The sequence below is a fragment of the Musca autumnalis genome, unplaced genomic scaffold (assembly GCF_047663935.1).
Source record: "Musca autumnalis isolate F117 unplaced genomic scaffold, ASM4766393v1 scaffold_1, whole genome shotgun sequence".
NCBI lineage: Eukaryota > Metazoa > Arthropoda > Insecta > Diptera > Muscidae > Musca > Musca autumnalis.
In genome coordinates, this window is record NW_027411644.1 from 49,857,339 (window position 1) to 50,001,517 (window position 144,179).

Here is a 144,179-nt window from a genome sequence, read left to right on the forward strand (position 1 = left end):
TATTTAGGGGTCGGAATGGGCAAACACTTATTTGGAGAAAAGTCAACATATCTCTGTTTCTTTAAGAGGTATATCAAAAGCAAAACCTTGAGAGGAAAGTAGAAAATATCATCTTTACAACGGTGTAAAGCAGGTTGTCATAGGTAGTCAAATAGCAGAGATATGGCAATAGTCGATAATGCATCCCATTTCCGATTTTTTTGTAATCACGCCACAGGTCGCAATTTTGATCGGATCGTCACGAAAGTTTAGGGGTTAATGGGGGTCCCACAGAGGAAGAAGCCTACTGATTTTAATGATGGTCGGATAATATTCAAGGATCGGAATGGGCAAAAACTTATTTGGAGAAAAGGTCAACGTTTTATTTCAAAGCCAATATCTCTGTTTCTTTAAAAGGTATATCAAAAGCAAGGAAAGTAGAAAATATCACCTTTACAACGATGTAAAGTAGGTTGTCGTAGCTGCTCAAACAACAGAGATATCGCAATAGTCGGTAATGCATCCCATTTTCCGATTTGCTTGTAATCACGCTACAGGTCGCAATTTTAATCGGATCGTCACGAATTTTTTGGGAGTTGATGCGGGTCCCACATAGGAAGAAGCCTATTGATTTTGGTTATAGCCGGATAATATTTAGGGGTCGGAATGGGGAAAAACTCATTTGGAGACAAATTCAAAGTTTTATTCTTTGTGAATATATTGGCTTCTAGTAGGGGTATTCCAACGACAAAGCCTGTCAATGGAAGAAGAAAATATTACCTTTACATTGGTGTAAAGCAGGTTGGCGAAGGTGGTCAAACAAGGGAGATACCACAATAGTCGGTAATGCATCCAATTCTTCCATTTTTTTGCAATCAAGATACAGGTCGTAATTTTGATCGGATGGTCACGAAATTTTGGTTGCTTATGGGGGTCCCAGAGACAAAGAGGCATATTATTTTTGGTGGTAGTCGCTTTATATTCCCTAAAGAAATGTTTACCAGTGAAAAGCTTATGCACAGGGGTAGTGGTGTAGGGTATCACATGGTCGGCCCCGTCCCGACTATAGCCTTTGCTCACTTGTTTTAATATATTTTGAATGTATTAGACCCATTTGACCAAAGAATCGGTTGTAACTTTGTATTTTGTGTTTCCAGAGGCTAAGAAACATTTCTACCATAAAATGTTTATATAGGTCCACGTGTTGATATAGCCCCCATAATACAATATCTCCCGATTTTCGATATTTTGAACGTTTTAGCCTCATTATCACACCGAGATGGCTGAAATTTGGTATTTAGTCTTCTTTAGGCGTACAAAACTTTCCCCCAGAAAATTTTAGGTATAGGTTCACGCCTCCATAGAACGGTACCTTCCAAATTTCGGTATTTTGAAGGTTGTGGCCACATTAATCCACCGAAATGGCTGAAATTTGTGGTGGAGGGTATAAAAAGTTCGGCCCGACCGAACTTAACGCTTTTCTTACTTGTTGATGAATATTTTTCAACAAGCGCAAATTCTTAAGCAATATTTTTCATAAGTTAAAAAAGTTATATTTTAGATGAATATTTTTCACCTGTCAACAAACGTGAAGCATTAAACAATATTTTTCATCAGTCAAAAAACTTAGATTTTTTGTTTGGAAATGTTGTCTATTAGGGCGAAGATTAGTTCTTTGGAGTTGAGCTTGATGATCGAAGATGTTTGCAAGTGAAGAAGGAAAACCGAAAATTCGAATCCGCCCAACCACCATATTATGTGACCGGTCTCGATGCTAGTTATGCAGCTCATATTTTTTTGATAAATATTTTTTCATCAGTCAAAAAACTCAGATTTTTGATAAATATTTGTGATCAGTCAAGAAACGAAGGTATATATTTTTATCAAAAAAGTGGATTTTTAAGAAAATATTTTTTCATTAAGTAAAAAACCGGGATTTTAAAAAAAAATATTTTTTCATCGAGTAAAAAACGTGGTTTTTAAAAATATTTCTTCATCAAGTAAAAAACGTAGATTTAAAAAAAATATTTTTTCATCACGTAAAAATGTGGTTTTATAAAAAAAAAGTATTTTTTCATCAAGTAAAAAAACGTGGTTAAAAAAATATTGTTTCATGAAGTAAAAAATGAGGTTATAAAAAATATATATTTTTTCATCACGTAAAAACGTGGTTTTTAAAAAATATTTTTCATCAAGTAGAGAAACGTGTTTTTTTAACAAATATTTTTTCATCAAGAAAACAAGGTGAATTTTTTACAAAATATCTCTCTTTATTTTTAAGAAATATTGTTTTTATTTTTTGTAAATATGTAACTATCAGACCAAGAAATGTTATTTTATTTTAATATTTGTTATCCGACCAATTTGCTCCACAGTCACTTAGCGGTTTGTACACCCCGCCACAAAACGCACTTCACTTAAAAATGTGGAATTCTAATTAAAAAACCTTCTCGTCGTCACCGATGCTACAGCCACATTTTGTCACATTCCACATGTTAAAATTTGTCTGTTTCTGTAATATTCAGATTCCTTTTTCTAAGAGTTTCGAAATAAATGTAAATTAGAAGATTTGCTCATTTGCAACAAATTTCATTTTACATCAACTTCCAATTAGTTTTAGATGATGGAAAAAAAGCGGCGAGCTCGGAAAGTGACATCTAAGGTGTAAACTTTTGAAATGGGAACACAAGAAGACGCTGATGAATGTGTAATGAAGAAACATATTCGTTGGTGTGGAATATTTTAATAACATTGCTGTTGCGGATGTAAATTATGAATGGAAGTTATAAATTTGAATGCATCTGAAAGATGTATTTCCTCATACAAAGCTTAAATATCATCCTCTTAAATAACGTATCACTTGATACCTAATACAGTCTTCATCTGTTATTGTAACACTCTTTTCGATGTTTTTCTTAGTTAACCCTATAAGCTTTTATTATTTTTTCTTCTCTCCCTTTCACATCTTCACCCTCATAAATAACAGCCAATTCATTAAAACGTTCCGCCAAATTCTATTTGACCATTTCATGGTGGAATCTCAATCTCTCCTAATAACTAACCTCGCCTTTATTGTGTTATAAGGAATAATTGTATTTGCCGGTTGGGGGGCATTCAACATTTATAGGCATTTTGTTCTGGCGGGCTATGAGGAAAAAAGATTTCGTCCGACATTGTAGTCTTTGTCTTAACCAACCACAGCAATTAGTTTAACTACAACTGTGAGAATAAAGGAAAACATTTTGAATAAAGAATGGTGTTTGTTTTCTTCCTAGGTAAATTTCTTTATCCTTTTCACAAGTGGGGTGTAACGAAAGTTTTTGGAAAGAACATTCTTAAAGAAAAATAAAAAACAGTGTTAATTTTGTTAATGACCAATAAACGTGAATTTTTTATGGGATATGATTTCAAGCACCAAAATGTACGTCGATTTTTTTAAAGAATATTGCTTCAAATACCAAAATAAACGCAGATGTTTTAAATGATATTTTTTTAAACTACCAAAAAAACTTGGATTTTTTAAAGAATATTTTTTCAACCACCATAATGAACGTCGATTATTAAAGAATATTGTTTCAAATACCAAAATAAACGCAGATGTTTTAAATAATATTTTTTTAAACTACCAAAAAAACGTGGATTTTTTAAAGAATATTTTTCAACCACCAAAATAAACGTGGATTTTTTAAAGAATATTTTTCAACCACCAAAATAAACGTGGATTTCTTAAAGAATATTTTTCAACCACCAAAATAAACGTGGATTTCTTAAAGAATATTTTTCAACCACCAAAATAAACGTGGATTTTTTAAAGAATATTTTTCAACCACCAAAATAAACGTGGATTTTTTAAAGAATATTTTTCAACCACCAAAATAAACGTGGATTTTTTAAAGAATATTTTTCAACCACCAAAATAAACGTGGATTTTTTAAAGAATATTTTTCAAACACCAAAATAAACGTGGATTTTTTAAAGAATATTTTTCAAACTCCAAAATAAACGTGGATTTTTTAAAGAATAGTTTTTAAAGCACCAAAATAAACGTGGATTTTTTAAAGAATATTTTTTCAAGCACCAAAATAAACTTGAATTTTTTTTAAGAATAATTTTCAACCACCAAAAATAAACGTGGATTTTTTAAAGAATATTTTTTCAACCGCCAAAAATAAACGTGGATTTTCTAAAGAATATTTTTTCAACCACCAAAAATAAACGTGGATTTTTTTAAAGAATATTTTTTCAACCACCAAAAATAAACGTGGATTTTTTAAAGAATATTTTTTCAACCACCAAAAATAATCGTGGATTTTTTAAAGAATATTTTTTCAACCACCAAAAATAAACGTGGATTTTTTAAAGAATATTTTTTCAACCACCAAAAATAATCGTGGATTTTTTAAAGAATATTTTTTCAACCACCAAAAATAATAGTGGATTTTTTAAAGAATATTTTTTCAACCATCAAAAATAAACGTGGATTTTTTAAAGAATATTTTTTCAACCACCAAAAATAATAGTGGATTTTTTAAAGAATATTTTTTCAACCATCAAAAATAAACGTGGATTTTTTAAAGAATATTTTTTCAACCACCAAAAATAAACGTGGATTTTTTAAAGAATATTTTTCCAAAAATAAAAATAAACGTGGATTTTTTAAAGAATATTTTTTCAACCACCAAAAATAAACGTGGATTTTTTAAAGAATATTTTTTCAACCACCAAAAATAAACGTGGATTTTTTAAAGAATATTTTTTCAACCACCAAAAATAAACGTGGATTTTTTAAAGAATATTTTTTCAACCACCAAAAATAAACGTGGATATTTTAAAGAATATTTTTTCAACCACCAAAAATAAACGTGGATTTTTTAAAGAATATTTTTTCAACCACCAAAAATAAACGTGGAATATTTATCCAAAAATGAAAATAAACGTGGATTTTTTAAAGAATATTTTTCCAAAAATAAAAATAAACGTGGATTTTTTAAAGAATATTTTTCCAAAAATAAAAATAAACGTGGATTTTTTAAAGAATATTTTTCCAAAAATAAAAATAAACGTGGATTTTTTAAAGAATATCTTTCCAAAAAAAATATAAACGTGGATTTTTTAAAGAATATTTTTCCAAGAATAAAAATAAACGTGGATTTTTTAAAGAATATTTTTCCAAAAATAAAAATAAACGTGGATTTTTTTAAGAATATTTTTCCAAAAATAAAAATAAACGTGGATTTTTTTAAGAATATTTTTTCCAAAAACTAAAAATAAACGTGGATTTTTTAAAGAATATTTTTTCAAAAACTAAAAATAAACGTGGATTTTTTAAAGAATATTTTTTCAAAAACTAAAAATAAACGTGGATTTTTTAAAGAATATTTTTTCAAAAACTAAAAATAAACGTGGATTTTTAAAGAATATTTTTTCAAAAACTAAAAATAAACGTGGATTTTTTAAAGAATATTTTTTCAAAAACTAAAAATAAACGTGGATTTTTAAAGAATATTTTTTCAAAAATAAAAATAAACGTGGAGTTTTTAAAGAATATTTTTTCAAAAATAAAAATAAACGTGGATTTTTTAAACAATATTTTTTCAAAAATAAAAATAAACGTGTATTTTTTAAAGAATATTTTTTCAAAAATAAAAATAAACGTGGAATAAGGAATATTTTTTCAAAAATAAAAATAAACGTGGATTTTTTAAAGTATATTTTTTCAAAAACTAAAAATAAACGTGGATTTTTTAAAGAATATTTTTCCAAAAATAAAAATAAACGTGGATTTTTTAAAGAATATTTTTCCAAAAATAAAAATAAACGTGGATTTTTTAAAGAATATTTTTCCAAAAATAAAAATAAACGTGGATTTTTTAAAGAATATTTTTCCAAAAATAAAAATAAACGTGGATTTTTTAAAGAATATCTTTCCAAAAAAAATATAAAAATATAAATATAAATATTTTTTCAAAAACTAAAAATAAACGTAGATTTTTTAAAGAATATTTTTTCAAAAACTTAATATAAACGTGGATTTTTTAAAGAATATTTTTTCAAAAACTTAATATAAACGTGGATATTTAAAAGAATATTTTTTCAAAAACTAAAAATTAACGTGGATTTTTTAAAGAATATTTTTTCAAAAACTAAAAATAAACGTGGATTTTTTAAAGAATATTTTTCGAGCACCAAGATATGATCTAAAAGGCGTATGATAACTGGCAATACTTATACGCCACCTAAAGGGAACAAAAGAATAAAAGTATTCGTAATTAATGAAAGGTACCGCCACTCATGTTCATCTGGTTTTCTGTAGCATCCCGTCATAACTTCCACTAAGACCCACGCTTCTTGCTAGACTTTTGGCTTTTGTATGGCCCATAGAAGATGTTCGTTTTATTTTTCTCTTTCGTTTTTATGTATAGCATTTAACGTTTACTTGGTAAAAAGTAAATATTAAATTGTACCATGCAATAAATAAAAGAACAATCTTTTCAAATAGTGGCGTATTTTTTCTTTAGCTTTTCTTTACACATATTCACACAGCCATGCACACACTCTCACCTAGTGTGAGCAAAAACAGTAAAGGCAAACTTGTTTATGCGAATTTTATGTAAAGACTTCTTTTTTATACATCCTTTATTTCACTGTTTTCTTCTTCTTTTTTATAACAACCAACCTTTTGAAAGTCAGCACAACACAACAACAACAACAAAATGGATCTGCAACACTGCAGGCCCTAGAGTGAATCTGTTAAGGTGGTCATAAAATGTTTAACGAATAGTGAAGAGTGAATTCATGAAATGAAAGAATGCGTTCTGGTTAACATGTATTGGGCGTAGGTATTGCTATAAGAATAAACTTGTTAGTGTGTGTGTGTCTTTGCTGCATATGGAGTTGAATATAAAAACAGAATTCCCCTTTATAAAGTGTGTGTATATTCGAGACTGAGTTACAATGAGTGCCTGGTTGGCCATTAATGGTTTGGAAGATGGGTTTGGTTACTTGATTGCGTTGTGGCGGTGGTGGTGGTGTTGATGGTGATTTCTTCATCGTTGTCGGTTAGTTGGTTTGAATTGGTTTAACACGGTGCTTATCTTTTGTTTACGCCATAAACTATAGAAACAGGCAAGGACGTTAAGAGATGCGAACGTGTAATCATTCACGCTAGTCCACAAACCGTCCAACCAACCAACTAACACATACTCAACAATCGATAAAACATACATACATATATAGGCACTTAACTAAATTTAAACAGAAACGTGTAATCTACTCTGTGTGCTCAAAGGTATAGAAAACTTAAGAAGATGAGTATTCAAGTTTAAATAAAATTAAATTCAAGATAAAAATACTGCTTTTGAAAAACGTCCATAGAAGACCTCAGGATGTCCTCAAAGGCGTTCAATAGACAGAAGACCTCTTGAGGTCTTCTTAAGAAGGAATACCTGTTGAGGTATTTTGAGATATTCTTCCAAGGGAATTTTTAAAGAATATTTTTTTTATTATTTTCAAGGATCATCAGACCAATAAGCGTGGATTTTTAAATAATATTTTTTCAAGGATCATCGGACCAAAATCGTGGATTTGTAAATAATATTTTTTCAAGCATCATCAGACCAAAAGGTGCGGATTTTTAAATAATATTTTTTCAAGGATCAACAGACCAAAAAGCATGCATTTTTAAATAATATTTTTTCAAGGATCATCAGACCAAACAGCATGGATTTTTAAATAATATTTTTTCAAGGATCATCAAACCAAAAAGCGTGGATTTTTAAATAATATTTTTTCAAGGATCATCAGTCCAAAAAGCGTGGATTTTTAAATAATATTTTTTCAAGGATCATCAGACCAAAAAGCGTGGATTTTTAAACAATATTTTTTCAAGGATCATCAGACCAAAAAGCGTGGATTTTTAAACAATATTTTTTCAAGAATCATCAGACCAAAAAGCGTGGATTTTTAAACAATATTTTTTCAAGGATCATCAGACCAAAAAGCGTGGATTTTTAAACAATATTTTTTCAAGGATCATCAGACCAAAAAGCGTGGATTTTTAAATAAAATTTTTTCAAGGATCATCAGACCAAAAAGCGTGGATTTTTAAATAATATTTTTTCAAGGACCATCAGACCAAAAAGCGTGGATTTTTAAATAATATTTTTAAGGATCATCAGACCAAAAAACGTGGATTTTTAAATAATATTTTTTCAAGGATCATCAGACCAATAAGCGTGGATTTTTAAATAATATTTTTTCAAGGATCATCAGACCAATAAGCGTGGATTTTTAAATAATATTTTTTCAAGGATCATCAGACCAATAAGCGTGGATTTTTAAATAATATTTTTTCAAGGATCATCAGACCAATAAGCGTGGATTTTTAAATAATATTTTTTCAAGGATCATCAGACCAATAAGCGTGGATTTTTAAATAATATTTTTCCAAGGATCATCAGACCAATAAGCGTGGATTTTTAAATAATATTTTTTCAAGGATCATCAGACCAATAAGCGTGGATTTTTAAATAATATTTTTTCAAGGATCATCAGACCAATAAGCGTGGATTTTTAAATAATATTTTTTCAAGGATCATCAGACCAATAAGCGTGGATTTTTAAATAATATTTTTTCAAGGATCATCAGACCAATAAGCGTGGATTTTTAAATAATATTTTTTCAAGGATCATCAGACCAATAAGCGTGGATTTTTAAATAATATTTTTTCAAGGATCATCAGACCAAAAAGCGTGGATTTTTAAATAATATTTTTTCAAGGATCATCAGACTACAAAGCGTGGATTTTTAAATAATATTTTTTCAAGGATCATCAGACCAAAAAGCGTGGATTTTTAAATAATATTTTTTCAAGGATCAACAGACCAAAAAGCGTGGATTTTTAAATAATATTTTTTCAAGGATCATCAGACCAAAAAGTGTGGACTTTTACATAATATTTTTTCAAGGATCAACAAACCAAAAAGCGTGGATTTTTAAATAATATTTTTTCAAGGATCAACAGACAAAAAACGCGTGGATTTTTAAATAATATTTTTTCAAGGATCATCAGACCAAAAAGTGTGGACTTTTACATAATATTTTTTCAAGGATCAACAAACCAAAAAGCGTGGATTTTTAAATAATATTTTTTCAGGGATCATCAGACCAAAACGCGTGGATTTTTAAATAATATTTTTTCAGGGATCATCAGACCAAAAAGCGTGGATTTTTAAATAATATTTTTTCAGGGATCATCAGACCAAAAAGCGTGGATTTTTAAATAATATTTTTTCAACGATCATCAGACCAAAAAGCGTGGATTTTTAAATAATATTTTTTCAACGATCATCAGACCAAAAAGCGTGGATTTTTAAATAATATTTTTTCAACGATCATCAGACCAAAAAGCGTGGGTTTTTAAATAATATTTTTTCAAGGATCATCAGACCAAAAAGCGTGGATTTTTAAATAATATTTTTTCAACGATCATCAGACCAAAAAGCGTGGGTTTTTAAATAATATTTTTTCAAGGATCATCAGACCAAAAAGCGTGGATTTTTAAATAATATTTTTTCAACGATCATCAGACCAAAAAGCGTGGGTTTTTAAATAATATTTTTTCAAGGATCATCAGACCAAAAAGCGTGGGTTTTTAAATAATATTTTTTCAAGGATCATCAGACCAAAAAGCGTGGATTTTTAAATAATATTTTTCAAGGATCATCAGACCAAAAAGCGTGGATTTTTAAATAATATTTTTTCAAGGATCATCAGACCAAAAAGCGTGGATTTTTAAATAATATTTTTTCAAGGATCATCAGACCAAAAAGCGTGGATTTTTAAATAATATTTTTTCAAGGATCATCAGACCAAAAAGCGTGGATTTTTAAATAATATTTTTTCAAGGATCATCAGACCAAAAAGCGTGGATTTTTAAATAATATTTTTTCAAGGATCATCAGACCAAAAAGCGTGGATTTTTAAATAATATTTTTTCAAGGATCATCAGACCAAAAAGCGTGGATTTTTAAATAATATTTTTTCAAGGATCATCAGACCAAAAAGCGTGGATTTTTAAATAATATTTTTTCAAGGATCATCAGACCAAAAAGCGTGGATTTTTAAATAATATTTTTTCAAGGATCATCAGACCAAAAAGCGTGGATTTTTAAATAATATTTTTTCAAGGATCATCAGACCAAAAAGCGTGGATTTTTAAATAATATTTTTTCAAGGATCATCAGACCAAAAAGCGTGGATTTTTAAATAATATTTTTTCAAGGATCATCAGACCAAAAAGCGTGGATTTTTAAATAATATTTTTTCAAGGATCATCAGACCAAAAAGCGTGGATTTTTAAATAATATTTTTTCAAGGATCATCAGACCAAAAAGCGTGGATTTTTAAATAATATTTTTTCAAGGATCATCAGACCAAAAAGCGTGGATTTTTAAATAATATTTTTTCAAGGATCATCAGACCAAAAAGCGTGGATTTTTAAATAATATTTTTTCAAGGATCATCAGACCAAAAAGCGTGGATTTTTAAATAATATTTTTTCAAGGATCATCAGACCAAAAAGCGTGGATTTTTAAATAATATTTTTTCAAGGATCATCAGACCAAAAAGCGTGGATTTTTAAATAATATTTTTTCAAGGATCATCAGACCAAAAAGCGTGGATTTTTAAATAATATTTTTTCAAGGATCATCAGACCAAAAAGCGTGGATTTTTAAATAATATTTTTTCAAGGATCATCAGACCAAAAAGCGTGGATTTTTAAATAATATTTTTTCAAGGATCATCAGACCAAAAAGCGTGGATTTTTAAATAATATTTTTTCAAGGATCATCAGACCAAAAAGCGTGGATTTTTAAATAATATTTTTTCAAGGATCATCAGACCAAAAAGCGTGGATTTTTAAATAATATTTTTTCAAGGATCATCAGACCAAAAAGCGTGGATTTTTAAATAATATTTTTTCAAGGATCATCAGACCAAAAAGCGTGGATTTTTAAATAATATTTTTTCAAGGATCATCAGACCAAAAAGCGTGGATTTTTAAATAATATTTTTTCAAGGATCATCAGACCAAAAAGCGTGGATTTTTAAATAATATTTTTTCAAGGATCATCAGACCAAAAAGCGTGGATTTTTAAATAATATTTTTTCAAGGATCATCAGACCAAAAAGCGTGGATTTTTAAATAATATTTTTTCAAGGATCATCAGACCAAAAAGCGTGGATTTTTAAATAATATTTTTTCAAGGATCATCAGACCAAAAAGCGTGGATTTTTAAATAATATTTTTTCAAGGATCATCAGACCAAAAAGCGTGGATTTTTAAATAATATTTTTTCAAGGATCATCAGACCAAAAAGCGTGGATTTTTAATTAATATTTTTTCAAGGATCATCAGACCAAAAAGCGTGGATTTTTAAATAATATTTTTTCAACGATCATCAGACCAAAAAGCGTGGATTTTTAAATAATATTTTTTCAACGATCATCAGACCAAAAAGCGTGGATTTTTAAATAATATTTTTTCAACGATCATCAGACCAAAAAGCGTGGATTTTTAAATAATATTTTTTCAACGATCATCAGACCAAAAAGCGTGGATTTTTAAATAATATTTTTTCAACGATCATCAGACCAAAAAGCGTGGATTTTTAAATAATATTTTTTCAACGATCATCAGACCAAAAAGCGTGGATTTTTAAATAATATTTTTTCAACGATCATCAGACCAACAAGCGTGGATTTTTAAATAATATTTTTTCAACGATCATCAGACCAAACAGCGTGGATTTTTAAATAATATTTTTTCAACGATCATCAGACCAAACAGCGTGGATTTTTAAATAATATTTTTTCAAGGATCAACAGACCAAAAAGCATGCATTTTTAAATAATATTTTTTCAAGGATCATCAGACCAAACAGCATGGATTTTTAAATAATATTTTTTCAAGGATCATCAAACCAAAAAGCGTGGATTTTTAAATAATATTTTTTCAAGGATCATCAGTCCAAAAAGCGTGGATTTTTAAATAATATTTTTTCAAGGATCATCAGACCAAAAAGCGTGGATTTTTAAACAATATTTTTTCAAGGATCATCAGACCAAAAAGCGTGGATTTTTAAACAATATTTTTTCAAGGATCATCAGACCAAAAAGCGTGGATTTTTAAATAAAATTTTTTCAAGGATCATCAGACCAAAAAGCGTGGATTTTTAAATAATATTTTTTCAAGGATCATCAGACCAAAAAGCGTGGATTTTTAAATAATATTTTTTTCAAGGATCATCAGACCAAAAAGCGTGGATTTTTAAATAATATTTTTTCAACGATCATCAGACCAAAAAGCGTGGATTTTTAAATAATATTTTTTTCAAGGATCATCAGACCAAAAAGCGTGGATTTTTAAATAATATTTTTTCAACGATCATCAGACCAAAAAGCGTGGATTTTTAAATAATATTTTTTTCAAGGATCATCAGACCAAAAAGCGTGGATTTTTAAATAATATTTTTTCAACGATCATCAGACCAAAAAGCGTGGATTTTTAAATAATATTTTTTTCAAGGATCATCAGACCAAAAAGCGTGGATTTTTAAATAATATTTTTTCAACGATCATCAGACCAAAAAGCGTGGATTTTTAAATAATATTTTTTTCAAGGATCATCAGACCAAAAAGCGTGGATTTTTAAATAATATTTTTTCAACGATCATCAGACCAAAAAGCGTGGATTTTTAAATAATATTTTTTCAAGGACCATCAGACCAAAAAGCGTGGATTTTTAAACAATATTTTTTCAAGGATCATCAGACCAAAAAGCGTGGATTTTTAAATAAAATTTTTTCAAGGATAATCAGACCAAAAAGCGTGGATTTTTAAATAATATTTTTTCAAGGACCATCAAACCAAAAAGCGTGGATTTTTAAATAATATTTTTTCAAGGATCATCAGACCAATAAGCGTGGATTTTTAAATAATATTTTTTCAAGGATCATCAGACCAATAAGCGTGGATTTTTAAATAATATTTTTTCAACGATCATCAGACCAAAAAGCGTGGATTTTTAAATAATATTTTTTCAAGGATCATCAGACCAATAAGCGTGGATTTTTAAATAATATTTTTTCAAGGATCATCAGACCAATAAGCGTGGATTTTTAAATAATATTTTTTCAAGGATCATCAGACCAATAAGCGTGGATTTTTAAATAATATTTTTTCAACGATCATCAGACCAAAAAGCGTGGATTTTTAAATAATATTTTTTCAAGGATCATCAGACCAATAAGCGTGGATTTTTAAATAATATTTTTTCAACGATCATCAGACCAAAAAACGTGGATTTTTAAATAATATTTTTTCAAGGATCATCAGACCAATAAGCGTGGATTTTTAAATAATATTTTTTCAAGGATCATCAGACCAATAAGCGTGGATTTTTAAATAATATTTTTTCAACGATCATCAGACCAAAAAGCGTGGATTTTTAAATAATATTTTTTCAAGGATCATCAGACCAATAAGCGTGGATTTTTAAATAATATTTTTTCAAGGATCATCAGACCAAAAAGCGTGGATTTTTAAATAATATTTTTTCAACGATCATCAGACCAAAAAGCGTGGATTTTTAAATAATATTTTTTCAAGGATCATCAGACCAATAAGCGTGGATTTTTAAATAATATTTTTTCAAGGATCATCAGACCAATAAGCGTGGATTTTTAAATAATATTTTTTCAAGGATCATCAGACCAATAAGCGTGGATTTTTAAATAATATTTTTTCAACGATCATCAGACCAAAAAGCGTGGATTTTTAAATAATATTTTTTCAAGGATCATCAGACCAATAAGCGTGGATTTTTAAATAATATTTTTTCAAGGATCATCAGACCAATAAGCGTGGATTTTTAAATAATATTTTTTCAAGGATCATCAGACCAATAAGCGTGGATTTTTAAATAATATTTTTTCAAGGATCATCAGACCAATAAGCGTGGATTTTTAAATAATATTTTTTCAACGATCATCAGACCAAAAAGCGTGGATTTTTAAATAATATTTTTTCAAGGATCATCAGACCAATAAGCGTGGATTTTTAAATAATATTTTTTCAACGATCATCAGACCAAAAAACGTGGATTTTTAAATAATATTTTTTCAAGGATCATCAGACCAATAAGCGTGGATTTAATAATATTTTTTCAAGGATCATCAGACCAATAAGCGTGGATTTTTAAATAATATTTTTTCAACGATCATCAGACCAAAAAGCGTGGATTTTTAAATAATATTTTTTCAAGGATCATCAGACCAATAAGCGTGGATTTTTAAATAATATTTTTTCAAGGATCATCAGACCAATAAGCGTGGATTTTTAAATAATATTTTTTCAACGATCATCAGACCAAAAAGCGTGGATTTTTAAATAATATTTTTTCAAGGATCATCAGACCAATAAGCGTGGATTTTTAAATAATATTTTTTCAAGGATCATCAGACCAATAAGCGTGGATTTTTAAATAATATTTTTTCAAGAATCATCAGACCAATAAGCGTGGATTTTTAAATAATATTTTTTCAACGATCATCAGACCAAAAAGCGTGGATTTTTAAAAAATATTTTTTCAAGGATCATCAGACCAATAAGCGTGGATTTTTAAATAATATTTTTTCAAGGATCATCAGACCAATAAGCGTGGATTTTTAAATAATATTTTTTCAACGATCATCAGACCAAAAAACGTGGATTTTTAAATAATATTTTTTCAAGGATCATCAGACCAATAAGCGTGGATTTTTAAATAATATTTTTTCAAGGATCATCAGACCAATAAGCGTGGATTTTTAAATAATATTTTTTCAAGGATCATCAGACCAATAAGCGTGGATTTTTAAATAATATTTTTTCAACGATCATCAGACCAAAAAGCGTGGATTTTTAAATAATATTTTTTCAAGGATCATCAGACCAATAAGCGTGGATTTTTAAATAATATTTTTTCAACGATCATCAGACCAAAAAGCGTGGATTTTTAAATAATATTTTTTCAAGGATCATCAGACCAATAAGCGTGGATTTTTAAATAATATTTTTTCAAGGATCATCAGACCAATAAGCGTGGATTTTTAAATAATATTTTTTCAACGATCATCAGACCAAAAAACGTGGATTTTTAAATAATATTTTTTCAAGGATCATCAGACCAATAAGCGTGGATTTTTAAATAATATTTTTTCAACGATCATCAGACCAATAAGCGTGGATTTTTAAATAATATTTTTTCAACGATCATCAGACCAAAAAGCGTGGATTTTTAAATAATATTTTTTCAAGGATCATCAGACCAATAAGCGTGGATTTTTAAATAATATTTTTTCAAGGATCATCAGACCAATAAGCGTGGATTTTTAAATAATATTTTTTCAAGGATCATCAGACCAATAAGCGTGGATTTTTAAATAATATTTTTTCAAGAATCATCAGACCAATAAGCGTGGATTTTTAAATAATATTTTTTCAAGGATCATCAGACCAATAAGCGTGGATTTTTAAATAATATTTTTTCAAGGATCATCAGACCAATAAGCGTGGATTTTTAAATAATATTTTTTCAAGAATCATCAGACCAATAAGCGTGGATTTTTAAATAATATTTTTTCAAGGATCATCAGACCAATAAGCGTGGATTTTTAAATAATATTTTTTCAAGGATCATCAGACCAAAAAGCGTGGATTTTTAAATAATATTTTTTTCAAGGATCATCAGACCAAAAAGCGTGGATTTTTAAATAATATTTTTTCAACGATCATCAGACCAAAAAGCGTGGATTTTTAAATAATATTTTTTTCAAGGATCATCAGACCAAAAAGCGTGGATTTTTAAATAATATTTTTTCAACGATCATCAGACCAAAAAGCGTGGATTTTTAAATAATATTTTTTCAACGATCATCAGACCAAAAAGCGTGGATTTTTAAATAATATTTTTTCAAGGATCATCAGACCAAAAAGCGTGGATTTTTAAACAATATTTTTTCAAGGATCATCAGACCAAAAAGCGTGGATTTTTAAATAAAATTTTTTCAAGGATCATCAGACCAAAAAGCGTGGATTTTTAAATAATATTTTTTCAAGGACCATCAGACCAAAAAGCGTGGATTTTTAAATAATATTTTTAAGGATCATCAGACCAAAAAACGTGGATTTTTAAATAATATTTTTTCAAGGATCATCAGACCAATAAGCGTGGATTTTTAAATAATATTTTTTCAAGGATCATCAGACCAATAAGCGTGGATTTTTAAATAATATTTTTTCAAGGATCATCAGACCAATAAGCGTGGATTTTTAAATAATATTTTTTCAAGGATCATCAGACCAATAAGCGTGGATTTTTAAATAATATTTTTTCAAGGATCATCAGACCAATAAGCGTGGATTTTTAAATAATATTTTTTCAAGGATCATCAGACCAATAAGCGTGGATTTTTAAATAATATTTTTTCAAGGATCATCAGACCAATAAGCGTGGATTTTTAAATAATATTTTTTCTAGGATCATCAGACCAATAAGCGTGGATTTTTAAATAATATTTTTTCAAGGATCATCAGACCAATAAGCGTGGATTTTTAAATAATATTTTTTCAAGGATCATCAGACCAATAAGCGTGGATTTTTAAATAATATTTTTTCAAGGATCATCAGACCAATAAGCGTGGATTTTTAAATAATATTTTTTCAAGGATCATCAGACCAATAAGCGTGGATTTTTAAATAATATTTTTTCAAGGATCATCAGACCAATAAGCGTGGATTTTTAAATAATATTTTTTCAAGGATCATCAGACCAATAAGCGTGGATTTTTAAATAATATTTTTTCAAGGATCATCAGACCAATAAGCGTGGATTTTTAAATAATATTTTTTCAAGGATCATCAGACCAATAAGCGTGGATTTTTAAATAATATTTTTTCAAGGATCATCAGACCAAAAAGCGTGGATTTTTAAATAATATTTTTTCAAGGATCATCAGACCAAAAAGCGTGGATTTTTAAATAATATTTTTTCAAGGATCAACAGACCAAAAAGCGTGGATTTTTAAATAATATTTTTTCAAGGATCATCAGACCAAAAAGTGTGGACTTTTACATAATATTTTTTCAAGGATCAACAAACCAAAAAGCGTGGATTTTTAAATAATATTTTTTCAAGGATCAACAGACAAAAAACGCGTGGATTTTTAAATAATATTTTTTCAAGGATCATCAGACCAAAAAGTGTGGACTTTTACATAATATTTTTTCAAGGATCAACAAACCAAAAAGCGTGGATTTTTAAATAATATTTTTTCAGGGATCATCAGACCAAAAAGCGTGGATTTTTAAATAATATTTTTTCAGGGATCATCAGACCAAAAAGCGTGGATTTTTAAATAATATTTTTTCAGGGATCATCAGACCAAAAAGCGTGGATTTTTAAATAATATTTTTTCAACGATCATCAGACCAAAAAGCGTGGATTTTTAAATAATATTTTTTCAACGATCATCAGACCAAAAAGCGTGGGTTTTTAAATAATATTTTTTCAAGGATCATCAGACCAAAAAGCGTGGATTTTTAAATAATATTTTTCAAGGATCATCAGACCAAAAAGCGTGGATTTTTAAATAATATTTTTTCAAGGATCATCAGACCAAAAAGCGTGGATTTTTAAATAATATTTTTTCAAGGATCATCAGACCAAAAAGCGTGGATTTTTAAATAATATTTTTTCAAGGATCATCAGACCAAAAAGCGTGGATTTTTAAATAATATTTTTTCAAGGATCATCAGACCAAAAAGCGTGGATTTTTAAATAATATTTTTTCAAGGATCATCAGACCAAAAAGCGTGGATTTTTAAATAATATTTTTTCAAGGATCATCAGACCAAAAAGCGTGGATTTTTAAATAATATTTTTTCAAGGATCATCAGACCAAAAAGCGTGGATTTTTAAATAATATTTTTTCAAGGATCATCAGACCAAAAAGCGTGGATTTTTAAATAATACTTTTTCAAGGATCATCAGACCAAAAAGCGTGGATTTTTAAATAATATTTTTTCAAGGATCATCAGACCAAAAAGCGTGGATTTTTAAATAATATTTTTTCAACGATCATCAGACCAAAAAGCGTGGATTTTTAAATAATATTTTTTCAACGATCATCAGACCAAAAAGCGTGGATTTTTAAATAATATTTTTTCAACGATCATCAGACCAAAAAGCGTGGATTTTTAAATAATATTTTTTCAACGATCATCAGACCAAAAAGCGTGGATTTTTAAATAATATTTTTTCAACGATCATCAGACCAAAAAGCGTGGATTTTTAAATAATATTTTTTCAACGATCATCAGACCAAAAAGCGTGGATTTTTAAATAATATTTTTTCAACGATCATCAGACCAAAAAGCGTGGATTTTTAAATAATATTTTTTCAACGATCATCAGACCAAAAAGCGTGGATTTTTAAATAATATTTTTTCAACGATCATCAGACCAACAAGCGTGGATTTTTAAATAATATTTTTTCAACGATCATCAGACCAAACAGCGTGGATTTTTAAATAATATTTTTTCAACGATCATCAGACCAAAAAGCGTGGATTTTTAAATAATATTTTTTCAAGGATCAACAGACCAAAAAGCATGCATTTTTAAATAATATTTTTTCAAGGATCATCAGACCAAACAGCATGGATTTTTAAATAATATTTTTTCAAGGATCATCAAACCAAAAAGCGTGGATTTTTAAATAATATTTTTTCAAGGATCATCAGTCCAAAAAGCGTGGATTTTTAAATAATATTTTTTCAAGGATCATCAGACCAAAAAGCGTGGATTTTTAAACAATATTTTTTCAAGGATCATCAGACCAAAAAGCGTGGATTTTTAAACAATATTTTTTCAAGGATCATCAGACCAAAAATCGTGGATTTTTAAACAATATTTTTTCAAGGATCATCAGACCAAAAAGCGTGGATTTTTAAACAATATTTTTTCAAGGATCATCAGACCAAAAAGCGTGGATTTTTAAATAAAATTTTTTCAAGGATCATCAGACCAAAAAGCGTGGATTTTTAAATAAAATTTTTTCAAGGACCATCAGACCAAAAAGCGTGGATTTTTAAATAATATTTTTAAGGATCATCAGACCAAAAAACGTGGATTTTTAAATAATATTTTTTCAAGGATCATCAGACCAATAAGCGTGGATTTTTAAATAATATATTTTCAAGGATCATCAGACCAATAAGCGTGGATTTTTAAATAATATTTTTTCAAGGATCATCAGACCAATAAGCGTGGATTTTTAAATAATATTTTTTCAAGGATCATCAGACCAATAAGCGTGGATTTTTAAATAATATTTTTTCAAGGATCATCAGACCAATAAGCGTGGATTTTTAAATAATATTTTTTCTAGGATCATCAGACCAATAAGCGTGGATTTTTAAATAATATTTTTTCAAGGATCATCAGACCAATAAGCGTGGATTTTTAAATAATATTTTTTCAAGGATCATCAGACCAATAAGCGTGGATTTTTAAATAATATTTTTTTCAAGGATCATCAGACCAATAAGCGTGGATTTTTAAATAATATTTTTTCAAGGATCATCAGACCAATAAGCGTGGATTTTTAATTAATATTTTTTCAAGGATCATCAGACCAATAAGCGTGGATTTTTAAATAATATTTTTTCAAGGATCATCAGACCAAAAAGCGTGGATTTTTAAATAATATTTTTTCAAGGATCATCAGACCAAAAAGCGTGGATTTTTAAATAATATTTTTTCAAGGATCATCAGACCAAAAAGTGTGGACTTTTACATAATATTTTTTCAAGGATCAACAAACCAAAAAGCGTGGATTTTTAAATAATATTTTTTCAAGGATCAACAGACAAAAAACGCGTGGATTTTTAAATAATATTTTTTCAAGGATCATCAGACCAAAAAGTGTGGACTTTTACATAATATTTTTTCAAGGATCAACAAACCAAAAAGCGTGGATTTTTAAATAATATTTTTTCAGGGATCATCAGACCAAAAAGCGTGGATTTTTAAATAATATTTTTTCAAGGATCATCAGGCCAAAAAGCGTGGATTTTTAAATAATATTTTTTCAAGGATCATCAGACCAAAAAGCGTGGATTTTTAAATAATATTTTTTCAAGGATCATCAGACCAAAAAGCGTGGATTTTTAAATAATATTTTTTCAAGGATCATCAGACCAAAAAGCGTGGATTTCTAAATAATATTTTTTCAAGGATCATCAGACCAAAAAGCGTGGATTTTTAAATAATATTTTTTCAAGGATCATCAGACCAAAAAGCGTGGATTTTTAAATAATATTTTTTCAAGGATCATCAGACCAAAAAGCGTGGATTTTTAAATAATATTTTTTCAAGGATCATCAGACCAAAAAGCGTGGATTTTTAAATAATATTTTTTCAAGGATCATCAGACCAAAAAGCGTGGATTTTTAAATAATATTTTTTCAAGGATCATCAGACCAAAAAGCGTGGATTTTTAAATAATATTTTTTCAAGGATCATCAGACCAAAAAGCGTGGATTTTTAAATAATATTTTTTCAAGGATCATCAGACCAAAAAGCGTGGATTTTTAAATAATATTTTTTCAAGGATCATCAGACCAAAAAGCGTGGATTTTTAAATAATATTTTTTCAAGGATCATCAGACCAAAAAGCGTGGATTTTTAAATAATATTTTTTCAAGGATCATCAGACCAAAAAGCGTGGATTTTTAAATAATATTTTTTCAAGGATCATCAGACCAAAAAGCGTGGATTTTTAAATAATATTTTTTCATGGATCATCAGACCAAAAAGCTCTGAACCTTTTAAGAAATATTGATTTAAGAACGATCAGATTTTCCTCGATTTTGTTGGTTCCTTAATATCCTTAAATTAATAAATTTACATATTAATTTTCTTTTGATTGGATTTTCTTGAACAAATAACACAATTTTTATGGAATCCCCAATTGTCTCATTAATGTGACGAATTGTATTCAAGTGTCATATTCTTCTTTGCCACACTTATATTTAAAAAATACACTGTGTCAATCTGTTTCAGAAGTGTGTGTATATAAATGTCAAGCTACTTACGCTATCCATTCATTCCGCACTTACACTGTATACCTGTATCACACAGATATGTCCCGTATGGTATCACAAGGATTTAACTTTACTTAATAGTCCAAGTCTGATACATGTCGCTGACAGGGCTGCAGTTTTTAATATACATTCTTACATAGTGACATGCGTAAGTAGATGATGAACTTTCAAAAAAATAACACACACATAAGTATCTCCATATATGAGCCACTACCAAGAAATTCAAGGTTTCATTTTAAAATTTGACAATGAAAAATATCAACTGTTTCTTCAAAAGATGACAGTTTGACGTTCAGAGCACATTGCATCGAAATTAATTTCCATGTATAGAGATTTTATATCAAATGTGTATTTACAAAGCTTCTTCCTTTTCTTTTATTGAACATCCCATATCAACCAACATATATCTACATGTACATATGTATTTGTAGAATGAATGCATACTTAACATGTGACATGGTTACTTTATGAGAAAATTGGTTACCATGTCATCCGCATGAAATGTTGCCGTTGCTGATGACGACACAACGTGGAATAGTGAAGATGGTGGAAAGTGAAAAAGTAGTCATTGAAACTGGTGGCAGTTAACTGGATGAAAAATTTCACTGAAATCATGCACACGATCAAACTGCCCGGGAAAAATACTTTAAACCTGTCTACTGTTGCAGTTATGTTGTGTCCTGCAAATGCATACCATTCAACTGACCTTCGAATAAAAAACGGAAAATGAGCAAATGAAAGGGAAAATAACAATTGAAATACAAAAATATAAAGAGATTCTTAAAGACCAAGCTTAACGTTTCTCGGTCTGATGTTGCAAGAAAAAATATTCTTTAAAAAATCCACGTTTCTTGGTCTGATGTTGCAAGAAAAAATATTCTTTAAAAAATCCACGTTTCTTGGTCTGATGTTGCAAGAAAAAATATTCTTTAAAAAATCCACGTTTCTTGGTCTGATGTTGCAAGAAAAAATATTCTTTAAAAAATCCACGTTTCTTGGTCTGATGTTGCAAGAAAAAATATTCTTTAAAAAATCCACGTTTCTTGGTCTGATGTTGCAAGAAAAAATATTCTTTAAAAAATCCACGTTTCTTGGTCTGATGTTGCAAGAAAAAATATTCTTTAAAAAATCCACGTTTCTTGGTCTGATGTTGCAAGAAAAAATATTCTTTAAAAAATCCACGTTTCTTGGTCTGATGTTGCAAGAAAAAATATTCTTTAAAAAATCCACGTTTCTTGGTCTGATGTTGCAAGAAAAAATATTCTTTAAAAAATCCACGTTTCTTGGTCTGATGTTGCAAGAAAAAATATTCTTTAAAAAATCCACGTTTCTTGGTCTGATGTTGCAAGAAAAAATATTCTTTAAAAAATCCACGTTTCTTGGTCTGATGTTGCAAGAAAAAATATTCTTTAAAAAATCCACGTTTCTTGGTCTGATGTTGCAAGAAAAAATATTCTTTAAAAAATCCACGTTTCTTGGTCTGATGTTGCAAGAAAAAATATTCTTTAAAAAATCCACGTTTCTTGGTCTGATGTTGCAAGAAAAAATATTCTTTAAAAAATCCACGTTTCTTGGTCTGATGTTGCAAGAAAAAATATTCTTTAAAAAATCGACGTTTCTTGGTCTGATGTTGCAAGAAAAAATATTCTTTAAAAAATCCACGTTTCTTGGTCTGATGTTGCAAGAAAAAATATTCTTTAAAAAATCCACGTTTCTTGGTCTGATGTTGCACGAAAAAATATTCTTTAAAAAATCCACGTTTCTTGGTCTGATGTTGCAAGAAAAAATATTCTTTAAAAAATCCACGTTTCTTGGTCTGATGTTGCAAGAAAAAATATTCTTTAAAAAATCCACGTTTCTTGGTCTGATGTTGCAAGAAAAAATATTCTTTAAAAAATCCACGTTTCTTGGTCTGATGTTGCAAGAAAAAATATTCTTTAAAAATCCACGTTTCTTGGTCTGATGTTGCAAGAAAAAATATTCTTTAAAAAATCCACGTTTCTTGGTCTGATGTTGCAAGAAAAAATATTCTTTAAAAAATCCACGTTTCTTGGTCTGATGTTGCAAGAAAAAATATTCTTTAAAAAATCCACGTTTCTTGGTCTGATGTTGCAAGAAAAAATATTCTTTAAAAAATCCACGTTTCTTGGTCTGATGTTGCAAGAAAAAATATTCTTTAAAAAATCCACGTTTCTTGGTCTGATGTTGCAAGAAAAAATATTCTTTAAAAAATCCACGTTTCTTGGTCTGATGTTGCAAGAAAAAATATTCTTTAAAAAATCCACGTTTCTTGGTCTGATGTTGCAAGAAAAAATATTCTTTAAAAAATCCACGTTTCTTGGTCTGATGTTGCAAGAAAAAATATTCTTTAAAAAATCCACGTTTCTTGGTCTGATGTTGCAAGAAAAAATATTCTTTAAAAAATCCACGTTTCTTGGTCTGATGTTGCAAGAAAAAATATTCTTTAAAAAATCCACGTTTCTTGGTCTGATGTTGCAAGAAAAAATATTCTTTAAAAAATCCACGTTTCTTGGTCTGATGTTGCAAGAAAAAATATTCTTTAAAAAATCCACGTTTCTTGGTCTGATGTTGCAAGAAAAAATATTCTTTAAAAAATCCACGTTTCTTGGTCTGATGTTGCAAGAAAAAATATTCTTTAAAAAATCCACGTTTCTTGGTCTGATGTTGCAAGAAAAAATATTCTTTAAAAAATCCACGTTTCTTGGTCTGATGTTGCAAGAAAAAATATTCTTTAAAAAATCCACGTTTCTTGGTCTGATGTTGCAAGAAAAAATATTCTTTAAAAAATCCACGTTCTTGGTCTGATGTTGCAAGAAAAAATATTCTTTAAAAAAATCCACGTTTCTTGGTCTGATGTTGCAAGAAAAAATATTCTTTAAAAAATCCACGTTTCTTGGTCTGATGTTGCATGAAAAAATATTCTTTAAAAAATCCACGTTTCTTGGTCTGATGTTGCAAGAAAAAATATTCTTTAAAAAATCCACGTTTCTTGGTCTGATGTTGCATGAAAAAATATTCTTTAAAAATCCACGTTTCTTGGTCTGATGTTGCAAGAGAAAATATTCTTTAAAAAATCCACGTTTGTTGGTCTTATGTTGCAAGAAAAAATATTCTTTAAAAAATCCACGTTTCTTGGCCTGTTTGTGCAAGAAAAAATATTCTTTAAAAAATCCACGTTTCTTGGTCTGATGTTGCAAGAAAAAATATTCTTTAAAAAATCCACGTTTCTTGGTCTGATGTTGCATGAAAAAATATTCTTTAAAAAATCCACGTTTCTTGGTCTGATGTTGCATGAAAAAATATTCTTTAAAAAATCCACGTTTCTTGGTCTGATGTTGCATGAAAAAATATTCTTTAAAAAATCCACGTTTCTTGGTCTGATGTTGCATGAAAAAATATTCTTTAAAAAATCCACGTTTCTTGGTCTGATGTTGCATGAAAAAATATTCTTTAAAAAATCCACGTTTCTTGGTCTGATGTTGCATGAAAAAATATTCTTTAAAAAATCCACGTTTCTTGGTCTGATGTTGCATGAAAAAATATTCTTTAAAAAATCCACGTTTCTTGGTCTGATGTTGCATGAAAAAATATTCTTTAAAAATCCACGTTTCTTGGTCTGATGTTGCAAGAAAAAATATTCTTTAAAAAATCCACGTTTGTTGGTCTGATGTTTCAAGAGAAAATATTCTTTAAAAAAATCCACGTTTCTTGGTCTGATGTTGCAAGAAAAATATTCTTTAAAAAAATCCACGTTTGTTGGTCTGATGTTGCAAGAAAAAATATTCTTTAAAAAATCCACGTTTCTTGGTCTGATGTTGCAAGAAAATTATTGTTTAAAAATCCACGTTTCTTGGTCTGATGTTGAAAAGAAAAATATTCTTTAAAAAATCCACGTTTCTTGGTCTGATGTTGCATGAAAAAATATTCTTTAAAAAATCCACGTTTCTTGGTCTGATGTTGCATGAAAAAATATTCTTTAAAAAATCCACGTTTCTTGGTCTGATGTTGCATGAAAAAATATTCTTTAAAAAATCCACGTTTCTTGGTCTGATGTTGCATGAAAAAAATATTCTTTAAAAAATCCACGTTTCTTGGTCTGATGTTGCATGAAAAAATATTCTTTAAAAAATCCACGTTTCTTGGTCTGATGTTGCATGAAAAAATATTCTTTAAAAAATCCACGTTTCTTGGTCTGATGTTGCATGAAAAAAATATTCTTTAAAAAATCCACGTTTCTTGGTCTGATGTTGCATGAAAAAATATTCTTTAAAAATCCACGTTTCTTGGTCTGATGTTGCAAGAAAAAATATTCTTTAAAAAATCCACGTTTGTTGGTCTGATGTTTCAAGAGAAAATATTCTTTAAAAAAATCCACGTTTCTTGGTCTGATGTTGCAAGAAAAATATTCTTTAAAAAAATCCACGTTTGTTGGTCTGATGTTGCAAGAAAAAATATTCTTTAAAAAATCCACGTTTCTTGGTCTGATGTTGCAAGAAAATTATTGTTTAAAAAATCCACGTTTCTTGGTCTGATGTTGAAAAGAAAAATATTCTTTAAAAAATCCACGTTTCTTGGTCTGATGTTGCATGAAAAAATATTCTTTAAAAAATCCACGTTTCTTGGTCTGATGTTGCATGAAAAAATATTCTTTAAAAATCCACGTTTCTTGGTCTGATGTTGCAAGAAAAAATATTCATTAAAAAACCCACGTTTGTTGGTCTGATGTTGCAAGAAAAAATATTCTTTAAAAAAATCCACGTTTCTTGGTCTGATGTTGCAAGAAAAATATTCTTTAAAAAAATCCACGTTTGTTGGTCTGATGTTGCAAGAAAAAATATTCTTTAAAAAATCCACGTTTCTTGGTCTGATGTTGCAAGAAAATTATTGTTTAAAAAATCCACGTTTCTTGGTCTGATGTTGAAAAGAAAAATATTCTTTAAAAAATCCACGTTTCTTGGTCTGATATTGCAAGAAAAAATATAAAAAATCCACGTTTCTTGGTCTGATGTTGCAAGAAAAAATATTCTTCAAAAAATCCACGTCTCTTGGTCTGATGTTGCAAGAAAAAATATTCTTTAAAAAATCCACGTCTCTTGGTCTGATGTTGCAAGAAAAAATATTCTTTAAAAAATCCACGTTTCTTGGCCTGTTTGTGCAAGAAAAAATATTCTTTAAAAAATCCACGTTTCTTGGTCTGATGTTGCAAGAAAAAATATTCTTTAAAAAATCCACGTTTCTTGGTCTGATGTTGCATGAAAAAATATTCTTTAAAAAATCCACGTTTCTTGGTCTGATGTTGCATGAAAAAATATTCTTTAAAAAATCCACGTTTCTTGGTCTGATGTTGCATGAAAAAATATTCTTTAAAAAATCCACGTTTCTTGGTCTGATGTTGCATGAAAAAATATTCTTTAAAAAATCCACGTTTCTTGGTCTGATGTTGCATGAAAAAATATTCTTTAAAAAATCCACGTTTCTTGGTCTGATGTTGCATGAAAAAATATTCTTTAAAAAATCCACGTTTCTTGGTCTGATGTTGCATGAAAAAATATTCTTTAAAAAATCCACGTTTCTTGGTCTGATGTTGCATGAAAAAATATTCTTTAAAAAATCCACGTTTCTTGGTCTGTCTGATGTTGCATGAAAAAATATTCTTTAAAAAATCCACGTTTCTTGGTCTGATGTTGCATGAAAAAATATTCTTTAAAAATCCACGTTTCTTGGTCTGATGTTGCAAGAAAAAATATTCTTTAAAAAATCCACGTTTGTTGGTCTGATGTTTCAAGAGAAAATATTCTTTAAAAAAATCCACGTTTCTTGGTCTGATGTTGCAAGAAAAATATTCTTTAAAAAAATCCACGTTTGTTGGTCTGATGTTGCAAGAAAAAATATTCTTTAAAAAATCCACGTTTCTTGGTCTGATGTTGCAAGAAAATTATTGTTTAAAAAATCCACGTTTCTTGGTCTGATGTTGAAAAGAAAAATATTCTTTAAAAAATCCACGTTTCTTGGTCTGATGTTGCATGAAAAAATATTCTTTAAAAAATCCACGTTTATTGGTCTGATGTTGCATGAAAAAATATTCTTTAAAAATCCACGTTTCTTGGTCTGATGTTGCAAGAAAAAATATTCATTAAAAAACCCACGTTTGTTGGTCTGATGTTGCAAGAAAAAATATTCTTTAAAAAAATGCACGTTTCTTGGTCTGATGTTGCAAGAAAAATATTCTTTAAAAAAATCCACGTTTGTTGGTCTGATGTTGCAAGAAAAAATATTCTTTAAAAAATCCACGTTTCTTGGTCTGATGTTGCAAGAAAATTATTGTTTAAAAAATCCACGTTTCTTGGTCTGATGTTGAAAAGAAAAATATTCTTTAAAAAATCCACGTTTCTTGGTCTGATGTTGCAAGAAAATTATTGTTTAAAAAATCCACGTTTCTTGGTCTGATGTTGAAAAGAAAAATATTCTTTAAAAAATCCACGTTTCTTGGTCTGATGTTGCAAGAAAAAATATAAAAAATCCACGTTTCTTGGTCTGATGTTGCAAGAAAAAATATTCTTCAAAAAATCCACGTCTCTTGGTCTGATGTTGCAAGAAAAAATATTCTTTAAAAAATCCACGTCTCTTGGTCTGATGTTGCAAGAAAAACTATTCTTTAAAAAATCCACGTTTCTTGGCCTGTTTGTGCAAGAAAAAATATTCTTTAAAAAATCCACGTTTCTTGGTCTGATGTTGCAAGAAAAAATATTCTTTAAAAAATCCACATTTCTTGGTAGGGTATGCAAGAAAAACTATTCTTCTTGGTCTGATGTTGCATGAAAAAATATTCTTTAAAAAATCCACGTTTCTTGGTCTGATGTTGCATGAAAAAATATTCTTTAAAAATCCACGTTTCTTGGTCTGATGTTGCAAGAAAAAATATTCTTTAAAAAATCCACGTTTGTTGGTCTGATGTTTCAAGAGAAAATATTCTTTAAAAAAATCCACGTTTCTTGGTCTGATGTTGCAAGAAAAATATTCTTTAAAAAAATCCACGTTTGTTGGTCTGATGTTGCAAGAAAAAATATTCTTTAAAAAATCCACGTTTCTTGGTCTGATGTTGCAAGAAAATTATTGTTTAAAAAATCCACGTTTCTTGGTCTGATGTTGAAAAGAAAAATATTCTTTAAAAAATCCACGTTTCTTGGTCTGATGTTGCATGAAAAAATATTCTTTAAAAAATCCACGTTTCTTGGTCTGATGTTGCATGAAAAAATATTCTTTAAAAATCCACGTTTCTTGGTCTGATGTTGCAAGAAAAAATATTCATTAAAAAACCCACGTTTGTTGGTCTGATGTTGCAAGAAAAAATATTCTTTAAAAAAATCCACGTTTCTTGGTCTGATGTTGCAAGAAAAATATTCTTTAAAAAAATCCACGTTTGTTGGTCTGATGTTGCAAGAAAAAATATTCTTTAAAAAATCCACGTTTCTTGGTCTGATGTTGCAAGAAAATTATTGTTTAAAAAATCCACGTTTCTTGGTCTGATGTTGAAAAGAAAAATATTCTTTAAAAAATCCACGTTTCTTGGTCTGATATTGCAAGAAAAAATATAAAAAATCCACGTTTCTTGGTCTGATGTTGCAAGAAAAAATATTCTTCAAAAAATCCACGTCTCTTGGTCTGATGTTGCAAGAAAAAATATTCTTTAAAAAATCCACGTCTCTTGGTCTGATGTTGCAAGAAAAAATATTCTTTAAAAAATCCACGTTTCTTGGCCTGTTTGTGCAAGAAAAAATATTCTTTAAAAAATCCACGTTTCTTGGTCTGATGTTGCAAGAAAAAATATTCTTTAAAAAATCCACGTTTCTTGGTCTGATGTTGCATGAAAAAATATTCTTTAAAAAATCCACGTTTCTTGGTCTGATGTTGCATGAAAAAATATTCTTTAAAAAATCCACGTTTCTTGGTCTGATGTTGCATGAAAAAATATTCTTTAAAAAATCCACGTTTCTTGGTCTGATGTTGCATGAAAAAATATTCTTTAAAAAATCCACGTTTCTTGGTCTGATGTTGCATGAAAAAATATTCTTTAAAAAATCCACGTTTCTTGGTCTGATGTTGCATGAAAAAATATTCTTTAAAAAATCCACGTTTCTTGGTCTGATGTTGCATGAAAAAATATTCTTTAAAAAATCCACGTTTCTTGGTCTGATGTTGCATGAAAAAATATTCTTTAAAAAATCCACGTTTCTTGGTCTGTCTGATGTTGCATGAAAAAATATTCTTTAAAAAATCCACGTTTCTTGGTCTGATGTTGCATGAAAAAATATTCTTTAAAAATCCACGTTTCTTGGTCTGATGTTGCAAGAAAAAATATTCTTTAAAAAATCCACGTTTGTTGGTCTGATGTTTCAAGAGAAAATATTCTTTAAAAAAATCCACGTTTCTTGGTCTGATGTTGCAAGAAAAATATTCTTTAAAAAAATCCACGTTTGTTGGTCTGATGTTGCAAGAAAAAATATTCTTTAAAAATCCACGTTTCTTGGTCTGATGTTGCAAGAAAATTATTGTTTAAAAAATCCACGTTTCTTGGTCTGATGTTGAAAAGAAAAATATTCTTTAAAAAATCCACGTTTCTTGGTCTGATGTTGCATGAAAAAATATTCTTTAAAAAATCCACGTTTATTGGTCTGATGTTGCATGAAAAAATATTCTTTAAAAATCCACGTTTCTTGGTCTGATGTTGCAAGAAAAAATATTCATTAAAAAACCCACGTTTGTTGGTCTGATGTTGCAAGAAAAAATATTCTTTAAAAAAATGCACGTTTCTTGGTCTGATGTTGCAAGAAAAATATTCTTTAAAAAAATCCACGTTTGTTGGTCTGATGTTGCAAGAAAAAATATTCTTTAAAAAATCCACGTTTCTTGGTCTGATGTTGCAAGAAAATTATTGTTTAAAAAATCCACGTTTCTTGGTCTGATGTTGAAAAGAAAAATATTCTTTAAAAAATCCACGTTTCTTGGTCTGATGTTGCAAGAAAATTATTGTTTAAAAAATCCACGTTTCTTGGTCTGATGTTGAAAAGAAAAATATTCTTTAAAAAATCCACGTTTCTTGGTCTGATGTTGCAAGAAAAAATATAAAAAATCCACGTTTCTTGGTCTGATGTTGCAAGAAAAAATATTCTTCAAAAAATCCACGTCTCTTGGTCTGATGTTGCAAGAAAAAATATTCTTTAAAAAATCCACGTCTCTTGGTCTGATGTTGCAAGAAAAACTATTCTTTAAAAAATCCACGTTTCTTGGCCTGTTTGTGCAAGAAAAAATATTCTTTAAAAAATCCACGTTTCTTGGTCTGATGTTGCAAGAAAAAATATTCTTTAAAAAATCCACATTTCTTGGTAGGGTATGCAAGAAAAACTATTCTTTAAAAAATCCACGTTTCTTGGTCTGATGTTGCAAGAAAATATATTCTTTAAAAAATCCACATTTTTTGGTAGGGTGCTGCAAGAAAAAATATTCTTTAAAAAATCCACGTTTCTTGGTCTGATGTTGCAAGAAAAAATATTCTTTAAAAAATCCACGTTTCTTGGTCTGATGTTGCAAGAAAAAATATTCTTTAAAAAATCCATGTTTCTTGGTCTGATGTTGCAAGAAAAAATATTCTTTAAAAAATCCATGTTTCTTGGTCTGATGTTGCAAGAAAAAATATTCTTTAAAAAATCCAAGTTTCTTGGTCTGATGTTGCAAGAAAAAATATTTTTTAAAAAGTCCACGTTTCTTGGTCTGATGTTGCAAGAAAAAATATTATTTAAAAAATCCACGTTTCTTGGTCTGATGTTGCAAGAAAAAATATTATTTAAAAAATCCACGTTTCTTGGTCTGATGTTGCAAGAAAAATTATTCTTTAAAAAATCCACGTTTCTTGGTCTGATGTTGCAAAAAAATATTCTTTAAAAAATCCACGTTTCTTGGTCTGATGTTGCAAGAAAAAATATTCTTTAAAAAATCCACGTTTCTTGGTCTGATGTTGCAAGAAAAAATATTGTTTAAAAAATCCACGTTTCTTGGTCTGATGTTGCAAGAAAAAATATTGTTTAAAAAATCCACGTTTCTTGGTCTGATGTTGCAAGAAAAAATATTGTTTAAAAAATCCACGTTTCTTGGTCCGATGTTGCAAGAAAAAAATATTCCTTAAAAAATTAAATTTTCTTGGTCTGATGTTGCAAGAAAAGATATTCTTTAAAAAATCCACGTTTCTTGGTCTGATGTTGCAAGAAAAGATATTCTTTAAAAAATCCACGTTTCTTGGTCTGATGTTGCAAGAAAAGATATTCTTTAAAAACTCCACGTTTCTTGGTCTGATGTTGCAAGAAAAAATATTCTTTAAAAAATCCACGTTTCTTGGCCTGATGTTGCAAGAAAAAATATTCTTTAAAAATTCACGGCTCTTGGTCTGATGTTGCAAGAAAAACTATTATTTAAAAAATTCCACGTTTCTTGGTCTGATATTGCAAGAAAAATATTCTACATCTTTGTGTTTATTTCAGCTTTAGTCCATATTTTATTGTATTCAAGTATTTGAATAACAACAAAATGTTTTACAGTGGATATGAAATTGATTAGTTGCGGGCGGAGGGTAGGGAATACTATAGTTTCAGTTGTCACCAAACAACTTCATCAGTTCCCTTTTCCGCCGACTCTGTATCGATAAACAGGTCAATAAGCCCATCCAGCAAATTAAACAAAATGAGAAATTTGCTATATGGCCCTAAAACTGTTTTACCCCCGCTTATTGAAGCAACACTCCTATGTTCGTATTCTTTGCAAAGCAAAGACGACATAAAAACAGTGGTGGATATAAAATTCTTTAGTTCGACTCAAATTGTAGGGTAATCAGTTTTAGGGCCATATAGCAAATTTCTCATTTTGTTTAATTTGCTGGATGGGCTTATTGACCTGTTTATCGATACAGAGTCGGCGGAAAAGGGAACTGATGAAGTTGTTTGTTGCAATGATGATGTTGCAAGAAAAAATATTCTTTAAAAAATCCACGTTTCTTGGTCTGATGTTGCAAGAAAAAATATTCTTTAAAAAATCCACGTTTCTTGGTCTGATGTTGCAAGAAAAAATATTCTTTAAAAAATCCACGTTTCTTGGACTGATGTTGCATGAAAAAATATTCTTTAAAAAATCCACGTTTCTTGGTCTGATGTTGCAAGAAAAAATATTCTTTAAAAAATCGAGGCTTCATTGTCTGGTGTTGGATAAAAAATATTGTTGATTGATGTTAGATGAAAAAAATATTCTTTAAAAAAATCAACGTTTCTTGGCCTGATGTTGCAAAAAAAAATATTCTTTAAAAAATCCACGTTTCATGGCCTGATGTTGCAAGAAAAAATATTCTTTAAAAAATCCACGTTTCTTTGTCTGATGTTGGATAAAAATATTGTTTATTGATGTTAAATGAAAAAATATTCTTTAAAAAATCCACGTTTCTTGGTCTAATTTTGGATGAAAAAATATGTTCTGATATTTGACGAAAAAATATTCTTTAGAAAAACGTTAATTGGTCTGTTGGTCCTTCCAAGTTGAACCTTGAAAAATATTCTTTAAAAATCCTTATATATTGGTATGTAGGTCCTTGAAATATGTATTTTAAAATTCACGTTTATTGGTGTAGTTAGTCAATGAAACAACATTCTTTAAAAGAGCCACATCTCTTGGTCTGTTGGTCCTTGAAAAACATTATTTAAGTGGATTTTTCAGCTTTTCTGTTGGTTCTTGAAAAAATATTCTTTAAACATCATTTAAATAACCCAACAAAAAATTAAATATGTTACAGTATTCACGACAAAGAAAGAGTTAACTTTTAATTTAAACATTTCGTTAACTTCCACAACTGCAACAATAACATAAATAACTACATTACGCCCTTGTGTTTTTTTTCCAATACTATAAAGATGGAACTTCAATTTCCCAAGAGTACTGTACACACCAAAAACTTTTACAATACAATAGGAGAAAATATTATTGGTTTTGGAGGAAATACCAACAACACGCTATCACGTCCAACAACACCTCTTAAACCCCACATAATTTAACAGTGTTTTGAGGTTACGGCACAAAATATGAATAATTTAAATTACCAAAATTTGTGGTTGCCATTCAAAACAGAGTAAAGAGCCATAAAAAGGAATCTCACCTGGGTCGAATCTTTTTACGAAATTAGTTTACAATTCATAAACGTTCTAGGGTAGCAGGAGAAAAGGGATATTTCTGGAATAGAAAGTGGTGGTGTAGAGGGGGTAATCTATGTTTTTGGCAAATATTTTATTTTAAATGTATTTTTGGTAAATTTCACACTTTTGTTATTATTAGTCTTTTGTGAAATTCCTTGGTGACCACAAAAATCATGGGTCCTTCAGTTACATCCTTGTTATGGTTGTTGCTCCATGGTACGTACCTGCAGAATGTGATGTTGTCCGTTTGTTGTAAATTTGTTGTCTTTGTGGTGAAGTATAAAAATTGCTTTCTTTTTTTCATGTTTAATTCTCTTGATGATATAGGCTAGATTATGGTAATTTGTTTCTTGCTCACACACACACACAACCCCAAGTCCATACTCTTTGATAATTGTCAGAACCAAAGACCAAAAGACTTTTTTTCGTGTCATTTGCATAAACATTTTTTAAGCAGCATAAAAAACAGCAGAAGAGACATGGGCACTTAACGAAACCGTGACATGCTACCAAAAAAATCGCAATGCTCTCACACACTCACAATTACAGCGATGGGCTTTGTAAAGCAAAGTGCTTTAGGCAAATGACATGTTGGGTAATTTGTCTTTGACGAGGATGTGCGTACTTGAACATTTTGGAGAGTATTTTCTACGGCATTGACGTCAAAACAGTAAAAAGGGGGATACTTCATTTTGAATTGAAATACTTCATTAATGGATTATTTCAATTGATTATATTTTTTGGAGTTTTATATGAGAATGACAAGGATTTTCAAACTTTGAAAAAATGTTGTACAAAAATATTCCACGTCTGATGGTTGATGAAAAAATATTCATTAAAAATCCACGTATTCTCGTCTCATGGTTGATGAAAAAATATTCATTAAAAATCAACGTTTCCTCGTCTGATAGTTGATGAAAAAATATTCACTAAAAATCCATGTTTCTTGGTCCGATGTTGTATGAAAAAATATCCACGTTTCTTGGTCCGATGTTGTATGAAAAAATATCCACGATTCTTGGTTTGATGGTTGACGAAAAATGTTCATTAAAAAATTCAAGTTTCTTTTTCTGATGTGGGATGAAAAAATATTCATTAAAAAATTCAAGTTTCTTTTTCTGATGTGGGATGAAAAAATATTCATTAAAAAATCAATTTTCTTAGTCTGATTCTGGATGAAAAAAAATATTCATTAAAAAATCCACGTTTCTTGGTCTGATGGCTGATGGAAAAATATTTATTAAAAATCCACACTTCTTGGTCTAATGGCTGATGGAAAAATATTTATTAAAAATCCACACTTCTTGGTCTGATGGCTGATGGAAAAATATTTATTAAAAATCCACACTTCTTGGTCTGATGGCTGATGAAAAAATATTCATTAAAAAATCCACGTTTCCTCGTCTGATGGTTGATGAACAAATATTCATTAAAAAATCCACGTTTCCTCGTCTGATGGTTGATGAAAAAATATTCATTAAAAAATCCACGTTTCCTCGTCTGATCGTTGATGAAAAAATATTCATTAAAAAATCCACGTTTCCTCGTCTGATGGTTGATGAAAAATATTCATTAAAAAATCCACGTTTCCTCGTCTGATCGTTGATGAAAAAATATTCATTAAAAAATCCACGTTTCCTCGTCTGATGGTTGATGAAAAAATATTCATTAAAAAATCCACGTTTCCTCGTCTGATGGTTGATGAAAAAATATTCATTAAAAAATCCACGTTTCCTCGTCTGATGGTTGATGAAAAAATATTCATTAAAAATCCACGTTTCCTCTTCTGATGGTTGATGAAAAAATATTCATTAAAAAATACACGTTTCCTCGTCTGATGGTTGATGAAAAAATATTCATTAAAAAATCCACGTTTTCTCGTCAGATGGTTGATGAAAAAATATTCATTAAAAAATCCACGTTTCCTCGTCTGATGGTTGATGAAAAATATTCATTAAAAAACCCACGTTTCCTCGTCTGATGGTTGATGAAAAAATATTCATTAAAAAATCCAAGTTTCCTCGTCTGATGGTTGATGAAAAAATATTCATTAAAAAATCCACGTTTCTTGGTCTGATGGTTGATGAAAAAATATTCATTAAAAAATCCACGTTTCCTCGTCCGATGGTTGATGAAAAAATATTCATTAAAAAATCCACGTTTCCTCGTCAGATGGTTGATGAAAAATATTCATTAAAAAATCCACGTTTCCTCGTCTGATGTTTGATGAAAAAATATTCATTAAAACATCCACGTTTCCTCGTCTGATGGTTGATTAAAAAATATTCATTAAAACATCCACGTTTCCTCGTCTGATGGTTGATTAAAAAATATTCATTAAAACATCCACGTTTCCTCGTCTGATGGTTGATGAAAAAATATTCATTAAAAAATCCACGTTTCCTCGACTGATGGTTGATGAAAAAATATTCATTAAAAAATCCACGTTTCCTCGTCTGATGGTTGATGAACAAATATTCATTAAAAAATCCACGCTTCCTCTTCTGATGGTTGATGAAAAAATATTCATTAAAAAATCCACGTTTCCTCGTCTGATGGTTGATGAAAAAATATTCATTAAAAAATCCACGTTTCTTGGTCTGATGGATGATGAAAAAATATTCATTAAAAAATCCACGTTTCTTGGTCTGATGGATGATGAAAAAATATTCATTAAAAAATCCACGTTTCTTGGTCTGATGGATGATGAAAAAATATTCATTAAAAAATCCACGTTTCTTGGTCTGATGGATGATGAAAAAATATTCATTAAAAAATCCACGTTTCTTGGTCTGATGGATGATGAAAAAATATTCATTAAAAAATCCACGTTTCTTGGTCTGATGGATAATGAAAAAATATTCATTAAAAAATCCACGTTTCTTGGTCTGATGGTTGATGAAAAAATATTCATTAAAAAATCCACGTTTGTTGGTCTGATGGTTGATGAAAAAATATTCATTAAAAAATCCACGTTTCTTGGTCTGATGGTTGATGAAAAAATATTCATTAAAAAATCCACATTTCTTGGTCTGATGGTGGTTGAAAAAATATTCATTAAAAAATCCACATTTCTTGGTCTGATGGTGGTTGAAAAAATATTCATTAAAAAATCCACGTTTCTTGGTCTGATGGTTGATGAAAAAATATTCATTAAAAAATCCACGTTTCTTGGTCTGATGGTTGATGAAAAAATATTCATTAAAAAATCCACGTTTCTTGGTCTGATGGTTGATGAAAAAATATTCATTAAAAAATCCACGTTTCTTGGTCTGACGGTTGATGAAAAAATAATCATTAAAAAATCCACGTTTCTTGGTCTGATGGTTGATGAAAAAATAATCATTAAAAAATCCACGTTTCTTGGTCTGATGGTTGATGAAAAAATATTAATTAAAAAATCCACGTTTGTTGGTCTGATGGTTGATGAAAAAATATTCATTAAAAAATCCACGTTTGTTGGTCTGATGGTTGATGAAAAAATATTCATTAAAAAATCCACGTTTGTTGGTCTGATGGTTGACGAAAAAATATTCATTAAAAAATCCACGTTTGTTGGTCTGATGGTTGATGAAAAAATATTCATTAAAAAATCCACGTTTGTTGGTCTGATGGTTGATGAAAAAATGTTCATTAAAAAATCCACGTTTGTTGGTCTGATGGTTGATGAAAAAATATTCATTAAAAAATCCACGTTTGTTGGTCTGATGGTTGATGAAAAAATATTCATTAAAAAATCCACGTTTGTTGGTCTGATGGTTGATGAAAAAATATTCATTAAAAAATCCACGTTTGTTGGTCTGATGGTTGATGAAAAAATATTCATTAAAAAATCCACGTTTGTTGGTCTGATGGTTGATGAAAAAATATTCATTAAAAAATCCACGTTTGTTGGTCTGATGGTTGATGAAAAAATATTCATTAAAAAATCCACGTTTGTTGGTCTGATGGTTGATGAAAAAATATTCATTAAAAAATCCACGTTTGTTGGTCTGATGGTTGATGAAAAAATATTCATTAAAAAATCCACGTTTGTTGGTCTGATGGTTGATGAAAAAATATTCATTAAAAAATCCACGTTTGTTGGTCTGATGGTTGATGAAAAAATATTCATTAAAAAATCCACGTTTGTTGGTCTGATGGTTGATGAAAAAATATTCATTAAAAAATCCACGTTTGTTGGTCTGATGGTTGATGAAAAAATATTCATTAAAAAATCCACGTTTGTTGGTCTGATGGTTGATGAAAAAATATTCATTAAAAAATCCACGTTTGTTGGTCTGATGGTTGATGAAAAAATATTCATTAAAAAATCCACGTTTGTTGGTCTGATGGTTGATGAAAAAATTTTCATTAAAAAATCCACGTTTGTTGGTCTGATAGTTGATGAAAAAATATTCATTAAAAAATCCACGTTTGTTGGTCTGATGGTTGATGAAAAAATATTCATTAAAAAATCCACGTTTGTTGGTCTGATGGTTGATGAAAAAATATTCATTAAAAAATCCACGTTTCTTGGTCTGATGGTTGATGAAAAAATATTCATTAAAAAATCCACGTTTCTTGGTCTGATGGTTGATGAAAAAATATTCATTAAAAAATCCACGTTTCTTGGTCTGATGGTTGATGAAAAAATATTCATTAAAAAATCCACGTTTCTTGGTCTGATGGTTGATGAAAAAATATTCATTAAAAAATCCACGTTTCTTGGTCAGATGGTTGATGAAAAAATATTCATTAAAAAATCCACGTTTCTTGGTCAGATGGTTGATGAAAAAATATTCATTAAAAAATCCACGTTTCTTGGTCAGATGGTTGATGAAAAAATATTCATTAAAAAATCCACGTTTCTTGGTCTGATCATTGATGAAAAAATACTCATTAAAAAATCCACGTTTCTTGGTCTGATGGTTGATGAAAAAATATTCATTAAAAAATCCACGTTCTTGGTCTGATGGTTGATGAAAAAATATTCATTAAAAAATCCACGTTTCTTGGTCTGATGGTTGATGAAAAAATATTCATTAAAAAATCCACGTTTCTTGGTCTGATGGTTGATGAAAAAATATTCATTAAAAAAATCCACGTTTCTTGGTCTGATGGTTGATGAAAAAATATTCATTAAAAAATCCACGTTTCTTGGTCTGATGGTTGATGAAAAAATATTCATTAAAAAATCCACATTTCTTGGTCTGATGGTTGATGAAAAAATATTCATTAAAAAATCCACGTTTCCTCGTCTGATGGTTGATGAAAAAATATTCATTAAAAAATCCACTTTTCCTCGTCTGATGGTTGATGAAAAAATATTCATTAAAAAATCCACGTTTCCTCGTCTGATGGTTGATGAAAAAATATTCATTAAAAAATCCACGTTTCCTCGTCTGATGGTTGATGAAAAAATATTCATTAAAAAATCCACGTTTCTTGGTCTGATGGTTGATGAAAAAATATTCATTAAAAAATCCACGTTTCTTCTTCTAATTCTTGATGAAAAAATATTCATTAAAAAATCCACGTTTCCTCGTATGATGGTTGATGAAAAAATATTCATTAAAAATTCACGTTTCTTGGTGTGATGGTTGATGAAAAATATTCACTAAAAATCCATATTTCTTTCCTGATGGTAGACGACAAAAATATTCATTAAAAATCCATGTTTCTTTCCTGAATGGTAGACGACAAAATATTCATTAAAAATCCATGTTTCTTTCCTGATGGTAGACGACAAAAATATTCATTAAAAAATCCACGTTTCCTCGTCTGATGGTTGATGAAAAAATATTCATTAAAAAATCCACGCTTCCTCTTCTGATGGTTGATGAAAAAATATTCATTAAAAAATCCACGTTTCCTCGTCTGATGGTTGATGAAAAAATATTCATTAAAAAATCCACGTTTCTTGGTCTGATGGATGATGAAAAAATATTCATTAAAAAATCCACGTTTCTTGGTCTGATGGATGATGAAAAAATATTCATTAAAAAATCCACGTTTCTTGGTCTGATGGATGATGAAAAAATATTCATTAAAAAATCCACGTTTCTTGGTCTGATGGATGATGAAAAAATATTCATTAAAAAATCCACGTTTTCTTGGTCTGATGGATGATGAAAAAATATTCATTAAAAAATCCACGTTTCTTGGTCTGATGGATAATGAAAAAATATTCATTAAAAAATCCACGTTTCTTGGTCTGGTGGGTTGATGAAAAAATATTCATTAAAAAATCCACGTTTGTTGGTCTGATGGTTGATGAACAAATATTCATTAAAAAATCCACGCTTCCTCTTCTGATGGTTGATGAAAAAATATTCATTAAAAAATCCACGTTTCCTCGTCTGATGGTTGATGAAAAAATATTCATTAAAAAATCCACGTTTCTTGGTCTGATGGATGATGAAAAAATATTCATTAAAAAATCCACGTTTCTTGGTCTGATGGATGATGAAAAAATATTCATTAAAAAATCCACGTTTCTTGGTCTGATGGATGATGAAAAAATATTCATTAAAAAATCCACGTTTCTTGGTCTGATGGATAATGAAAAAATATTCATTAAAAAATCCACGTTTCTTGGTCTGGTGGTTGATGAAAAAATATTCATTAAAAAATCCACGTTTGTTGGTCTGATGGTTGATGAAAAAATATTCATTAAAAAATCCACGTTTCTTGGTCTGATGGTTGATGAAAAACTATTCATTAAAAATCCACGTTTCTTGGTCTGATGGTTGATGAAAAAATATTCATTAAAAAATCCACGTTTCTTGGTCTGATGGATAATGAAAAAATATTCATTAAAAAATCCACATTTCTTGGTCTGATGGTGGTTGAAAAAATATTCATTAAAAAATCCACGTTTCTTGGTCTGATGGTTGATGAAAAAATATTCATTAAAAAATCCACGTTTCTTGGTCTGATGGTTGATGAAAAAATATTCATTAAAAAATCCACGTTTCTTGGTCTGGTGGTTGATGAAAAAATATTCATTAAAAAATCCACGTTTGTTGGTCTGATGGTTGATGAAAAAATATTCATTAAAAAATCCACGTTTCTTGGTCTGATGGTTGATGAAAAAATATTCATTAAAAAATCCACGTTTCTTGGTCTGATGGTTGATGAAAAAATATTCATTAAAAAATCCACGTTTCTTGGTCTGATGGATAATGAAAAAATATTCATTAAAAAATCCACATTTCTTGGTCTGATGGTGGTTGAAAAAATATTCATTAAAAAATCCACGTTTCTTGGTCTGATGGTTGATGAAAAAATATTCATTAAAAAATCCACGTTTCTTGGTCTGATGGTTGATGAAAAAATATTCATTAAAAAATCCACGTTTCTTGGTCTGATGGTTGATGAAAAAATATTCATTAAAAAATCCACGTTTCTTGGTCTGATGGTTGATGAAAAAATAATCATTAAAAAATCCACGTTTCTTGGTCTGATGGTTGATGAAAAAATAATCATTAAAAAATCCACGTTTCTTGGTCTGATGGTTGATGAAAAAATATTAATTAAAAAATCCACGTTTGTTGGTCTGATGGTTGATGAAAAAATATTCATTAAAAAATCCACGTTTGTTGGTCTGATAGTTGATGAAAAAATATTCATTAAAAAATCCACGTTTCTTGGTCTGATGGTTGATGAAAAAATATTCATTAAAAAATCCACGTTTCTTGGTCTGATGGTTGATGAAAAAATATTCATTAAAAAATCCACGTTTCTTGGTCTGATGGTTGATGAAAAAATATTCATTAAAAAATCCACGTTTCTTGGTCTGATGGTTGATGAAAAAATATTCATTAAAAAATCCACGTTTCTTGGTCTGATGGTTGATGAAAAAATATTCATTAAAAAATCCACGTTTCTTGGTCTGATGGTTGATGAAAAAATATTCATTAAAAAATCCACGTTTCTTGGTCTGATGGTTGATGAAAAAATATTCATTAAAAAATCCACGTTTCTTGGTCTGATGGTTGATGAAAAAATATTCATTAAAAAATCCACGTTTCTTGGTCTGATGGTTGATGAAAAAATATTCATTAAAAAATCCACGTTTCTTGGTCTGATGGTTGATGAAAAAATATTCATTAAAAAATCCACGTTTCTTGGTCAGATGGTTGATGAAAAAATATTCATTAAAAAATCCACGTTTCTTGGTCAGATGGTTGATGAAAAAATATTCATTAAAAAATCCACGTTTCTTGGTCAGATGGTTGATGAAAAAATATTCATTAAAAAATCCACGTTTCTTGGTCTGATGGTTGATGAAAAAATATTCATTAAAAAATCCACGTTTCTTGGTCTGATGGTTGATGAAAAAATATTCATTAAAAAAATCCACGTTTCTTGGTCTGATGGTTGATGAAAAAATATTCATTAAAAAATCCACGTTTCTTGGTCTGATGGTTGATGAAAAAATATTCATTAAAAAATCCACATTTCTTGGTCTGATGGTTGATGAAAAAATATTCATTAAAAAATCCACGTTTCCTCGTCTGATGGTTGATGAAAAAATATTCATTAAAAAATCCACTTTTCCTCGTCTGATGGTTGATGAAAAAATATTCATTAAAAAATCCACGTTTCCTCGTCTGATGGTTGATGAAAAAATATTCATTAAAAAATCCACGTTTCCTCGTCTGATGGTTGATGAAAAAATATTCATTAAAAAATCCACGTTTCTTGGTCTGATGGTTGATGAAAAAATATTCATTAAAAAATCCACGTTTCTTCTTCTAATTCTTGATGAAAAAATATTCATTAAAAAATCCACGTTTCCTCGTATGATGGTTGATGAAAAAATATTCATTAAAAATTCACGTTTCTTGGTGTGATGGTTGATGAAAAATATTCACTAAAAATCCATATTTCTTTCCTGATGGTAGACGACAAAAATATTCATTAAAAATCCATGTTTCTTTCCTGATGGTAGACGACAAAAATATTCATTAAAAATCCATGTTTCTTTCCTGATGGTAGACGACAAAAATATTCATTAAAAAATCCACGTTTCCTCGTCTGATGGTTGATGAAAAAATATTCATTAAAAAATCCACGCTTCCTCTTCTGATGGTTGATGAAAAAATATTCATTAAAAAATCCACGTTTCCTCGTCTGATGGTTGATGAAAAAATATTCATTAAAAAATCCACGTTTCTTGGTCTGATGGATGATGAAAAAATATTCATTAAAAAATCCACGTTTCTTGGTCTGATGGATGATGAAAAAATATTCATTAAAAAATCCACGTTTCTTGGTCTGATGGATGATGAAAAAATATTCATTAAAAAATCCACGTTTCTTGGTCTGATGGTTGATGAAAAAATATTCATTAAAAAAATCCACGTTTCTTGGTCTGATGGTTGATGAAAAAATATTCATTAAAAAATCCACGTTCCTTGGTCTGATGGTTGATGAAAAAATATTCATTAAAAAATCCACATTTCTTGGTCTGATGGTTGATGAAAAAATATTCATTAAAAAATCCACGTTTCCTCGTCTGATGGTTGATGAAAAAATATTCATTAAAAAATCCACTTTTCCTCGTCTGATGGTTGATGAAAAAATATTCATTAAAAAATCCACGTTTCCTCGTCTGATGGTTGATGAAAAAATATTCATTAAAAAATCCACGTTTCCTCGTCTGATGGTTGATGAAAAAATATTCATTAAAAAATCCACGTTTCTTGGTCTGATGGTTGATGAAAAAATATTCATTAAAAAATCCACGTTTCTTCTTCTAATTCTTGATGAAAAAATATTCATTAAAAAATCCACGTTTCCTCGTATGATGGTTGATGAAAAAATATTCATTAAAAATTCACGTTTCTTGGTGTGATGGTTGATGAAAAATATTCACTAAAAATCCATATTTCTTTCCTGATGGTAGACGACAAAAATATTCATTAAAAATCCATGTTTCTTTCCTGATGGTAGACGACAAAAATATTCATTAAAAATCCATGTTTCTTTCCTGATGGTAGACGACAAAAATATTCATTAAAAAATCCACGTTTCCTCGTCTGATGGTTGATGAAAAAATATTCATTAAAAAATCCACGCTTCCTCTTCTGATGGTTGATGAAAAAATATTCATTAAAAAATCCACGTTTCCTCGTCTGATGGTTGATGAAAAAATATTCATTAAAAAATCCACGTTTCTTGGTCTGATGGATGATGAAAAAATATTCATTAAAAAATCCACGTTTCTTGGTCTGATGGATGATGAAAAAATATTCATTAAAAAATCCACGTTTCTTGGTCTGATGGATGATGAAAAAATATTCATTAAAAAATCCACGTTTCTTGGTCTGATGGATGATGAAAAAATATTCATTAAAAAATCCACGTTTCTTGGTCTGATGGATAATGAAAAAATATTCATTAAAAAATCCACGTTTCTTGGTCTGGTGGTTGATGAAAAAATATTCATTAAAAAATCCACGTTTGTTGGTCTGATGGTTGATGAACAAATATTCATTAAAAAATCCACGCTTCCTCTTCTGATGGTTGATGAAAAAATATTCATTAAAAAATCCACGTTTCCTCGTCTGATGGTTGATGAAAAAATATTCATTAAAAAATCCACGTTTCTTGGTCTGATGGATGATGAAAAAATATTCATTAAAAAATCCACGTTTCTTGGTCTGATGGATGATGAAAAAATATTCATTAAAAAATCCACGTTTCTTGGTCTGATGGATGATGAAAAAATATTCATTAAAAAATCCACGTTTCTTGGTCTGATGGATAATGAAAAAATATCCATTAAAAAATCCACGTTTCTTGGTCTGGTGGTTGATGAAAAAATATTCATTAAAAAATCCACGTTTGTTGGTCTGATGGTTGATGAAAAAATATTCATTAAAAAATCCACGTTTCTTGGTCTGATGGTTGATGAAAAAATATTCATTAAAAAATCCACGTTTCTTGGTCTGATGGTTGATGAAAAAATATTCATTAAAAAATCCACGTTTCTTGGTCTGATGGATAATGAAAAAATATTCATTAAAAAATCCACATTTCTTGGTCTGATGGTGGTTGAAAAAATATTCATTAAAAAATCCACATTTCTTGGTCTGATGGTGGTTGAAAAAATATTCATTAAAAAATCCACGTTTCTTGGTCTGATGGTTGATGAAAAAATATTCATTAAAAAATCCACGTTTCTTGGTCTGATGGTTGATGAAAAAATATTCATTAAAAAATCCACGTTTCTTGGTCTGATGGTTGATGAAAAAATATTCATTAAAAAATCCACGTTTGTTGGTCTGATGGTTGATGAAAAAATATTCATTAAAAAATCCACGTTTGTTGGTCTGATGGTTGACGAAAAAATATTCATTAAAAAATCCACGTTTGTTGGTCTGATGGTTGATGAAAAAATATTCATTAAAAAATCCACGTTTGTTGGTCTGATGGTTGATGAAAAAATGTTCATTAAAAAATCCACGTTTGTTGGTCTGATGGTTGATGAAAAAATATTCATTAAAAAATCCACGTTTGTTGGTCTGATGGTTGATGAAAAAATATTCATTAAAAAATCCACGTTTGTTGGTCTGATGGTTGATGAAAAAATATTCATTAAAAAATCCACGTTTGTTGGTCTGATGGTTGATGAAAAAATATTCATTAAAAAATCCACGTTTGTTGGTCTGATGGTTGATGAAAAAATATTCATTAAAAAATCCACGTTTGTTGGTCTGATGGTTGATGAAAAAATATTCATTAAAAAATCCACGTTTGTTGGTCTGATGGTTGATGAAAAAATATTCATTAAAAAATCCACGTTTGTTGGTCTGATGGTTGATGAAAAAATATTCATTAAAAAATCCACGTTTGTTGGTCTGATGGTTGATGAAAAAATATTCATTAAAAAATCCACGTTTGTTGGTCTGATGGTTGATGAAAAAATATTCATTAAAAAATCCACGTTTGTTGGTCTGATGGTTGATGAAAAAATATTCATTAAAAAATCCACGTTTGTTGGTCTGATGGTTGATGAAAAAATATTCATTAAAAAATCCACGTTTGTTGGTCTGATGGTTGATGAAAAAATTTTCATTAAAAAATCCACGTTTGTTGGTCTGATAGTTGATGAAAAAATATTCATTAAAAAATCCACGTTTGTTGGTCTGATGGTTGATGAAAAAATATTCATTAAAAAATCCACGTTTGTTGGTCTGATGGTTGATGAAAAAATATTCATTAAAAAATCCACGTTTCTTGGTCTGATGGTTGATGAAAAAATATTCATTAAAAAATCCACGTTTCTTGGTCTGATGGTTGATGAAAAAATATTCATTAAAAAATCCACGTTTCTTGGTCTGATGGTTGATGAAAAAATATTCATTAAAAAATCCACGTTTCTTGGTCTGATGGTTGATGAAAAAATATTCATTAAAAAATCCACGTTTCTTGGTCAGATGGTTGATGAAAAAATATTCATTAAAAAATCCACGTTTCTTGGTCAGATGGTTGATGAAAAAATATTCATTAAAAAATCCACGTTTCTTGGTCAGATGGTTGATGAAAAAATATTCATTAAAAAATCCACGTTTCTTGGTCTGATCATTGATGAAAAAATACTCATTAAAAAATCCACGTTTCTTGGTCTGATGGTTGATGAAAAAATATTCATTAAAAAATCCACGTTTCTTGGTCTGATGGTTGATGAAAAAATATTCATTAAAAAATCCACGTTTCTTGGTCTGATGGTTGATGAAAAAATATTCATTAAAAAATCCACGTTTCTTGGTCTGATGGTTGATGAAAAAATATTCATTAAAAAATCCACGTTTCTTGGTCTGATGGTTGATGAAAAAATATTCATTAAAAAAATCCACGTTTCTTGGTCTGATGGTTGATGAAAAAATATTCATTAAAAAATCCACGTTTCTTGGTCTGATGGTTGATGAAAAAATATTCATTAAAAAATCCACATTTCTTGGTCTGATGGTTGATGAAAAAATATTCATTAAAAAATCCACGTTTCCTCGTCTGATGGTTGATGAAAAAATATTCATTAAAAAATCCACTTTTCCTCGTCTGATGGTTGATGAAAAAATATTCATTAAAAAATCCACGTTTCCTCGTCTGATGGTTGATGAAAAAATATTCATTAAAAAATCCACGTTTCCTCGTCTGATGGTTGATGAAAAAATATTCATTAAAAAATCCACGTTTCTTGGTCTGATAGTTGATGAAAAAATATTCATTAAAAAATCCACGTTTCCTCGTCTGATGGTTGATGAAAAAATATTCATTAAAAAATCCACGTTTCTTGGACTGATGGTTGATGAAAAAATATTCATTAAAAAATCCACGTTTCCTCGTCTGATGGTTGATGAAAAAATATTCATTAAAAAATCCACGTTTCTTGGACTGATGGTTGATGAAAAAATATTCATTAAAAAATCCACGTTTCTTGGACTGATGGTTGATGAAAAAATATTCATTAAAAAATCCACGTTTCTTGGACTGATGGTTGATGAAAAAATATTCATTAAAAAATCCACGTTTCCTCGTCTGATGGTTGATGAAAAAATATTCATTAAAAAATCCACGTTTCTTGGTTTGATGGTTGATGAAAAATATTCATTAAAATATCCACGTTTCTTGGACTGATGGTTGATGAAAAAATATTCATTAAAAAATCCACGTTTCTTGGACTGATGGTTGATGAAAAAATATTCATTAAAAAATCCACGTTTGTTGGTCTGATGGTTGATGAAAAAATATTCATTAAAAAATCCACGTTTGTTGGTCTGATGGTTGATGAAAAAATATTCATTAAAAAATCCACGTTTGTTGGTCTGATGGTTGATGAAAAAATATTCATTAAAAAATCCACGTTTGTTGGTCTGATGGTTGATGAAAAAATATTCATTAAAAAATCCACGTTTGTTGGTCTAATGGTTGATGAAAAAATATTCATTAAAAAATCCACGTTTGTTGGTCTGATGGTTGATGAAAAAATATTCATTAAAAAATCCACGTTTGTTGGTCTGATGGTTGATGAAAAAATATTCATTAAAAAATCCACGTTTGTTGGTCTGATGGTTGATGAAAAAATATTCATTAAAAAATCCACGTTTGTTGGTCTGATGGTTGATGAAAAATATTCATTAAAAAATCCACGTTTCTTCTTCTAATGCTTGATGAAAAAATATTCATTAAAAAATCCACGTTTCTTGGTCTGATGGTTGATGAAAAACTATTAATTAAAAAACTAAAAGTTTCTTGATCTGATGTTTGATGAAAAATATTCATTAAAAATCCATATTTCTTCGTCTGATGTTTGATGGTTGATGAAATAATATTCATTGGTACCCATCATCCCTTCATGTTACTTCCAAATTTATAGTAAGGTACCTGAAATTCCTATCATAATTATATAGGTATAAAGATGTGTATACCTACTGACCTTTAAATTCATTTGAACATACACACATATGTATGTGTGTAGATCCGTGCTAACTACACTGGTGACTAAGTCCATGTGCGTATGGGCATAGACAATGAAATTGCCTCCCAGAGAATCATCTGTTAGGTGAAAATTGAGTTTAGTTTTGAATATTAAGGCAAAAACTATGCAAATTATATTTTTATGTGTTGAACCCCAAGATGATGCTGATGCTGCTGCTAGTCCTCCTGAAAATGATGGGAATGATAATGATAACAAACAATATTGAAATTAGAATAGAAGCAAATTGAAAAATATTTTTCTTTAAGTTGAATATTTTCCAAGAAATTTCAATTAGTTTTTCCAAATGGCCAAACAAAACAATACAAAGACTAAATGTGGGTTATACAGAAGATGTCCGTGTGTATGAGGGCTATGTGCGTTATGGACATGCATACGAGTATGTGTTGGAAATATTTGAATTCTTGTGAATAGAATAATTTTTTAAATGGCAATGTAATTAATTTTTAGAAATATGTTCACGTTAAAATAGAAGTATAAACAACTCATTTAATATCTGTGTTTGTCGAAAGTACTTTTTGTGAATTGGAAACAAAATTGGAAATAGTATTTTGTTTTTCCAGGAATATTGATATCTGAGTCTTCCACGAATCAATAACACTTCAATTTATTGCATGTTTTTTAACTCTTTCTTTTTCAATCGCCTTAAATTCCAAAATTATTCTCAAGTATTTTCTTGTTTATTGATAAACATATGTATGAAGGTAAACATCCATAAATAAATACAATAGGTTTTATACTTTAATTTTAATATTAAATTTGATTTTTTTTATTTCATTTCTGAATATGATTCCCTTTTTTGGCAAATTAAAAAAATAATTGTTACATATTCAAAAGTGTTTACATGTTAAAGTAGATTTTGTTGGCATAACATGTTGATATGTGTGCTTGTAAATCAACTATTTAATATATTCATGTATTAGGGTGAAAAACTAAATTTTTTTCATCAACCATCAGACCAACAAACGTGGATTTTCTAAAGAATATTTTTTTGTCAGCCATCAGACCATGAAACGTGGATTTTTTTGAATATTTTTCCATCAACATCAGACCATGAAACGTGGATTTTTTAGAATATTTTTTCATCAACCATCAGACCATGAAACGTGGATTTTTTAGAATATTTTTTCATCAACCATCAGACCATGAAACGTGGATTTTTTAAAGAATATATTTTCCATCAGACCAAGGATAGTGGATTTTTTTAAAGACGTGGATTAAATAAATAATAAATTATCTCCACCCCAATGTTGCTGAGTTGATTGTTCATATTGAAGTAAAATAAATGTTAACATATATCTATACAATTACAATATTTAACTTTAAATACGGTATATGTATATACATATGTATGTATATATGTACATATATACAAACAATACTACAAATATTATTATTTTTATTGTTGTTGTTATTTGCTGTGATTGTATTTTGAGATGATTATTGACAAATCATTATGGGTATTATTGTTGTTCGACAGGATGTAGTACAGGAAGTGCGTCAATAATACAACAATACCGACAGATATCAAATACAGAGGAACAGTAGCAAACATGTTGAGCAATACGTCAACAGAAACCCAGAAATCAAGGAGATGAAGAAGAAAAGCAAAAGACGTTATGCAGACACATTTTTTATTTATTTTCGTTTTTAAGAAAAAGACTTTTTTCATGTTCTAAACTCAATGTTTATTCGTATTGAATATTTATGCAAATATTCGGTCAGGTGATGTTATTTAAGGCTGAGAGTTGGAGAAAGGCCATAATATAATAAATTGAATATCAAAAAATATAACAAATATTAATAATTCATTTCAAGTTGAAAAGAGCATAAACACACACACAACGACAGAGTATAAAGTATGAAGGTATACTTAAGATGTTCGTTTGGGAGGCCGATAATATTTTAATACTTGTTCTGCCAATAGCAATGAAAAATTGCCAAATCTAGTTGTTGTTCTATTAAGAAATTGTGTAAATATTAGAATAAATGTATTTGTTAATTTGATTGTTAATCCCGATATCGTCTAAAGAGCAGAAAAGCAACTAGCACACAGACACAGGCACATAAAGATATGTTATTTCATTGAATAAACACGTAGCAAAAATATTTATTTAGAAAATTTAACACTCCACAGTTGGGCATAAATGGATATTTTTGAAAACGCAAAGCCTCAATGAATTTGATTTATTGTTTAATTTTGGGTTTGTGAAGGAACTTGAAAATAAATCAGTCAGCTACTATGAGAACATTAACTGTGGATTTTTAAATAATATTTTTTCAGCCAATTTTAGAGCAAAAATCGTGGATTTTTGAAGAATATTTTTAGCCATTATTAGAGCAATAATCGGGGATTTTTAAAGAATATTTTTTCAGCCATTATTAGACCAATAATCGTTGATTTTTAAAGAATATTTTTTCAGCCATTATTAGACCAATAATCGTTGATTTTTAAAGAATATTTTTTCAGCCCTTATTAGAGCAATAATCGTGGATTTTTAAAGAATAAATTTTCAGCCATTATTAGAGCTTTAATCGTGAATTTTTAAAGAATATATTTTCAGCCATTATTAGAGCAATAATCGTGGATTTTTATACCCTCCACCATAGTATGGAGGGTATATTAAGTTTGTTTTTCCGTTTGTAACGCATTAAAACACTCATTATATATTCTTGATCAGGGTAAAATTCTGAGTCGATCTGTGCACGTCCGTCCGTCCGTCTGTGGTAATCACTCTAGCATCCACAAAAATTGAGATAAAACGCTGAAATTTTTGGAAAATGCGTCTTTTATTCGCAGGCAGGTCAAGTTCGATGATGGGTTATATCGGTCCACGTTTTGGTAAAGCCCCCATATAACGGTACCCCCGGATTTACGGTATTTTGTCGTTTTTAGCTACACTTTCAGACCGATTTAGCTATAATTTGACATTTAGGGTTCTTAAAAGTCAATAAATTTATGTAACAAAAGTTGTGGGCATAGGTCCACGTTTTGGTATAGCCCCCATATAACGGTACCCCCGGATTTACGGTATTTTGACGTTTTTAGCTACATTTTCAGACCGATTTAGCTATAATTTGACATTTAGGGCTCTTAAGTGTCAATAAACTTATATAACAAAAGTTGTGGACATAGGTCCACGTTTTGGTATAGCCCCCATATAACGGTACCCCCCTATTTACGGTATTTTGACGTTTTTAGCTACATTTTCAGACCGATTTAGCTATAATTTGACATTTAGGGCTCTTAAATGTCAATAAACTTATATAACAAAACTTGTGGACATAGGTCCACGTTTGGTATAGCCCCCATATAACGGTACCCCCGATTTACGATATTTTGACGTTTTTAGCTACATTTTCAGACCGATTTACCTATAAATTGACATTTAGGGTTCTTAAATGTCAATAAACTTATATAACAAAACTTGTTGACATCGGTCCATGTTTTGGAATAGCCCCCATATAACGTTACCGCCCGATTTCAGGTATTTTAACGTTTTAAGTCACATTTCTAGACCGAATTAGCTATAATTTGATATTTAGGGTTCTAAGTGACCAAAAAACTTATATTCGAAAAAAATTATGAACATAGGTACATGTTTACAAGTTTTAACCGAATTATCTGTAATTTGAACATTCGACATTTGAAATTTTTAGTGGTCACCACACCTCTCCACCAAAAATTGTCAAGGAAGGTCGATGTATTGATAAAGCCCCCATATAAAAGTACCTCCCGATTTTCAGCAATTTGATAATTTTAGTTACAATATTAAACCGAACTAGCAGTAATTTGACATTTGAAGTTCTTAGTGGTCACATCACCTCTCCATCAAAAATTGTCAACATAGGTCCATGTTCGGATATAGCTCCCATATAACGGTACCTCCAAATTTTCAGTAATTTGGCAATTTTAGCTAACTGTACTTTGACATTTGAAGGTTGTAGTGGTCACCACACCTAGGTCCATGTTTTGGTATAGCCCCAAAACAAACCTCCCAATTTTCCGTACCTTAGTTTTATTTTTGGACGAACTTTCCGTAATTTGAAATTTAAAAGCCAACAAAAATTGTTCATTTATGTTCATATTTCCGTATAGCCCACATACCTCCGAACTAGATGTTAATGACATTTGAAGTTCCCACGTTATGTACCGATTTTCGGTACTTTGAGGATTCTAGCTACAATTTTTAACCGAATTAGGAGTTATTTGACATTAAAGGCTCCCATCAAAAACTGTCAAAATAGGTCCATGTTTTATTATAACCCCTATATAACGGTACCTCCCAATTTCTAGCCCACCAAAAATTGTCAACATACATAGTTAGATATAGGTACCATAAAAAAGGGCTTCCCGAATGAAGCATTTTATGTACATTATCTGACATTTTAACGTACCCACTTAAAGTTGGGGACAAGAATGAAAACTAATTATTCCATTTTAGTTCAGAATATTTTATGGTGGAGGGTATGAAAAGTTCGGCCCGGCCGAACTTAACGCTTTTTTACTTGTTAAAGATTAAATTTTCAGCCATTATTAGAGCAATAATCGTGGATTTTTAAAGAATATTTCTTTTAAACCCATCAGACCAATAATCGTGGTTTTTTAAAGAATATTTCTTTTAAAACCATCAGACCAATAATGGTGGATTTTTAAAGAATATTTCTTTTAAAACCATCGGACCAATAATCGTGGATTTTTAAAGAATATTTCTTTTAAACCCATCGGACCAACAATCGTGGATTTTTAAAGAATATTTCTTTTAAACCCATCAGACCAATAATCGTGGATTTTTAAAGAATATTTCTTCAAAAACCATCAGACCAATAATCGTGGATTTTTAAAGAATATTTCTTCAAAAACCATCAGACCAATAATCGTGGATTTTTAAAGAATGTTTCTTGAAAAACCATCAGACCAATAATCGTGGATTTTTAAAGAATATTTCTTGAAAAACCATCAGACCAATAATCGTGGATTTTTAAAGAATATTTTTTTTAAACCATCAGACCAATAATCGTGGATTTTTAAAGAATATTTCTTCAAAAACCATCAGACCAATATTCGTGGATTTTTAAGGAATATTTCTTCTAAAACCATCAGACCAATAATCGTGGATTTTTAAAGAATATTTCTTCAAAAACCATCAGACCAATAATCATGGATTTTAAAAGAATATTTCTTTTAAAACCATCAGACCAATAATCATGGATTTTTAAAGAATATTTCTTTTAAAACCATCCGACCAATAATCATGGATTTTTAAAGAATATTTCTTTTAAACCCATCAGACCAATATTCGTGGATTTTTAAGGAATATTTCTTCTAAAACCATCAGACCAATAATCGTGGATTTTTAAAAGAATATTTCTTCAAAAACCATCAGACCAATAATCGTGGATTTTTAAAGAATATTTCTTCAAAAACCATCAGACCAATAATCGTGGATTTTTAAAGAATATTTCTTCAAAAACCATCAGACCAATAATCGTGGATTTTTAAAGAATATTTCTTCAAAAACCATCAGACCAATAATCGTGGATTTTTAAAGAATATTTCTTTTAAACCCATCAGACCAATAATCGTGGATTTTTAAAGAATATTTCTTCAAAACCATCAGACCAATAATCGTGGATTTTTAAAGAATATTTTTTCAGCCGTTGTCAGACCGATAATCGTGGATTTTTAAAGAATATTTTTTCAGCCGTTGTCAGACCAATAATCGTGGATTTTTAAAGAATATTTTTTCAGCCGTTGTCAGACCGATAATCGTGGATTTTTAAAGAATATTTTTTCAGCCGTTGTCAGACCAATAATCGTGGATTTTTAAAGAATATTTTTTCAGCCGTTGTCAGACCAATAATCGTGGATTTTTAAAGAATATTTTTTCAGCCGTTGTCAGACCAATAATCGTGGATTTTTAAAGAATATTTTTTCAGCCGTTGTCAGACCAATAATCGTGGATTTTTAAAGAATATTTTTTCAGCCGTTGTCAGACCAATAATCGTGGATTTTTAAAGAATATTTTTTCAGCCGTTGTCAGACCAATAATCGTGGATTTTTAAAGAATATTTTTTCAGCCGTTGTCAGACCAATAATCGTGGATTTTTAAAGAATATTTTTTCAGCCGTTGTAAGACCAATAATCGTGGATTTTTAAAGAATATTTTTTCAGCCGTTGTCAGACCAATAATCGTGGATTTTTAAAGAATATTTTTTCAGCCGTTGTCAGACCAATAATCGTGGATTTTTAAAGAATATTTTTTCAGCCGTTGTAAGACCAATAATCGTGGATTTTTAAAGAATATTTTTTCAGCCGTTGTCAGACCAATAATCGTGGATTTTTTAAGAATATTTTTTCAGCCGTTGTCAGACCAATAATCGTGGATTTTTAAAGAATATTTTTTCAGCCGTTGTCAGACCAATAATCGTGGATTTTTAAAGAATATTTTTTCAGCCGTTGTCAGACCAATAATCGTGGATTTTTAAAGAATATTTTTTCAGCCGTTGTCAGACCAATAATCGTGGATTTTTAAAGAATATTTTTTCAGCCGTTGTCAGACCAATAATCGTGGATTTTTAAAGAATATTTTTTCAGCCGTTGTCAGACCAATAATCGTGGATTTTTAAAGAATATTTTTTCAGCCGTTGTCAGACCAATAATCGTGGATTTTTAAAGAATATTTTTTCAGCCGTTGTCAGACCAATAATCGTGGATTTTTAAAGAATATTTTTTCAGCCGTTGTCAGACCAATAATCGTGGATTTTTAAAGAATATTTTTTCAGCCGTTGTCAGACCAATAATCGTGGATTTTTAAAGAATATTTCTTTTAAAACCATCAGACCAATAATCGTGGATTTTTAAAGAATATTTCTTTTAAAACCATCAGACCAATAATCGTGGATTTTTAAAGAATATTTCTTTTAAAACCATCAGACCAATAATCGTGGATTTTTAAAGAATATTTCTCTTAAAACCATCAGACCAATAATCGTGGATTTTTAAAGAATATTTCTCTTAAAACCATCAGACCAATAATCGTGGATTTTTAAAGAATATTTCTTTTAAACCCATCAGACCAATAATCGTGGATTTTTAAAGAATATTTCTTTTAAAACCATCAGACCAATAATCGTGGATTTTTAAAGAATATTTCTTTTAAAACCATCAGACCAATAATCATGGATTTTTAAAGAATATTTCTTTTAAAACCATCAGACCAATAATCGTGGATTTTTAAAGAATATTTCTTTTAAACCCATCAGACCAATAATCGTGGATTTTTAAAGAATATTTCTTTTAAACCCATCAGACCAATAATCGTGGATTTTTAAAGAATATTTCTTCAAAACCATCAGACCAATAATCGTGGATTTTTAAAGAATATTTTTTCAGCCGTTGTCAGACCGATAATCGTGGATTTTTAAAGAATATTTTTTCAGCCGTTGTCAGACCAATAATCGTGGATTTTTAAAGAATATTTTTTCAGCCGTTGTCAGACCGATAATCGTGGATTTTTAAAGAATATTTTTTCAGCCGTTGTCAGACCGATAATCGTGTATTTTTAAAGAATATTTTTTCAGCCGTTGTCAGACCAATAATCGTGGATTTTTAAAGAATATTTTTTCAGCCGTTGTCAGACCGATAATCGTGGATTTTTAAAGAATATTTTTTCAGCCGTTGTCAGACCAATAATCGTGGATTTTTAAAGAATATTTTTTCAGCCGTTGTCAGACCAATAATCGTGGATTTTTAAAGAATATTTTTTCAGCCGTTGTCAGACCAATAATCGTGGATTTTTAAAGAATATTTTTTCAGCCGTTGTCAGACCAATAATCGTGGATTTTTAAAGAATATTTTTTCAGCCGTTGTCAGACCAATAATCGTGGATTTTTAAAGAATATTTTTTCAGCCGTTGTCAGACCAATAATCGTGGATTTTTAAAGAATATTTTTTCAGCCGTTGTAAGACCAATAATCGTGGATTTTTAAAGAATATTTTTTCAGCCGTTGTAAGACCAATAATCGTGGATTTTTAAAGAATATTTTTTCAGCCGTTGTCAGACCAATAATCGTGGATTTTTTAATGAATATTTTTTCACCAACCATCAGACCAATAATCGTGGATTTTTAAAGAATATTTCTTCTAAAACCATCAGACCAATAGTCGTGGATTTTTAAAGAATATTTCTTCTAAACCATCATACCAATAATCGTGGATTTTTAATGAATATTTCTTCTAAAACCATCATACCAATAGTCGTGGATTTTTAAAGAATATTTTTTAGCCCCTTTCAGACCAATAGTCGTGGTTGGTTTTTTTAACGAATATTTTTCAAAGCTAAAACAACATTTACTATATTTGTATTTTGCTTTTATTTCTATATTTTATTTAATTGCAAACATTTCAACACAAACTCGAATTTTTTACCATAATTTCTAGACATATCTTGAAACTGTGTAGGAAATTCTGTCCCGTGGCATAGCCACACATAGAGCAACAGCAATAATTGTAAATAGCTTCATTTTAGTTTTCAAACAACCAAGTTTTCCCAAATTGTAGACGAAAGATAGATGGATGAATGGAAATGTTGATAAATTTTCATGGAAACAACGATTTAAATAGCTCCCTATAAATGGTAAACGTTTTATGATCTGCATTGAATTGCGTGGCTTTGCAAATGGCAAAGTTAATGCAAAAAAATGCAAATTCAAAATACACAATAGACCAGAAAAACTTTTTAAAATAAATTATTGTTTTTGAAAACTTAAAAAAAACTTAATGCTGAGAGATCATAATGAGGTAATAAACTCAAACAAGATCATGAAGTAAGTTAGTAACCTAATTTTCATACACAATGAATATACGTTTTTCTAACAGTTTTCCTGAAAGTAATTGTCATTTTATGGCAAACAATTTGAAGCATTAATTTAACAATTTGTCACGCACAGATTTGCATGCACACACCACATAATAAGTAATATTTTTCCATTGGATATTTTACATTGAATGAACTATATAAAGTCCCTATGAAAGATTTCTTAATCATTCCACAATTCGTCGTTGTGTCAAGTATTCCAAATACAATCTCCCAAAAATGAAGTTCCTAGTAATGGTTGTTGCTGCTTTTACCGCCCTATTGGCCTACAATAGTGGTGATGTAAGTATTTTCGAACATTTCCAACTGGAAGAAAATTTATTCATTCATTTTTTCCTTATAATTTATAGCCACCACCAATCAATCCCTACTAATCGTAGAGAACTCCAGCAGTAATGATATAAAAACAATAGTCATGAATAAATGTTTATAAATGTGCATTAAAACTCAATCGTTTTTATTAAAGGGTTTTACATATTTGATCTTACTTTACGAAGATAGGTTCCTGCGACGGACGTAGTCAGAGGTGTCAAAATTGTGATTTTGAGACATTGTTTGTACATTTTACTTGCAATAGCACAAATTTTTTCGGTATGACATTCTGTGGTAATCTATATGGTGTCAGTGTGGACGACTATGCAAACCTTCCACAATGTCGCTCTGAGGACTGCGATAAAGTACCACCCCATGACACCAGTGGGTCATCTTCATCAGGAGGAGAAGATTTTACAGATGATAGTTTAAAGAAAATTCCAAAAGTACAAACGGGAAACTCTTAATCAACAGGCTTATCATGCAGAATTGTGTAGCATTCACACTGATACTAATACAAAGATACAGTGTAAATGCCGTTAGGTTAGGTTAGGTTGAAAAGAGGGGCGAGTAATCGCCACATGCCCTGGTGGATATACACATAAACCAGAAGAAGGCCTGTTGTGCGCTCTAGACTAGGTTTCTTGAAGAAAGGGACTCTACTGTACTTTATTTGAGGAACTCTGTGCCCTTAACAAAATCCCGTAATTGTTTCAGGTCGTCTACAATTATCTGATTAAGATCTGGTATTATGTCGTTCTCTAAAAACTGGGATCTGATGTTTGCGAAAGCGGGGCATTGGCAGGGAAAATGCTCCAATGTTTCGTCATCTTCTCCGCATGTCCTGCATACGCTGTTGTCTGCACAATTAATTTTGTGCAGATGAGCTTGTAAACCCAAGTGACCTGTAAGGACACCTGTAAGTCTACTCAACTCTACCTTACCTAGCAGTAATAGATTTTTAGTTTTTTCCTCAATTGGGTCTCCCCATAGGATTTTTGTGGTGTTCCCTAATTCCTCTCTATTCCATAGGGATAAGTGGGCATTTTTTGCCCAAGTTTTTAACTCTAGACGAGACGCGTTTAGTGGCTTTGCGTTCTCTGAGTTAACTGTTGCTAATTCCCTTCCATTTTTTGCCAGATAATTTGCTATCTCATTACTTCTATTCCCCGCATGTCCCGGTACCCATATTATACGCACCAAGCCATGTTGAGAATAGCTGTTGATCGAATTTCCACAATCCAGGACTATTTGTGATTTTACTGTCTTGGATGTTATTGCTTTGATTGCAATTTTGCTGTCCGTAAGGACGTTTACAGTATTTGGTCTCGTGTTGGCATTAAGCCAGTTCAGACACTCTGTAATCGCTCGGATCTCCGCTTGATGAACCGTATTGTGATCCGGCAAACAAAGAGATATTTCGGTCTCTTGTTCGTTGGACTTTCTGTAGTATTTTCATATTACACTTTTTATCCATAGCAGTCCACCAGACTACTAAAGCGTATGTTAGAATAGGTCTAACTACGCTTTTGTATAGCCAGTGTGTCGTCTTAGGGTTAAGATCCCACTTGGAGCCTATAGCCCTTCTACAGGTTGACCAATATATATAAGCTTTTTTAGCTCTTTCCTGAATATGGTCTTTCCATTTAAGTTTCCTATCCAGGATTACTCCCAGATATTTAACTTTGTTGGAAATATTGTTGTTTAGGAAAACTGGTTCTTCAAAATGTTTTTTTCCTAGTGAACAGACATGGGTGACGTAGGGGATGAGTGATACCAAGCAACGGTCCTGACCGGTTTTAACATGGCAAAGCCCAGGATTTATCTTGGTCCCTCTTTCATCTCAAGTGGACACTGACCTCCCCGTGTTGTCACCTGGGGAACTGCCTTTAACACTCGTTAAAGGTAGTGAGCTAACATGTGCCGCGCGTTCACCCATAAGAACGTTAAAAGCTTGGGTTTGGGCGTCGGGTTAGTAACCCTCCCCTAGAAAGAACAGCCTACTATGAAAAAACGAAAGAAAAGAAAAACAAACCCCTCTAAAGTTGACGAACCACGCAAACGTTTTAAGGCCCATGGTCTGCGAATCTGCACCTGGAATGTTCGCACTCTTTATAGAGAAGGAGCAGTCTTCGCATTGGCAGACGTACTTGAAAAGTACAAGGCCGATATTACAGCCATACAGGAAATACGATGGATTGGGATAGGCGTCACAACAACACCTAAAGGTGACGCACTGCATTATAGCTGACATGACGTAAAGCATGAGTTTGGTTGCGGATTTGTAGTTAGTCGGAGACTAAAACATCTGGTATCCAGCTTCACCCCGGTGAATGAAAGACTTGCTGCAATTCGAATAAAAGCTAAATTCTTCAACATCAGATTTATTTGCGCTCATGCTCCCACTGAAGAAAAGGACGAACAGACCAAAGATATATTTTACGAGCGCTTAGAAGAAACTTATGACCGTTGCCCTGCCCATGACATTAAAATCATTCTAGGCGATTTTAATGCCAAAATTGGAAAGGAGAATATCTTTGGCCCAACAGTCGGGAAATTCAGTCTCCACAGTGAAACATATGCCAATGGTATGAGGCTGATAGACTTTGCAGCTGCAAAAAACATGGTAGTTAGCAGTACCAGATTTAATCATCTCGATATTCATAAGAGCACCTGGCTGTCTCCAGATCAAAGAACAAGTAATCAAATTGATCATGTTGTCATAGATGGAAGACATTCATCCAGCGTGTTGGATGTACGATCGTTCCGAGGCGCAAACATTGATTCGGACCACTACCTTGTTGCAGCAAAGGTACGTACCCGTCTAAACGTTGCAAATAAAGCACGAACAGACTCAACGCGGAAGTTTGACATCGATAGGCTGCATACACAACAGATTGCCACAGCATATTCCACTCAACTAGCCCAATTGCTTAATCAAAGCACTCCTCATCCCGATAACATATCAGCGCAATGGCAAAGCATTGCCCACTCCATGCAAACAGCCGCAAAATCCATACTTGGATACAAGAGGCCTCCACCAAGGAATCCATGGTATGATCAGGAGTGTCGTGCTGCTACCGAAGAGAAAAATGCGGCATATAGAGCTACTTTGCAATCAGTAGCAACGCGTAGCGCGCGAGAGAGATATCGGGAGAAAAGGAGAGAAGAGAAACGTCTTTTCCGCAAGAAAAAGAGAGAAATGGAAAAGCGGGAGTGTGAAAAAATCGAGATGTACAGGAGCCAGAATGAAGTCCGAAAATTCTACCAAAGAGTGAAACATCAAACAGATGGCTTTGGTACAGGCACATCCTCCTGTAGAGACCAGCAAGGTAATCTGGTAACAGATACAGATAGCGTGCTCAGGATATGGAAGGAACATTTCTCCAATCTGCTGGTATCCAATAGTAGCGAAGACGATGATACCACAGATCCAATCCTAGAAGATGGTATAGAATGTATACCGTCCAGCCAAGATGAGGTATAAACAGCAATCAACCGGCTGAAGAATAATATAGCAGCAGGAGCCGATGGCTTACCAGCCGAGCTGTTTAAAACCGGAGGCGACGCGCTGATAAGGTGTATGCATCAGCTAGTTAGCACCATCTGGCAGGAAGAACGCGTACCCGACGATTGGAACCTGAGCATCCTATGTCCCGTCCACAAAAAAGGAGATAAGACTGTATGCTCAAACTATAGGGGCATAAGTCTTCTCCCTATTGCCTATAAGATAGTGTCAGGGATATTGTGCGAACGACAAAAGCCAATGGTCAACGAAATAATTGGACCGTACCAATGTGGTTTTAGACCTGGCAAGTCCACCATTGACCAGATATTTACCCTGCGGCAAATCCTAGAGAAGACCCAAGAGATGCAGATCGACATATTTCACCTTTTTGTCGATTATAAAGCAGCATTCGACAGTCCCCTCCGATCAAAGGTATTCCACGCAATGTCTGAATTTGGTATCCCCGCAAAGCTCATCCGGCTTTGTAAGATGATACTAGGTCCTCAGTTAAAATTGGAAAGAAGCTCTCCGAAGAATTTTGTACCAAAAGAGGTTTCAGACAAGGAGACAGCCTTTCGTGTGACCTACTCAACATTTTGCTGGAAAAGGTAATACGAGATGCAAATGTCAAAAGAAATGGCACAATTTACACCAATAGCCACATGTTACTTGCCTATGCTGATGACATAGACATCATGGGACGATCAGTAAAGGAAGTAACTGATACCTTTAGGAAGGTCGAAGCAGAATCTGCGAAAGTGGGTCTGGCGGTAAACGGCGAAAAGACCAAATTGATGGTGTCGACGCGCAAAGCGTCCATAGAGCTCGGACCAACTGTGGAAGTTGGTACCTACAATTTTGAGGTAGTTAAAGACTTCGTCTACCTCGGCACTGCCATAAACACAACAAACAACATCAGTTGTGAAATAAGAAGAAGATTTGTATTGGCCAACAGATGCTACTATGGTCTAAGTAAGCAATTTAAAAACAAAGCCACATCTCGTCAAACAAAAATAACACTATACAAAACGCTGATACTACCCGTGCTAATGTATGGCTCCGAAGCATGGGTACTTGCGCAAGCAGATAAGGCAGTGCTTGGTGTGTTTGAGAGGAAAATTCTTCGAAAGATCTACGGGCCGATTTGCGTTGACGGTGAATATCGACGTCGTATGAACCACGAGCTCTATCAGCTATACAAAGACATGAATATAGTTAAACGTATCGAGATGCAGCGATTGCGTTGGCTAGGCCATATCATAAGAATGAGCGATGATGAACCCGCTAAAAAGGCGTATGAATACATGCCGCATGGCGGTGCACGCAGAATTGGCAGGCCAAGGAATAGATGGCGCAAACAAGTGGATGATGAGATGAAAAGGCGCGGTATTCCAGAGTGCAAAGCAACAAATAGAGAGGAATGGAGATCTCTTCTTAGTTCGGCCTATAGAACAAATGTTCTGTAACGGGCCAGCTAAGTAAGTAAGTAAGTAAGTTTTAACTCTAGACGAAACGCGTTTAGTGGCTTTGAGTTCTCTAAGTTTAACAAAAAAACAAAAAACATTGTTCCACAACATCTCATACGGGACAAGGGAGACTTCTCTCATATCAATGAGTGCACCCCGATTCATATTAGCTCAATGATATGGGACCTACTGTTTATCGCCGAGTCCGAACGGCGTGCCTTAAGACACCACTTGTAGAGAAGTTTTCAAGGCTGATGTACTCAGGAAATGTCGCCAACATTACTGAGGGGTATTTTGCCACCGTTGAAAAATGTTTGATGTTGCCTGGCCGGGGAATCGAACCACTGACCTTCTGCGTGCAAGGCGGGTGTGCATACCATTGCACCACGGTGGCACTGTTGCTAAGTTTACTGTTGCTAATTTCCTGCCATTTTTTGGCAGATAATTTGCTATCTCATTACTTCTATTCCCCGCATATCCCGGTACCCATATTATACGCACCAAGCCATGTTGAGAATAGCTGTTGATCGAATTTACACAATCCAGGACTATTTGTGATTTTACTGTCTTGGATGTTATTGCTTTGATTGCAGTTTTGCTGTCCGTAAGGACGTTTACAGTATTTGGTCTCGTGTTGGCATTAAGCCAACCGGGTGCCACCGTGGTGCAATGGTATGCACGCCCGCCTTGCACGCAGAAGGTCGGGGGTTTGATTCCTCGGCCAAGCAACATCAAACATTTTTCAACGGTGGCAAAATACCCCTCAGTAATGTTGGCGACATTTCCTGAGTATTTCAGCCTTGAAAAACTTCTCCACAAGTGGTGTCTTAAGACACGCCGTTCGGACTCGGCGATAAACAGTAGGTCCCATATCATTGAGCTAAATATGAATCGGGGTGCACTCATTGATATGAGAGAAGTCTCCCTTGTCCCGTATGGGATGTTGTGGAACAATGTTTTTTTTTTTTTTTTTTTTGTTGGCATTAAGCCAGTTCAGACACTCTGTAATCGCTCGGATCTCCGCTTGATGGACCGTATTGTGATCCGGCAAACAAAGAGATATTTCGGTCTCTGGTTCGTTGGACTTTCTGTAGTATTTTAATATTACACTTTTTATCCATAGCAGTCCATCAAACTACTGAAGCGTATGTTAGAATAGGTCTAACTACGCTTTTTTATAGCCAGTGTGTCATCTTAGGATTAAGATCCCACATAGCCCTTCTACAGGTTGACCAACATATATAAGCTTTCTTAGCTCTTTCCTGAATATGGTCTTTCCATTTATGTCCAGGATTACTCCCAGATATTTAACTTTGTTGGAAATATTGATCTTCAAAGTGTTTGTTTTCCTAGTGAACAGACATATTTCCGTTTTTTCGGGTTTACGTTAAGACCTCTTGGTCTAGCCCAGTTGTACGCGAGTTTTAGGGCTGATTCAGATGATGACGTTATTGAAAGCACCCTCGATATCAATGCACACCGCTAGTGTATACATCTTCCTGTCGAAGGTGCTCTCGATGTGGTGTACAACCTCATGTAATGCGGTTTCCACTGATCTATCTTTAACGTATGCATGTTGTTTGTATTTAAGCATATCGTTTGGAATCTTGATCTTAATCATGGTATCGACTATACTTTCCATGGTTTTAAGCAGGAAGGATGTTAGCCTTATCGGACGATAAGACTTAGGAACTGCGTAACTTGCCTTTCCAAGTTTGGAGATAAATACTACCCTCGCTTGCTGCCAGGCTTTAGGGGTTTACGCTAATTTTAAGCACGCGTTCCAGATAGTTTGGACACAATGTAGTCCATCTCTTTCCGGAGTAAGGCCGGAAATAGCTCATCCGGTCCCGCTGCTTTGAAAGGTTTGAAACTGTTGATGGCATCCTTTACCATCGCTTCATCAATTGTTGGTGTTTCCTCTGTAACGTATTCCCTAACCACCGGCAGTCCTGCGTGCACGGCAGTGTTCGGCGGGAAATGTGTATTCATCAGAAGACCCAGCGTGTCCTTGATTGTTTCCATCTTATTTCCCATATCATTCACCATAATCTCGGTTTGTATATGAGTTTTCGATAGAAACTTTTTTTTTATTTTTGATACATCTTTTACGCTGTCTACCTGTTCACAGAAGAGTTTCCAGGAATTGTACTTTGCTGTTCTAGTCATTTTGTTGTATTCTTTAATTTTTGTGTGATAGTTGTCCCAGAATACAGCTAATTTTTTTACGTCGAGCTCTGTTGTATCCAGGATTTTTCGTTGGCAGATTTCCTCTCTCGAAGAGGACAACTTTTTTCGAATGGCTTTACTAAGATCTCCGTTATAATGTTGACATTTCTGTCTATATCTTCCGTGCTAAGGCATTCATAGCTATCGTGCCCTAGCCTTTCTTTTATTAGTTTTCCAAATTTTGTTCAGTTGGTTTTGGATTTATTTCGGAAACTTATAGGTTTCGGCGGTGGCCGTGTTAGTTCAAATCTTATATACCGATGATCCGAGAAGGAGTGCTGTTCCGAGACTCTTCGGATCATATTGTTATATCTAATACTTCTTCCCTAATCTTGTTAACAAAGGTGGCTTTATTTCCTATGCTAAGGGTTATTAGGTCGTTAGTATTCTAGAAATCTAAAAGGGCTTTGCCCCTTTTGTTATACCCTCCACCATATGGAGGGTATAATTAAATTTGTCATTCCGTTTGTAACACATCGAAATATTCGTCGGAGACCCTATAAAGTATATATATTATTGATCAGCATAAAATTCTATGTCGATTTGACCATGCCCGTCTGTCCGTCCGTCCGTCTGTCTGTCTGTTGAAATCAAGATACAGAAGTTTTTATTACTTGCAGGATGGTTGGTATTGAAAATGGGATATATCGGTCCACGTTTTGGTATAACCCCCATAGAACTGTACCTCCCGATTTTCGGTATTTTTAAGGTTTTAGCTTCATTATCCTACCAAAATGGCTGAAATTTAGTACGTAGTATTCTTTAGGGGTATACAACTTTCCCCCAGAATTTAGTCGGTATCGGTCTACACCTTCATATAGCCCCCATAGAAAGGTACCTCCCGATTTTCCGTATTTTAAATGTTGTGGCTTCAATATTCCACCAAAATGGCTGAAATTTGGTATTAAGTCTTCAATGTGATATAAAACTGTTCGCCAGAAATTTGTCTGTACAGGTCCACGCTTTCATATTGCCCCATTTTCGACTAAAATTCGTCGGTATAGGTCCAAGTTTCGATATAGCCTCCTTAGAACGGTACCTCCCGATTTTCGTAAAACTGAAGATTGTGACGTCAATATCCAACCGAAATGGCTGAAATTCGTTATTTCGTCTTCCAAGAGTTATAAAATATTCCAGAAGAGTATTTTCAGTATAAGTCCACGTCTTCCTACATCCCCATAGAAGCGTACTTCTTGATTTTCGGTATTTTTTAAGTTTTATCCACATTCTCTTACCGAAATATAGGAAATTTCGGTAAGAAATTTCTTTGAGCCTAAAAACTTTCCGTCAGAAATTTGTCGGTATAGATCGACGTTTTGAAATAGACCCCACAGAATGGTGCCTCACATTGTTTTACCGAAATTGCTAAAATTTAGTATTAAGTCTTCTTCATACACGAAAGGAAACTAATTATTTCATTTTACTTCAATACAACTTGTGGTGGAGGGTATAACAAGTTCGGCCCGGCCGAACTTAACGCCGTTCTTACTTGTTAGTATTAGTACTACCCCACGCAAAGTGTTTGTTTGCTTTCCTCGCCAACCGCTGCAGCTCCGACGTAGGTGGTAGCGTCGGCGAATCGAACGGTAAATATACTGACGCAAGGTATATATTGCCATTCCTCAGCTTCAGAACAGTTGCGTCCGATGTTGACAACTCGGGAGAGAAAAGAAAACATACATTTTTGTGACATATTATACAGGTTCTCGGCCGAGACCCCGTATTTACATAAACCGGTTGGTATTTTATATGGCTTAGTCCAGAAACCTTGTTCTGAATAGTCCAAGGTTCCTGGATCAAGCCAATGTGGATTTTACCTGTATTAATTTGCTCCATCAGGGCCATGGTTGCCGTTTGGCTCCGATGGAGGTTTATCTGGATGACCTCAATCATTGGTCTTCCAGTAAACGGGCTTCTTGAGATTCGGTGATTACAGCATCGACTCCATTTTCATTTTTGCTAGATGGTAAAACCTCTTCGCTGTTTGGTTTGGCTTCCTCGTTTACGCCGATTACCGCCTTTTCTGCTTTGAAGCGGACAGCGTTGGAGATGTAGAAAGCCCTGCCCTTAGTCTTTGTTAGACTGGCCATGAAGAGATGATTAATTCCGACCACAAGGAGAGTTCCGCCCTCCTGCTCCTCCCTGTGGAAGACTTCCCATCTCTTCACGTCCAAGTCCTTGTTTTGGCGACTGAAAATGCCAGATAAGAAAATATTTCTAGGAATTTCGAAATACTTTTCTCTCGTTTGCAGTTATGGCAGGAATAGAAAGAAAGAAATAAAACGAGCGTACAAGTTGGTTGGAAAAGAACAGCAGTGGTTCTTTATTTTGTATTCAAATTTGGAGATTTGAATAGCAGCGCATACCGAATTTAGCAACAGTACTGGTTGATAGTTTTGTAACAAGTGAGTTTATTATAAAGGAAATTAGAAATTGCAAAGAGAGAAAGAGAGCGTACATTTAGTTAGAAAATTCAGACGGAGATCATACAAGAGACAACTCTGGGCAGAATTAGGGATGTCGAATTCAAATATAGAAAAATAGAATTAGGGTTGCCAGTTGGGGAAATCCGTCGTGAACAGCGACCAAAGACTTCGACCAAGAGTTCCGTCTCGAACTTGCTGCCCCAACCTCTGAGGAATACCGAAGTCTAAGTTAGTTGAGGAATTTGGTATTTCCTCGCCAACTTTAGTTTGCCGCTTTCCCATGGATGTATTATGCTGCTGATAATATCCTTGAGGGCGGCAACGTTTGCATGCTGGGCAAATTGGAACACCAGCACGTCCCCTTTAACCCGCTGCTGATAATTTAAATTGGACCGCCACCATTCATTATGTGATCCAATATTTTATTGTTGACAGTTTCCTCAATTGGTGGAAGATGATATTTGGGTAGTTTTCCGGAACCACTATTGGTATCGATCACTGCATAGCAGAGCTCGTCCCTGTAGCGTTTCTTGGCTACCTTGGCGTAAGATGGTGGCTCTCTACCAGTCTCCGCAGCCCTCTTCCTCTTCTTCCGGGTCCGGGATTTCTACGCAGAATCTCCAGACACTGCAGTCGATTCTGACTTTGTCGTCAAAGGATTCTCGGAACAGTCTCCTTTGCATGGTTCTTGACGCGGTGCACTCGAAACGTTTGGGGATGTGAAGCTCTTTTTCTTCTTTGCCGGCTTTACAGTGTTCTGCTCTTCGGGGGATCTGATCCTCTTCACCGCTTCTGAAAAAGTGAAGAGAGTGATCATGATCCGTTACTTCCTGAACTTGCATCGTTGAGCCCCAGACAGCTGCTTCTTGTGTGTTGTGAGCTTTTCAATGCTGTTGCTCACTTCGTCTACCATCTTGTGGACCTCCTCCTTATCTGGGATTTCCATGACAGTTATATTTTTGTTGCTTTCGCTAACGGATTCGGAGTCTGAGCCGATAGCTGTATCTGAAGGCTGCCACAACCTACAAAATACTGAAAATCGGGAGGTACCGTTATATGGTGGCTATATTAAGGCGTGGAGCTATACCGACAAATTTCATTTGGAACGTTTAGTACCCCCAAATGAAGACTAAATAACAAATAGGGAGGTGCCGTCCTATGGGGGATATACTAAGGCGTGTATCTGTACCGACAAATTTCATATGGAATGTTTAGTACCCCAAATGATTATCAAATACCAAATGTCTGCCATTTCGGTGGATTATTGGGGCCACAACCTTCATAATACCGAAAATCGGGAGGTACCGTTCAATGGGGGCTATATGAAGGTGTGGATCTATACCGGCAAATTTCTGGGGGAAAGTTGTATACCCTCAAGGAAAACTAAGTACCAAATTTCAGTCATTTCGGTGTTACAATGAGGCTAAAACCTTGAAAATACCGATAATCGGGAGGTACCGTTCTATGGGGATATATGAAGGCTTGGACGTATACCGAAAATTTCATATGGAACGTTTAGTACCACAAGTGAAGACCAAATACCAAATTTCAGCCAATTCGGTGGAATGTTAAGGCCACAACCTTCAAAATACCGGAAAGAGGGAGGTACCGTTCTATGAGGGTTATACTAAGGCGTGGGTGGACCTATACCGACAAATTTGATATGGAACGTTTAATACCAAATTTTAGTCATTTGTCCGAATATTGAGGCCACAACCTTCAAAATAAGGGAAATAGGGAGGTACGTTCTATGGGGGGCTATAAGAAGGCGTGGACCTATACCGACAAATTTCTGGAGGAAAGTTTTTTAACCCCAACGATGAGTAAATACCAAATTTCAACAATTTCTTAGGATAATTGAGGTCACAACATTTAAAACACCGAAAATTGGGAGGTACGTTCAAATTTGGGGGAAAGTTTTATACCGATATAGCCCATTTGCAATTCCAAACATCCTAGGAGTAATAGAAACTTCTATATCAAATTACAAAGCTCTATCTTAAAAATTGCGAGCTGTATCTTGATTTCAACAGACGGACGGACGGGCGGACTGACGGATATGGTTATATCGACTTACAATTTTACCCTGAGAGGGTTTCCGATGAATATTTCGATGTGTTACAAACGGAATGACAAATTCAATTATAACCTCCATATTATGGTTTAGTACCCCCAAATGAAGACTAAACACCAAATTTCAGCAATTTCGTTGGAATATTGAGGCCACAACCTTCAAAATACCAGAAATAGGAAGGTGCCGTCCTATGGGGGATATACTAAGGCGTGTATCTGTACCGACAAATTTCATATGGAATGTTTAGTACCCCAAATGATTATCAAATACCAAATGTCTGCCATTTCGGTGGATTATTGGGGCCACAACCTTCATAATACCGAAAATCGGGAGGTACCGTTAAATGGGGGCTATATGAAGGTGTGGATCTATACCGGCAAATTTCTGGGGGAAAGTTGTATATCCTCAAGGAAAACTAAGTACCAAATTTCAGCCATTTCGGTGTTACAATTAGGCTAAAACCTTGAAAATACCGATAATCGGGAGGTACCGTTCTATTGGTGCCATACAAGGCGTAGACCTGTGTCGACAAATTTCATACGCAACTTTTAATACCCAAAGTGAAATCTAAATTCTAAATTTCAGCCATTTCGGTGGAATATTAAGGCCACAACCTTCAAAATACCGGAAAGAGGGAGGTACCGTTCTATGTAGAGTTGGGTAATCTAGTTCCTTGTACTAGTTCCAAAACGTATGAGTAACATAATCAAATATAACGTGTGCTATTAAGTATACGCAGTTTCTTCAAAGAAAAAATGTGGGCCATTAGAACTGCGAAGTGAACGAGATAGTTCCATATAGTTCCTTTGGCACAACTCTAGTTCTATGAGGGTTATACTAAGGCGTGGGTGGACCTATACCGACAAATTTGATATGGAACGTTTAATACCAAATTTTTGTCATTTGTCCGAATATTGAGGCCACAACCTTCAAAATAAGGGAAATAGGGAGGTACGTTCTATGGGGGGCTATAAGAAGGCGTGGACCTATACCGACAAGTTTCTGGAGGAAAGGTTTTTAACCCCAACGAAGAGTAAATACCAAATTTCAACCATTTCTTGGGAGTATTGAGGTCACAACGTTTAAAACACCGAAAATTGGGACGTACGTTCAAATTTGGTGGAAAGTTTTATACCAGCGACGAAATATGCAGAAAACTACCGATATTCGGATGCTACCTTTCTACGGGGCTATATCAAAACGTGGACCGATATAGCACATTTGCAATACCAAACACCCTAGGAGTAATAGAAACTTCTATATCAAATTACAAAGCTCTATCTTAAAAATTGCGAGCTGTATCTTGATTTCAACAGACGGACGGTCGGGCGGACAGACGGATATGGTTATATCGACTTAGAATTTTACCCTGAGAGGGTCTCCGATGAATATTTCGATGTGTTACAAACGGAATGACAAACTCAATTATAACCTCCATATTATGGTGGAGGGTATAATTATGCTGGTGGCAGGATAAAAAATTACTTCCAAATTTAGATCATGCTCCAACGCGGATTGTATCGGCCTATTTCTTCAAGTCCCTTCACCGCACAATATCAACACTTTTGCCCGTTAATCCAGTTTATGGTCACATCTCGAATCATGCTGAGATTTTAATAGGGGGTAGTTTTTATGATGATCGGGAGCCACCGTAGTGCAGTGGTAAGCACGTCCGCCTCGCACTCAGAATGTCTGCGATTCGATCCCTGACCAGAACATCAACATTTTCGGCGGTGAAAAATCCCTTCAGTGTAATACTGGCTTACATTTCCTAAGTATTTAAGCCATCACCCACTGTCTACTCCTGACTTGGTGTCCTCTTTTCACGACCGATCATGGGCGGTATAACCCTACCAAAATCTGTAAGAGCCAACTCGAAGTACTTGGCGGACACGGCAGTAGGAATGGCAGCGGATGAGCCCATATATGTCAACGGTGGCGTCCACAGACTTCCGAGAAGTTTAAGCTCCTGCTTAGACGTTGTAGAGTGCCTGGAGGCCCTATACTCCTCAAGGAGTTAAACGGATAAGAAGAAGAAGACTAAGACGAAGGTCATTTTATAGTGATATTTGAATTAATTCTCTTTTGAGTTGTGCTATTATGACCTAAGAGGTACATTGAAAAACTAGGAGTCTACCAAAGTCCCACACACTCAACCATTAAGCTACGCGTTTCACGGGTGGTATATTAGAATGTTATTTAAGTGGGTTGACGAAGGCTATGGTTGGAAACTAGCATTTATACGAAAATCATTCGAAAATTGTATATTAAGGCTGTTTTAACTCAAAGGGAAAAAATCGGTGCCGTGTTGTTTTAGGCGGCACCCACCAAAATTTGCCAACATTTGAGCGAGGAATGTGAAAACACGTGCCACCGGGGCCTCCCCAAATGCGAATTTTCACAAAATCGCTCTACAGACCACATTTATTGTCAACAACAATTTACCAGTTTTTTGTTGTGGCTAAAAAAATAATCTCACGACGAACTGTGAAAATCGGCGCTGATTTTAATATTAGCTATATATATAGAAACTTTGAGGTCCGAGCGGCACGTGTTAACATATTTCGATTGTGCTCTAAGTTTGGCGATCTTAAAATATAACAAAACTAAAATCTTTGGGGATGTGACGCTTAAAAAATCTGATATCGATTTTTTTAAAACCACCAAATTTCTTCGCAAAAATTATAGGCACGATAACTCTCAAAGACGCTAACTGATTTGGTCCATACTTTGCACATCGAGTACCTCCCACATAAAATGTGGGAAAAAAAAATGCAGTTTAAGAGCTCCTCTCGGATCGTCTTAACATTTGTTTCAGCATGTTGTTCTTGAGGCCCTCTATACAACGGTAAAATTTTTTCGGGGGCAAATCCATACTTCCTCAGGTAATGTCCATAAACCCTTACGGCCCCAACTATAACGGTAGCAGGGAATTTCTTATTGATCCAAACTTCGTATATCGTTTAATTTCATCAGGGTGGAATATTGACTAGGCTAACCTCCCCACCAAATTCGGAAAAAGTGAAGTTTTGGAGCTCATCTGGGATCGTTTTGAATTTTTTTTTTCAGCAAATTATCCTAGCGGCCACTTTATGAAGGTCAATTTTTTCGGCGGCAAATCCATACTTCCTGAGATAATCGCCTGAAAGCTTCAGAAAAACCGTCACCATCTAAAATAGCGAATCCACAAAATAACCCTCGCAGGGAGTTTCTGAGTGGTCCAAACTTTGCGCATCGTATTATTTGATTTCATCATATATCAGGTTGGAATAGTCCATATTCCGGTTTCGCCCTTCTGGCACCTCCCATACAAAATTCGGAATAAGTGAAGTTTAGGAGCACCTGTCACTGTGCTCTTGAACCAACTTTAAATGGGAGGTGCTTACACCTTGGTAGTTTTTGCGGATTCGGAAGCTACAATGTTCATAGATGAGAAAAATCAATAAACAAAAACCGCCGGAGCGCTCAAAATTCACAGTTTTAGAGTTTCATTTAGGTTTTCACTATTTTGCTTGGAAACCGCAAGTCCTATCGATATAAGATTTGAGAAAATATTGTAGCTGTGAAAATTCTCTACAATACCATACCATTTTTGATATATATAAGTTCGGATTGAGATTATTAACTGACTGTATCGTCTCCTTATAAAACAATGCCGTGACTGCAATTCCCCAACTTAAACATACATATATATCAACCAACCTACATAAAAGTTGCAAAAGCCAATCTTGTAGAGAATTTCTACAGTTATAAGATTTTCTCTAGTCCAAATTCGATTAGACTTACCGTTTTCAAGCATTTTCTTTAGCTCCATTTTCATAGGACTTGCGGTTTCCAAGCAAAATCGCGAAACCCTAAAAAAACCTAAAAATGTGAACTTAAAAATTAAAAATCCCTCTTGCGATTTTTTCTTTTTTTATACCCTCCACCATAGTATGGAGGGTATATTAAGTTTGTCATTCCGTTTGTAACACATCAAACTAATCATTTGCGACCCTATAAAGTATATATATTCTTGATCAGGATAAAATTCTAAGACGATCTAGCCGTGTCCGTCTGTCCGTCTGTTGTAATCACTCTAGCGTCCGCAGTAATTGAGATAGAGTGCTGAAACTTTGCACCCGAGGGTATTTTTTCCATAGGCAGGTCAAGTTCGAAGATGGGCTATATCGGTCCACTCTTTGGTATAGCCCCCATATAACGGTACCTCCGGATTTGAGGTATTTTGACGTTATTCGCCACATTTGCAGACCGAATTAGCTATAATTTGGCACTTAGGGTTCCTAGTGATCAACAAACTTATATCCCAAAGGATATGGGCATAGGGCCATGTTTTGGTATAGTCCCCATATAACGGTACCTCCCGATTTTCGGTATTTTGAGAATTTTAGCCACAATTTTTAACCGAACTATCTGCAATTTGACATTTGAGGTTCTCAGTCGTCATGAAACATCTCCACCAAACATCGTCAACATAGGTCCATGTTTTGGTATAGCCCCCATATATCGGTACCTCCCGATTTTCGGTATTTTGAGCATTTTAGTTAAAATTTTTAACCGAACTAGCTGTAATTTGACATTTGAGGTTCTCAGTGGTCATGAAACATCTCCACGAAACATCGTCAACATAGGTCCATGTTTTGGTATAGCCCCCATATATCGATACCTCCCGATTTTCAGTATTTTGAGAATTTTAACTACAATTTTTAACCGAACTAGCTGTAATTTACCATTTAAGGTTCTCAGTGGTCACGAAACATCTCCACCAAACATCGCCAACATAGGTCCATGTTTTGGTATAGCCCCCATATAACGGTATCTCCCGATTTTCGGTATTTTAGCTGCAATTTTTAACCGAACTAGCTGTAATGATCGGTATGTTGAGAATTTTAGCTACAATTTTGTCTATTCAAAAATAATCGTCAATATACATAGGTCAATGTTTTGGTATATCTCCCCATGTAACTGTACCTCCCGATTTTCGGGAATTTTCAGTGGTCACGAAATTTCTTCACTAAAATTCGTCAACATGGGTCCATTTTTGAGGGTCTACATTGTTTTGATGAAACTACCCTCAATTTTACTCTTGAAGTTCCCTGCAGCTATAACACTTTTCGCCAAAAAATTTAAAGATAGGTTGACTCTTTGATATAACCCCGTAGGTGGTACCTTTCACCTAGCTGAACACATTTTTTTAGATTAGATTAGATAACAATGTGCAACCAAATGGAGGTGAAAGTCTGGGGCACGGAAAATTCCTCTTGGGGGAAAAAGGCCTTGGTGAGTATATCATGAACCCCGAAGGACAGATCCTCCGTGAGTCGAACTTCCGCGTTATGGCGTGATGAAATTTTTGTTAGAGACCCTGTGGGCCATCAGGAATTAGCGTTATAGCGTTATCGCGTGTTCACAGTTTAATTTAAGCAATAGTGGGAGGCAGTAGGAGTCTATCCATTGTCGAAAATGGAATATTGGCGTGGACCCATACCAACAAATTGCATATACCCCAAAGAAGAGTAAATACCAAACTTCAGTCATTTCGGTGGAATATTGAGGACACAACTTCAAAATACCGCAAATAGGGAGGTACCGTTCTATGGAAGCTATATAAAGGCGTGGTCCCATACCGGCAAAATTCTGGGGAAAAGTTTTGTACCCCCAATGAAGACTAATTACCAAATTTCAGCCATTTCGGTGTGATAATGAAGTTAAAACCGTCAAAACCTTTCATATAGACCCCATAGAACGGTACCACCCGATATTCGGTGTTTTGAAGGCTTTAGCTCATTATCCTACGGAAATGGCTGAAATGTTATTCTTAGTCTACGTTGGGGGTACAAACCTTTCTCCCAGACATTTGTCGGTATAGGTCCACGCTTTCATATAGCCCCCATAGAACGGTACCTTCCTATATCCGGTATTTTGAAGGTTGTGGCCTCAATATTCCACCGAAATGGCTGAAATTTAGTATTTGGTCTTCATTTGGTGTATTAAACGTTCCATATGATATCTGTTGTTGAAATTTATTCATATAACCCCCATAGAACGGTACCACCCGATTTTTGGTATTCTGAAGGTTTTAGCCTCATTATCACAACCAAATGGCTGAAATTTGGTACTTAGTCTTTGTTGGGGGTATAAAACTTTCTCCTAGAAATTTATCGATTTAGATCGACGGCCTAATATAGCCCCCATATAACGGTACCTCCCGATTTTCGGTATTTTGAAGGTTGTGGCCACAACAACCCACCGAAATGGCTGAAATTTGGTATTTAGTTTTAGTTGGATTGAAATTCTGATTGAAATTCGTCGGTATAGGTCCAAGTTTTCATATAGCCCCCGAAGGACGTTACCACCCCATTCTCGTAATTCTGAAGGCTGTGACGACCGAAATGTTTGTTATTTAGTCTTCCATGGGGTTATATATGATTTATTCGGAAACTCATAGTGAAATTTTGTGTAGATTTTATCTTCTTTTGACATTTTTCAGCTAGAACCAAGTTTCATATTACTTTCATGTATCAACTCAAAATAAGAACGAAATTTTTTTCCTCAAAAAAAATTTTAAATATTGGTTTTTCAGCAAAATTGATACTGATATTTTCATGATACGTAATGTAAATGGAGACCTCATTTCTGTGGTGACCTACAGCGAAATTTGACGAAAAATATATTTGTCTTTGACGTCATGCCTCTAAAATCATGTTTGTTGGACAATTTTGAATAAAAAAATAAAACGTGTTTTTCCTTTTTTAGAGATTCCTGGCGATTAGGATAGATTTACAGATTTCGGGTATTCTGAGGACTATAGTAAAGTTTTATGACGAGCAATTTTGTAGAATATTTTGATTTGATATGGTCACATCTTAAATGAGATTTTGAAAGATTTTCGAAAAAAGGACAGAAAAGAGCCTTTTAATGAACAGCATGAGGGTTACAATTTTTAACACAAAAATTCCCCATACTTTTGTCTTTAAAGTTGCCAAAGACACTGTCTAAAATGCACGGATTCCAAGATATCTTAAATGAAATATTGCGGAAAAACAAGAAATGGGCGGAACTTGTCCCGCCTACTTTGGTTACTTTCCGATGTCAAGGTGAAAAACGCCGATACACGTGTCTCATATTTTTAGCCCTACTTTCATAATCTGCTCAGTTTTTCCCATCATTTTGAAAAAAATTGAATTTTTTTTGCACAGTGTAATCGAAACATGTTGAATGAAATGCTTCTTAAGCTGGCTATACATTGTCAGTTTTGAATGACAGCTTTGCTCAAATAATCGGTTGCTTGCTAGTGTGTGTGGCCGTTCATTTTTGTCATTCACCATGCAACCACAAAATATTTTGTGGTTATTGGATGGTTGGCCAGTTATGGATAATTGCGAAAAAAAAATCGACATTCAAAACTGACAATGTGTACTGCACTTTAGTATAGTAGCTGTTATATAACAAGCGACTATTTCCTCTTTCGAGGAATAAGGGAAGGAAAACTAATAATTCCTCATTCCCAGTGGTGTAAGGTATCATATCGTCGTCGCCGCCCGAATTTTATTTTTTTCCTGCCTAATTAAAACCCACAATTATTGGTGTCCACGATTGTTGGTCTTATATCTAGATAAAAATATTCTTTCAAAATCCACAATTATGTGTCGGATAGGTCCGATAGTGTCTCAAAATTAATCTTAAAATCCACAATTTTTGGCCTGATAACTTTTAAAGAACTTTTCTGACACATTGGTCATTTTATGAAAAATATTTCGTATTTGTCATTAAAAATATTCAGCGGGGGAATACATTAATAAATACGGATGTATTTTAAATTATTTTTATGAACATTTTATTAATGATTATTTTACGTCGATTAAAGTGAGACGGGAGCGTATGGTATTGGCTATGAATTATAAACAAAACCAGTAAGGAAAGGATCAAAGTCGGGCGGGGCCGACTATATGATATCCTACACCACTGTGAATATGTAAAATATAAATCGGAGCTATATCCAGATCTAAACCGATTTTGATATAATTTGGCACCTTTATTTCCAGACCGAATTCAGTCACACATTCCAAATATCATTGAAATCGGACTTATATAGCGTGTTTGGAGCAGCAAATACGCGAAATCGGCCGAAAATATATATGGGTGCTATATCCAAATCTGAACCGATTTCGATATAATTTGGCACATTTATTTTTAGACTGAATTCAGTCACACATTCCAAATTTCATCGAAATCGGAAATATATAGCGTGTTTGGTACAGAAAATACGTGAAATCGGCCGAAAATATATATGGGAGCTATATCCAAATCTGAACCGATTTTTATATAATTTGGCACACTTATTTCTAGACCAAATTGAGTCAAACATTCCAAATTTCTTTAAAATCGGACGTATATAGCGTGATTGGTGCAGAAAATACGTGAAATCGGCCGAAAATATATATGGGAGCTATATCCAAATCTGACCCGATTTCTATATAATTTGGCACACTTATTTGTAGACCGAATTCAGTCACACATTCAAAATTTCATCAAAATTGGACATATATAGCGTGTTTGGTGCAGCAAATACGTGAAATCGGGCGAAAATATATATGGGAGCTATATCCAAATCTGAACCGATTTTCCCCAAAAGCAATAGCGTTCTTCCTATGGCTAAAAAAGTTGTAGTCCCCAATTTTCAGCTGAATCGGACAAAAAATGCGACCTGTACATAGCGTGATTGGTGCAGCACATACGTAAAATCGGGCGAACGTATATATGGGAGCTATATCCAAATCTGAACCGATTTCGATATAATTTGGCACATTTATTTTTAGACCAAATTCAGTCACACATTCAAAATTTCATCAAAATTGGACGTATATAGCGTGTTTGGTGCAGCAAATACGTGAAATCGGGCGAAAATATATATGGGAGCTATATCCAAATCTAAACCGATTTTCCCCAAAAGCATTAGCGTTCTTCCTATGGCTAAAAAAGTTGTAGTCCCCAATTTTCAGCTGAATCGGACAAAAAATGCGACCTGTACGTTGCGAACAAAAATACATGGACAGACGGACAGACAGACAGACGGACGGACATGCATAAATCGACTCAGAAAGTGATTATATGTATATCCCCAAAAGGAACTATGGGTCTATTTCGTTTCCTTTTGTATGTTACATACAAATGCACAAAGACATAATACCCCTTACCACTGTGTTATGTAGGGTATAAATATGTTTTAAATCTGTTATCGGGTCTAAAGGTTTAAAATACTTACGCTGGTAAGTTTGCCATTATAAAAGGTTAATATACCTGTGAAAGTAGCAACAGTTATTTCTAGGAAATTCATGTTTAGGAGATTGTATTGAAATTCTCATTACAACGCTTGTTGGGATATGATTAAGATATCTTTAATGGGGGTCTTTATAAGTTCGTTCACGGTGACAAAATATTACCAATTAAATTGTGTCTGCATGCAATTTAATGTGTGACATTATGATCTCTCTGTTTTAGCAAATAAGTAGTAACAGTCAATAATTTATTCGAAGTAGTACCCCAATTATTCGTAATTCAAATTGCTCGGCTCTCATTCACAGAGTCCGGCTCCCTCTCCAAAAACTTGGTTTTTCGACAACACTTTCAGGCATTAATTCAACAATTTGTCACGCATTCATTTGCATGCACCCACACCACTTAAGAAGTAATATTTTTCCATTGGACATTTTACATTGAACGAACTATATAAAGCCCCTATGAAACATTTTTTAATCATTCAACTATTCATCGTTGTGTCAAGTATTCCAAATACAATCTCCCAAAAATGAAGTTTCTAGTAATGGTTGTTGCTGCTTTCACCGCCCTATTGGCCTACAATGATGGCAATGTAAGTATTTTCGAACATTTCCAACTGGAAGAAAATTTAGAACATGGAATTTACATTTATTCATTTTTTCCTTATAATTTATAGCCACCACCAATCAATCCCTACTAATCGTAGAGAACTCCAGCAGTAATGATATAAAAACAATAGTCCTGAATAAAATGTTTATAAATGTGCATTAAAATTCAATCGTTTTTATTAAAGGGTTCCTGTCACCGACGTAGTCAGAAGGGTGGGTCAAAATGGAATTTTTTAGACATTTTTTGTACATTTTACTTGCAATAGTACAAATTTTGTCGGTATGACATTCTGTGGTAATCTATATGGTGTCAGTGTGGACGACTATTCAAACCTTGCAGAATGTCGGTCTGAGGACTGCTATAAAGTACCACCCCATGACACCAGTGGGTCATCTTCATCAGGAGAGGAAGATTTTACAGATGTGTCAGCGCAACAAGGTGTTGTCGATAGTTTAGAGAAAATTCCAAAAGTACAAACAGGAAACTCTAAATCAACGAGCTTATCATACAGAATTGTGTAGCATTCACACTGATACTGAGATACAAAGATACAGAGTAAATGCCGTACTCGGAGAGCATCACCGATCTATCGGAGCTGAAATACACCAGTTTTCAATGCAAACACGAGTGGTTTCAGCTCTACGGTAATCAACTAATATAACTATCGAAAGGAGCAACTAACATTGATCCAACCTTTGCACATCGTAATATTTCTCTCCAACTTCAATCACATTCAAAAACAAGTAAGAAAGTGTCAGTCGGCTTTGCCGACAGAGATATACCCTCAGCCTGTTATAACGGGTGGTTTTATCTAGGGCTGAGGTACGCTCAGTCGCTGCCAGGGTCGGCCTAAGGACCCACAAACCTTAAGTGAAACACGAGTGTTTACAAGTTTAATCTTTATTTTGAACTCTTGGTGTTTGATGAACGAATAATATATGTGTGTGGAGAGTGGATGCAATATTAGTGATTAGTTGAGATTGGTTCTGTGTTATTCGGCGGCTGTCGGATCGGCACTGGCTTTGTAATCGTCTGGTATGGCTCGACTCCACACTAATCGGTTTGCTATCGGCTCGGGGCAGTCGGGTTGCTTCGTCTCGGCAGCTGTAGGGCGTGGCTCGGCTCTACAAGGCTCGGGTTGCTGTCGGCTCGGGGCAATCGGGTGGCTTTCGGCTCGGCAGTTGTCGGATGTGGCTCGGCTCTACAAGACTCGGCTTGCTGTCGGCTCGGTAGTTGTCGGGTGGACTCGGCTCTACACGACTCGGATTGCTGTCGGCTCGGGGCTCTCAGTAGCTTTCGGCTCGGCAGTTGTCGGGTGGACTCGGCTCTACACGACTCGGATTGCTGTCGGCTCGGGGAAGTCGGGCGGCTTCGTCTCGGCAGCTGTAGGGCGTGGCTCGGCTCTACAAGGCTCGGGTTGCTGTCGGCTCGGGGCAATCGGGTAGCTTTCGGCTCGGCAGTTGTCGGATGTGGCTCGGCTCTAGAAGACTCGGCTTGCTGTCGGCTCGGTAGTTGTCGGGTGGACTCGGCTCTACACGACTCGGATTGCTGTCGGCTCGGGGCTCTCAGTAGCTTTCGGCTCGGCAGTTGTCGGGTGGACTCGGCTCTACACGACTCGGATTGCTGTCGGCTCGGGGCTCTCAGTAGCTTTCGGCTCGGCAGTTGTCGGGTGGACTCGACTCTACACGACTCGGATTGCTGTCGGCTCGGGGCTCTCAGTAGCTTTCGGCTCGGCAGTTGTCGGGTGGACTCGGCTCTACACGACTCGCCCCTGGGCAATCGGGCGGCTGTCAGCTCGGCAGTTGTCGGATGTAGAACTCGGCTCGGCGTTATTCGGGTGGTTGTTGACTCGGTACTCTTCGGGTGTGGAACTCAGCTCATCAGTCGTCGGGTATATGGGTTGCTGTTAGGAAGGGAACGATTAGGGGGAGCTGGCTAAGAGCTTGGAGCTTACTAAGAGCCTGGAGCGTGCTAAGCGCAGAGAGCTTGCAAAGAGCTTGGAGCGTGCTGAGCGCAGAGAGCTTGCTAGGAGCTTGGAGCGTGCTAAGCGCAGGGAGCTTGCTAAGAGCTTGGAGCGTGCTAAGCGCAGGGAGCTTGCTAAGAGCTTGGAGCGTGCTAAGGGCAGGGAGCTTGCTAAGAGCTTGGAGCGTGCTAAGCACAGGGAGCTTGCTAAGAGCTTGGAGCGTGCTAAGCGCAGGGCCGAATCGGGGCTGACTTGGTAACGGGACTGCGGACGAGCCACACGTCTGTTCGTACTTCGTCGGCTGGTGTTCGACGACTTCGGTGAATAAAACCAGAATACATATTCGGGTAGTTACACGAAGTGAATGAGAATTATTATAAACGGTGGTTATCGTTAATTACTCCCAAGTTAAATTTGTACACTATACTGACTGTGAAGTGGTGGTTGATGGTAATGGATGCATGTAGAAATACATATATGAAACGGTCACGTTACACTGTGTAAATTGAAACATTTTTTCACAAAAAACTTATGTATTTAGGGGGTTTCAAAATTTTGGTCGTATGAACCGACAAAAATGTTGATTAGGATTAAGGTTCAAAAATTTTGCGGAAAAGGTACTTAAAGGAATGGACCGACATAGACCATGGGGGTGCCATAGGGGGTTTTTACACCCTTCGGTCTGTTTTCTCAAGAAGTATGAACTTGCCCCTGAAACAACTTTTACCATCGTAATTGCGGCAGCGAATGTAAGTTGTTTGAACAAAAATCAAAGTGATTCAATAGCAGGTCTTAAAGTGAACTTATCCAAAATTTTGTGTGGGAGGTACGGGATGGAGTGGACAAATATAGTCCATATTCGAAACTGATCTATATCTAGTAGATATTATGAGAATGTTTAAAGTATGGACCAAATCGGTCACTCCCATCAAGAGTTATCGTGCGCACAATTTTTCCGAATATTTTTGAACTTTTGTGGGGTAGGTACCTGAAGGAGTGGACCGATTTGGCTTATCTACGAACTTAAACTAAGTTTGGAAACAATATTACGAAGGCCAAATTTGGCCGGAATCGGCATTTCCGTTCGAGAATTATCTTGCGCTTCCACCCATAAAAATGGTGTTATAGGGTTTGTTTCCAACTTTCAGGCTTTTTTCAGGAAGTATGGACTTGCACCTGAGGAAACTTGTACCTTCGTATAGGGGACATTGAATACAAGATGTTATAACAAAAACCAAGGCGATTCGAGAGCAGGTCCTAAACTGAACTTTTCCGAAATTGTGTGTGGGAGGTACTCCAAGGAGTTTGCCGATTGAGTCCATATTGGAACCTCATCTAAGTCTGGTAGAAATTTCATAATGTGCAAAGTATGGACCAAATCGGTTACTCCCTTCAAGAGTTATCGTACGCACAAATTTTCCGAACATTTTCGACCTTTTGTGGGGAGGTACCGGAAGGAGTGGACCGATATAATCCATCTTTGAACTTGAACTAAGTTTGGACAAAAAAATATTACGAAAGCCAAATTTTGGACCGAATCGGCAGATCCGTTCGAGAGTTATCTTGCGCTCCAACCACTACACACGGTGTCATAGGGTTTTTTGTAACTTTCAGGCTATTTTCTCAGGAAGTATGGACTTGCCCCTAATGAAACTTACAGCGTCGTATAGAGGACAGCGGATACAACTTGAGTAAACAAAAATCAAAGCGATTCGAGACCAGGTCCTAAACTAAACTTTTCCGAAATTTTATGTGGGAGGTACCCGAAGGAGTGGACCAATTGAGTCCATATTGGAACCTCACCTAAGTTTGGTAGAAATTACACGATGTGCAAAGTATGGACCAAATCGGTTATTCCCTACAAGAGTTATCGTGCGCACAAGTTTTGCGACAATTTTTGAAAATTTGTGGGGGAGGTACCTTAAGGAGTGGACCTATATGGGCTTAAATCGAATCTGGACAAAATATTTCGATACCCAAAATTTGAACCGAATCGATTGATCCGTTCGAGAGTTATCGTGCGCACCAGCCAGACAGACGGACAGACAGACAGACGGACGGACATTGCTAGATCTACTCAAAAATGTCTGAAACGGATATCGTACAAACATACTTGGGGTCTCAAACCATTATTTCGATGAGGCACATTTTTGGTCGTATCAAAGTGTAAATACCCTCTTTAGCCTAAAGGCTGAGGGTATATTGAACTCCTTATGTGTGTATATCGGACAACTCCTTCCTCCCTCAAAAAAAAAATAATGTTTTGAAATTGTCATCACAGGTAGTTCTTGTAATTATGTTGCATTACTTACATGACCCAAAAGCTCTAAAAAAATGAGAACGGCGTTATGTTCGGCCAGGCCGGACTTGTTATACCCTCCACCACGATTTGTATTGAAGTAAAATGGAAAACATTCGTTTCCCTTCGTTTATTAAGAAGACTAAATACCAAATTTCAGCAAATTCGGTAAAACAATGTGGCTAACCTTTAAAATACCGAAATTCGTGAGGCACCGTTCCATGGGGGCTATATAAAAACTTCGTTCTTTACCTACCAATTTCTGGCGGAAAGTTTTAGAATAAATACCAAATTTCCGATATTTCGGTAAAACTTTCAAAATACCGAAAATCAAGAGGTACGCTTCTATGAGGGATAAAGGAACCCGCGGACCTATACAGCTAATTCTCTTCTGGAATATTATATTTTGTAAAGAAAATTAGATTACAAATTTATACATTTTAGGATGAAATCATTTGTTTTAATTTTGGACTGTTAATTTTACATAATTCCATAGTGGATCAAAATCTAACAAAATCCTTAAATTTTTGGGGATATTGTTAAAGGAAGAAATGTTCCAAATCAAATTTCACTATGTTTCTCCAAACAAAAGATGTCTCTAACTAGAATATATAACCTTGTTTTTGATATTTTTTACGATTTTTATCCAGATTGTCGGAGCCAACCATGTGATACCTTACACCACAACCTGTAGGAATTAGCTATGTGCAACCGCCTTGCACGCTGAATGTCCGGGTTCGATTCCCATCAAATTGTCAACGGTGACAAAATACCCCTTAGTAATGTTGGCGATATTTCCTGAGTATTTCAGCCATGTAAAACGTCTCTACAAGTGGCAACTTAGGACACGCCGTTCGGCCTCGGCGATAAAAACTAGGTCACATATCAATAACTTAATATGAATGCATTGGTATAAGAGAAGCCTCCCTTGCCTTTACTGGGATGTTTGTGGAAAAATATATAAATTATACATTTCTAAAAAATATTCGAAAATTTGAAATTTCACATTGATTAGCCCCCCGGCTACATCTTCAAATTGTCTTTGAATATCAGGTTCCTTTTTGAAATACATAATTGGGAAAATTGCGAGTTTATTGAAGATCTATCGTCCAAAAATTGTGCACCTGTACCTCACATATGCTTCGAAAATAGTTCATTGTGGGCATATATTGTGATATCAAAAATATATTTCAGACCGGTAGAAATAAGTAACACTGAATAGAAATTCAAAAAATTTGCATTATTCATATTCAATTATACACCAAAGAAGATAGTATAAGTCAGCTGCGCTAACGGTGATATACCCTCAGCCTCTGCCGTATAAAAATATATTTATTTTTTAACACTAGTTTGCTTTAAAATACTTGGAAACTGTAGGTATCGTAATATGGGGCTATACCAAATCAATTTTAGTAAGCTAACTTCTGAGTTTTGGAAAAGTTTGAGAATTATTTTTTCAGATTTGCAATTTTATTGGAGCCGGCAGGGGTTTTTGGAACTTCTGGACTATTATCTTAGGAAGTATGACTTACCCCGGAAAAGGGACGAGAATAGGGACCGTGAAATGAACCTTCTTCAAAAAAATCAAATAGATCCGATACGGGTCCTCAAACTGCACTTTTCCCAAATTTTGTGTGGGAAGTACTCGAAGGACGGACCGATATAGTCCATATTCCAACCTGATACATGACTGGATGAAATAATACGATGTGTAAAGTTTCGACCTATCAGAAAATTCCCTTGAGAGTTATCTTGCGGATTTGCGGCGCAAGTACAATCTGCTGAAAAGAATTCAAAAGACTTGAGAGGACTTTAAATTTTTATTTTCCGAATTTTGTGTGGGAGGTAACCTAAGCTGTGGACCGATATAGTCTTATCCGATCTATATCTGGAAGGAATAAAAATATATATGGAGAGTTTGGAGCAAATCGATTGCTCACTTCGCCAGTTATCGTTATTGAACAATTTTTCGAAAACAATTTTGAACTTTTTTGGGGCAGGTGTGGACCGACATAGCCTACATTCGAACTTAAACAAAGTTTGGGCAAAATATTACGAAGTATAAAATTTGGTTCTAATTGGTAGATCCGTTCGAGAGTTATCGTTCGCGCCAGCCAGCTAGACATTAAGAGTGACAGATGACCGGACAGAGCTAAAATTGGCAAAATTGTCTGAAAGGAATTTCGTCCAAACATACTTGGGGTCTAAAACCAATATTTCGATGAGACGCATCTCTGGTCGTATTTTGTTTGTATCCTGTAAATCCTAAGGTATAAAATAGGTGGCGAGGCGACCCCATCCTGCAGTATTTGTATAAAAAATCAAATTTTTCAACTGAATTGAAAATTTCTCTGTCATGATAGAGACAATTTGTAGCATGGGAGGAAATTGTGGTCCTCTACACAAAACCCATTATATATTAGGCAGTAGGCCCGTTATCTAGCAGACGCTTATTGCAATATGCATCAGGGAAAAGGTCAGTAGTTATTATTCCATATGTAGGCTACTTTGCCGGTATATGCCCTCCAGGAATTAAAATATAGACCAAAAATAAAATTTGTATATTTCTCATACAAAAGTAATGGTCTATGTCACCCGCTAAATAATATCAGATCATCATGCAAAATTATAGGCATTTTCTTCTACCTAAACTCTTACCTCGTGCAAAATTTCATGACTATTGTCCTCTAAAGTGTTAATTACTACACTACAAACAAAAAACTGGATATGTTAGGCTGTAGCTCTTTTATCTGATCACGTACATCAACGTAATCGACACCAGTGCAAAGGTCAGGAGATCGTCTTCCAAATATATCTCACGAGGGAAGAATGTGTCTTTCAGGAACAAAGATATAAGCTGTATATACAAATTTTTCACAATTTTCACACAAAAGTTCTGGTCCATTTAACCCTCTAAATATTATCTGATCGGCATCTCAAATTGCAAGCTACTTCTTTTTCATATACTCTTACCATATTTAAAATTTCGTGTTGATCGGACTATTATTGCGACCTACAGAGCCACTACAAAATTGGATAAAAATTATGTTTTTGGTCCATTTTACCCGCTAAATATTTCACGATCATCTCTAACAAAAATAGGGATCTATTCTGGTCTAAACCCGACCTCCATGCAAAATTTCGTGATGATCGGTCCATAATTGCGGCCTGCAGTTTGATTATAATTTATAATGGACATCTCAAAATCGTTTTATCTCGTCGAGATATGAAGATTGGTATACCATATTGGGGGTCTCCGACAAATATTTCGCGGTGTTACATGAATTTTTACCAAAGCAAACTTATAATACCCTGTCCACGTAGTGGTGTAGGGATAAGTCAAGGGTACCTTATATTGAATACGAAAATGCGTTGGAGGTCTACAGATATTGTCTAGTGAATATATAGATAACATATGGGTCCTAAGATGCACGATTTTGTCGTGGTCCTTAATAATATATTTAGTGTAGAAACGCCTGCTTTGTTGAATTTTACGGGAAAAAGATATCTTAAATCGAATATTTCGCAAAAACAAGAAATGGGCGGAACTTGTCCCGCCTACTTTGGTTACTTTCCGATGTCAAGGTGAAAAACACCGATACACGTGCCTCATATTTTTAGTCCTACTTTCATAATCTGCTCAGTTTGTCCCATATTTTTTTTGTCGCACAGTGTTATTTATTTACTTACAACCTTATCTTTTTATACCCTCCACCATAGTATGGAGGGTATATTAAATTTGTTTTTCCGTTTGTAACGCATTGAAATACTCATTTGCGACCCTATAAAGTATATATATTCTTGATCAGGGTAAAATTCTGAGTCGATCTGTGCACGTCCGTCCGTCCGTCCGTCTGTGGTAATCACTTTAGCATCCACAAAAATGGAGATAGAACGCTGAAATTTTGGGAAAATACGTCTTTTGTTTGCAGGCAGGTCAAGTTCGATGATGGGCTATATCGGTCCACGTTTTGGTATAGCCCCCATATAACGGTACCCCCCGATTTACGGTATTTTGCCGTTTTTAGCTAAATTTTCAGTCCGATATAGCTATAATTTGACATTTAGGGTTCTTAAGTGTCAATAAACGTATATAACAAAAGTTGTTGGCATAGGTCCACGTTTTGGTATAGCCCCCATATAACGGTACCCCCGATTTACGGTATTTTGACGTTTTTAGCTACATTTTCAGACCGATGTTGCTATAATTTGACATTTAGGGTTCTTAAGTGTCAATAAACTTATATAACAAAAGTTGTGGACATAGGTCCACGTTTTGGTATAGCCCCCATGTAACAGTACCCCCCGATTTACGGTATTTTGCCGTTTTTAAGCTACATTTTCAGACCGATTTAGCTTTAATTTGACATTCAGGGTTCTTAAGTGTCAATAAACTTATATAACAAAAGTTGTTATATGGTATAGCCCCCATATAACGGTACCCCCGATTTACGGTATTTTGACGTTTTTAGCTACATTTTCAGACCGATGTTGCTATAATTTGACATTTAGGGTTCTTAAGTGTCAATAAACTTATATTACAAAAGTTGTGGACATAGGTCCACGTTTTGGTATAGCCCCCATGTAACAGTACCCCCCGATTTACGGTATTTTGCCGTTTTTAAGCTACATTTTCAGACCGATTTAGCTTTAATTTGACATTCAGGGTTCTTAAGTGGCAATAAACTTATATAACAAAAGTTGTGGACATAGGTCCACGTTTTGGTATAGCCCCCATATAACGGTACCCCCCGATTTACGGTATTTTGCCGTTTTTAGCTACATTTTCAAACCGATTTATCTATAATGTGACATTTAGGGTGCTTAAGTGTCAATAAACTTATATAACAAAAGTTGTGGACATAGGTCCACGTTTTGGTATAGCGCCTATATAACGGTACCCCCGATTTATGGTATTTTGACGTTTTTAGCTACATTTTCAGACCGATTTAGCTATAAATTGACATTTAGGGTTCTTAAGTGTCAATAAACTTATATAAAAAAAACTAGTGGACGTAGATCAATGTTTTGGAATAGCCCCCATATAACGTTACCGCCCGATTTCAGGTATTTTGACGATTTAAGTCGCATTTCTAGACCGAATTAGCTATAATTTGATATTTAGGGTTCTTAGTGACCAAAAAACTTATATTCGAAATAATTATGAACGTAGGTCCATGTTTTGGTATAGCCCCATATAACGGTACCTCGGTATAACGGATTTCGGTATCCCCATATAACGGATTATCGGTATTTTGAGAATTTTACCTACAAGTTCTAACCGAATTATCTGTAATTTGAACATTTGACATTTGAAATTCTTAGTGGTCACCACACCTCTCAACCAAAAATTGTCAAGAAAGGTCGATGTATTGATAAATCCCCCATATAAAAGTACCTCCCGATTTTCAGTAATTTGATGATTTTAGCTACAATATTAAACCGAACTAGCAGTAATTTGACATTTGAAGTTCTTAGTGGTCACAACACCTCTCCATAAAAAATTGTCAACATAGGTCCATGTTCGGATATAGCTCCCATAAAACGGTACCTCCCAATTTTCAGTAATTGGCAATTTTAGCTAAAATTTTTAACCGAACTAACTGTAATTTGACATTTGAAGGTTGTAGTGGTCACCACACATCTGCATCAACAATTATCAACATAGCCCCAATATAACGATACTTCCCGATTTTCGGTACTTTGAGGATATCACTCGAATCCTAAATTTGCAATTCAAATTACTGTTAAAGTGTAGGATTGAGATTACAAAATTTTTTAGTAAGTAAACTTCTGATTCTTGGCGATCTCGAAGTATTTAATTATGTTAAACTAAGTTTGGAAGAAGTTTTTAATAAAGTTTGTGAGTTATATTGTACACTAGCTATTTTGTTATGTGCCGACATGGATTTTTTTCGAGCTTTTGAGCCATTATATTAGGAGGTATGGACTTACTTCTGAAAAAATTGTACCGTTCTAATGGACAACCTGCTGAAAATTTTCAAAACTATTGGGTAGCAGCTCTTAAACTTCACTTTTTCCGAATTTTGTATGGGAGGTGCTCGAAGGGCGAAACCGGAATATGGACTATTCCAACCTTATACATGATGAGATCAAATAATACGATGCGCAAAGTTTCGACCGCTCAGAAACTGAATGCGAGAGTTATCTTGGGGATTTGCCATTTTAGATGGTACCGAGTTTTTTTGAAGCTTTCAGGCCATTATCTCAGGAAGTATGGACTTGCCCCAGGGGCCGCTAAGAAAACTTGCTGAAAAAAGTACTCGAAGGAGTGGACCTTTATAGTATATATTCGAACTTCATCTATTACTGGTAAAAATATTACGATGTGCAAAAAATGGACCAAATCAGTTAGCCTCTTCCAGAGTTATCTTGCCTATAATTTTTGCAAAGGGATTTGAACTTTTGTGAGGCAGGTAACCGAGGGAGTGGACCGACATGACCCACCTTCGAACTTTAACTAAGTTTGAACAAAATATTACGAAAGCTAGATTTTGGACCAAATCGGTTAATCCGTTCGAGAGTTATCGCAGACAGACGGACAGGGCTAAATCGGCTCCAAAATGCCTAAAACGGATTTCGTCCAATCTTATTTAAGGTCTAAAACCATTATTTCGATTAGGCGCATTTTGCCCGTATATATCGTCATGAATGACAAATCGTAAGTAACGATTTCATAACATTTTCAAAGCGAGGTTTTTGACTTCCTTTTTTTTTTTGCTGTGGTGAGCTAATCATCAGAAAAAAATTCAGAGAGAGATGTGGCCATAAACTGGATTAAAGCGCAAAATTAATGATCTTCTGTGGCAAAGGGACTTAAAAAATAGGCCGATACAATCCGTCTTGGAACTTGATCTAAATTTAGAAGTAATTTTTTATCCTGTCACCAAAAAATACAAATTTTTTTTATTTAAGTATTTTCAATTTTACAATACTTAACTATTACTACGACTAGTCACCTGGACTAACTAGCAGTAATCTCCTAAGGTCATATAGCAAAAATGTCTAAAAATTACCATTTTGATCCACCCTTCTGACTACGTCGGTGACAGGAACCTAAATTCATAAACTAAGATCAAATTTGTAAAACGCTTTAACAAGAACGATTGAGTTTTGATGCACTTTTATAAACATTTTATTCAGGACTATTGTTTTTATATCATTACTGCTGGAGTTCTCTACGATTAGTAGGGATTGATTGGTGGTGGCTATAAATTATAAGGAAAAAAATGAATAGATGTAAATTGCATGTTCTAAATTTTCTCCCAGTTGGAAATGTTCGAAAATACTTACATTGCCATCATTGTAGGCCAATAGGGCGGTGAAAGCAGCAACAACCATTACTAGGAACTTCATTTTTGGGAGATTGTATTTGGAATACTTGACACAACGATGAATTGTGGAGTGATTAAGAAATCTTTCATGGGGGCTTTAAATAGTTCGGTCATTGTAGTGATGAATTACCGATTAAGTGATGTGAGCATGCAAATTAATGCGTGACCAATTGTTGAATTAATTGAAACAAATAAAACCAGGTTCGTGGATCTGAAGTCGGATATAAAAAAGAAATAAACAATATTTAATATGGAAATGGTGAACACTAAAAATTTTGTTGTACTTTGTAATACTTTAGTTCGATTTCAGCCGTAGCCCACCCCTACACATCAACAGCGAGTAACATTTTTTGAGGTATTTTAATTAAGGGATTTCTGTCCTAAGAGCGTAAAAGCATTCTGGTAAAAAAAATGTCGTGTTTAAATCAGGGTTTCCGACTCCAGACCAATTTTTTTCACGACTCCGGCTCCGACTCCGAATAGACTCCGAGGGTAAATTCCTACACCGCTAAAATTAATAAAATGTGTACAAATTTTTGTATATTTGGGCCCATATAGGATAATCTGTGGATTTTTATACCCTTAGCATTTATGCTAACGAGGGTATATACACTTTCATATGGGCAAAATGTGCCTCATCGATATAATGGTTTTAGGCCCCAAGTATGTTTGGACGAAATGTGTTTCAGACAATTTGGAGTCCATTTAGTAATGTCCGTTTGTCGGACTGGTCTCTCTGTCTGGCTGGTGCGCACGATAACTCTCGAACGGATGAGCCGATTGGGTCCAAAATTTGGCTTTCGTATTTTTTTTGTCCAAACTTAGTTTATGTTCGAAGATGGGTTATATAGGTCCACTCCTTCCGGTACCTCCCCCACAAAAGTCCGAAAATGTTCGGAAAATTTGTGCGCACGATAACTCTTGAAGGCAGTAACCGATGTAGTCCATACTTTGAATATCGTGAAATTTTTACCAGACTTAGATCAGGTTCCAATAAGGACTCAATCGGTCCACACCTTCAGGTATCTCCCACACAAAATTTCGGTTTTTGTTGTAACATTTTGTATTCACCGCCCCCATACGACGGTACACATTTTATCTGGCACAAGTCCATACAAAAAGCCCCTATAACACCGTGCGTAGTTGTTGGAGCGCAAGATAACTCTCGAACGAATCTGCCTATTTGGTCCAACATTTGACCTTCGTCATATTTTGTCCAAACTTAGCTTAAGTTCGAAGACAAGCCATATCGGTACACTCCTTCAGGTACCTCCCCCACAAAAGTTCAAAATTTTTCGGAAAAATTGTGCGCACGATAAGTCTTGAAGGGAGTGACCGATGTGGTCCATACATTACACACCCTAATATATCTACCAGATGTATATCAGTTTTGAGTATGGATTATATTTGTCCACTCCATTGCGTACCTCCCACACAAAATTTAGGATAAGTTCACTTTAAACCTGCTCTCGAATCACTTTTATTTCTGTTGAAGCCATATTCATTCGCTGCCTCAATTACGACGGTAAAAGTTTTTTCAGGGGCAAGTCCATTCTTCTTGATAAAACTGGCCGAAAGGTGTAAAAACCCCAAAGCACTATATGTAGTCGCTGAAGAGCACAATAACTCTCGAACTGATCAACCGATTTGGTCCAAAATTTGGCTTTCGTCATATTTTGTCCAAACTTAGTCTCAGTTCGAAGATGGGCAATAACTTCCGGTACTTCCCCCTCAATATTTAAAAAATTTCACCAAAAATGCAAAACGGAATGCACGATGTCTCTTGAAAGGGGCAACCAATTTGTTCAAAACTTTGGATATCCTTATATGTTGTCCAAATTTAGTTTAACTTCCAAAATGACCGATATCGATTTTCTAGTCCATAATTTATGCGACGACCCACTGAAAGGACTAGTGGGCGCGATATATATTAAAAATAAGATCAACTTTCGTAATGGACTATGTCGGTCCATTCCTTTAAGTACCTCCTCCCCAACACTTTTGAATTTTAATCCTAATCCACATTTTTGTCGGCAAGTTCGAATGTCCAAAACGGGCCACAAAATTCTGAAAAGACCCTAAATACATTCGATCTGTGCGTAGATGATAGTTAAAATACCATACCATATTCTGACACCGCAGCGTGATAGAAAATTAAAAAATTGAAGACACGTGGCTCGTCGTTTTTCCCTATCTCATCAACTTTCGCTGTTGTAGGCCTCCAATCGTTTGAGGCTTTGATGTAAAAAGGGGCCATTTTTCAAGACTATATCTTCCAAATCGTTGGGAATTTTGAATTTATCTCAGAGGTAAAGCTGTAGATCTTGTCTTAAGGATCAAAAATTGTCAACACATATAATCCATCAAACTTCATTTGCAAGGTCAAAATCGCCAAGGTTAAATTTCTTTTAAAAATTTGTCTCGGGTTTTGGTCTGCAGCTATCAAACCCATCAAATTTGAAGCAAACAACCAACTACAAAAATGTACCTCATATCCCAATAAACATCTTTCTAGAACATATGAACTCTGTATAGACGGTTCTTAAAGGTCAAAATAACAAAGCAAATGGGATTTCTATCCTGTTTTCTCTGGTTCTGGTCCACAGATACTAAATCGTTCCATATTCAAGAAAACAACCAACTAAATACGAAACCTTTCAAATTTACTTGAGTTTCTAACAGTTTGTTATTTCCAAACCTGAGCAATTCCCTCTGTTAAAAATAATTTAATTGTTCTTGAATTTCAGCCGTGAGAATCATTCCTAGAATCCTCATATGTTCTAGAAAGTTGTTTACTGAAATCTTAGGTACATTTTTGTAGTTGGCGGTATCCCTAATTTTTGGGCGGTTTAGTATCTTTGGACCAGAATCGGAGAAAAAAGTGTAAAAATTGAATATTTTCTAATGTTTTTTGCTATTTTCACCTTTTAGAACCGTCAATAGACATTTCGCATGTTCCAGAAAGTTGTTCATTGATGCTACATTATTGCAGATGGTTGTTTTCTTGAATATTGAACAGTTAAGTGTCTGTGGACCAGAATCAGAGAAAACAGGATAAAAATCCCATTTGATTTGTTATTTTGACCTTTAAGAACCGTCTATACAGAGTTCATATGTTCTAGAAAGATGTTTATTGGGATCTGAGGTACATTTTTGTAGTTGGTTCTTTTAACACGGTGCGGTGTCAGAATATGGTTAATAATTTTCGTGTTGCACAGTGTAGTTTAATACAAAAAATTTCAAGAAAATCGAAAAGTACAATCGTTGATAAAAATTGATTTTAAAATTTAAATCGCGAAAATTACAACCATGCACACTGTGCAAAATTTTTTATATAAAGCTGATAAAAAGTACAAAAAAAGATTTGTTCTATTTGTTCTTGCATATAGTTTTTACAGAATTCGACTTTTTCAAGCCCGATATCTCTGGAAAATTTAGTAAAAAAATTTGCCGCCGCCGAAAATGTTGATGTTCTGGCTCCCGATCATCATAAAATTTCAGCATGATCCCAGATGTGGCCAAAACTGGATTAAAGCGCAAAATTATTGATCTGCTGTGGCGAAGGGACTTAAATAATAGGCCGATCCGTCTTGGAACTTGATCTAAATTTGGAAGTAATTTTTTATCCTGTCACCAAAAAATAATTTTTTTTATTTAAGTATTTTCAATTTTACAATACTTAACTATTACTACGACTAGTCACCTGGACTAACTAGCAGTAATCTCCCAAGGTCATATAGCTCGATTAATGAAATTAATTAAAAACCTCACAAAAATAATGGTTTTCGCCTTAAAAAGGCAAAAACTAAAAAAAAATACAAAAAATGTCTAAAAATTACCATTTTGACCCACCCTTCTGACTAGGTCGGTGACAGGAACCTATCATCATAAACTAAGATCAAATTTGTAACACGCTTTAACAAAAACGATTGAGTTTTGATGCACTTTTGTAAACATTTTATTCAGGACTATTGTTTTTATATCATTACTGCTGGAGTTCTCTACGATTAGTAGGGATTGATTGGTGGTGGCTATAAATTATAAGGAAAAAATGAATAAATGTAAATTCCATGCTCTAAATTTTCTTCCAGTTGGAAATGTTCGAAAATACTTACATTGCCATCATTGTAGGCCAATAGGGCGGTGAAAGCAGCAACAACCATTACTAGGAACTTCATTTTTGGGAGATTGTATTTGGAATACTTGACACAACGATGAATTGTGGAATGATTAAGAAATGTTTCATAGGGGCTTTATATAGTTCGTTCAATGTAAAATATCCAATGGAAAAATATTACTTCTTAAGTGGTGTGAGTGAATGCAAATTAATGCGTGACCAATTGTTGAATTAATTGAATAGCAAATAAAACCAGGTTCGTGGATCTGAAGTCGGATATAAAAAATAAATAAACAATATTTAATATGGAAACGGTGAATACTGAACATTTTGTTGTACTTTGTAATACTTTAGTTCGATTTCAGCCGTAGCTCACCCCTACACATCAACAGCGAGTCACATTTTTGAGGTATTTTAATAAAGGGCTTTCTGTCCTAAGAGCGTAAAAGCATTCTGGTAAAAAATGTCGTGTTTCAATCAGGGTTTCCGACTCCAGACCAATTTTTTTGCACGACTCCGGTTCCTGCTCCGACTCCGAATCGACTCCGAGGGTAAATTCTACACCGCTAGAATTAATAAAATGCGTACAAATTTTTGTATATAGGATAATCTGTTGATTTTTATACCTCAGCATTTATGCTAACGAGGGTATATACACTTTCATACGGGCAAAATGTGCCTCATCGATATAATGGTTTTAGACCCCAAGTATGTTTGGACGAAATGTGTTTCAGACAATTCGGAGTGGATTGAGCAATGTCCGTCCTTCTTTCTGGTGCGCACGATAACTCTCGAACGGATGAGCCGATTGGGTCCAAAATTTGGCTTTCGTAACTTTTTGTCCAAACTTAGTCTAAGTTCGAAGATGGGTTATATAGGTCCACTCCTTCCGGTACCTCCCCCACAAAAGTCCGAAAATGTTCGCAAAATGCGTGCACACTATAACTCTTGAAGCGAGTAACCGATGTGGTCCATACTTTGCATATCGCGAAATTTTTACCAGACTTAGATCAGGTTCCAATAAGGACTCAATCGGTTCCCACACAAAATTTCGGAAAAGTTCAGTTTAGGATCAGCTCTCGAATCGCTTCGGTTTTTGTTGTAACATCTTGTATTCACCGCCCCCATACGACGGTACAAATTTTATCTGGGGCAAGTCCATACTTCCTGGGAATATAGCCTGAAACGTACAAAAAGCCCCTATAACACCGTGCGTAGTTGTTGGAGCGCAAGATAACTCTCGAACGAATCTGCCTATTTGGTCCAACATTTGACCTTCGTCATATTTTGTCCAAACTTAGCTTAAGTTCGAAGACAAGCCATATCGGTACACTCCTTCAGGTACCTCCCCCACAAAAGTTCAAAAATTTTCGGCAAAATTGTGCGCACGATAAGTCTTGAAGGGAGTGACCGATGTGGTCCATACATTACACACCCTAATATATCTACCAGATGTATATCAGTTTTGAATATGGATTATATTTGTCCACTACTTTGCGTACCTCCCGCACAAAATTTCGGATAAGTTCACTTTAAATCTGCTCTCGAATCACTTTTATTTCTATTGAAGCCATATGCATTCGCTGCCTCAATTACGACGGTAAAAGTTTTTTCAGGGGCAGTTCCATTCTTCTTGATAAAACTGCCTGAAAGGTGTAAAAACCCCATAGCACTATATGTAGTCGCTGAAGAGCACAATAACTCTCGAATTGATCAACCGATTTGGTCCAAAATTTGGCTTTTGTCATATTTTGTCCAAACTTAGTCTCAGTTCGAAGATGGGCAATAACTTCCGATACTTTCCCCTCAATACTTAAAAAATTTCACTAAAAATGCAAAACGGAATGCACGATGTCTCTTGAAAGGGGGCAACCAATTTGTTCAAAACTTTGGATCTCCTAATATGTTGTCCAAATTTAGTTTAACTTCCAAAATGACCGATATCGATTTTCTAGTCCAAAATTTATGCGACGACCCACTGAAATGACTAGTGAGCGCGATATCTACCAAAAATAAGATTCCTCCTCCCCAACACTTTTGAAATTTCCTAATCCACATTTTTGTCGGCAAGTTCGAATGTCCAAAACGGTCACAAAATTCAGAAAAGACCCTAAATACATTCGATCTGTCCGTAGATGATAGTTTAAATACCATAACATATTCTGACACCGCAGCGTGATAGAAGATTAAAAAATTGAAGACACGTGGCTCGTCGTTTTTCCTCGTTTTTCCTATCTCATCAACTTTCACGGTTGTAGACCTCCAAATGTTTGAGGCTTTGATGTAAAAAGGGGCCATTTTTCAAGACTATATCTTCCAAACCGTTGGGAATTTTGAATTTATCTCAGAGGCAAAGTTGTAGATCTTGTCTTAAGGAACAAAAATTGTGAACACATATAATCCATCTAACTTCATCTGCAAGGTCAAAATCGCCAAGGTTAAATTTCTTTTAAAAATTTTTCTCGGGCTATCAAACCGATCAAATTTGAAGCAAACAACCGACTACAAAAATGTACCTCAGATCCCAATAAACATCTTTCTAGAACATATGAACTCTGTATAGACGATTCTTAAAGGTCAAAATAACAAAGCAAATGGGATTTCTATCCTATCTCTGGTTCTGGTCCACAGATACTAAACCGTTCAATATTCGAGAAAACAACCAACTAAATACCAAGCCTTTCAAATTTACTTGAGTTTTTAACAGTTTCCTAGAATCCTCATATGTTCTAGAAAGTTGTTTACTGAAATCTTAGGTACATTTTTGTAGTTGGCGGTATCCCTAAGTTTTGGGCGGTTTAGTATCTTTGGACCAGACCAAATAGAATATTTTTAAATGTTTTTTGGTATTTTCACCTTTTTGAACCGTCAATAGACATTTCGCATGTTCCAGAAAGTTGTTCATTGATGTCTTTGCTACATTATTGCAGATGGTTGTTTTCTTGAATATTGAACGGTTTAGTATCTGTGGACCAGAACCAGAGAAAACAGGATAAAAATCTCATTTGCTTTGTTATTTTGACCTTTAAGAGCTGTCTATACAGAGTTCATATGTTCTAGAAAGATGTTTATTGGGATCTGAGGTACATTTTTGAAGTTGGTTGTTTGCTTCAAATTTGATCGGTTTGATAGCTGCAGACCAAAACCCGAGCAAAATTTTTAAAAGAAATTTAACCTTGGCGATTTTGACCTTGCAGATGAAGTTTGATGGATTATATGTGTTCACAATTTTTGTTCCTTAAGACAAGATCTACAACTTTGCCTCTGAGATAAATTCAAAATTCCCAACGGTTTGGAAGATATAGTCTTTAAAAAAGACCCCTTTTTACATCAAAGCCTCAAACCTTTGGAGGCCTATAACCGCGAAAGTTGATGAGATAGGGAAAAACGGCGAGACACGTGTCTTCTCTTTTGTGGTCTTCTATCACGGTGCGGTGTCAGAATATGGATAATTATTTTCGTGTTACACAGTGTAGTTATTAAACAAATTTCAAGAAAATCGAAAAGTACAATCATTGATAACAATTGATTTTAAATTTTAAATCGCGAAAATTACATCCATGCCCACTGTGCAAAATTTTTTATTAGAAAGCTAATAAAAAACTACAAAAATATATTTGTTCTATTTGTTCTTGCATATAGTTTTTACAGAATTCGACTTCTTCAAGCCCGAGATCTCTGGAAAATTAAGTAAACAAATTTGCCGCCGCCGAAAATGTTGATGTTCTGGCTCCCGATCATCATAAAATCTTAGGATGAGCCCAGATGTGGCCATAAACTGGATTAAAGTGCAAAGTTATTGATCATCTGTGGCGAAGGGAGTTAAAAAATAGCCGATACAATCTTCTATCACGGTGCGGTGTCAGAATATGGTTAATTATTTTCGTGTTGCACAGTGTAGTTTAATACAAAAAATTTCAAGAAAATTGAAAAGTACAATCTTTGATAAAAATTGATTTTAAATTTTAAATCGCGAAAATTACATCCATGCACACTGTGCAAAATTTTTTACAGAAAGCTGATAAAAACTACAAAAATAGATTTGTTCTATTTGTTAGTTTTTTCAGAATTCGACATTTTCAAGCCCGATATCTCTCGACAATTTAGTAAAAAAATTTGCCGCCGCCGAAAATGTTGATGTTCTGGCTCCCGATCATCATTAAAAATACCAAAAAGATCTAAAAATTACCATTTTGACCCACCCTTGTAACTACGTCGGTGACAGGAAACTATCTTCAAAACTAAGATCAAATATATATAAAGCTTTAACAAAAACGATTGAGTTTTGATGCACTTTTATAAACATTTTATTCAGGACTATTGTTTTTATATCATTACTGCTGGAGTTCTCTACGATTAGTAGGGATTGATTGGTGGTGGCTATAAATTATAAGGAAGAAAATGAATAAATGTAAATTCCAGTTGGAAATGTTCGAAAATACTTACATTGCCATCATTGTAGGCTAATAGGGCGGTGAAAGCAGCAACAACCATTACTAGGAACTTCATTTTTGGGAGATTGTATTTGGAATACTTGACACAACGATGAATTGTGGAATGATTAAGACATCTTTCTTGATGGCTTTAAATAGTTCGCTCATTGTAGGGAAATATTACCAATTAAGTGATGTGAGCATGCAAATTAATGCGTGACCAATTGTTGAATTAATTGAATAGCAAATAATACCAGGTTCGTGGATTTGAAATCGGATATAAAAAAACAAATAAACAATATTTAATATGGAAATGGTGAACACTCAACATTTTGTTGTACTTTGTAATAATTTTTGATTGATATCTATTTTTATTTAAGTAACACTTTAGTTCGATTTCAGCCGTAGCTCACCCCTACACATCAACAGCGAGTCACATTTTTGGAGGTATTTTAATTAAGGGCTTTCTGTCCTAAGAGCATAAAAGCATTCTGTAAAAAAAATGTCGTTTTCAATCAGAACAGACTCCAGAACAATTTTCTTCACGACTCCGGTTCCGGCTCCGACTCCGAATCGACTCCGAGGGTAAATTCCTATACCGCTAAAATTAATAAAATGTGTACAAATTTTTAACTTTTTTGTATATTTGGGCCCATATAGGATAATCTGTTGATTTTTTCCTAACATATTAGTAAGAAAGGGCATCAGTTCGAATATCACTGTGCAACACGAAAATTATTAACCATATCTGACACCGCACCGTGATAGAAGATTAAAAATTGAAGACACGTGCCTCGTCGTTTTTCCCTATCTCATCAACTTTCGCGGTTGTAGGCCTCCAAAGGGTTTGAGGCTTTGATGTAAAAAGGGGTAATTTTTCAAGACTATATCTTCCAAACCGTTGGGAATTTTGAACTTATCTCAGAGGCAAAGTTGTAGATCTTGTCTTAAGGAACAAAAATTGTGAACACATATAATCCATCAAACTTCATGTGCAAGGTCAAAATCGCCTAGGTTAAATTTCTTTTAAACATTTTTCTCGGGTTTTGGTCTGCAGCTATCAAACCGATCAAATTTGAAGCAACAACCGACTACAAAAATGTACCTCAGATCCCAATAAACATCTTTCTAGGACATATGAACTCTGTATAGACGGTTCTTAAAGGTCAAAATAACAAAGCAAATGGGATTTTTATACTGTTTTCCCTGGTTCTGGTCCACAGATACTTAACCGACCAAGTTCGACCTAATTCAAAATTGATTCTGAAATCTTTTTATTAGGTCGAACTTTAGTCTTTTATCAGATATGACTTAAGCAAGAATGCCATGCTTCTTATGTGTCGAGGCCTTAAGAAACACTACCAAATTTGAGTGTGTTTTTCAAATTAGTTTTCTGTTTTGAAGCAAAAGCAAGGAAATAAATTTCGAAAACTAAAGTTTGGGTGTTTTTCATTCGCACACATTTTTGTTTCGAAATACATAAACCGGCTGTAAGAAGTTTTGTTGAAAATGACCTCTGTTTTCATTAAAGCATTCTGCGGAGCCAACTCTTGCTCGAAAACTAATAATCCGATTGTCATATATTTTGTGGGCTTATCAAGGACATCAAAATCTAGTCATTCATCGATTGATTTTGTAAAAATATTGGATTTTACGGGAATGGCATGGAAAAAGACATAATTTCAATTTTTGGCTTACAAAAATGACGTTGTTGGTTATAAAACGGGCAAAAAAGATTTGAAACATAAAATCTATTGATGAATTACTAGAGGAACATTTCTGTAAAAAAATGTTTATGTAGAAAGTCTGATTTTTCTTTTTCAGTTCAAGAACAAAAAGACATGGAAGGAACTAAGCTAAAAATATAAAATAATCTACAATAGGATTTATTCATTATATTTATCTGAAAATATTTAATCTCAAAATAATGAATCAATATCGCTAAACAAAGATATAAAGCTACTGACTCAAGCATTATTGGGGGTCAATAAAAAAACATAATTCAGAACTTCTGATATGGGTCCCTCGTAGTTCTTAATATACTCAATAGGGGCTTTCATTCCCAACGTGAATTTTTTACCTCAAGACTTTGACTTCTATTTTATGTCACTGTGTAATAAGTAGAATTTCCCATAGCGAACATAATGTCCTTCATAGGAGTACAACAGGTCCTTTAATAGAAGACAAGGATGACATCTCACAAAAGACAAGATAGGAAGATCAGTAGATTTTTTGTGTCGACCGAGATATACCCTCAGCCTATGTGAATTGAGACTTTCATCTACGGACAGGTCGATTTTATTTAGGGTCTTTTCAGAATTTTGAGGTCCTTTTTGGACAATTGAACTTGCCGACAAAAATGTGGATTAGGAGTAAAGTTAAAAAGTTATGCGGAGGAGGTACTTGAAGAAATGGAACGACTGCGCGATAGGCCATTATGGAAGTGGATCTTATTTGGGGAGTCATATCGTTTCGATAGATATAGCGGCCACTAGTCATTTCAGTGAGTCATCGTATAATTTTTGGACCAGTATGCCAGGAAGCATGGACTTGCCCACGGAAAATATAATGTCGATCTAAGCAGGACCTCAACGAACAGCATCGGTATAAATTTACAAAGGATCTTCGAACAGAGCCTAAACTGCACTTAGACACAAATGTTGAATATTTGTGGAGGAGGTACCCTACGATGAGGACCCATCTGGATCATTTTAGAAATTAAACTAAATTTGGACAAAATATTAGGATATCCAAAGTTTGAACCAATTCCATCTTCCCATCTTCGAACTGAAACGAAGTTTGAACAAAATATGACGAAGGTCAAATTTGGGCCAAATCGGTTGCTCAGTTCGAGAGTTATCGTGCTCTACCTCCTATGGTGCCATATGGATTTTTTACACCATTCGGGCTGTTTTCACAAGAAGTATGGATTTGCCCCTGAAAAAAATTTACCGTCATAATTGAAGCAGGGAATGCAATTTACTTCAACAAAAATCAAAGTCATTAGAGAGCAGGTCTTAAAGTGAACTTATCCCAAATTTTGTGTGGACAAATATAGTTCATATTCGAACCTAATCTATATCTGGTAGATATATTAGGATGTATGACTTATGGACCAAATCGGATACTCCTTTCAAGAATTATACTGCGCACAGTTTTTCCGAACATTTTTGAACTTTTGTGTGGGAAGTACCTGAAGGAGTGGACCGATATGGCTAACCTTCTAACTTAAACTAAGTTTGGATAAAATACTACGTAGGCCAAATTTTGGACCGAATCGGCAGATCCCTTCGAGAGTTATCTTGCGCTCCAACCCCTACACACGGTGTCATAGAGTTATTTTGTCCAGCAAAATTGCTCGACTCCGACTCGTAGACTCCGACTCCGAAACCCTGGTTTCAATATTAGTGCTTCAATGTCTGGTTCCATTTAGTACATCTAAAACACTATCAAAAACATCTTATGTTATCGATTATGAACCTGGTACTTTTCGTAAAAAAATTACCTCCTTATATCAACTGCGATTCTCATTTTCATCTCTATCTGTTAGTACTTTACATATAAATATAAATACATACATAAGTACGAATTTCCGAAACTTTTGCCAATAATTTAAAATTCCAGCTAACTTTACACAATAACAGGTTGTGCCAAATTCAGTACCATTTAGTACTTTTCTTAGTATGTATTTCCAAAACCATCTCAATATCCCCAGATGCAAACAGTGATTCTAAGAACAAATTGTAGAAGTCCAGCTATGTTCCTACACCCGATATCAAATTTAGTTTAATTTAGTACTTTTCATATGTTTATGGTACGTATTTATTAAAAAAACCTCCATAGACCACCCTACAAACCAACACTCACCCTCAAAAAATACAAAATACAGACTCCAGATCTACCCCTACAACCAATAACAAATTGAGTGTCACTTAGTAATTTTCTTATACTTATGGTACGTATTTCGACACCAACATATCTCAACCCTACACTGACATTAATACCAAATAATAACAGTAACCCAGCCAGCATTTTTTGAAAAATTTAATCAAATTCGAGTCTTTTTTGATCCTACTGCACGATTAAAAAGCTGGAATATGAGCTCAGTTTCTGATCATAAATGACTCCTTTGTCGGTAGGAAAACGTAACCTCAGGCGACTCTTCTAAACAAATCACAAATGAGTCTACCTCTGCATTAGTTTCGAGTCATTTTTGCCCATTTTCATGAGTCTTAAGGGAGTCACTTATGAGTATTTTTATTAGACGAAATAAATTTAAAAAAAATCTTTTTATTCATTTTTGTTCCTTTCCTTTGTTTTATTGTCTTTTCTGCTTTGTTATGTCTTTTAATTATCCTTTATGTTGCGCGGTGGTTAGTATACTGCTTATTCATTTCACTTGGCAAAACTTGAACATGTGTTGTGTTTTCTACACACTTAATATTATACGTTACATTTATATCAAAGTTTTGTAGAAAGTGTATATGAGAATTATTTACTACCAAACAAAAATAAAACAAAACAATCAGTTTTTAATCACCTAACTGTTTAAAATATGATCAGAATATACATAATTATAATCACTTTTCAAACACCTGTATGACCATTTTTTGATTAAGCATTTTTCAATCTTCCAGATGATCAAAATGTGACAATAAATAACAAAAAATTCTCACATTTTAAACACCTCAATGATTTATTTGTGATTGCTACACATTTGTTGTTGTATTTTAAATTGAACTCTTTTTAATCATTACAGGGAGTCACTTTCGAGTCCCTTTCTGATCACACAAGCGACTTAATCAATTTTTGATCACCGAAAGGACTCTAAAAAGACTCCTCAATGTGATTTTTGAAAAAACAGTCTTCTAAATGCTATCTGGGAATATTAATTCCAAATCTCTGGATTCCAGGTCTATCCGTTCGTCAAATATCAAATTGTACCAAACTTAGAACCATTTAGTACTCTTTGTACTCATGAGTACGATTTTCCAAAACTCATTCACTTCAACAGTAACCTTGATTCCAAATACATAGCAGGATTCCAGTTCTATCCTACTTACTTATTTAGATGGCCCATTAAAGAACATTTGTTCCATAGACCGAACTAAGAAAATATATCCAATTATCTCTGTTTAGCGCTTCGCTTTCTGGAATACCGCGCCATAACATCTCTTTATCCACTTGTTTGCGCCATCTATTTTTGGCCTGCCAATTCTACGTGCACCGCCATGAGGCCCGAATTTATACGCCTTTTTATCGGGTTCATCATCGCTCATTATGATATGGCCTAGCCAACGCAATCGCTGCATCTCGATACGTTTATCTATACTGATGTCGTTGTATAGCAGATGCAGCTCGTGGTTCATGCGAAGTCGATATTCACCGTTAACGCAGATTGGTCCGTAAATCTTTCGAAGACTTTTTCTCTCAAACACGCCAAGCACTGCCTTATCTGCTTGCGCAAGTACCTAGGCTTCTGAACCATACATCAGCACGAGTAGTATCAGTGTTTTGTAAAGCGTTATTTTTGTTTGACGAGTTGTGGCTTTGTTTTTAAACTGCTTACTTAAGCCAAAGTATCATCTGTTGGCCAATACAATTCTTATTTTTATTTCACAACCGATGTCGTTTGTTGTGTTCACGGCGGTGCCGAGGTATACGAAGTCTTTTACGAGGGTCACTAAAAACCTTCTGGCCTAGGCAACACGTAGAGTCTCCAGGCGTCCTTTTACAATTTTATTGGAAAGTTTAATAGTTTTTAGCCTAAGTGTACTCAGGACAGTTTCACATACGACCATGTGTTGTGTTCTTTACAGTGACTTGAAAAAATCACTTTGCATAAAAAAGTGTTAAAAAAGAGTAAAAGTTAATTTACTTGTGAACATTTTCGTCCGATAATTTTTCACAACTTTCGACGTGGAGAATCACGGACCAACTAACATTTGATATTGCATGCACGCTTGGCGCCAAAAATGGGGGGTTTCTCGTTGGATCCCGTGTTGGGAGGTGCAAGAAATTTCGAAAAAATACGCGGTGCTTCAATGACGGTGCTTCAAAAGACGTTTAAAAGGTGGATCCAGGTGACGAATCATGCGTATGAGCCCGAAAAATCGCGGCAATCGCCAGTAGATGCTGTAAAAGCGTTCAAAAACCATGTTTTGGGAGGTGTCTCAATCAAGCCACTGTAAACAACACAACACATAGTCGTATGTCAAACTGTCCTGAGTACACTTAGGCTAAAAACTGTTAAACTTTCCAATAAAATTGTCAAATGACGCCTGGCGACTCCTCGTCTTGCCTAGGCCAAAAGGTTTTTTAGTGACCCTCGTACTACCTCAAAATTATAGTTAGTCCGAGCTCAATGGACGCATTGCGCGTCGACACCATCAACTTGGCCTTCTCGCCGTTTACCGCCAGACCCACTTTAGCAGATTCTCCTTCGACCTTCATAAAGGTATCGGTTACTTCAGCATCAGCATAAGCAAGTAACATGTGGCTATTGGTGTAGATTGTGCCACTTCTTTTGACGTTTGCCTCTCGTATAACTTTTTTTTTGGAGGATGTTGAAAAGATCACGAAAAGCTGTCTCCTTGCCTGAAACCTCTTTTGGTACAAAACACTTCGGAGAGGTTCTTTCCTATTTTAACTAAAGATCTTGTGTCAGTTAGAGCCATTTTAAAACAAAGCCAAATGGGCTTTGCGGGGATACCAAATTCAGACATGACTTGAAATTCCTTTGAACGTAGCGGGCTGTCGAAAGCTGCTTTTATAATCGACAAGAAAGTGGTAGGTGTCGATCTGCATCTCTTGGGTTTTCTCTAGGATTTGCCGCAGGGTAAATATCTGGTCGATGGTGGACTTGCCAGGTCTAAAGCCGCATTGGTATGATCCAATTATTTCGTTGACCATGGGCTTTAGTCGTTCGCACAATATCCCTGACACTATCTTGTAGGCGATAGGTGGAAGACTTATGCCCCTATAGTTTGAGCATACAGTCTTATCTCCTTTCTTGTGGACGGGACATAGGATGCTCAGGTTCCAATCGTCGGGTACGCGTTCTTCCTGCCAGATGGAGGTAACCAGCTGATGCACACACTTTATCAGCGTGTCGCCTCCGGTTTTAAACAGCTCGACTGTTAGGCCATCAGCTCCTGCTGCCTTATTACTCTTCAGCCGGTTTATTGTTGTCTTTACCTCATCTTGGCCGGGTGGTATACATTCAATACCATCTTCTGGGATTGAATCTGTGGTATCTTCGTCGACTTCGCTACTATTAGATACCAACAGTTTGGAAAAATGCTCTTTCCATATCCTTAGAACACTAGCTGCATCAATTACCAAATTATCTTGCTGGTCTTTACAGGAAGATGTGCCAGTTCCAAAGCAATCACTTTGGTGTTCACTCTTTGGTAGAATTTTCGGACTTCATTCTGGCTCACCCCCGCTTTTCCATTTCTCTCTTTTTCTAGCGGAAAATACGTTTCTCTTCTCTCCTTTTCACTTGATATCTCCCTCGTGCTGTACGCGTTGCTACTGAATGTAAAGTAGCTCTATATGCCGCATTTTTCTCTTCGGTAGCAGCACGACACTCCTGGTCATACCATGAATTCCTTTGAGGAGGTATCTGGTATCTAAGTATGGATTTTGCGGCTGTTTGCATGGAGTGGGCAATATTTTGCCATTGTGTTGTTATGTTATCGGGACAAGGAGTGCTCTCAATAAGCAATTGGGCTAGTTGAGTGGAATATGCTGTGGCTATCTGTTGTGTTTGCAGCCTATCGATGTCCAACTTCCGCGTCGTGTCTGTTCGTGCTTTATTTGCAACGTTTAGACGGGTACGTACCTTTGCTGCAACAAGGTAGTGGTCCGAGTCAATGTTTGCGCCTCGGAACGATCGTACATCCAACACGCTCGATGAATGTCTTCCATCTATGACAACACGATCAATTTGATTATTTGATCTGGAGACAGCCAGGTGCCCTTATGAATATCGAGATGCTTAAATCTGGTACTGCTAACTACCATGTTTTTTGCAGCTGCAACGTCTATCAGCCTCATACCATTGTTAGATATTTCACTGTGGAGACTGAATTTCCCATCTGTTGGGACAAATATATTCTCCTTTCCAATTTAGTCATTAAAATCGCCTAGTATAATTTTAATGTCATGGACAGGACAACAGTCATATGTTTTTTTAAGCGCTCATAAAATATATCTTTGGTCAGTTCGTCCTTGTCTTCAGTGGGAGCATGAGCGCAAATAAAGCTGATGCTGAAGAATTTTGCTTTTATTCGAATTGCAGAAAGTCTTTCATTCACTGGGGTAAAGCTGGAAACCAGATGTTTCAACTTCCGACCAACTACAAATCCGCAACTAAACTCATGCTTTATGTCATGGCAGCGTCACCTTTAGGTGCTGTTGTGACGCCTTTCCCGTTCCATCGTATTTCCTGTATGGCAGTAATGTCGGCCTTGTACTTTTCAAGTACATCTGCCAATGCGAAGACTGCACCTTCTCTATAAAGAGTGCGAACATTCCAGGTGCAGATTCGCAGATCATGGTCCTTAAAACGTTTGCGGGGTTCGTCAACTTTAGAGGGGTTTGTTTTTCTTTTCTTTCGTTTTTTCATAGTAGGCTGTTTTTTCTAGGGGAGTGTTACTAACCCGACGCCCAAACCCATGTTTTTAACGTTCTTATGGGCGAACGCGCGGCACATGTTAGCTCACTACCTTTAACGGGTGTTAAAGGCAGTTCCCCAGGTGACACCACGGGGTGGTCAGTGTCCACTTGAGATGAAAGAGGGACCAAAATAAATCTTGGGCTTTGCCATGTTCAAGACGGTCAGGACCGTTCCTTGGTATCTTCCATCCCCTACGTCACCCATCAACCTACACTGACATTAATACCAAATAATAACAAATATCAGGATTCCAGCTCCAATACCAAATTGTACCAAACTTAGTACCATTTAGTACTGTTCATACTCAAAAGTACGATTTTGCAAAACTCATTCACTTCAACAGTAACCTTAATTCCAAATAACAGGATTCCAGTGCTATCCATGAACTCAAATCCAAAATTTACCATTTAATAGCAATACATATGAATTTCCAAAACTACCTCAATCCTACACTCCAACATTAATCTCAATTCCAAATTTCGGGATTCCAGCTCTCTCTGTTCACCCAATTCCCCGTTGTATCAAATTTAGTACCATTTAGAACTTTTATACCCATACCAGAAAAAATTTAATTCCAAAATTCAGTATTCTATCTCTATCCGTTCACTCAAGTCTTCATTGTACGAAATTTAGTACCATTTAGTACTTTTCGTACCCATAAATACGAATTTCCAAAACGACCTCAATCTTACACTCCAACAGAAATCTCAATTCCAAATTCCAGGATTCCAGCTCTATCCGTTCAGCCAAACCACCATTGTACTAAATTTGGTACCACTTAGTACTTTTTCGTACCCATAAGTACGAATTTCCAAAACTATCTCAATCCTACACTCCAACAGTAATCTCAATTCCAAATTTCAGGATTCCAGCTCTATCCGTTTACCAAATCCAAATTGTACCAAATTTAGTACCATTTAGTACTTTTCGTACCCATAAATACGAATTTCCAATTTCCTACACTTGAACAGTAATCTCAATTACAAACTTCAGGATTCCAGCTCTATCCGTTCACCCAAATCCAAATTGTAGCAAATTTATAACCATTTAGTACTTTTCGTACCCATAAGTACGAATTTCCAAAACTACCTCAATCCTACTACACTCCAACAGAAATCTCAATTTCAAATTTCAGGATTCTAGCTCTATCCGTTCACCCAAATTCCCATTGTACCAAATGTAGTACCATTTACTACTTTTCGTACACATAAGTACGAATTTTCAAAACTACCTCCATATTTCAATCCTATGTTCAAACAGATCCTAATTCCAAATTTTGGTTCATCCAAATTCAAATTGTACCAAATTTAGTACTTTTCATATAAAAGAGTACACATTTTAAAAATCACCTCCTTGTATCAAACAACCTTCTAGACCTTGACTCTCCATTTCAAGATTCCACCTCTATCCATTCACATAATACCAAATTGTACCAAATTTAGTACATTTTAGTACTTTTCGTACACATTTAGTTCGAATTTCTAAAAACTCTTTAGTACATCTATCCTATCATCAGTGACCCTCTAGCTCTACTGGTTCACCAAATACAAATGGTACTATATTCACCTTTAAGTACTTTTTACCGTTTTCGAACGAATTTCCAAAAACCCAGACTTACCTGACACCTTCGGACCAAGACTGACCCTCACCCAAAATTTCAAGACTATAGGTTCTGCCGCTTCGTCTGGGCGGTGATGAATCCACCAGTAAGTCAGTCAGTCAATCAGTGAGTCAATTAGAGTTGTGCCAAAGGAACTATCTACTTCCCTTCGCAGTTCCAATGGCCCACATTTTTTCTTTGAACAAACTTACTTAATATCACACGTTACATTTCATGATGTTACTCATACGTTTTAGAACTAGTACAAGGAAGTAGGAACTAGATTATTCAACTCTAGAGTCAATCACTTTATTATTTTATTAATTAGAGTTGGGTAATTGAACGACCTAGTTCACAATCTAGTTCATTGGACACCGGTTGTTTGTATGAACAAAATGCGTATACTTAATATCTCACGTTAGTTTGTATGATGTTACTCATACGTTTTTCAACTAGGACAGTGAACTAGGTCGTTCAATTGCCCAACTCTGTTATTAATATAGATAATCAATTTCAATGCATAAAGAATTTTAGACCATTGTGCAATGCATATGCAAATGACCAAATATAAGTTTTGCTTGTGTGCATAATTTACATCTTTAGAACTATTCGGTTTTGAAATTCGAATAAAAATTTAAATCTAATATTTGTTATGCATTCGAATGCATACATCTTCTTCTTAATAAGCCAAGTACATATAAAATCAAAGCAAATCCCCATTTTAGATCATTGTTAAAATTCATTCTGATAAAACAATTTGAAAATGAATTTCCTTGTATTGGTTGCTGCTGCACTCACAGCCTTGCTGGCTAATAATCACGTCGATGTAAGTAATAATTTCGGTTATTATAGATGATCTGTCATTAAAAATGTTTATTTTTAGCCACCACCATTTTATTCCTACACTTAAAGGACACCCACAAATTGGAAAAATTAAACTATTTTATAATAAATATGTAATAAATAATTAAAGTTTTGAAACTTTTAAATATCAGTGTGTGTACTTTTTTTTTTGGCCATGAAAAGTTAAACATATTCTGACAAGAAGACAAAAAATAAGATAGATAAAATACCAAAAATAACAAGTAAGAAAGTGTAAGTTAGCTGTACCGACAGAGATATACCATCAGCCTCGGACCTATAGAAACGAAGCAAACACAATATCGTTTGAAGATTTTGGTCCATTATCGCAGGAAGAATGGACTAGCACCCGAAAAAATTTTATAGTCGCAAGAAGAAGTTTTTTTTGGAAAAAAATTCCAAACAATCCGAGACGAGCTGTTTAACTGCACTTTTCCCAAATTTTGTGGGAAAGGTACCCGAAGAATTGGACCGATATAGCCTAAATTCCAACCTGATACATGATGATGAAATAATACGATGTGCAAAGTTTGGTCCAATCAAAAACTACCTGCGAAAGTTATCTTGGGAAATTGCCAATTTAGGCCTCTATATGACATCTTCGAACTTAAACTAAGTTTGGACAAATATTACGAATGCTAAATTTTAGACCCTTCGTTTGAAAGTTATCTTGCGCACCAGCTAGTCAGACAGACGAACAGATATTGCTAAAACGACTCCAAATTGTCTGAAACAGATTTCGTTCAAATATACTTGGGGTCTAAACCCATTATTTCGATGAGACACATTTTTGGTCGTATCAACGTGTATATATCCTATTTAGCCTAAAACTAAGATTAGGTTAGGTTGAGAAGAGGGGTGATTCAAGATCACCACATGTCCTTAAAAAGAAAGGGCATACACTTAAGCCAGAAGAGGCCTGTTGTGCACTCTAATTTTATGTGTCCTGGAAATTGTTGTTGTTAGTTTAGGAGTTCCGTCCCATTGACGTAGTCCCTCAAGTTTTTGAACCCGATGTCCTTGATATGGTCGAGTCCTGTAATTATGATGTTTCCCATTAGTTGAGTTCTCAAGTTTGTGAAAGCCTGGCAGTGGCAGAGATAGTGTTCCAACGTTTCGTTGTCCTCGCCACATGCCCTGCATTCACTATTCTCCGCACAGCCTATCCTGTGCAGATGCGCTTGTAGTCCTAGATGCCCTGTAAGGACACAAATCAGTCTACTGATATCCTTTTTACTCATCACTAGGAGGTCACTTGTTTTGTCCTGGTCTGGGTTTCCCCATAGGATTTTTGTAGTTTCTCCCTTTTCCTTGTTATTCCATAGGGATACATGAGCATTCTTTGCCCAAGCTTTTAGTTAGTTTAGTTCTATACGCGCCGCCTTTAAAGGTTTGGCATTGTCTAGAGTTACTGTAGGTAGCTCCCTGGCATGTTTTGCTAAGGAGTTTGCTACTTCGTTTCCCGTAATCCCTATGTGTCCTGGTACCCATATAATGTTTACCGAGCCATAATGGGAATAGTCGTTAATTGAATTTTTACACTCTAAGACAGTTTTCGATATTGTTGCCTTACTTGTTATAGCTCTAATTGCTGCTTTACTATCCGTAAGGATGTTAACTGTGAGTGGCCTTGTATTTTTTTTTAAACCAGTTCAGACATTCTGTGATCGCTCGGATCTCGGCCTGGAGGATCGTGTTATGATCCGGCAGCCGAAGGGAGATCCTCGTTTCCGTGTCTACGATATAAAGACCCAGTCCCGTTCTCCCCCCTAACACAGCCCCGTCCGTAAACCCGCAGCTTCCAGCGGGAATCTGTGCTAGGTTTCCATAGATCCACATATCTCTGTCCGGTATTAGAACTTCACACAAAGCTACTTCACTTGATTCTGGTATCCGGTCCGAAATTTTTTAATTTATAGATTCACCCGTAGTGAACCGTAATATGCATTGCTGGTATGTTTGGTGGTCTCCTTCGATCCACTCGCTCATCGCTTTCAGTCTTATAGCCGCGATGGCTGCTTCATACCTTACCAGTATTTCTATCAGGTGGACAAATAGAATTGCCACTAAAGCCCTAGTTGGTGTAGTCCTCATCGCCCCGCTAATACCTAGGCAGCACATTCTTTGGACTCTTTGCAATGTTTCCACATTGTATTTTTTGTCCATAGCTGTCCACCATACAACAGATGCGTAAGTAAGAATCGGTCTTATTACGCTTCTTAATTAAAACCCCATTTTGAGCTTATAGCCCTTCTACAAGTTGACCAACATCTGTGTGCTTTGGTAGCCCTTTCCTGAATATGGTCTTTCCATTTGAGTTTCCTATCTAGAATTACCCCCAGATATTTAACTGTTGGAGATATAGTTAATGTCTTATTCAGGAAAACTGGTTCCTCGACGGAGCCCAATTTCGTTTTCCTAGTGAAAAGACATAACTCTGTTTTTTTCGGGTTAACAGTAAGACTTCTTGGTCTAGCCCAGTTGTAAGCTATATTTAGAGCCTCTTCGGCTCTCCTACAAAGTAGATTTGGATTCTTTCCCCTGAGAAGTATTATAACGTCGTCTGCATAACAGACTGGTTCAAATCCTTCCTTTGTTAAGGACCTTAGTAGACTATTTATGGTAGTGACCCACAGAAGCGGCGATAAAATCCCCCCTGTGGCGTTCCCTGCCCTACTTTGTCTCTTCTTGTTACGTCATGTAGCGCGCAGCTTATCCATCTGTTCGTTAGCATGTCGTCTATCCAGTTCCTCAGCGTTCTGTCTACACGAAATTCGTCTAAGGAGTGGATCAGCGTTTCCGTGCTGACGTTGTTGAAAGCACCTTCTATGTCGATGCAAACTGCGAGTGTGTACATCTTCATTTCGAAGGTCCTCTCTATGTGGTGTACTACCTCATGTAATGCGGTTTCCACTGATCTACCTTTCACGTATGCATGTTGTTTATATTTCAACATGTCGTTAGGGATTTTGCTCTTGATCATGGTATCGACTGTCCGTTCCATTGTCTTGAGTAAAAAATATGTTAAACTTATCGGGCGATAAGATTTTGGTACTGCGTAACTTGCCTTACCTGGTTTGGGTATAAAAACCACCCTAAACTAAAGGCTGAGGGCATAAAAATACAAGTGTCTCGGCGTTTTTCTCCATCACTTGAACTTTCACGATTATAGGCCTCAAAAGTAGGGTATCGTATGGAGGGCATTGAAATAATAATGTGTGACCCTCAAAATTATATATCTTCGTGATCAGGATAAAATTCTGAGCCGAATGCTACATGTGTATTTTTTCAAAAGGCAGGGGGTCATAACGGTACCTCCCGACTTAAGGTATTTTGATGATTTTACCTAAATTTTTTAACCGAATTGGGTGAAGTAGTCCCAATTTTTAACCTAACTAGCTGTAATTTTACATTTGATGTTCTCAGTGGTCACAAGACTTCTCCACCTAAAATTTTCAAAATAGGTCCATGTTTTGATATAGTCCCCATATAACGGTACCTCCCGATTTTCGGTATTTTGAGGATTTCAACTAGAATTGTTAACCGAACTAGCTGTAATTTGACATTAGAGGTTCTTTACTAAAAATCGTCAACATAGATATGTACATGTTTTGCTATTGCCCCCATATAACGGTACCTTCCGATTTTCCGTATTTGAGGTTTTTAGCCATAATTTTTAACCGAACTAAGAACATTTGAGGTTCTTATTAGTAACCACACTTCTCCACCAAAAATTACCAACATAGGTTAATTTTTTTTTTTTTGGTATAATTTCCATACATCGGTACCTTCCGACTTTCGGTGTTTTGAGGGTTTTATCTACATTTGTTGACTGAACTATCTGTAATTAGACATTTGAGGTTCCCAGTGGACAAAACTTCTTTATCAAAAATTGGCAACATAGATCCACTCTTTTATATAGGCCCCATTTAAAGGTGCCGTCCGGTTGAAGATACTTTAGGTAAATTTTTTAACTAATTTAGGCATTTGGGGTACCCCGTGGTGATAAAATATATTCACCTAAAATTGTGGACAGGAAAGAAAACTAATTATTAAATTTTAGATCAGAATATTTTATGGTGGAGGGTATAAAAAGTTCGGCCCGGCCCGGAACTTAATGATTTTTTAATTGTTACAAATATATTTCTGTCTTCAGAGAAGTCTTCGACTTTTATAATATTTGAAACCCAATATCTTTCCCATAGTAAAAATAAAGCAAATCTTCTTTATCAAATTTATCTACTTTAATCTATCTCCCAATAACAATAAAAAACAAATTCCATATTTTTCTCGTACAAACAAACCCTCACCTCCTCCATATATTCCGTCACCTCAACTTCTTTCGCATACATGTTCATAAAGATGTTGCAGACGCAATACAGGAACAAGCATATGTTAGTGTTCACATGACACCAACACATGTACATCCTTAAAGCAAATTTTCACACACACACTCACTTATTCACTCAGACACGGGTCTGATTTTTTGTTTGCCAGTTTCCGTTTCCTTAATGCAATTTTTATGACACTTTCACACTTTGCAAAACGCATAACAATGCATTGTGCTGCGAATGAGAAGAGGGAGCGAGAGATAAATGTTGTTATTTTTCACATTCACAAACTGTTACCAAAAATTACTGTCGTAATGTCATCGTTAGTGTTGTTATTCTTATACCACTGCAGGCAGCCAGGCAGGCAGGCCGCCATGCCGGCCGCTGTGTCAGCTGTGTCACGATTGTTATTGCGGTTTAAATGAAAACCCCAATGGGGGTAAACACCAACAAAAATTTTTGTTAGCGTCAACTCATATGGTTTATGAACGAACGTGTGATGAAATTTGGGGAGGGTATGTGGAAAAGAAAAATTTTGATGCGGATGCAGAGGGCAGTGCATACATATGTATGTATTTTGGGGAGCCTTTAAATTAACTAATTTACCCGGATAATGGGATACTTCTCTCCTAGTAATATTTAATGGTCAATTATATGTTTCAGAGAATTTAAAAATCACAGCTTCAGAGAACTGTCCATTCCCTCAGATCTAATGTATCTGAAAGAATTTTCCAGGACATAATCAGCTGCAGCCTGCAGCTCAAATACCCGAACTCTAAAGACCCAAGAGTTAGAGAAATTATTCTTGAAGTTAACCGGCTTGTAGGCGAAAATAAGCGGAAAAAGTGCCTAGACCACCTCAAGCAATGCAAACTTGCTAGAGTATTAAGTATATTGTGGGCAACGGTTACATCACCCTCGAATCCGGGAAAAAATTATGATAGAACGACTGTTACTTTCTACGGCGTGGCAGTTACTGACCTGAAGAGGTCTCATAGATAACCACGAGAGTGATAGGGTGATGAGGTGTGTGCTACGCCGTATTTCATTCGTCCAGAATTGATGTTCTTTATGACAAGAGCTACAACTTTGCCTCCATGAGCAAATTAAAATTCTTCGCGGTTTAGGAGATATGCGCCTGCCAAAATGCTCACTTTTGATTTAATTTTTCAAGGATATTTTTAATGTCCTTTTTATCCTGGAATGCAATAATTTATAATTATTATATAAAGCCTATACTCTCCTCTTTAATATGACACCAATACCAGCATCGTACGACGAGTACAAGTATTTCAAATATTTTTTTTTTGAAAAATGTTGACCTTTGAAATTTGTTTGACCTCTAAAAGATCAAAACGATGAGAAAACGAAAAATTAAAAATACCATTATACTCCGTTTTTCCTATACTTTCAAACGTATTTAGTCCGGTTCAAGTGTAACAACATTTTTTGAAAATTGTCGGACGGTGTAATCAACTATATGTTTGTACACCAGTCGTTTGTAGAATTCAGAAATAAGAAGTCCAAGACCCGTAGGATAAACAGGGAGTTCCCCAGGGCACTTCCTCAAGGTATTGGGTGTAACGTTCGACAAAATGTCTAAGTCGTCCGCACAAGCTTTTTCTATTTACCACAAGATCCAAAGTAAGAACAAGGTCCTCAAGTCGCTGGCCGGCAGCACTTAAAGCGCTGACAAAGAAACCTTGTTGACCTCTTATAATGCAATAGGCCGGTCCGTGGTGATTATGATCTAGAGAGAGAGCTCCAAATGTACAAACGATGATATTTAGATCAACGACTTTGTCAGGCAGGTATAGCATGAATAGCATTAAAGATACAATGTGAATGAGACCACCCATATCCATCGCAGAAGAAGAACCCCAGTTGCCAAGGCAAACACGAGTGGCTTTTACTCATTTAAGATCCGGACGTATCCCGAATTTATAGAACGATACCCAACTCAAGTGGATTGGGACAGCACGACAATCTGTATTTGTTTAATTCCCCAACTAAACCCACAGCAAAAGGTCTTCTGTCTATAGACAGAAGTATTTTTTTCTAGAAGACATCAATAGGTCTTCTTACAGAAGATTTAAAGAGGTCTTCTTACAGAAAACTTCAAGAGGTGTTCTTATAGAAGACTTCAAGAGGTTTTCTACCTAAAGAAGACCACAAGAGGTCTTCTGTCTATAAAAATCTTAAAGAAGTATTTTTCTAAAAGGCTTCAAGGGATCAAATGCCTTCAGTAGACCTCAAGAGGTCTCTGTCTATAAAAGCCTTCAAGAAGTCTTCTGTCTATAGAAAACCTCAAGAAGGTTACTCTCTATAGAAGACCCCATGAAGACATTAAGAAGTAATCTGTCTATAGAAGACCTCAAGAGGTCATATGTCTGTAGAAGACCTCAAGAGGTCATCTGTCTGTAGAAGACCACAAGAAGGTCATCTGTCTACAGAAGACTTCAAGTTGTATTTTTTCGATAAAAGATCTCAAATGGTTTCTGTCTATAAGACCTCAAGTCTGTAGAAGACCTCAAGATACTTCTCTCTATAGAAAACCACAAGAGGTCTATAGAAGACCACAAGAGGTCTTGTGTCTATAGAAGACCTCAAGAAGCCTTCTTTCTATATAAGACTAGAAGGAGTGGACCGTGGGGGTACTAGAAGGAGTAGACCGATATGGTCCATGTTCGAACACGATTTATGTTTGAAAGAATTATTGCAAACAAATATTTGTTTAGATATAATATAAATACAAACCCAATAGCCACAAAAACAATTAAAAAAGTATCAGTCGGCTCTGCCGACAGAGATGTACCATCAGCCTATGTGAATTGAAACTTTCATCTAAGGATAGATCGAATGTATTTAGAGCCTTTTGTTACCCCGTTCAAGAAAGTGGATCATGCATACCATATTAGTGACATTTTTAAATTTTGGGGGGAAGTACGGAAGTTTGTGGACTTGAGAACTGAAACTAAGTTTGGACAAAATATGTCGAATGGTACCTGACCGATATGGCTAATCTTCGAACATAAACTAAGTTTGGACAAAATATTACGAAGGCCAAATGTTGGACGGTATCGGCAGAGCCGTTCGAGAGTTATCATGCGCTCCAACAACTACACACGGTATCACAGGGGTTTTTTACAACTTTCAGGCTATTTTGTCAGGAAGTATCGGCTTGCCCCTGATGAAACTTGTACCGTCGTATGGGGGGGCAGTGAATACAAGTTGTTACAACAAAATTCAAAGCTATGTATGTTTATGAAAAATGTATTGATGTAATTACCAATATTAAATGCGATTTCTTCCTTGTCCAATAAAATATTTCCATTCACCTTTTTGATTCAATTATAAAATTTCCAATAAAAAATGTATTGGGCATTTAATTTACTAAAAAGCTCAATTTCTTAAAGAAAACACAAAACACTGATTTATTCACTTACTTTACCACATTTACTCAACGATTGTATTTAGAAAACTGAAGAAAAAATAACAAACCTTTTTTTCCTTCGCTTGCTACGTTGGTTAACAACAACAGAGCACGAAACACACGTGTTGGTCCGCATACACACCACCATTTATTATAAAACAGCATTTCGCAGCCCCGAGAACCCTGCTGTTACTCTCTTTGACAAAAATTCTCTCTCCACCCATAAAAAATATGTTCCAACATAAAAACAAGTGAGCAAAGGCTATAGTCGGGACGTGGTCGACTATGTAATACCCCACACCACTAGCTCTGTACAAAAGCTTTTCACTTCTAAACATTTATTTTAGGGAATATTATCCGACTATCACCACATTCAATATGCTTCTTCCTCTTTGGGAACGCCGTAGGCCACAACAATTTCGTGACGGCCGATAAAAATTGCGACATGTAGCGTAATTACAAAAAAAGATGGAAAATTGGATGCATTACGGACTACTCTGATATCTCCCTTGTTTGACCACCTTCACCAACCTACTTTACATCAATGTAAAGGCGATATTTTCTTCTTACATTCGTAGGCTTTGCCGTTGGAATACCCTACTAGAAGCCGAGATATTTGCAAAAGAATACAACTTTGAATTTTTCTCTACATGCATTTTTGTCCATTGCTGCCCCTGAATATTATCCGACCATCACCAATAGGCTTCTTCCTCCCAAAATTTCTTGACGATTCGATCAATATTGCGAACTATAGCGTGATTAAAAAATGGAATTCATTACTAACTTTTGCGAAATCTCCATCTTTTGAGCACCAACCTAGTTTGCATCAATGTAAAGGAGAATTTTTCTTCTTCCATTGACGAGCTTTCCTTTAGGGACACACAACTAGAAGCGGAGATATTCGTATATGAACAAAACTTTGAATTTTCTCCACATAAGTTGTTAACCATTCCGACCCCTGAAAATTACCTGAGCATCCCTAAAATCAATATGATTCTTCCTCTGTGAGACTCCCATCAACGTCCAAAATTACGTGATTATCCGATAAAAATTCCGACTGTAGCGTGATTACAAGAAATTGATAAATGGGTTGTATTAACGACTATTGCAATATCTCCGTTATTTGGCCAAATAAATATGGGATTTTCTAATTTTTTTGTCAGGATTTGTTTTTGGAAAGTTCCCTACCAAATGTGTGATATTCGTCATTATAATTAAAATCGCAAAAATGAAAAGTTAGGTTTTATTTGCGACTATTGTGATATCTTCGTTGTTTGACCACCTACGATAACCTACTTTACATTGTCAGAAAGGTGATATTTTCTATTTTCATTGCAAGTTTTATACCCCTTATAGAAGCTGAGATATTCGCCTTGGAAAAAAACTTTGACTTTTTCTCCAAATAAGTTTTTTGCCCATTCCGACCCCTAAATATTATCCGAGCATTACCAAAATCAATAGGCTTCTTCCCCTCCGGGACCCCTATCAACACCCAAAATTTGGGGACGATCCGACCAAATTGCGACCTGTAACGTCATTACAAGGTTTAGATGGACAGACGGACGGACACTCATAGCCAGATCGACTCAGCTCGTCGAGACAATCATTTTGGTATATATAAGTATGAGTCTACGACCATTATTTCAATGCGTTCCAAACTTTTTGGCCGAAACCAACTTATAATACCCTCCGCACATAGTGGTGTAGGGTATAAATATGTTGGTACCCAATCAAATAAACTTGAGATATGTTACAAACTGTTGCAAACATACGAGTATATTTGTTTGGATACAAACAAATTATGTTTGGATTCAAACAAATTATGTTTGGATTCAAACATATATTTGTTTGAAACCAGTCCCAAACAAATATTTGTTTGGATCCAAACATATTTCTAACATATATTTTTCTGCGTGTATGACTATTACTGGATCAAATTAAGTGTTTTTGAACAAAGCTCAAAAATTTAGCAAAAAAATGTGAAGCTAGCGAGGTTTTTTACGTTGCTATTCGATTGCTGGTTGAACCATTCAAATGACGGACATCTGTCCAAAGTAAAAGTAGAAGTATACAAAATGATTTTTTTTTATTTCTACGGCGGTCCGGATCATATAAATCATTGATCGTGGAGATCCATCCCCTAGAACGGTGAAAACGACTACTGCAAAAATTGAAAATGCGAAAAATGTTTTAGAAAATTCGCGTTTTATGTGGATCGTTCTATTTCAATGAAGAAACTGACACATCACTTTGCGAAAACAGCGATTTAAAAAATTTTGTGGCATGGGAGCAGTATACGATGTATCCCAAAAATATTGTGTGATGCTACATCCACGGTTCTTGATGGATTTTATTGAAATAGGTTTAGTCCATGTATTTTTTTCACGGTTGATAGTGAAAACGGATGCGCATAAAAAATGTATTCAATTTGTGCAAATTATAAGCGTTTTACAGTTGTTTTTCACACTAAACTGTAGACGATGCTACATAGCATCCGCCAAAGTAAATCTTGGTAAATGTACACAAATGAAAAGAAAACAATTCGTTGACTCGGGAAACCACATGCGCATAAAGTGATTTTGAGAATTTCGCGATTTTTCACGCATCTCAAACTGTATATTACCGATACAGATTTCCTTCAAAATTATTCCCAATTAAAAGAAATCCAAAATTTATTTGAAAGTCTTCCATATCTTCCGCAAGATGATAGCGTGTATTCTGAAGTGATTACAATAATAAATGTCCGTTTTCGCGAGAATTTTACCTAAAATAGATGAATAACTCCGACCTATTTTTCCTAAATTTTCTTCAACCAACTGACAAAATAAATTTGAAATAAATATTTTTTTCTTACAAACATTTTTAAAATTTGCTCAAGATATTTTTTGTTTTTGGTATAATATGCGAACCGCTAAACAGATTTGTACAGTTTTGGTTTCATTTGAATCTTCGCGATGTTTAGATTACGTACATATTTTTTAAATATTTTTTGGATTCATAAAAAGCTTGAACTTTATTAAAACAAGTTGCAAACTATCAATTTTTTTAATTCTTTCTTTCGAAAAGTTACAACTTTTTTACTTAAGTATTGGGACCTCAGTAATCATATAGTGCCTAGGAAGCCATTAATTAACAGTGTTTCTTAATACAATGAGAAGGGGTTTTTAAGATTTTTTCTTATTATCAGAATTGAAGCCGCCATAACTTTTGCGCGCAATAACCGTAATTAGTATCTCGAACAGATTTGAGAATATGATTTTTTTCTCAAACCATGAATCAAAAATCTTTCATATAGCTTAAAAAAATTGTTTTACATTTTTTTCGACGGAAAACTAAAAAATTTTGTCTTTTCCTGGTCAAGTTCCATTAGTTATTTTAGGAATAAATTTCAGGATGTGCAAAGTTTCCGCCAAATCGGATCGGTGTCGGCAGGGTTATGTCGTAAAAGGGGCTGCAAGCACAATATGCTGCAAAATATTTCATGGCGATCCAAGAAGAGTTCATAAACTGCACTTGTGCCAACATTTTTGAAAATTCTTGAATGAGTGGATCTATATTGACCATATTCGACTAAGGAAATATAACTACATATATGTAAAGTTTGGACCAAATCGGGTCCTCCCTTCGAGAGTTATCGTACACACCTTTTAAGCGAACAAAATTGAACTTGTGTGGGGGAGGTACCAGAAGGAGTAGATCGATGTGACCCATCTAGATCTACCCAGCAAAATTTTATGGAAGTGGTTCCATGAGATGCCATGATTTCACTGGATCTTTTGCATTGGTTCTAATGAAGTCGTGAAAGATCCGATCTTTTCATCAGCATTTGAAACCATTCGAAGGAAGTCGTGAAAGATCCGATCGTTTCATCAGCATTTGAACCAATTCAAAGGAAGTCGTGGTAGATCCGATCTTTTCCTTAGCATTTGAACCCATTCCATCGATCCAATAGAGATGAATTTTGTCTTTTTATTTTTACACATGTATATATTCTTTTATTTATCTAAATATGTACGTTTAAAGCAATGTAAGATTTATTATGCTAGAAAGTCCCAATCATTGAGCTAAAAGTAAAGTCGGACTGCAGTCTTTGGTATTAGTCGTGTTCCTTTACATGCCTGAGGTTACCAGTTTTTACCCGCAAAGTGTTTCCTTACTTTTAAAAGCATACAATTTATATGAGAGCAGTTCACCACTTTTACCATTTTTGCAACAATTACCATTTTTAAAAGTAAAGGAACACACCAATTATAAAAGTTTCCTTGCCTGCTCTAGAGAACCCTGCTCAACAAGTCGATTTGTAGATCCCTACAAAACAACAAAAATTTCCATAACGTTGTAAAATAAAATTCACGAAATAGTAATCTGCAGTTGGAGTCAATGTCGAAATCTGCACTGCTCTGATGGGAAGTAAAATCCTTTGTAAGATGAATCAAAACCTGTTGCGGAGGAAGTAAACTCTGTTGCGTGCAGCGGCGGTGTTTAGACTGCAACAGCTGGGACGGCCGGAAGTCAAGTTTCTCACTTTAATTTACAACCTGTCGCTACTGAAGCCCGAAAAGGATGCCAGCAAAGGTGAATCTTACAACCCGATTTCGGACCCTTGTGGCTATAGTTCTTCCAGCATCAGAAATAACTTTCCAGTTGCCGATCAATAGCATAGGATCCGTAAGCAGCACAACAACTGCGCTGAAGGCCATCTCCATCTCCATATTAGCAGAGGACTCACTCAGAGCAAGCCGTGCTCATAATCAAGAAAGAGAAGTGTAACGTTACAAGAGAGAACCTCTAGATCAACAAGCCTTTCAACCAGGTTTAAGTAGCATTCACAAGAATGCAGTCGCAGATGCAGTAAACAGTTATCGTGTGAATGCGGTCCTTGGAGAACATTCACCATCTATCGCAGCTGAGAAGCGCCAGCTGTCAGGACAAACCAGAGTAGTTTTGGGTCAATACGCTCGGGATGGTGCAGACGTCAAAATTCCTATAGGGCAAGTACTGATGACACCGTGGAAAACATCTGCCCAGCATACAGCACTGCTCCTTTTCAATTGCCCTACCAATCCTGCTAAGAAACTTAAGTTTGCAGCTTTGTGGTTACAAACCATATAAATAACGAAATAGCCACATTCTTACGACTGATAGACCCAGAGTCAGATTAAGCAGAAAAATGAGAACACAAACATATTAACTACTGTTACAACAACGAGAACAAACTGCAATTATAGATGTAAACTTTATGATGATAAATAAATTATAGTTATTTCATTAATTCCTTTGAATTAATAAAATAAAAAAAAATGAAAATCATTTTGCAATACAGCATTTTCCATTTTCCGAACAAGACGTGAAAATTACATGCCAAAGGGTTGGTGAAAATGACATGCCATAGATTAGTGAAAATGCTATTCTTGTGAATTGGTTAAGATGGCATGCCAAAGGATTGGTATAGATGCCATGCCAAAGAATTGTTGAAAATGCCATTCCATCGAGTTAGTAAAGATGACATGCTTAGGATCTGAAAATGAATTGCATCTTTTGGGGTCACGCTCTTGTAAAAAGAATGAGTGAAGATGCTGAAAAAATGCCATTCCATTTCACTTGCACCCATTCTTGAATAGCATCTTTGGCATCGAACATTTTGCTGGGCTACTTTAGGAAAAAGTAATACTAGAACCCAATTTTAGATCAAATCGGTAGATTCGTTTAAGAATTATCGTGCGCTCCTACCAGAAGACGGACATTGCTAAATCAATTCCAAATTGCCTGAAACGGATTTCTTCAAAACATATTTGGGGTCTAAAACCATTATTAGAATTAGGGACATTTTTGATTGTTTTTGTTTAAGTTAGACTTGATTACATGATCATATCTGGCCCTATGAATTGAATGGGCATATTAGTTTAAATTTCCTTAATCCTCTTTATTACATCCCTGTATTCTCTTTGCATTGCTAATTACCATTGGGAGAGCCTTTCGACACTTGTTCCCCCAAGTCCCTAAAGTATGATGTAAACCTTTCAAAGGGCATATTCCCTCATTAGTCTAAAAGCAAAAGGTATAAATTGTTCTTAAGAGTTCCACTATGAATTGTCGTTAACCAAGAGTTCTATAGCATCTTAAAGCAAATGGCTCAGCTCGCCTAAAATAAAATAAAATAATCGTTAAAAATCCCAGCTTCCACTATTTTGATTGAAATTGTCATAGAAATTGAATTCTTTAGTCCTTGAATAAATGCATTGAAAATTAACGCAATCCCACTCCTTTTTAAGTACTTTAGCATTTTCATTGTTTTCCTTGTGAGTTTTCCCACTTTAAAATGTTTCTGCTGATGCGAAAATCTTGCATTTTGATTGACACACTTAATCTTAACATACACATTAAGCTGCTGATAGGGAGGAAGATTTGAGGGTCTTATTGCTAAGCCACTTGTCGTATTTTGGCATAATAAATGTCCTCATAGCTAAAAGCGTAGAGATGAATACAGTTTATGCCAAAGTAAATTGCGTGTGTATAATAAATAGTTTATATTAGATTAGGTAGGTACAAAGTGCCAAAATAAATGTATTTAGAAATTGGTTAATAAAATATTACAACTTATTGGAGGTGAGATTAATGTCTTTAAAAGGATAATGACCTAGGCCATATACAGGATACCATTATGTACTACTACTGCTGCAATTGTCAATAGCAAAGACTTGAGTTTCAAATATTTTACCAAAACACGATATTTTTTAATATATTTTAAATTTAAATTCATATTTCCCTACCTCCCCCCTCTAATATCGCGAACCACTCTAATTTCCAAATATATGAAATCTATGAGCATGTCTTCGGTAATACACCTGGACATGACCATGTATTTTAGTGACACTACAAGGAGAGCACACACACCCTTTCATATTGACCCAAGATGTAATATAAATGTACTTACCTTCGTCTTGTAATGTCGTGCACAAACACACACAGTTACACACACAACTTACTGAAGAGACATGAGAATTGCTGCATTTGTTATACCGTTAGCTAACATCCTTAAATGACATACCGGCCGGAAACCGGAAGAATACATGATCATACACTTTTGTAAGTATGCATGTATGTGTGTGTGTCGGGGTGGAGGTTGCGGGGTTGCACTTTCATACGTTAGACCTTTAGGTTGACATAATAATGCATGATATTACATTTGAGTGACCATTAGGGAGTAAATATGTATGTATGTATGCGTGTAGTAGGAGTTGAAAAGAGTAAATAAATCCAATGATCCAATGGGTGCAAAGTTCATAAGGAAATCGTAAGAAGTAAATAGCATTTTCTTCATCGCAACGATTATCTACTGTGAAAACAAAGATTCAATAAAGTTTATTTAGGATTTGCAAAGTAAATATTTATGAAATTTAAGATGGATAATCAGTGTCATTGCAATTTTGCAATCGAATCAATGGGATCAGGATGTATTGTTAATTGGAAATGAGGAGGGGAAAGGTGGACAATAAGTAATTGTCCTATAAATTGGGGAATACAACAAAGCCTTTCTTTAAAGGTAAAAGAAAAATTTAAAAAAATAAATAATTCTTAGGGATTACGATTAAAGATCCTTGAAAATCAAAATTTATTAAAAAAATATTCTGCATTTAGTAAACTATACCGACAGCTAAATACCCTCAGAATGGGGACAAAGCTCTTTACTGTACACCACCAAAGCAGACAAGTTAAAAATCGTTAAGTTCGGCCGGCCCTAACTTTTATACCATCCACCATAAAATATTCTGTACTAAAATGGCACAATTCGTTTTCTTTCCTGTCCCCAACTTTAGGTGGAGACCACGAATACCCCAAGTGCCTATTTAGGTAAGAAAATGTATCTAAAAATGCCTTCAATCGGGTAGCATATATGGTCCATATTATGAGATCGTGTCTAAAACACTTCAATCAACAGAAATATATTGATATTGTATAAAATATATTTACAGAGCGCGATTTATTAAATGGAAAACCTCAACTTCAACGATTGTAAAACTTTTTTGAATATTACCATATATCAAGAAAAATGTCTAAAATCGTCTTTTCCATTTCAAAAAAAAAAGCATCGATGTAGCATCTGTTGCATATTAGGGTGCAAAATACAGTAAAATGGTCATAATTTCCACACATTTTATGCGCATCCGATTTCGATGATCACCTTTAAAAAATACATCATTTGATGTCTTTTCATTGCGATCCATGACGAACCGTTGATGTAGCATCGCACGTAATTTTTAGAAAATTCAATTGTATCTCGGGTTTCGCTATAGTTTTTAAATATCTGTTTGTGCACATTTTAAGCGGGCATATCGCTCTCTTTATTTGAGTAGAAATAACACATCCAAAGCGCGTTTAAATACGCGATATTTTAAAAACATTTTTTGCAGATTTTCGAAATTTGAGGGGTATCATATCCGCCGATCTAGTGGCGTAAAAAAAACTAAATTTACGCGGGTTTCCACGGAAATCGAATGACGTTTGCAATTTTTGAACCAAAAAAAAAACAGGTTTTTTAGAAAAATTTACGCACAAAAATTTCGACTTTGGGCGCAGATTGCTGTGATCCTATGAGGGCTACACGCTCATGTTATACATTAAAAAATGCGAAATCGCGAGTACTACAAGGTAATAATACGCTTTTAGATAAATCCAGCTGCGCGTCCCGATTAGAACAAAAATAAAAAATCCCATTTTTCAGTTTTCAAAATGTCAGCATACGTTTGAGATTGATGCAGTGGAAATATTAAAAAATCATACATTAGAAACCTCATCTCTGAAGTGTATTCTTTAACTTCTTCTTTGAGCCTTAAGCTCTACATTGGGTTGTAAAGCCACTAATTGGAAATTGATACAAAAAACTCGTTTCCTTCAAGGCTTTTTTCCTATTTTTTTAAATTAACACGACCACAGCTTCCGCTCAAATTAGTAATTTATAAAATCCCTCGGTGAATTGGGCTAAAACAGTTTATTTTACCAAAATGAGTTCAAAAGTTATGGTATATAACAACTGTTTGCGAGTTACAATACCCCATACCCCAGTTTCAACATAAGTTAATTTTCTACTAAAAGGTTGATATACCAAAATGAATGTCTCGACGAGCTGAGTCGATCTGGCTATGTGTGTCCTTCCGTCCGTCCATCCGTCTGTCCATCTAAACCTGGTAATCACGCTACAGATCGCAATTTTGATCGGATCATCCCGCAATTTTGGTGGTTAATGGGGGGTCCCGGAGGGGAAGAAGACTACTAATTTTGGTGATGGCCGGATAATATGCAGGGGAATGGACAAAAAACTTATTTGGAAAAAAGTCAACATGTCCGCAAAGCCTAAGAAAGAAGGTAGAAAATATCACCTTTCTAACGATGTCAAGTATGTTGTAGTAGGTTGTCAAACAACGAATATATCGCAATAATCGCTAATGAAATCCAACATTTCATTTTTGCGATTTTAATTATAATGACGAATATCACAGCATTGGATGGGGACCTTCCAAACGCAAAGCATGACTATGAAAGAAGAAAATCTCATCTCTACAATGATGCAAAGAGGGTTGGCGTATGTGCCCAAATAACGGAGATATCACAAAAGTCGATAATGCATCCCATTTTTCCATATTTTGTAATCACGCTACAGGTCGCAATTTTAATCGGATCGTCACGAAAGGTTAGGGTTATTGGGGTTCCCATAGAGGAACAAGCCTATTGAGCTTGAATATGGTTGGATAATACTCATGAGTCGGAATGAACAAAAAACTTGTGTGGACAAAAATTTAAAGTTTTATTCTTATGTGAATATCTGCGCTTTTAGTAGTCGTATTCCAAAAGGAAAGCCCGTCAATGGATGAGGGAAATATCACCTTTATTATGATGCAAAATAGGTTGGGGCAAATCTCACTTTCTCGTTTTGTATATGAATTGTTCTGACGAGTATCTCAGCTTTGTTAGGATGAGTTTCAACAATGTAGACATTCTGAGCTTAAAAATGTTCCCAATTGCGTTACCAAAATTGGTGAAATGCTTGTGATGCGGAAAAAAAACGCTGGGATATCTTAATTTGTGGAATTTTATTTCCATGTCAGATATTTCTGCTTCTGTTAGACATATTTCAAGGAGAGAGCTTGATAATGAAACTAAATCATCTAAGCTTTCAATTAATACAAAATGTGGCATTTATGGTAAAATATCATAATTATTGCAAAAGGTGCTAAGTTATCACAAAATATTTTTTAGTTTTTACTTTAAAGACAAATACCTCTGATTATGATTAGTATATTAATACATGCAAAATGCTAATCAAGAAAGAAAATAAAAAATGGTATTATCAGGTATGTGATGGAAATCGATTTCGAGCTCAAAACGAGTCAAAAACGACCGTAGGTGTGATGCATGTACATTTTCCGACATCGAATTGTTTTCGATATCGGTTTCATATTCCATTTTGTTCTAAGGAAAAATTTATCAAAAAGACGTGTGATGCAATCCGATAATCGTTTATTTTTCTCGTTTTAAAAACGGTCATATTTTTGTGGTAGATTGAAAAACGATGTTAAAATTTGGATAGATTTTTTTATGAGAAAAAGTTTGAAATTTAAGAACGGGAATAAAAAGATAAAAGGTAACATTTATTTGCCTTATTTTTGGCACATTTTGTTAACAAAATATTTGATATTTTGATAAAAAAAAGCACAGAACAAAAAATCTACTTTTAACATCTGTGTTTTCTCCAAATTGGTAAAGACACCCGCTTAATATGTTGTTGTTCTCATCATGTAATATCACAAAAATTACCTCACTAAGCTCTCATATCGGCCAATTTAAATAAGAACACACATTTATTTTATTTTCCATTAAATTTTATTTCAGCTTTTGCCTTCGCCACAAAAAGTCTTTTATGTCGCTTTCAGCTGGAGATTCGGGATCACTAGTCCGTTTTTTGTATTTGGGAATTTAATGAAATTGAAACAACGTGGAATTGAAATTCGATGCGGTTCCCATCACATCTAAATACAATTCACTGGTTTTGGACAAATCGTTTTCATGCCAAATCGATTCGAAATTCATCACATACCAGTATGTTGGTCTTTTTCTTCTAGTAAATTAAATGCCCAATACATGTTATAATTGAATCAAAGACGTGAACGGAAGTATTTTATTGGACAAGGAAGAAATCGCATTTGATATTGGTAATTACATCAACACATTTTTCATATACATACATATGTATATTTGAAATATGGATGTACCTATTTATTACATTATGTAATCAGAATTATTTTAGACTGTTTCAGAATGAATCTGTTGAATCTGTTTCAGACATTTTGGAGTCGTTTAGCCATGTCTTTCCGTCTGGCTGGTTGGACGCACAATAACTCTCGAACGGATCAACCGATTCGGTCCAAAATTTGACATTCGTAATATTTTGTGCACTCCTTCAGGTACCTCCCCCATAAACGTTCAAAACTTTTCGCTAAAATGTCTCGCACGACTACTCTGGTCCATACTTTAAAGAATTTCATCTATGCACTCTTGAATAAAACCGTTTTCAATGATTAAACCAAAATATCTATTTAAAACTGTCACAACACATTTTGACATCACAAATAATTAAGAGGTGGACCGATATGGTCCTCTTCGAAATTAAACTAAGTTTTGACCGATATAATAAAAACTGCTATACCAAATCATAAAGCTCTATCTTAAAAATTTAAAGCTGTATCTTGATGTCGACAGACTGACTGACACGACTATACATCGACTCAGAATTTTATTTATGATCACAACTATGTATACTTTATACAGTGCCCGAAATAAACATAGGTTCACATGTAAATTTCTATTTTTTTCATAATTCCGATGACTATTATAGGATTTTATAATTTTGTATTATGGAGTTGGACACTTCCCATGATATCAATATATCAATTATTTGATTTTGCTACAAAATAAAAATTTGTACAATTTTAAAATTTTTTCCCTTATTTTTGGTGCGAAATAATGATAGGTTCAGGGCAATTATTGGGGATTTACAGGTATAAATTTGAGGAAAACTTTTTACAAATCGTTGTTTTTTTGGATCGCCGATGTCCAAGGAGTAATTTAGTTTAGATGTTGTCCGCGAATTATTTTCAAAATGCAGATTTGTTTAACACTTTAAAGCAGTTTTTAAGAAACAAATTTTTAACGTGGGAGAGGAGGTGAATCTGTTGTTGTCAGAGGCAAGGATCATTTCAGATTGCATGAAAAGAGTATCAATCAAAAAACTAAATCCAGTTTTTTAAAAAGTTTCATAAATTGGGCGCAAATTTCAACGTCAAAAAAGTCAGGAGGGTTCTCCAACGCCACTTTGACGGCAAGAATCTCTTATTTTTTCCATTTATTGCAGTTAAAATAATTTTGCATCTCAAAACAACAGTCAACTTGATCTTCAGGTATCGAAAATGCGATGTAAACAAACGTTAGTAAGCTCGAAGGAAGAATACAAAAATTGCCAAGTAAAACTGCAACCGAGCCCAAATAAGAAAACCGCCAGATTTCGACTAAAAATGCTGTGAACTCTCACGCAAAATGGCTAGGATGGATTTTTTCTATTACTCAAACAATTTTCCATCCATTTTTCATAAGCATTTTTACCTAAACCTACGTCTGTTCTTCTTCAGGCTAAATTGCTGTTTTCCTTGGCAATTTTTGTATTCTTCCTAGGTCGATTCGAGCCTACTAACATTTTCGATACCGGAAGATCACGTTGACTGTTGTTTTGAGATGCAAAATTATTTTAACTCCAATGAATGGGAAAAATAAGCAATTCTTGCCGTCAAAGTGGTGTTGGAGAACCCTCCAGACTTTTTTGACGTTCAAATTTTGCGCCCAATTTATGAAACTTTTTACAAAATTGGATTTAGTTGTTTGATTGTTACTCTTTTCATGCAATTTGAAATGATCCTTGCCTCTGACAACCACACCTCCTTTCCCACGTTAAAAATTTGTTTCTTGAAAACTGCTTTAAAGTGTTGAACAAATCTGCATTTTGAAAATAATTCGGAGACAACTTCTAAACTAAATTACTCGTTGGACATCGGCGATCTAAAAAAACAACGATTTGTAAAAAGTTTTCCTCAAATTTATACGTGTAAATCCGCAAAAATTACCCTGAACCTATCATTATTTCGCACCTAAAATAAGGAAAAAAATTTTAAAATTTTTATTTTGTCGCAAAACCAAATAACTGATATATTGACATCATGGGGAATGCCCAACTCCAAAATACAAAATTATAAAATACTATAAAAGTCATCTGAATTATGAAAAAATTACAAATTTACATGTGAACCTATGTTTATTTCGGGCACTGTAGGGTTGCAAATAAGTATTTCAATGCGTTACAAACGGAAAGTGACACAATTATAAAGAAAATCTCAACATTAAAACTATTTTTTTTTAATAGAAATTATTTTTGTTATTTCTGAATTTAATATCCTAATTTTGTCTTCAACAGCAACTCATATGTTCAACAAACCAAACATTATTGAAAGAATTTTCGTTTTAATTTGAAATTGAAAATCAAAATTTTTACAAATTCATCGTTTCTAATCATTTTTTGTCTAACTAGATTTTAACGAAAGAAAATCTTTAGTGCGACACCTGTTATGCGAAAACAAAATTATTAAAGAGACGTAAATCAGGATCGGTTGGTAGCTATAAATATCGGTTGGTAGCTATACTATTATCACCAACAACCTTCAGACAACAACCTTCATTGTCTTTCCAATATATATTGGTTTACGATAAAATAAATGCGCCTAGAAGTAAACTACAAAATTTAAAATTGTTTGTGATATTTTACGGTATTAAGAAATTATAGCATTTAATTTAACAAATGTGTTGCCAACTATGTACATAAGTAAGTAATAACAGTGAATAATAAGGATTTTTGTTATTGTTATTTCTTGTGGTTCCAGGACGAATTTTGCAAAACCCGGCCTTATCTCGCACATTTGCACCAACAGTGACCTACTGGTAAAATTTCAAGCTCCTAGCTTTAGCCGTTTTAGCTGGGCGTTGATGATGAATCAGTCAGTCAGTCTGTCACTTATCACCAAACTCAAATATATAATAGATAAGAAATAAGTTATACTGTTTGGTATCTTCTAAGTCCATATTTATATTAAGCAATTTTCCTTGCGGCAATTATCAGTTTGAAGGAGAGAGAGGTGAGGCATATGGTAATCCTTTGCCTCTCAACACCCTCTCTCACCTACAAACTGAGGATTGCCGCACGGAAAATTGCCTAATGTAAATATGGAATAAGAAGCCTAGAGCACGAAGAGAAGCATTTTCCTGTTTTTAAAGCGTTTTTTACACTTCAACCACTATAACCTAACCATTTGTTGACCGCTTTTAAAAAAATATAGCTTATTCAAAAGATATTAGTCGCCCATCTGCCGTTATAAAAAATAGTGCATCAGAACACCTGCAAAATGTTTTCAACAGTATAATTTCCCAAAACTTTTTTGAAGGATCTAGGGGGGTGGGGCTGCCCCATGTCCATAGCTGGCTACGCCCATGTTCACAGACACACTTAATTTCAGTTTCATGGCAGTTTCATTGTCAAAAAGATTTTCCTTTTTGCAAACTCCACTATTATTCACGGTGTGCCTTAACCAAATTTAAATGGAATGTGCTTACACCTGGGAAGTTTTTGCAGATTCTGAAACTACAATGCTCATAGATGAAAAATATAATAAAACAAAAAAAATCGCCGGAGGGATTTTTAAATAAATCGATTTAAGTTCACATTTTTAGGGGTTCTTAAAGGTTTTCACGATTTTCTTTGGAAACCGCGAGTTTTATGTAAATGGGCCTATAAAAAATTTTGTAGCTGTGAAAATTCCCCACAAAATTAACCTTTATGATATTTTCGTAGGTTTTACCGTTTTTTAGATATAGAAGTTCAAATTGAGACAAAATGCACTCAGTGCGCCTTAACTAACTTTTGATGAAAACCGCTTACACATGGGGAGATTTCGCGGATTCTGAAACAACAATGTTCATAGATAAGAAAAATAAAAAAAGCAGAAAAAATCGCCGGAGGGATTTTTAAATAAATCGCGATCAAAATTCACAACTTTAGGGTTTTTTTAGGTTTTCACGATTTTGCTTGGAAACCGCAAGTCGTATCGAAATGAGTCTGAAGAAAATGTTGTAGCTGTGAAAATTCTCTACAAGACTGACCTTTAGGTTTTTTTTCGTAGGTTTTACCATTTTTTAGATATAGAGGTTCAGTTCAAATTTTTAGGTTTTTATCTTAAGTCTTCAAGATTTTGCTTGGAAACCGCAAGTCATATCAAAATGGGACTAAAGAAAATGTTGAAGCTGTAAAATTCTCTACAAGAATGGATTTATTTTTTCTTAGGTTGTACCATTTTCGAGATATATAAGTTTAATTTGAAAATTGCAGTAATGACATTGTTTTATAAGGAGGCGATACATTGTCTCAATTTGAACTTCTATATCTCAAAAACTGTAAAACCTACGGAAATATCATAAAGGTCAATCTTGTGGAGAATTTTCACAGCTACAATATTTTCTATAGGCCCATTTACATAAAACTCGCGATATTTCTCATCTATAAACATTGTAGTTTCAGAATCTGCACAAACTTCCCAGGTGTAAGCACCTTCCATTTAAAATTAGTTAAGGCGCACCGTGTATTGTTTTTAAAGTCACCCAAAAGTATTTTAAATCTACGAACTATGAATCAGTCCATCAAAATTCAATAATGTATTGCTTGTTAGAAACAAAACCATCGAGTCGCTATTAAAATTGTTGTAGTCTATAATCCTTAAAATATCTCTTAATTTGTACATCGTATGTGTTGTTCTTGTTGTTGGTGCTTTCGTTACTGTATTGTTATCTGTTGTAAAATTCCAACTTTGGATAAAAAAACAACCTTGTAGAACACGTTACAATTCAATTATAATTCCTCGGCATCATGTAGATGTTGTAACATTCAATTAACCCATTGGGAGCGTAAGCAAAAGTAATCTCAAAATTATGCTATAATTGTTTCCAAGCTTATATTATTATTATTATTATTATTATTATTTTTTTTTTTAATCCTTATTGTAGATACCCCTTTCACTTATGATATGCCTAAAATACTTCATTTGCTTTATGGGTTAATAACGACTACACAGCGCGATATGTATTCAAATCGATGGTATTGTTCCCATTTGCTCGTCTTTGGCAGTTATAGATAGCTTTGTCGAGAATTCCTTATTCATTTTAAATTGAATGCCAATTATCGAAGAATTTCTAACATTGCTATGGGGACATGGAATGAATCTGTTAGTCGATGTCATCGTCGCCATCATCATCGTAGTCGTCGTCGACGGCGTCGTCTGTTGCTGGAAATAATCAACGGATATGGTAAATTGTAACATTGGTGGTATATATTGTGTGCGGATGTGTACAATGTGATTCTTAAATTGATTAGATAGTGTAACGACACGACCTTAGCCTTAAGATATGCCTGTATTTGTGGGTGATTTATTTCTTCACACACTTGTGTTGTAAATAGAAGGAAGATTGTGGGTAAATTATAACAGACTACATGATAGAGAAATAATTCTCTCCTTGTCTCTAAGGCGATGATCGTTGGGAATTGTTTTAAAATTAGACCAATAATCAGGAATTTTTAATGAATATTTTTCAACGAACATCAGAACATTAAACGTGGCGAGAAAACCAAGGGGACCGGTTATATGCATGTGATTGTCTCGTAGGAATCTTCGACAATGGACCGTCACTTCCAAAATTATTTGTTTGTGTACGTGTGCCGATTCTATATAGGCGGCGTAAAACGCCAGCGTAGGGTGACGTAGGGGATGAAATATATCAAGGAACGGTCCTGACCGGCTTTAACATGGCAAAGTCCAGGATTTATCTTGGTCCCTCTCTCATCTCAAGTGGACACTGACCTTCCCGTGGTGTCACCTGGGATAGCTGCCTTTAACACCCGTTAAAGGTAGTGAGCTAAAATGTGCCTAGCGTTCACCCATGATAACGTTAAAAACTTGGGTATGGGCGCCGGGTTAGCAACCCTCCCCTGGAAAAAAGCAGCCTACTATGAAAAAACGAAAGAAAAGAAAAACAAATCCCTCCAAAGTTGAAGAACCCCGCAAACGTTTTCAGGACCATGATCTGCGAATCTGCACCTGAAATGTTCGCACTCTTTATAGAGAAGATGCAGTTTACGCATTGGCAGAAGTACTTGAAAAGTACAAGGCCGACATTACTGCCATACAGGAAATACGATGGATTGGGAAAGGCGTCACAACAACACCTAAAAGTGACGCACTGTATTATAGCTGCCATGACACAAACCATGAGTTTGGTTGCGGATTTGTAGTTGGTCGGAGGTTAAAACATCTGGTCTCCAGCTTCATCCCAGTGAATGAAAGACTCGCTGCAATTCGATTAAAAGCAAAATTCTTCAACATCAGTTTTATTTGCGCTCATGCTCCCACTGAAGACAAGGACGAACATACCAAAGATATATTTTACGAGCGCTTAGGAGAAACTTATGACCGTTGCCCTGCCCATGACATTAAAATTATACTAGGCGATTTTAATGCCAAAATTGGAAAGGAGAATATCTTTGGCCCAACAGTCGGGAAATTCAGTCTCCACAGCGAAACATCTGACAATGGTATGAGGCTGATAGACATTGCAGCTGCAAAAAACATGGTGGTTAGCAGTACCATATTTAAGCATCTCGCTATTCATAAGTGCACCTGGCTATCTCCGGATCAGACAACAAGAAATCAAATTGATCACGTTGTGATAGATGGAAGACATTCATCGGGCGAGTTGGATGTACGATCGTTCCGAGGTGCAAACATAGACTCGGACCACTACCTTGTTGCAGCAAAGGTACGTACCAGATTAAACGTAGCAAAGAAAGTGCGAGCAGACACAACACGGAAGTTGGACATCGGTAAGCTGCAATCACAACAGATAGCCACATCATATTCCACTCAACTGGCCCAACTGCTTAATCAAAGCACTCCTCGTCCCGATAACATATCAGGACAATGGAAAAACATTTCAAACAGCCGCAAAATCAGTACTTGGATACCAGAGACCTCCACCAAGGAATCCATGGTATGACCAGGAGTGTCGTGCTGCTACCGAAGAGAAAAATGCGGCATATAGAGCTACTTTACAATCAGTAGCAATGCGTAGCGCACGAGAGAGGTATCGGGAGAAAAGGAGAGAGGAGAAACGTCTTTTCCGCACGAAAAAGAGAGAGAGAGAGATGAAAAAGCGGGAGTGTGAATAAATCAAGATGGACAGGAGACAGAATGAAGTCCGAAAATTCTACCAAAGAGTGAAACATCAAACTGATGCCTTAGGAACTGGCACATCCTCCTGTAGAGACCAGAAAGGTAATCTGGTAACTGATACAGATAGTGTGCTAAGGATATGGAAAGAGCATTTTTCCAAACTGTTGGTATCCAATAGTAGCGAAGTCGACGAAGATACCACAGATCCAATCCCAGAAGATGGTATTGAATGTATGCCGCCTGCCCAAGATGAGGTAAAAACAGCAATAAACCGGCTGAAGAATGATAATGCAGCAGGACCTGATTGCATACCAGCCGAGCTGTTTAAAACCGGAGGCGACACGCTGATAAGGTGTTTGCATCAGCTAGTTAGCTCCATCTGGCAGGAAGAACGCGTACCCGACGATTGGAACCTGAGCATCCTGTGTCCCGTCCAAAAGAAAGGAGATAGGACTTAATGGTCCAACTATAGGGGGCATAAGTCTTCTCCCTATCGCCTACAAGATAGTGTCAGGGATATTGTGCGAACGACTAAAGCCCATGGTCAACGAAATAATTGGACCTTACCAATGCGGCTTTAGACCTGGCAAGTCCACCATCGACCAGATATTTACCCTGCGGCAAATCCTGGAGAAGACCCAAGAGATGCAGATCGACCTGGTAAATAGATCTTGTATGTATCGGATTGACTCGTAGGAATCTTTGACTAGGGGCCCTTACCCCAATAATTGTGTGTTTGTGTTCGTATTTTTTCACCATGAGAGCGGCTATACATCCTGAAGTGCCTGCTCTGAGTTCTTTTGGCCACAGCCGGGATAGCGAAGAAGTGTTTCGTTTGCCAGAACCGCATCTACCATATGTCAACTTTGGCGTGATGAAGATTTTGGGTGCACCTCTGAGGCCTCTCAGTTCTTAGTCGCCTCCAGGGCTATTTCTTGCTTGTTTTGTGAAAGGATAGTACAAGAATCGGAGGAGGAGGAGGAAGATTTGCTTTCATTATACACCAGTCCGTCCAGTACAGACCTTGTATCTCGCTTCAGCTTGACTCTTATGACCTGTACGTGGAATATATTCTACTTCTTTTCCGCTTAACTCATTAGGGAGCTTAGAACCTCAAGAGGTTTCTCAAAAACTCTGTCTAAAATGTAGTCCTACCTCCCAGACATGTGGAACTTGCAGCAAATGCGGGTAGATTTGAATCTGATCTTTCTTTCATGTTTTGGTGACAGGATTTCTCCTTTGCTTGTGAGCACAAGGGAGAGCTTAGAAAGCCTGGTACTCATCAAGGTCTAAGCACGAGCGTAAACTTCTTGGAAGGCAGTGGGCGCCACCGCACAGTGGTTCAGAATCGTTTTTTCCTGGTCAAAATTCTGTAACTTTTGAACGGATAGAGATATATTCATAATTTTTTTTTTGTTAGACAGATAACACAATCAGCTTTCAGACGAATTATGAGCGGTCAAGTTCGGTCTGGTAGTGGTAGGAGAAATTCAAGGTCAAAGTTAAACTTTTGAGTTTTTTAACTATTTTTCATCAAAATATGAGTGTTTTTGTGGTTTTTATATCTTCCTATGTATTAAAGATGGTCAAACACCAACAAATAAACAAAATAATTACCAAAAAAAAACTAAAAAAAAAATTCGAAAAAATGTCAAAAAATGTTTTTTTTTTCAAAAATTTGTAAAAAAAAAATTACAAAAAAAATTTTAATTTTTTCAAAAATTAAAAAAATTCTCCTTGGGTTTTAATAAAACTTATATAACTCGTATAAAAACTCATATACCCTAAAAAGTTGTAATTTGTGTCAAAAAACTGTAATTCATATGGAAACAGTATAGAAAAACACACATTTTTACCCATGTAATTTCAATCAATTGAAAAAAGTGTTAAACGGACGGAACGGGACGGGTACAAAAGTATATATGGGCTGGAAGAGGAGACTTTCGGGCACCTTTCTGTGAAAACAGAACTTTGTTCCATGTTGTCCCACAAAAGTTCTAGTCCACTAAATTTGAAATTTCATAAAATTTAGTACCCGAGGAAAAATAAAATAGATAATGTTGTGTAAACGCTACGGTAATTTACTAAAACGATTTTTAAAGGCCACAATCCTACCTACCTTACAAAAAAACAATGAATACAATAAATGTTATAGTTTCAGAGAAATAGCTTCGTCTTTCTCCAGAAATTTGCAAAAATGACGTATTTCCCAAAAATGGGGAAAATGCTCGACTTTAGGGGCACGCCACGCCAACACCTTCCAATATTTGGGCCTAATTTTTTGGTTTCCTTAGTTTCAATATGTTTACTATCGAATCCTATATAGAAATTAAATATCTTTGACAAAACAAAATTTTGATTTTTGGCCAGGAAAATCGATTCCTGAACCATTGTGCACCGTTAACCTATATAGGTTCATCTCCTGCCACCCCTACTTCCTTGTCCGCCATAACAACGCAGATATCTGTAGACCCTATCCCCCAAGTACTTCGAGTTGGCTCTTACAGATATAGTACTGTAGGCATTTCTTCCATACAGCGGGTTAGGGTTTAAAGTGTGGGAGGTAGATTTGCTCATTGTATACATACCGCCGAGGAATAGCTGTGCCTTGCGTTATATGTCCGATATTAGTTCGCTTTTGTGGGGCAATAACCATATGTTGCTAGAGGACTTCAATGTTCGTCATGAGCTTTGGCATTCCATCCTAGACCTTGACGAGAGGGGTACATCACTGGCCAACAAAACTTGGTTCGCTTGGTTCAGAACATCTTCCATTCATCGTCTACGTAAACAGACAAGTTGAATTCATAACCTCCGACAGCTGTACTTTTTCTGAACCGTGGTAAAGGCGATTGGCAAGGATTCAGCGAATTTACCAATCACCGTTTCAGAGAGCTGCCCATTTACACAGATCATAGGGTAACTGAGAGAATTTTCCGGAAATCATCACTGCAGCAGCCGCTCGCTATATAACTGCTGATAAAATACCCGAAATCACACCAAATTTCCCAGTAGGGCTATGAGACTAGCAAATGAGCTTGATGAGCTTCGTCGTACGATCCCTGCAGACCTAAGAGTTAGAGAACTTAGTCTTGAAGTCAATAGGCTAGTTGGCGAACATAAGCGGAAAAATTGGCTAGACTACCTGAAGCAATGCAGCATTGGTACTGGTTTAAGTAAATTATGGGCAACGGTTAAATCACTTTCAAATCCGTGACAGAAGGAAGATCAGATCCAAAGAGGCGCGCGTGTTATTTTAACCGGCAGTTTAGGGAGCACCCCGAGAGTCATAGGGGCTCTCCCAGCCTAGGAGGTACCACCACAATTCACCATGAGTGATGTTGCAAACGTCATCCGAAACGCGAAATCATTCAATGTGTAGGGTCCACATGGAATCTCAATGGTAATGCTTAAGCAACTGAATCAACCCGAGGTTGAGTATTTAACAAGTGTCCTCAATCTGTTGTTAGCCACCCATACTGTACCAGAGGACTGGAAATTTGGCAGGGTGGTACCGCTACTGAAACCAGGAAAGAATACCAACAGAGGTGATTCGTACAGGACGATCTTCCTCTTGTTGACAGTAACAGAAATTCTGCAGGTACTACTCCTCCCCATGTTGCCCAACATCAGCATGGGTTCTGGAAATTCCACAGCACCACAACAGCATTACACGCCATATCGTCGAGGACTGAACCAGAGTAATGCGCGGCGCAACAGTTATGACCTAATGGAAGCTTTCGATACCGTCAACCATACCATGTTGTTCGAGGACATAGAGAAGACTTTCCTCCAGCCGTGTTTGAACGTCAGATAATCAATTATGTATACGCCACTCTTTTGTAGAATTCAGAAATACGAAGTCCAAGACCCGTATAGTGGAACAGGAAGTTCCCAAATACGGGGTGATATCTCAGGAACTGTTTAACCTCTACATACATATGTATGTCTGTTCCCAAGGGAGACTTCTCTCATATGAATGAGTGCACGTCGATTCATATTAGCTCAACGATATGGGACCTACTTTTTATCGCCGAGTCCGAATGGCGATAAAATTTTTCACGGCTGAAAGAATCAGGAAATGTATGCCAACATTACACTGAGGAGATATGGGATATGGGATTGAACCGCAGACCATCTGTGTGCATAGCGGACGTGCTTTCCACTGCACCACGATGTTTAACTTTTTATACCCTCCACCATAGTATGGAGGGTGTATACTCTGCATGTCCGTCGGTCCGGTTAATGTAAGCACTCTAGCATCCACAAAAATGGGGATACAACGTTGAAATTTTGTAAAGATACGTCTTTTGTTCGCATGCAGGTAAAGTTCGATGATGGGCTATATTGGCCCACGTTTTGGTATAGCCCCCATATAACAGTACCGCCCGATTTCAGGTATTTTGACGTTTTTAGTCGTATTTTCACGCCGAATTAGCCATTATTCGAAATTTAGGGTTCCTAGTGGCCAACAAAATTCCACAAATTATGGATATAGGTCCATGTTTTGATATATCCCCCATAAACAGTACCTCCCGATTTTCGGTATTTTAAAGATTTTAGCCACAATTTTTAACCGAAATAGCTGTAATTTGATATTTAAGGTTCTCAGTGGTCACGAAACTTCTCCAGCAAAAATCGTCATCATGGGTCCACGGTTTAATATAGCCCCCATATAACTGTACCTCCCGATATTCGGCATTTTGAGGATTTTAGTCACAATTTTTTAGCGAAATAGCAGTAATTTAATAGTTAACGTACGCAGTGGTCACGAAACTTCTCCACCAAGAATCGTCATCATAGGTCCACGCTTTGATATAGGCCCCATATAACGGTACCTCCCGATTGTCAGTATTTTGAGGATTTTAACCACAATTTTTAACCGAACTAGCTGTAATTTGACATTTGAAGTTCCCAGTGGTCACGGAACTTCTCCACCAAAAATCGCCATCATAGGTCCACGCTTTGATATAGCCCCCATATGACGGTACCTCCCGATTTTCGGTATTTTGAGGATTTTAGCCACAATTTTTAACCGAACTAGCTGTAATTTGACATTTGAATTTCCCAGTGGTCACGGAAATTCGTCACTAAAAGTTTTCAACATAGGCTCATGTTTTGCTATAGTTCCCATATAACGGTACCTCCCGATTTTCGGTATTTTGAGGATTTTAGCCACAATTTTTAACCGACCTAGCGGTAATTTGACATTTGAAGTTCCCATTGGTCATGAAACTTCTCCACCAAAAATCATCATCATATATCCACAATTTGTGCAGCCCTCATATAACGGTACCTCCCGATTTTCGGTATTTTGAAGAAATTAGCCAAAATTTTCAACCGAAAAGCTGTAATTTGACATTTGAATTTCCCAGTGGTCACGGAACTTCTTCTCCACCAAAAATCGACATCATAGGTCCACGGTTTGATGTAGCCCCCATATAACGGTACCCCCGATTTTCGGTATTTTGAGGATTTTAGTCACAATTTTTAACCGAAATAGCTGCAGTTTGATATTTAACGTTCTCAGTGGTCACGAAACTTCTCCACCAAAAATCGTCATCATAGGTCCACGCTTTGATATAGGCCCCATATAACGGTACCTCTCGATTTTCGGTATTTTGAGGATTTTAACCACAATTTTTAACCGCACATGCTGTAATTTGACATTTGAAGTTCTCAGTGGTCACGAAACTTCTTCACTAAAAACCGTTAACATTGGTTCATGTTTTAGCATAGTCCTCATATAACGGTACCGCCCGACTTTGTGCAATTTGTTACATTGTTTGAGGGAACTACCAGTTATTGTACACTTGAAGTTCCCTGCAGTCCCAAAACTTTTCCACCACGCTTTTATATAGCCCCCGTATATGGGTACAACCATATTGTAGAGTTGGGCAATCTCGTTCAATTGAAAGATCCGGATCACTATCTCGTTCAATGGACACCGGTAATTTCTTTGACAAAACTGTGTATACTTAATTTCACGCATTGATTTTTATGATGTTACTCATTCGTTTTTGAACGAGGACTGTCATCCGAATCGTTCAATTGAACGAGATTGCCCAACTTTACCATATTGAACACATTTTTTTTTTTAATTAAATTACATAATTTAAGCATTTGGGGTATCCATGATCGAAACATTTTTGCACCTAAAATTGTGGACAGGAAGGAAAGCTAATTGTTGCAATTTAGTTAATAATACTTTATAGTGGAGAGTATAAAAAGTTTGGCCCGGCCGAACTTAACGTTTCTATACTTGTTAACTCTACCTTTCTTAAATTCCACACCCTACAGAATGTCTACATAGGTGACTTAGTACAGTTATTTCATCCGCGGAGTACAAAAACATCCGCAACTAACTCTACTGCCATGCTGTTCTCCACCTGGACGGCTGAAAGGAGGCTACTCCTGAACATATTGGTCAATGGTGCCTTGATTCCGTCCACTAACTATCCCAAGATGTTTGGTGTAATGTTTGACAGCATGCTAATGTCGTCCGCGCATGCCATAGCTATTTGCGACAAGATCAGAAGTAGTAACAATGTTCTTAAGTCGCCAGCAGGCAGCATTTGGATTGCCGACAAAAAACCTTGTTGACCTCTTATAAATCAGACCCGGTCAAAGTTTAGCGCTACGCAGTGGAAGAATATTCCAACCTGCCGAATGCCATTATGAGGGCTGCAGCTGGGTGCCTCCTCATGACACCAGTGAACCATTTCCATGAGGAGACGAAGGTTTTGTTGACGCATCAGCACAACAAGATGTTGTCGATGCAGTACCTGTCGCGATCTAGTGGACAGGTTTCCACACACCAGGCACGTCAGGAGAGATCGTCATTATCTGGAGAGAACCTCTAGATCAGATAAGCTTGAATAGCATTCACACTGATGCAATTGCGCAGGCAGTACAGATACACAGTGTAAATGACGTATTCGGAGACCATCCCCCATCCGTGGCAGCAGAAGAACGCCAGTTGCCAAAGGAAAGACGAGTGGTACGCACTATATCAAACACGTGCCCCGCATGCGGATTGGGACCACACGACACACTGCATTTTTTTAGGCGCGCAGCTAACTCCAACCATCTGTCTCCTGATTCTTCATAGTCATTCATGCTGCAGAATTTTTGGATTTTTTAATATTTAGATCAGCAACACCCAAAGGATATAAAGACAACACTTGTAAGGATTTTCAAAACATTAATCGTAGATTTAAATATTAAAATATTTGTCGGCGTATATTTTTTGAGAGATTTTTAAAGCGCTCCTCTTCACAACCATTTCAACCAATAACTCTTTAATCCATACCTGTGAAAATATCGACGTACTTCTCTGTATAATCTGTTCTCTAATTATCTTATTTAACTAACACTATGCAACACCTTGTGATGAGTTTGAATATTTGCAAATTTCGCCTATCTACCGGTCACCCGACCGACCACTACAAGCCAAATGCCACGAATATTTGCCCTTTTGCTTTGTAGGCTTTTGAGTTTATTAAAGAGTGTTTTGTAGTCTTTCGGTCTTTAGCAAACCTCGATTTTTTGTTTTGTTTTGTTTTGTGTGAATTTTACCTTTGTTATAGTCGCCGTCGGTGTTCTTATTGTCCTCCGCATCAGCACCATCAGAGTACAGTTCATAAAGCTGTACCGGTTCTGGCGCTCTGTGGGGGTTTGTTAATTTGCTCACAATGAAATGTGACAAAATTAGTTTGCTCACTGCTAACAAGTGGCCACAGAAAAAAGCGCAAGGTATTCACGTAGTCGGCAGTGTGTACGTGCGCGTGTGTGTGAGCTCGCATCCGTGCGTCCATTGAGTGCATATTGGTCGCATAGCGTTGTCAACAACACTATCTCTAGCTATTCATGCATTTATGCATAGTGACAATGTAAGTGACGAACAGTGGTACATAGGGTTAAAAAATAAGAGGGGTCCTAAAATGCTTACTAAAGGAGACCTTCTAAAGGTCTTCTATAGACAGAGGCCTTTCTAAAGGTATTCTATGAACGGAGCATCTTCTTAC

The 144,179-nt window shown here is 34.7% G+C and overlaps 6 long non-coding RNA genes across 6 annotated transcripts; 3 read left to right on the plus strand and 3 right to left on the minus strand.

The window, feature by feature from the left end:
* The first annotated feature begins 56,840 nt into the window (after positions 1-56,840).
* Positions 56,841-57,252, plus strand: LOC141390520 (uncharacterized). The gene is made up of 2 exons (XR_012409393.1): positions 56,841-57,088; positions 57,157-57,252. It is a non-coding gene; the product is annotated as an uncharacterized lncRNA (long non-coding RNA).
* Positions 57,253-78,306: 21,054 nt separating this feature from the next.
* On the plus strand, positions 78,307-78,873 carry LOC141390521 (uncharacterized). The gene is made up of 2 exons (XR_012409394.1): positions 78,307-78,692; positions 78,777-78,873. It is a non-coding gene; the product is annotated as an uncharacterized lncRNA (long non-coding RNA).
* Positions 78,874-90,103: 11,230 nt separating this feature from the next.
* On the minus strand, positions 90,104-90,479 carry LOC141390522 (uncharacterized). The gene is made up of 2 exons (XR_012409395.1): positions 90,286-90,479; positions 90,104-90,200 (listed from the first exon to the last, which is right to left on the minus strand). It is a non-coding gene; the product is annotated as an uncharacterized lncRNA (long non-coding RNA).
* Positions 90,480-94,260: 3,781 nt separating this feature from the next.
* Positions 94,261-94,673, minus strand: LOC141390524 (uncharacterized). The gene is made up of 2 exons (XR_012409396.1): positions 94,442-94,673; positions 94,261-94,357 (listed from the first exon to the last, which is right to left on the minus strand). It is a non-coding gene; the product is annotated as an uncharacterized lncRNA (long non-coding RNA).
* Positions 94,674-98,726: 4,053 nt separating this feature from the next.
* LOC141390525 (uncharacterized) lies at positions 98,727-99,026 on the minus strand. Its single transcript, XR_012409397.1, has 2 exons — positions 98,890-99,026; positions 98,727-98,823 (listed from the first exon to the last, which is right to left on the minus strand). It is a non-coding gene; the product is annotated as an uncharacterized lncRNA (long non-coding RNA).
* A 10,796-nt stretch (positions 99,027-109,822) lies between these two features.
* Positions 109,823-110,148, plus strand: LOC141390526 (uncharacterized). Its single transcript, XR_012409398.1, has 2 exons — positions 109,823-109,985; positions 110,043-110,148. It is a non-coding gene; the product is annotated as an uncharacterized lncRNA (long non-coding RNA).
* The last annotated feature ends 34,031 nt before the right edge of the window (positions 110,149-144,179 follow it).